Raw genomic sequence first — 144,179 nt, forward strand, 5'->3', positions numbered from 1 at the left:
ACACAGCACTTTCTAGGGGCATTATCAGTTCCCATCATGCCAATCCAGGTTTCAGCTCTGTGTTTTCAAGCTGATTCATTTCTGAGCAGCTCATAATGTAGTTAATATCTTTTCCTCCTTGAAACACTTTCTTCAGTTGGCATCCCTTGTTATCCTTCAACCTCACTGAAACTTGTCATTCTTTTTTGCTCTTTTTCCTCTTCTAAACCTCTAAATGTTGCAATTCCCTAACATTTAGATATTAATCGTAATTCTAATTATACTCTCTCTGAGTGATTTCATCCAGTCCCAATATTTTAAACATCATCTATTTGCTGGTGACTCTCAAATGGGTACTTTCAGCTGTCACTTCTTCCCTGAGCTTCAGACTCATTAATTGAACTTTGAGATTCGATAATCTGTTTAGACTAACAAATCCAAAACAAATCCTTAGCTTTATGACTCCTAAAGTCATCCTGTTCTTTGACTCCATGATACTATCACCTTTCATTCAGTTGCTCAGGCCAAATCCTAGAAGTCATTTTTGATTTATCTCTTTTGGTCAAATTTGATCCTTCTTCAAATTATTTCAACAGTACTTTCCAAATATATCCCAAATACAATTATTTTTCAGTTTCCAGCATTAGCACCCTAGTTTCATACTTTGTTATCTCTCACTTGGATTATGATGGTTTTCTAACTGGTCTCTTTATTTTTTCTTCTGTCCCAATACTGCCAATTAGAGAGATCATTTTTTTTTTTTTTTTTTTTTTTTTTTTTTTTTTTTTTTTTGCCCAGGCTAGAGTGCAGTGGCACAATCTCGGCTCACTGCAAGCTCCGCCTCCCGGGTTCACGCCATTCTCCTGCCTCAGCCTCTCCGAGTAGCTGGGACTACAGGCGCCCGCCACTGCGCCCGGCTAATTTTTTGTATTTTTAGTAGAGACGGGGTTTCACCGTGGTCTCGATCTCCTGACCTCGTGATCCGCCCGCCTCGGCCTCCCAAAGTGCTGGGATTACAAGCGTGAGCCACAGCGCCCGGCCGATCATTTTTAATAAGGTAAATCATATCATGTTTCTTCCCTGCTTAGAGCATCTCATAGCTTATCTTGGAATAAAATTCAGCCTCCTTACCATGGCCTTTGATGTCCTAGATAATTTGGGCCTGTGCCTACTTTCCTGTTCTCATTCCTCTCCATGCTAGAGTTTACTCAGTATGCTCCAGCCACACTGGGTTATTCTGTGTTTCACAAAACACTATGTTTTTCATAGCCTTAAAAATTTGTACTTGCTTTTCTCTGTAGAAGCACTTTTGTACTGTATCATGGCTAATTATTGTACTATCCATATCTCAGCAGGAATGTCACCTCTACTGAGAAGTCATTCCTTATCTCCTGTCTAGAATAGCCACCACCAGCATCTTCTGTCACTTTCTACTCTCACTAGAATTATCTTCTTCAAAGCTCAATTACTGTCTATTTATTTATTTTTATCTCTTCCACAAGATAGCAACCTCCATGAGAGTAGAGACTTCATTCATTTTGTTCAATGCTGGTGTCCCAGTATCTAGAATAGTTTCAGAGCTAGTAAGCACTCAACAAATAGAAAATATGTACTTATTGTTAAGTGAATAAATGAATGTCTATTTTACATTATTTGGATAGCATACTTAATGCTCAATAGTTCCATTTTAAGGTATTAGTCAATTTTAAAAGAGTTTGGCTTCCTGTCTTGAGATTTTTCTTAAAAAATACATTCCCCAGATAGAAGCAAACGCAGGCAGTTCTTACTTATCTCTATGGCATCAGATAATGAGATGGTATCCTAATATTTCCTGATTATGGTCTAATGACATAGTGGGGTAAAAATGGGGGTTCCAGGAAATGTGTTTACCACCACAATGAAGAATTCTGTACTGCACGTATGCCTTATAATGGCTAGTTTTTTTTAATGCTATCTCGTTTATTCACAAATACAACCATAAGTATTTACTTATTCTTACCATTTATATTTTATAGACAGAGAAACCCAACTCTTAAAATAAGAGATAATTAACTTACCTATTATAACAGAGAAGTGTATGAATTTCCTGGGGCAGATTTGGGGGGTCAATGAAACCTGAGTTTTACCTAACAAATTTTCGCTATAACCTCATAGGTTTTGAGAGATGAAATAATAAAAATATTAATTGGATATTGCTCTCCATATTTAAAGATAAGTTGTCTTTAGTCAGTCTTCTATTTTTATGTCTTTGTCTTTTTCTCTTTTTTATTCTCTTTTACTCATTCACTCAAAATATAAAATGATTCCCAGTAAAGACCAATAGAAAAATTTTACTTGATAACATGACCAGATTATTCAGGGATTGACTTTTTTTTTTTTTTTTCTAAGAAGAACCTATATAGGACTACAAAGATCAGGATGACTGTGTTGACTAGAGACCTAGAATGAAGGTAGTGATGTTTCTGATGCATTATTATTTTACACAAAATGTTTCTTCTGGTTCACTTATGGCCTACTGCATCCATGCAACCATGCCACCGATATATGCAGCTGTCCACAAACTACATTGAGTAAGAGATGGTAAATAGCTGTAGATCTCTAATGGTAAATAGCTGTAGATCAGCCTCACCTTCCTTTGCAAAATACTTTTGAAATCTTTGTGCTGAGTACCATTTTAAAAACTAGGCAATTTTCTCATGGATAGAAAGAATCAATATCATTAAAATGGCCATAGTGCCCAAAGCAATTTACAGATTTAATGCTATTGCTATCAAACTACCAATGACATTCTTCACATAATTAGAAAAAAACTATTCTAGAATTCATATGGAACTAAAAAAGACCCTGAATAGCCAAAGCAATCCCTAACCAAAAAGAACAGGCATCACATTACCTGATTTCAAACTATACTACAAGCCTACAGTAACCAAAACAACATGGTGCTGGTACAAAAACAGACACATAGACCAATGGAAGAGACTAGAGAGCCCAAAGATAAAGCCATATACCTACAACCATCTGATCTTTGACAAAGTCAACAATAACAAGCAATTGGAAAAGACTTCTGCCATATGCAGAAGATTGAAACAGGACTCCTTCCTTACACCATATAGAGATTTAAAAGTAAAGATTTAAAGATTTAAATGTAAAGCCTACAACCATTTAAAGATTTAAATGCAAAGTCTAAAACTATAAAAACCCTTGAAGAAAACCTAGGAAATACCATTCTGGACATAGGTCCTGGCAAAGATTTCATAATGAAAATGCCAAAAGCAATTGCAAGAAAAACAAAAATAGCCAAATGGGACCTAATTAAACTAAAGAGCTTCTGCACAGCAAAAGACACTATCAGAGTAAATAGACAACCTACAGAATGGGAGAAAATATTTCCAAACTATGCATCCAACAAAGATCTAATATTTAGAATCTGTTAAAAAATTAAATAAACTGAAAAGCGATAAAACAAATAACTCCATCAAAAAGTGGGAAAAGGACATCAAGAGACACCTCTCAAAAGCATATGAAAAAATGCTTAACTCAGTAATCATTAGAGAAATGCAAATCAAAACCACAATGAAATACCATCCCACACCAGTCATAATGGCTATTATTAAAGTCAAAAGATAACAGATGTTGGTGAGGTTTCAGACAAAAGGGAACACTTATACCCTGTTGGTGGGAGTGTAAGTTAGTACAGCCACCATGGAAAGCAACTTGGTGATTTCTCCAAGAACTTAAAATAGAATTACCATTTGAACCAGTGACCCCATTATTCGATATATATCCAAGGGAATATAAATCATTCTACCATAAAGACATATGCACATGTATGCTAAATGCATCATTATTCACAATAGCAAAGACATGGAATCAACCTAGATGTCCACCAACAGTAGACTGCATAATGAAAATGTGGTACATATACACCATGAAATACAACACAGCCATAAAACAGAATGAGATCATGTCCTTTGCAGCAAGATGGATGGAGCTGGAAACCATTATCTTAAGCAAACTAACACAGGAACAGAAAATCAAATGCCACAAACTACCATCAGAGAATACTATAAACAACTCTATGCAAATAAACTAGAAAATCTAGAAGAAATGGATAAATTCCTAGACACATACACCCTCCCAAGACTAAACCAGGAAGAAATCGAGTCTGTGAATAGACAAATAACAAGTTCTTAAATTGAGGCAGTAATTAATAGCCTACCAACCAAAAATAGCCCAGGATCAGATGGATTCACAGATGAATTCTATTATAAGTACAAAGAGGAGCTGGTACCATTTCTTCTGAAACTTATCCAAACAATTGAAAAGGAGGGACTATTCCCTAACTCATTTTATGAGGCTAGCATCATCCTGATACAAAAACCTGTCAGAGACACAACAAAAAAGAAAACTTCAGGCTAATTTCCCTGATGAACATCAATGCGAAAATTTTCTATAAAATACTGGCAAACTGAATCCAGCAGTACATCAAAAAGCTTATTCACCACTATCAAGTTGGCTTCATCCCTGGGATGCAAGGCTCATTCAAAATACACAGATCCATAAACATCCTCCATCACATAAACAGAACCAATGACAAAAACCACATGATTATCTCAATATATGCAGAAAAGGCCTTTGATAAAATTCAGCATTCCTTCATGTTAAAAACTCTCAATAAACTAGGTATTGATGGAGCATATCTCAAAATAATAAGAGCTGTCTATGACAAACCCACAGCTAATATCATACTGAATGGGCAAAAGCTGGAAGCATTCCCTTTGAAAACCAGCACAAGACAAGGATGTCCTCTCTCACCACCTCTATTCAACATGGTTTTGGAAGTTCTGGCCAGGGCAATCAGGCAAGAGAAAGAAATAAAGGACATTCAAATGGGAAGAGAGAAAGTCAAATGGTCCCTGTTTGCAGACGATGATTCTATATTTAGAAAACCCCATTGTCTCAGCCCAAAATCTCCTTAAGCTGATAAGCAACTTCAGCAAAATCTCAGGATACAAAATCAATGTACAAAATCACAAGCATTCCTATACACCAACAATAGACAAACCAAGAGCCAAATCATAAATGAACTCCCATTCACAATCACTACAAAGAGAATCAAATACCTAGGAATACAGACAACAAGGGATGTGAAGGGCCTCTTCAAGGAGAACTACAAACCACTGCTCAAGGAAATAGGAGAGGACACAAACAAATGGAAAAACATTACATCCTCACTGACAGAAAGAATTAATATCATGAAAATGGCTATACTGCCCAAAGTAATTTGTAGATTCAATGCTATTCCCATCAAACTACCATTGGCATTCTCCACAGAATTAGAAAAAAACTACTTTAAATTTCATGTGGAACCAAAAAAGAGCCTTCACAGCCAAGACAATCCTAAGCAGAAAACAAAGCTGGGGACATTACACTACCTGACTTTAAACTATACTACAAGGCTACAGGAACCAAAACAGCGTGGCACTGGTAGCAAAACGGACATATAGACCAAATGGAACAGAACAGAGAACTCAGAAATAATAACACACATCTACAGCCATCTGATCTTCAACAATCCTGACAAAAACAAGCAATGGGGAAAGGATTCCCTATTTAATAAATGGTGTTGAGAAAACTGGATAGCCATATGCAGAAAACTGAAACTGGGCCCCTTCCTTACACCTTATACCAAAACCAACTCAGGATGGATTAAAGACTTAAATGTAAAACCCAAAACCATAAAAATACTAGAAGAAAACCTAGGCAATACCATTCAGGAACTAGGCATGGGCAAAGACTTCATAAGAAAACACCAAAGCAATTGCAACAAAGGCCAAAATTGACAAATGGAATCTAATTTAACTAAAGAGCTTCTGTACAGTGAAAGACACTCATAAGAGTGAACAGGCAACCTACAGAATGAGAGAAAACTTTTGCAATCTATCCTCTGACAAAGGTCTAATATCCAGAATATACAAGGAACTCAAATTTACAAGAAACAAACAACCAACCTCATTAGAAAATGGGCAGAGGATATGAACAGACACTTCTAAAAAGAAGACATTTATGCAGCCAAGAAACATATGAAAAAACCTCAACATCATTGATAATTAGAGCAATGCAAGTCATAACCACAATGAGATACCATCTCATACCAGTCTGAATGGCAATTATTACAAAATCAAGAAACAATAGGTGATGGCGAGGCTGTGAAGAAATAGGAATGCTTTTACACCATTGGTGGGAATGTAAATTAGTTCAGTCATTGTGAAAGACTGTGATGATTCCTCAAAGACCTAGAACCAGAAATACCATTTGACCCAGCAGTCCCATTACTGGGTATACACCAAAAGGAATACACATCATTTTACTATAAAGACATATGCACATGTATATTTATTGCAGCACTATTTACAATAGTAAAGACATGGAACCAACTCAAATGCCTATCAGTGATAGACTGGATAAGGAAAATGTGGTACATATACACCATGGAATACTATGCAGCCATAAAAAGGAATGAGATCATGTCCTTTGCAGGGACATGGTTGAAGCTGGAAGCCATTATCCTCAGGAAACTAACACAAGAACAGAAAACCAAACACCACATGTGTTGACTCATAAGTGGGAGTTGAAGAATGAGAACACATGGACACAGGGAAGGACACACTGGGGCCAATTGGGGGCTGGGGGGTGAGGGGAGGGAGAACATTAGGACAAATAGCTAATGCACATGGGGTTTAAAATTTAGACAACAGGTTGATAGGTGCAGCAAACCTCCATGGCACATGTATACCTATGTACTTGTATCCCAGAATTTGAAGTAAAATAAAACAAACAAACAAACCCTTAGGGTTGTCAAATACAAGGAAAGTCTAAGAAACTGCCACAGTCAGGGGAAGCCTAAGAATAAATGACAATTAATGGAATGTGGAATATTGAAAAAGAAAAAGAACTTCAGGAAAAAAAACAAAACAAAGACATCTGAATAAAGTGAGGACTTTAGTTAAAAAAAAGAAAAAAGAAAATCAAATACCACATGTACTCATTTTTAAGTGGGAGCTAAACATTAATTACACAGGGACTCAAAGAAGGGAACACTAGAAACCAGGGCTTAACTTGTGAGTAGAAGGTGGGAAGAAGGTGAGTATTGGTAAACTACCTATCAGATACCATGCTTATTACCTGGGTGATGAAATAATCTGTACACCAAACACCCATGGCATGTAGTTTACCTATATAACAAACCTGCATATGTACCCCTGAAATTTTAAGAAAAGTCTGAAAGGAAAAAACAAAAACTAGGCAACTTTTTATTCATATTTTTTCCAAATTAGAAAAAATTGAGCAATGTTTTTCTTCTCACTATTCCAGAAAAGATGGAAATACCATTTATTCAAATATATATGCTTAATGTACATTTGTTCCTAAATGACACTATTCTCTTGTTTTAAAAGCCAATCCTTGTACATATCCTTAAATGGAAGCATGTTTTAGCAAAAGACGAATGGAAAAAATCAGGTGCATATACTTAAGTGAAAAAACTGTCAGAATACATTTCATACTGATAGAAGTTAATAGAGATGGGCAAAGGAAAGCCAAGCACCACATGGAGCCCATTTGTTCCTTCAAAGCAAGGTGCAGATTTGGACCTTCGGATAAAAGTGTACAAGCTGCCAACTTCAAAGGAAAGAATCAAAAAATAAAAAGCAACAATTGAGAATTATACCTTGCATGCATAAACACTTAGTGTACACATGTGTGTTGGTACCTCACAATCATAGAGTATATCTGATGTCAAACCATATTATCCTAATAGCAGAATTAGAAGATAACTGTTAAAAACTCTGAATTCATAAGGCTTGGTGTTCATAAAAAAATGCATAAGGTTCTGCAGAAATCCTGGCATATACAACATTTAACATTATTTACATTTAATTAGGCAAAATCAAATCCTACAAAGTCAGTTTATTAGATTTCTCCAAGGCCAGTTGTTTATGTAAGTACTGAATCATTAACATGCAGCTTCTTCCATAATTATCAGGCTGTCAGATAAGAAACCTGCTGCCTAGGACAGATAAAGAAACTTGGAGATAGTCACAGATATAAACCCCAATTCACACGACTAGAGCATTTGGAAAAGTCTTACATGAAAATGTGAATTACTTTACAGAGGCAAACTACAGGGACTCAAATGGAGCAGTGAAAACCAAATTAATGTTGCTTTGTTTTCTTCCTCTTTTTTATATGGAGAATTAAGTAGGAAAATCAAATAGTGAAATTACTTATTAGATGGAGCATTGTTTTTATTTAAAGAGTTATTGCAATGCTGAAAAAATTTTTTTAACATAGATATTTAGATGAAAATGGACCCAAGTTATGTTATACTTCCATGGATGATAATGATGGCTTAAAATGTTGCCACCCTGTTATTTTGAGTACTATTCCAAATGTAAGTTTTGGAATGACTTAGAAATAGGCATATCTGCAGGTTGATTGAATTCTTTAATGGGGAGTTAATTATGGTGAGTATTTTCTATAATGTCTCATTTATGTAAATTCCAAACAATCATACTTTCAATGACACCATTTTCAGACCTGTGTGTTGATTCTCATACAGCTTCTTCCCAATCTCCTTTCTTTATTACTGATGGACTTCAACCAACTTTCACATCTAATGCTTTCTTCCATACCATTTCAGTCAAACCCAGCTCAGCCCCCTGGGTTCCTCAGACTCTCTTGTCAAGCAGGCCCTCCACTATGTCTTTCTTCTTTGCCTGGTGACAAAAATCATGCCACTAGAACAAAATCTTCTTTGTTGCTTCACCTTTTCCTATATATCTCCACTTGATTTAGTGTTAAACTCCCTATGGTCCAAGTCATTGAAGCCTTAATTCTATTCTCTTTTACAGAGGATGCAGTCAAACTTTGACCTTTCCAGGGCAACTTGAGCAATATTTTAACAGTTCCTTGAGAGGTTCTAGGGAAGAAAAAGATTATATTTCTTAAATAAAATATATCATATACCTCTCTCTCAGGGTTTCACAATGTTAATTAAAAGTGCTGAGAGTACAGTGAAAAAGAAACCTGATTTTCTTTGTTAACCTACTGTTTTTTAATATATTTGAAAATATAAATTCTTTTCATATGATACCTAAGAGAAATTTGGAGAAATGGATTTTAAAATTATTGCTGTTATTGTTTTACATCATGAATGTTCTCTTTAATAATAACTTCAGGAAATACATCATCTTTTATTTTTTCCCTATGCAGTCACATTATCGTCCGTAATTTTCGCTTATATTCAAGTTGCTCATGTAGTAATTAAGCCTCACCATATTCCACTCTCTTTAATTCAATTTTTATTTTCATTCTACATCAACTTTCTCAACAGCATGACTACACCCTTTACTTCTCTATCTGAAAATAATACTTTCATTTCCCAATCTCCTTATCTTCAATTTTGATTCCTTTGCCTGACATACCTCCACTCATAATATACAACTGCCAGCACCTTATCTACTTCAGAAACCCTGGGTTTGCAATTCTTAGCTAGCCCAATGCATTCAGTCCTTTCTCACTATGCTGCCAGAGTTGAGCTCTACCATCAGTAATTTTAGGTCTGCCCATCCTCTCTCCTAGGGTGCTATTGTTCCCTTAACTTTTCATGACTAATCTTCAACTCTTCTTTCTTCTACCACTCTTTATTTTTAATTTGCTCCTGCCCCAAATTAATTCTAGAATAATTTAAAGAAACTTCTAGATATAGTCATTTTAACATGACTGCACCAGGTATTACTGGTATAGTAACTTCACAGCATTCAGAAGGATATTAGACATTTGTTATTCTAGTGTTGGCTTTGGCTTGCCTGAATAATGGTTTTGGAGGAGAGATTTCCAACTCAAAGATACATCCATCAGAATTCACGAATTAGAGATACTCCTAGATTAATGAAAGTATCCCTATATCTTCTGGAGATGATTTAAATTACCAGTTTCTCTCAGTTTTCTGAACTTTAATTTGAGAACCAGATTATCTCCCTCTTTGGCTAGAATGAGGAAAGAGAAAAAAAAGAGAATACATTTTAGCATTTTTGAAGGATTGACAGAAACTTAAGACTTAATGAAGATCTGCAGAAATGGATTGGGTAATCAGAGATCAATATACACACATTAGTCTAAAGGGTAGAAATAATGTGTCTCAGAAATAAAAGCAATCAAAGGTAACTTCCCCTAATCTATAATTCTGGCAGTTATTTTTTATATTAACTGTCCTACCCACATGCTACAGAAAAAAATATCTCCTGTTCCTGGTTATCTAGTAGTTAGGATTAAAAAAAATTACCTGCTAGATGTTTTCAGGCTCTCTGACAGGAAGTGCCAGTGTTTGCATACTCTTTCATCCTCTAACTCACTGATATTTTCTTCCCATTTACCCCCATAGCATTTCTCCAAGATTCAGGTCTCCTTGTTCGACTCTTCTCACGCTTTCTTTTAGTGATTTTCTTTAGTCTCATGGCTGCAGATAGTACGTTTATCATGATGATTCATAAAAAACTGGCCTGGTCACCCCTTCCAGTTCTAGTCTCTGGTTTCCAGATCCAACTCCAGGCTCTAATTCTTACCTCAAGTTAAACAGATCAAAAGCAAGTTCATCTGACCCCAATTTGTCTTTCTTCCCATTATACCTTTCTCATTATCAATGCCATGGTCTTGTTTTTGATTCTGATTATCTCATATTTGTAGTATATCAATAACAGCCTAAATAATTCCCCCACTCTTATTCTTTTTATTGTACTCTATAATTTATCACATTGTTTGATTTATCTATCTTAAACATCCCATACCACTTTCCCCCTTGTACATTTTCAAAGATATGGGACATAAAACTAAAGCCTTTAACCCTGCACTTGGGCCCTTTGTAATTTGGCTTTCTCCTAAGTTTTCAAATGTATAATCAGTATTCTTTACCCATAGGCTCCCTTTCAGCTAATTCCATCTAGTCACTCTCCTTCAACTATGCCTTGCTCATTGCTACCTTGCTATGCCTTTGCTCCTCACTGACCCTGTTCAATAGCCTAGTCCTACCTTTTCTTAAATTTTTAGCCCAAGCATCAACCATTTCATGAGCCTTCCATGACTTTTCCAGGCCACAGTGGACTCTCATTCTATGATTCTAAAACATTTATGGCTTATACCATTTGTTCATCATTAGATATATAGGGCTTTTATGGATATTTGTGTTTTCCTTGTATGGATATTTGCATTTTACATATGTGTATATGGTACTTTAAGAATTAATTTGCATTCTCCAAAGCTTCTGCACATGTTAGATATAAAATAAATGTCAGTTAAACAGATGAATAATATTAAATGTCTGCAGATACCTAAATCAGGTCACAAAGGAACTTGTGCAAATTCAAAGACAGGTAACATTTAGGACTCTTAGTATTAGTGATATTTTAATAAATTATAAACATTTAAAAAATGATAATCTATGTACGGCATAGTAATTCTCAACCTATTTGAGACCAAACTGTAAGGTGACAGGGACTCCACCTTCCTCATCTCTTTTATATCTACCACCTGAAGTGTGAACACTCGCTCCAATGCTTAAGCGAAACAGTATTCTTAAGTATTCCACACGTTACTGAAACTGAACAAAAAGAACTGCAATTTCACAAAGAAAAATGACCTTGCCCTTTTGAACAAAAAATAATAATAATAAGCCTAGAACTTTATCAAAGATGTAAGATAAAAATGTATATTTTTGAAGGTAATAGAATAGTCTTGTTTAAAACATTGCCTAGGAAGATGAAAATCAATTCTATTTACTATCAATCAAAAGCTTTTAAAATAAAGCCGTATTTTAATGCAGTTATCACTGTACTAGAGAAAGGTGATTTTTAAATAATTATACATATAAGGATGCTCATTACAGCACTGTTTATGATAGCCAGAAAAAGGAAACATCATAATATCTGGTGATAGAAAATGCATTACATGTTAAGGTACATGTATACATCAGCACAAAATTGAAATATGATCATATGTCATATTAAAGTCATTCTACTGTGATCATGGATTATTTGTATAATTTAAAAAATCAACTCCATCTAACATTGAGACAAGGAAAAAATTATGTCATGATTTGGAGATAGCAGTTGATAAGTGTTTAAGTAAAAGAATTAACAATTTCTTTTCATTTTTATTTTAATATTGACCTACATATAATATTTCAATTTGTACTTTCTATTTATAAATCATTAAATACCTGTATAAAATATACCTAATTTGCTGAATATCCATTAAGTTCTAAAGTAAGGTTAATATATAAAAGACAATATAAATGTTTTTAATTGGAATTATATTTCTTCTTAGAAAATATAATGCAGGTGCACTACATCCCATATAGGGATCAAGGGATTAAAGGTTTAAATAATTTAATTGTATATAACCCAGATAAATACATTATCAAGTCATAGTGCCAACACTGACTCTACCCAAAAAGATTACTTAAATAAATTTATTTAGGAGTAGGAATCATCCATTGATTAAAAAAAAATAAGGCATCATTTTTTGATTTGATATTTCATAAGTTGTACACACAAGTAAAATTGTTAATTATTATCACGATTATGGTAATAGTAGTAGCGGTATTTTGTACTTACTACAACTTAGCTAAATATCATCTTTCAATAGAATTATTCTCATTTTAAAAATTAGTATTATTTATGATGATTTAAAAATTCATATTATTTATGATGTTTCCTGCTTTTGGCTATCATAAACAGTACTGTAATTAACATCCTTATATGTAAAATTATTAAAAGTCAACTATTTCCTTATTTTCTAGTAAGGTAATCACTGCATTAAAATGTACATATATATCTACACACACACACACACACACACACATATATATTTTAGTTTAATTTCATTTAATTTAATTTAATTTTAAGTTCTGGGATACATGTGAATGACCTGCACATTTGTTACATAGGTAAACATGTGCTATGGTGGTCTGCTGCACCTATCAACCCCTCACCTAGGTATTAAGCCTCACATGCATTTATTTATCCTGATACTCTCCCTCCCACTGTGCTCCCCCTATGCAGGCCCCAGTGTGTGTTGTTCCCTTCCCTGTGTCCATGTGTTCTCATTGTTTAGCTCTCGCTTATAAGTGAGAACATGGGGTGTTTGGTTTTCTGTTCCTGCATTAGTTTGCTGAGGATAATGGCTTCCAGCTCCATCCATGTCCTGCAAAGGATATGATCGATATGATCTTGTTCCTTTTTATGGCTGCATAGTATTCCATGGTATATATATACCACATTTTCTTCATCCAGTCTATCACTGATGGGCATTTGAGTTGGTTCTATATCTTTACTATTATTAATAGTGCTGCAGTGAAGATATGTGTGCATGTATCTTTATAATAGAATGATTTATATTCCTTTTGTATATACCTGGTAATGGGATTGCTGGGTCAAATAGTATTTCTGATTCTAGGTCTTTGAGGAATAACCACACTATTTCACAATGGTTGAACTAATTCACATTCCCACCAACAGTGTAAAAGCGTTCCTATTTCTCCATAGCCTCACCAGCATCTGTTGTTTCTTGACTTTTTAATAATTGCCATTCTAACAGGCATGAGATGGTATCTCATTGTGGTTTTGATTTGCATTTCTCTAATGATGAGTAATGTTGAGCTTTTTTTCATGTGTTTGTTGGGCACATAAATGTCTTCTTTTGAGAAGTGTCTGTTCATGTCCTTTGCCCACTTTTTAATGGTTTTTTTTCTTGTAAAAAAACTCATATTTTACAAGCTTTTGATTGATAGTAAATAGAATTGATTTTCATCTTCCTAGGCAATGTTGTAATCAAGACTATTTGATACATTCAAAAATGTATGTTTTATCTAATATTATTTTTGACAATTAATTATTATTAACATTGATGATAAATGGTATTGTGTTAATGTATTATTTATTATAATTAGTATATATTAATTTAAATACCATTAATGTTATTTATAATAAAATTAATATTTTTATGATGAAAATATATTATTTATGATGATATCTATATTACTTTCAGTTAAGTAACATAGATAACTATTGTCTTTACATAGTTATCATCAATACAACAGTTTTATAAATCAGAAAAATGGCACAGTCTTGTTAGTACTTTGGTTTATTGATTAGCAAATAAAAATATGTGCTAAGGCTTAAATTTATTTTTTAACCAAAGAATTTACTTTATTATTTTTGGTAGTCAAAATCTTAAGTACAATCAGTTGTAATTTGAGCAAATTAATGCTAAAAATGCTTTCAAGTACTTACCGCATCATCTTAGGTTCTCTATATGTTTATGTCTGATGAACAAAGGAAAAATGTGTTTTTTTAAAGAACAGTTTTTTGCAAAGTGTTGTGTCTGAATTGACTACATCAGAATCACACAGGTGTTTGTTTTAAAAAAGTTGCTTCTTGAGCAACGTCCGAAGAATGGAAAAATCATCTGTATTGTAGGACTCAGATATCTGAATCTTTCACAAGCTTCCCAGATGACCCATGGTCCACAATCAAGTCTGAGAATTAGTGCCCAAGAAGGTACTCTTACAGGGCACCTAATTAGGATCTCAGAAGCTGGTTGTAAAATGTAAAATAAATAAAGGTGAATTTTAAGAATTTAGGAGAGTCTTGAGAAAATGTCTGTTTATAAATAAAATAACTCACCAGAAGGAGGCTTCCAAGAATCTAATAACCCCAATGACTTCCTGCCTTTCTTTTTGTACCAGAAAATGGTAGAAGCAGAAAATAGCTTGTAGGCTCCCACATCAATACATTATCTAAGCACAATCTTTCATTGAAAGCCTTCATTGCCTCATGCAGAGAACTTTGCTACTACTATGCTCTGCCCTAAAGATATAACAGAATATTATCAGTTTTAACCTGCAGGGCTGCCAACATTCCTAACTTTTCAGATCTCAAGGGATGGAAAAGAGCAAATTGATAACTTTAGATTACATTACAAAGCAATTATTGTTTTAACCTAAGAATTGTATTTTACTATCTTGGCTGTGAATTATAAAACAACTCTTTTTAAAAGTAGTAGAAATTACTTCTACTGCTAAGTTACTTTTTCAATTTTTTTCATCTTTTAGAATTATTTTATTAATACTCATGCTATAGTTTAATATAGAGTTACAGAATAGAAATTCTTTTTTTTTTTTTTTCGTGAACCAAACAACAGCAGCAAAAGAGAGTGAAAGATTGGAGCTTATGGTAAGAAGACAAATGCAGGTATACAGTTGACTAGGAAGGCTTAAGGGAACCCAAGCCAGTACTCTCTCCATCTTTTATTTTTGCACCTCTCTGGCCAATTACTTCTCTCCTTTTGCAGACTGGCTTTTTCTCCTTGTCCAGCTTTACATAGTGACAGTTATAGTCAGTAACAGATTTGGAAAGTAACTGGTGGCTGTTTTATTTTTCTCTCTGAATTAGACTATATTTTGTCATAAGTGATAGCCCCACACAAGGGGTAAATAACCATTAAGGTGTTGGAGGTTTGGGAGAGGGACTCGGACTTGCCAATCTTGGTTCTAGTACCATCCTTGGATGTGTAATTGGAAGGGTACAGGCAGGGAATGGAGTGAGGGATGGAGATGGAAAGCGGGGATCACACTGTATAAACATGATTGCAGGACTTCCTGAGGTTTAGGAGAAAGGGGCAATGACAAAGGAAAAGGAATTATTGTGAAGCCCCTATAACAGAGTTGACGTATTTATCAAGAAGCCTGATGACCAGAAAGCATAAAAAATCTAAAGTGGCTTGACCTGAGAGGTATGAACAAGAGGCTTTTTACTTACTCATTTATAGATTTTGTCAAAATTATACAAAGAGATCCTTAAAAGACAGCACAACATAACATTATTAATAGGAAACTTTTGTTTTGTCTGCTATAAGCCAGGTGCTTTATATACACTATTTTATTTGTTTCCTGCAACTGAATGACCATGGTGCCACATAAGCAATGAGAGATGAACCTAGGCATCTAAACCGGGTCTACAGAGCTAAAATGCCATGCTTACCCCACTACTCAGATTTTCTGAGTTCAAGACTGCGTTTCAAACCAAGCTAACATTTTAATAATAAAAACCATTAGTCACTATACATATAAAAGAAATGATCAGAAAATAGGGTACAAAATATGATGGAATCATTGTTTTCTTTGCTCCAAAAAACCCTCTACGTTTTGGAGAAAAACTTCTGAAAATAAGGTCCATATAACCATCTCCTCCCCTGCTCATTTACCTGAATCACTGATGTAGGGGAATATTGCTTATTTTGCGGAAGAAGAGATAAGGGAAATATTCTCCAACTTCTTTGAGGGATAAAGCTGGTATTTTGAGAAGTAGATTTGTATGTTGCTTTGCAACATTCAATGGCCTGAAAGAATGTAGTGTCCTGAAGTACTTTCTCTACTTGACTAACTTAGGTACTAGGAAAATTTGTCTTCATTTGTATCTGTACTCTGAGAGTGGGATGTGTTGGGTACCAATTTTCCCGGCTGCTATTTTCGGAACATATGGGCAAAGCTGAAATATATGAACATATGTATGTATGTTTGTGTACGTATATGAGCATGTATATTTGTATAAGCAACCACATTTTTATTCTCCCCCTCATCCTCCCGCCCTCTTCTACATTTGGAAGATATTTGAAATATGGAACATGTGTTTGGTGGGCAGGCAGTTGTATTATTTTATAATGATCCACAATCGTGTATGTGTATGTGTGTGTTTCCCTTAACAAATCTGCAAACAATTAATATATTCTGTAGCTAAAAATTATTCCTTAGGAATTATTCCCATTTTCTTTGTGAGAATGCATTATATGTCCTTCCATGGGGGCAGAGATCATGTTATAAACTTGTTAAGAAGATTTGAGTTTAAATTATTGCATATGCACCAGTCGAATAAGAATTTGCCAGAATTCAAAAACATACAAATGTTAATAATTATGATAACTGGCAGTATTATTTTAAGACATTCAGTGTAAAAGCACAGACTGTAGCAATGGGTTTTGTGCATGTGTGAATAAGCACGTGTCTGTGAGGTATCATCTATGAGTATAAGAGTAAAGAGAGTCTGCGATGTGAGTTGTTCCACAGGCAGACAATTTTGTTTGACAAATTTTGGTGGAATTAATAATTTTCTTAACCTTTTAAATACTCAGTTATATTTATAATATGTAATATTTGACAGTGTATCCAAATATCAATAGGTTATAAAATTACACAATTTATCCTTCTCTAGTAATGTGTGCATTCTTCAAAATGATCCATAGTTTACCATGCCTTCCTTTTCCTATTTCATTTCTCGGTCCTTTGCTTTTAAAATAAATACATTAAAATGGCTAAAAATATGGTTTATTTTTGTAGTTTTAAGTCTGGATGGTTCATTTAAAGTCTCCATATCTCAAAAAAAGGTCAAATTTCACCATTAACCATTTTAGAAAATAGAAATCTATTATAAAATACAAATTACATTAGAAAGAACAAAATTTTACTCCACAACTACTTAGAAGCTGTTGATATTATGTGTTCATTTAAACATTTTATGGCATTGCAGGTATCTTACATGATGTAAACATTTTGCCCTCTGAACTAGGGCTCTTAATGTTTGAAAATACTGAGGGAATGGATATCTGGCTTAATCTCTGAGTTAATAATGTTCACAGTACATCACTTTTCTATATTCAGAATATAGCCATTTTCCAAATATGAACTACGACATACAATGCAGTATGTATAGTGTATATGCATGCGCAAAGAATAATAGCCATTTGTTTCTCATGTACGTTGGAAAACCAAGGCGAAGAAATAAAAATAAACATGCAGTGTAGTCCTTCACTCAGCACATCTCTGCATGCTGAAGGTGCTTAGGTGAAGCTATTTTACTCAAAGACCACTTTCCCTTTCAATAAGTCAACATATTCTTGATCAGGATTTATCCAATCTCAGTTATTGTTTTATCCTTTGAAAACATTAACCTGCATCTTTTAAAAACAGCAATCAGAACAAGATTAGTATATTTTTAATGCAGAAACAGCATACATGTCAGCCTGTTACCCAATTTCTATGGTTCCTATTACAGTTCTCTTATTACAGGCTCACAAGCAGTGTTTTCCTAAAAGCACCTTTCAAGTCCCCTGCCTTTCACTGAAATGTGGCTGCTACTGTGTACTTATTTTAAAATGGCTTGACAGAATTGCTAATGTTCTCATTCCTTCAGGATATTTCCTAATACTTGTAGCCTTTTCATGTTTCTAATTAGGCCAGTAATGGTCCCTGAAGTTAAACCAATTAAAATTATTTACTGTGACACACAGTGTGGAGATAATTATCTGATATCTGAATCCAACTTCTGCTTACTTCGCAACATTACTTAATAGAAAACAGAGAAACTGATGCCCATGCTTTCATTTTACTTGTCTACCAAATGTGTTTGCCCTATAGCAAACTGTTTAAATAAAGCATTAAAATCTTTGTGGTGCTAATCAAAATGTTTAAAATCCACTCACACTCCCTTTATAGTTCTGAAAAGCATATAAAAACTCCTACACATTACCTTTTACATTATAGTTGCTGACCAATGTAGTATTATAGCCACATTATACACAGATAATGCAGCTTTTGCATTTTCTACCAGGCTTACTTTTGTCTATTCCTCCACTCGTTTCATCTAATTATTATTTTTTTTCTTTTTAGCATTTCTCTTTTTCTTTGCTTTGCTTTTTTTCTTTGTTTTGTTTCTCCATGCTTTGTTTCATATTATGTGATTCACTATAACGGGCACAAAACGAATGCACTTTGAAATATATGTTTCATATGAACAGGAGGTAATTCTGTATAGTCTAAACAGTTATTAAGCATCAAACAAGGGAGATTTATAATCATGTTATTCTTTGCATAGGGTTGGGGTTTTGGAAGTTTGAAGGTTTACAAAGAAGATTTTAATCGACAGCAGAGGTTTTAGTAAAGTTTAGTTCATATTTAATGTAAAGCAAAATCCTGCTAGGAAAAAAAAAAAACAGAGAGAGCAAGTAAATCATGTCATAAAGCAATGCTTTTCATTAAAAGTTGGCTGCCATCATGTAGAGAATTTGGATAAACGTAAAGACTGAGCCTGTAAGTTAGGCTTGCATATGCTGTAGTTAAATGCCAAAGTGCAGTCTCATAAAGAATTATAGCTTAGACAATTTGAGAACATTTAGCCCGTAATCCCAATGCAAATTATTCTAAGAGAAAGTTGAGTTTCATGCCAAAATGCTACCTTGAGACTGGCAAAGTACAGTTGGACATTTAGCCTGATCTTAGGATGGATTCCTTTACTGTTTCCTGCTTTTTTTTTCCAAATATTCATGAACACCAGTACAGATACAGTACAGACAATTTTCCAAGTCACCATGTGCCTAACTGGAGGCCCCTGGCAGTTTATAATAATTTAATTTGGAGAAACAAATGCAACAGGGAGAATTTGGGCATGCCTTTCAATTCAGAACCATAGCCCAAGAGCTTGGTTTTCGGGAATTTCCAGTCCAGGCTTTGGATCCTGTTTGAGAATTCCTGTTTATGAGGGATAATCTGAGATGCCCAGTAATTTTCCCCTGCAGGTAGTAAGAGAAATGTTTGCCTGTATAGTCATATGCTTGAAAAGGCATGAGGTCAGCAGAGTACCAGGAAAAGTACTAGAGACTATTTAGAGAGACCTTGAGACCACTCAAATGTGGGATGCAATTCTTTGTACAAGCTCTCCTTCCTCTGGCACTGCATTTAATCTTAGCAGAACTAATGTGTTCTTGGTGATTTGTGATTTAAAAACTCCGTGCTTGTTTTTCTCCTATACCACGTATTTTGCACATACTTTCATTAACACAACAAGCTTACTGCATTCTAATTATTTGTCTATGTTGGTGATATAGTTTGGATTTGTGTCCCCACCAAAATCTTATGTGGAATTGGAGGAGGGGCCTAGTGGGAGGTGACTGAAGCATGGGGGCCAATTTCCCCCTTGCTGTTTTTGTTATAGTGAGTGAGTTCTCACGAGATCTGATGGTTCAAAAGTGTGTGGCACTTTCCCCTTGGCTCGCTCTTTCTCCTGTTCCATCGTGATAATACGTGCTTGATTCCTTTTCACCTTCATGATTGTAAGTTTCCAGAGGCCTCTCATTCATGCTTCCTGTTAAGCCTGCAGAACTGTGAGTCAATTAAACCTTTTTTCTTCATAAATTATCCAGTCTCAGGTAGTTCTTTACAGCAGTGTGAGAACTGACTAATACATTTGGTAAATAGATCTTAAATTTAACTACAGTCAAAAGCATTTCTTCAAAATTAGTGATTTTGGAATAGATAAGGGTATGGATAATTAATTTTAAAAACACTTAAAAGATCAGCGAAGATAGATACTCCAACTATTTTTACTAATCTAAACTTTGCTATCTTTTAAATTTTTATGTGTGCACAATATTTTATGTTAATTTATTTGATACCATATGTACTGTATCAATATTGTCTTTGTTTTCTCAACTATTTCAGGATTGTGGTCCAAGTAGCCATGGCTGAGGAAGCATTTAACACAGAGAAGTTTACATAATAAATATTCAGTTGTTAAATTTTATATATAATTCAAGAGCTATGGATTTTGTGCTGTGAATACAAGTGCTTAGGGATAAATGGAATGCAGTAATAAATAAAAATGACTGAGTCCCTCTCCTCAGGATTAAAGTCTGAGAGAAAGAGAAGAGACAATAAGCATATTAATAAATAAGATTATATCAGGCACAAATAAATGCAAAGAAAAAGATAAAGCAGGATAGTGAAGTAGTTACCAATGATAGGAGTTGATATTTCATTCACTATGGCAGTTGGTGCCAAACTATAAGAGAAAGTTATGTACCAAGGTCTGGAAAACAGAATGAACTTGGATTGCCTGGGCAGTATCGAGAAAGTTACGTGCCAAGGTCTGGAAAACAGAACGAACTTGGATTGTCTGGGCAGTATCACTAAAGGGGAAAGAAAAAGAGGCAAGAAAAAGGATTTGAGTTTAGAGATATAGGCAATATCCAGATCATAAAGTATTTATGGATTATGCTAAGGTCTTGAAATCTTATATTGACGTTAGGCTGCAATTGGAAGCCACTAGAGGATTTTAACCATGGAAGTGAAACAATCTGAATTTACTTTTAGAGAAAGCGTGACGCTCATAAGGGTTAAGTAATACATAGCTTTTCAATGTTGAGCAAAATGATGAAAATTACTGTGGGAAAAGTTTTAATGTTTGAAAAAGAAAATGACTATAATAGATTACTTAATAATTTAAAAAAGCAACTACATCTGTGTACAAATAACTCTATTAGTTTGCTAGCGCTGCCATAATACACTAGGTGTCTTAAATAACAGAAAGTTAGAAGTCCGAAATCAAGGTGTTGGCAGGGTTGGTTCTGCTATGGACTGAAAAATTGTATCCACCCAAAAGGCATATGTTGAAGCCATAACCCCTCATGTGATGGTATTGGAGGTGGGCCTTTGGGAGGTAATTAGGTTTAGATGAGATTGTAAGGCTGAAACCCCCGTGGTAGAATTGGTGTCTTTATGAGAAATGTCAGAGACCAGACAGAGCTTGCTCTCTCCACCATAGTAGGACACAGTGAAAAGGTGCCTGTCTGTAAGACAGGAAGAGGGCACTCGCCAAAACCTAATCATACTGGAACCCTGATCTTGAACTTCTCCAAAACTGTGAGGATTGCATTTCTATATGGTATTTTGTTACAGCAGCCAGAGCAGACTAAAACTGATTCCTTCTGAGAGCTATAAGGGAAGAATCTGTATCAGGCCTCTCTCCTTGGCTTGTAGATGGCCATCTTTATTTTTACATGGGCTTCTCCTTGTAAACATGCCTAGGTCCAAATTTCCCCTTTTTTATAGGACAACAGCCCTATTGGAGTTGAGGCTCACTCCACTTCAGTACGACCTCATCTTAACTGATTACATTTGCAACAAATTTATTTCCAAATAAGGTCCTACTCAGAGGTACTGAAGATTAATACTCCATCCTATGAATTTGGGGGGGGGATACAATTCAATTCATAACAATAACAGTTTTATTAAACAAGCTGAAGTTATTAAAGTATAAGTAGAAAAAAAAAGAATTCTATGTTAACAACCCTTTAAAGTTACTCTGCAGAATATTTCTTCCTTACTGCATAGATGAAATCTTGATCAGATTCTCTAATCTGGCTTTTTTTTTTTTTCTAGTTCATGTGATTTTTTCATCTCAAGAATAGCATTATTTTAAAAATTAAAACTCCTACCTCGTGGCATAATTGCATAATTTCTTATATGTGCAATGTAAAATTTCTTCCTTCTTACCTTATTATCTCTTTAACTGAGGAAGCCTAGAGGATTTTACTCTGATTATACTCTCCTAGGAGAAGGAGGCTATAGTCAGACATTCTGACTTTCCTAGCTCCAGCTCCTACTCTCCCTGTTCGGTTGCCTGATTTCTGATCCCTTCCGTGTTTTCCCAAGGTGGAGAGAGTGATTTAGGGGAAAGGGTCTTATTAGAGACCACAACTGTGTACCAGGCTAGGGAGATACTTAAAGCTGGCTTTGACCTTTTGGGCTACTTTTGTAGGGTAAAAAACAAAGTTGGCCGGGCGCGGTGGCTCATGCCTGTAATCCCAGCACTTTGGGAGGCCGAGGCGGGCGGATCATGAGGTCAGGAGATTGAGACCATCCTGGCTAACACGGTGAAACCCCGTCTCTACTAAAGAATACAAAAAAATTAGCTGGGCGTGGTGGCGGGCGCCTGTAGTCCCAGCTACGCGGGAGGCTGAGGCAAGAGAATGGCGTGAACCCGGGAGGCAAAGCTTGCAGTGAGCCGAGATCGCGCCACTGCACTCTAGCCTGGGCGACAGAACGAGACTCCATCTCAAACAAACAAACAGACAAAAAACAAAGTTACTGGAACTTCCTACTGCAACACCATGGTAAAGGGAAATAGGGGTGATTTACTGTTTTAGGACACTGGCACTCAGTTCCTATGTGGTTTCTATCCAGACCATTTTTGTCAAGGCCATTTCCCCTTTACATGGCTGTCTTGAGCAGAGTCCTATTTCAGATGGCTCTAGGCTTTTGTGTTAGTTCATTCTTGTGTTGTTGTAAAGGAATACCTGAGGTTTGGTAATTTATAATGAAAAGAGGTTTTCTGTTGGCTCTTGGTTCTGCAGACTTCACGTGAAGCATAGTGCTGGCATCTGTTCCTGGTGAGGGCCTCAGGAAGCTTACACTCATGGCAGAAGGCAGAGGGGAAGACAAGGCATCACGTGGCAAGAGCAGGAGCAAGAGAGATAGGGGAGGAGCCAGGCTTTTTTAAAAAAAAAAAAAAACTGATTTGCATGTGAAGGAAAAGAGCAAGAAGTGCCTTATTACCATGGGGAGGGAACCAAGTCCTTCATGGGGGATCTTCCCACCGCCTATAACCCAAACACCTCCCACTAGCTCCCACTTCCAACATTGGAAGTTTCAATATGAGATTTAGAGGAAATAAATATCCAACCCATAGCCGCTTTCTCTTGTCAACTTTCAAGGCTCTTGAACCACATACATTTTCTCTGCCATGTGACACTAGGACAGTTTGCTTCCAATGAATCTCACCATATGTCAGCTAAGAACCATGTTGCCTTTTTTGTTTTGATTTCCTAAATGAGAGTCAGAGACTAGACTACCATATCCCTAATTCTAGTGCTCACAACACCAGTTATCTGAGTAATCCCCTTAAAGCCTTCTCTGTGGTCTTTAATTTAGAAGAATGTAGCCTCTACCAATTTCTCATGGGGAGGGCTTGGATTACTATTTAGAAGAGAGGAGGATGGGAAAATTTTACAACATTCTCAGATTTTGTTTTGGAAAAATGTTTCTCTTCCTGGTGCTGTTTGATTTCAACATTTTATTATTTGCTTACAGGTGTTGAATGAAGGGTCGCCTCATCACATTTAGGGAGCCCTCCTTTACAGGCCCGGCATGCAGATGAGATGACACCAATTCTTTTGTTGTGAAACTTCATGGTCTCACTTGAAATAAAGGAGTCCCATTTTGCCATGTGACAAATGTTCCCATGTTACTCATGTGACAGTGAAGTTCAGGTTATAGGAGGAAAGGAATCAGCTAGAGTCACACACAAAGTACTTTTGGTTCATGGAGGTCCTTCTGCCTGCATTTGAAGAAGTCACCAATAAGATTTCTGGTGTATGTCTATCTGTAATTAATAGAAGCATCAGATTTGTTTTGATTCCCTCTAGAGATATATTTACCTCAAATATTCTGATAATACTCTTAAAATCAGGGGATCTTCTCTAGTACCCAGGTGATATATTGCTCCAGATCTTCGTCCATGAGCTTTGGGAAGGCTTAAGGTGAATGTAAAATGTCTCTCAACATATTTTTGGTGCTCTGCTCACATGCCCTTTCCTGGCTGGCTCCCCACCCGCTACTGGAGTGCTGGAGCTAATCACTTTCACCTGCGGTCCCTGGAGACTTGCCTTTTCCTGACCATAGCCAGCTCACTGGAGATGGCTGGGAAATTAAACCCTCTACCCAGGGAAAGCCAATAAATGCTAGGGTAGAAAAGCCTGCCCTTTCTACTTCAGGACCCATAAGCTTGCTGTGTCATTATGCTTCTGGGCTCCTCTTGCTGTTGATGCCAGTGTTAGACTTTACCCAAGACCATAACTTGCTTCACTCCTTCCCCTTTTGTTTCCCTGTTCTTCTTACTGAGAGATTTTTCCTGAAAACACATTTCTCCTTAATGGGGAGATTTTAACCTACTTATTCTGTTTACATAGTAGCTAAAATTTCTAGTTCTCTTTGGATTCAAATGTAATAATGTTTAATTTTCTAAGAATGTGTCTATTTCACCAAATTTAATGACAAATATTTTTATGATATTCTTCTATGCTATTAATCTCTACTGAACCTGCAATTATATTTCTTGTTTCACTCTGAAAATTATTTGTACCTATATTTATTACCTTCATTACAGAGGTTTTTGTGTTTTATTCTCTTTTTCTAAGAAGTGGTTTTGGCTTTATTAATTAACTTTAATATTAGATATCTATTTCCTTAATATCTTTTCTTTATTATTTCTTTTCCTTTGCTTTTTTTGCATTTATTCTTACTTTTTCTAACTTACCTGTTTTATTTTCATGATCATTTGTATTAATATAAATACTTAAGCAAATACATTTCCATTTCTGAACTGGTTTTTCTGCTTCTAACAAGTGTTAGGTATAATTTTCTTCTTTTTCGCTTCTGAGTATTTTCTAGTTTTCATTATAATTTTCCTTGATACATAAGTTGGTTTTTTATTTCATTTCTAACATATTTTGAGGTCATTGATTTCTTATGTAATATTTTAGTGGTCAGAGAATACAATCTATACAGTATCAATTTTCTCGATTTTCTTTAGAACTGCTATTGGCCTAGTATATGATCAATTCCTATAAATCTTTCCTATACCTTGGGGGTGGAAGTGTATTCTCCAGTTGTTGCTCTTGTAAGAAGTTACTATATTTAGGTTCATTGATCTGTATGGTGTTGTTTCTTTTAGATCTGTTTGAGTGTTTGCCTGTTCAATCTATCACTGAGAGAGATATGTTAATATCCATCTTTATCACGTTGGATTTAGCAGTTTTTTCCCAACAGTTTTATTGATTTTTGCTTTATGTATTTTGGATCTGAATTTTAGGTTAACCCTGGTTTAAGAATTATTATACCATCCTGGTTAATTAAAAGTTTTGGGACGGGCGCAGTGGCTCACCCCTGTAATCCCAGCACTTTGGGAGGCCGAGGCAGGCAGATCACGAGGTCAGGAGATCAAGACCATCCTGGCTAACACAGTGAAACCCAGTCTCCACTAAAAAATTAGCCAGGCGTGGTGGCGGGCGCCTATAGTCCCAGCTACTCGAGATGCTGACGTAGGAGAATGGCATGAACGCGGGAGGCGAAGCTTGCAGTGAGCCAAGATCCCGCCACTGCAGCCTGGGCAACAGAGCGAGACTCTGTTCCCCTTCCCAAAAAAAAAAAAAAAAAAAAAAGTTTTGAGAGTGCATTATTGCTGTCCTTACCACCAATGCTTATTTTTTTCTCAGTTTGTTTTGGCCTTTGATTGATATACCAAAATCTCACAAATCACCACTAAACATACAGCTATCTTCACTCTCCTTTAGTTGCTATTTGCTTAATATATCTTTTTTCCATCCATTTTGCTTCTTATCTTCTGTAGCCTAATGTTTTAGATTTGTCTTTTTCAATCAACATATTTACTTTACTCATTTTGGCGAACAATTTTTATGACTTCCCTCAGATAGTAAAATATTGAAATTGGATTACAAATAAGCCAAGAAAAGAGAGTGGTTCTCAGTCCTGCAGCATTTGAATAGGTTAACACACCTAGAATGCATTCCACTCCTTCCTTTGCTCTTTTCTTTTGCATTTACTGTTTGTACTAACTATTCTTTCTTGCCAGAAGTGCTTTTCAATGGTTGCTTTCTTTGTCCTCAGATATGAGCTTAAATGTCACTTTCTTAGTCATCTTCTTTGACTACATTATAGAAAATGGGTTTCCACCTGTATTCTTAGTACCTCATTTTTTACCACCACTAATTACCTTCTGTATTAATTTCATCTATTCATTCATATAGCATTTAGAGTGAACACACTCCAGGTTCCACAAAAGCGGGTCTTTTTATCTTTCTTGTTATCCATCGTAGTCATAGTACCTAGTAGAGATCTTGACACACAGTAGGCACTCAATAAATATTGGCTAAAAATGAAATAAGTCATATTTAAAGAAAAGATGACTATTTTAAAAAGAAGTCAATACCTTAGGAAATACTGAAAATGAGAATGATAAGCACAGATTGGCAATGCTCCCTTCACCCAAAATTTTCCAGGATACAAGGTCAGTCTAGCCAACAGAGACTGAGAATATCGGCCCCAGGCAAATTTATTCTCCCTCTGCCACTTCCTTGCTTTGTGATCCTGAGCAAGTTAATTAACTCATCTGGGCTAATTTCTTCATTATAGAGATAATAATAGAACTTCTTACAAGGATTTTTATAAAGATTAAATGAACTAATTCATATAAAGTACTTTAACAGTGGTTCGCACCTAGGAAGTATTCCATAAGTCTTAGCTACTAATATTATTAAACTCAGCTCTATTGAGAGATGGATACATTATCATGCTCCACTAGCATGATGATGTTAAAACATTCAATCAATCTAATTCCCACTTGCTTTGATTCCATATTCACAAAATAATTTCCCAGTGATTGTTTTGCTTCACTTTTTATCTGCAGATAGGGGAAGAACTGTCTGGCCCCTTGCTTCAGATATATGACTGTTAGTTTCACTGTAAATTCACAAAGTAATATTATGATGAATTGACTCATAAATCTGTCCATAAGGGGAAATTATCTGGGCAGACATCTAAACAGAATATTCTGTTTCCCTGTGTCAGTTATTTTTTGTTAACTAATTAATATGAGGCTTTATTCATAGCCACATGAACTTTAAACATAACTAAATCCGAAGTTATTAATTTGCTTTGGAGATGTTGAGAAAATTAGGTTGAACTACAGATTGGTGACTTTCTGGACAATGAAAGTAACTGTCTTAGGAGACAGTAGGCAGCCTTATCCTAGGCAGACAGCCTATGATATATTTACGCTGCCATATACAGAGCTTTTTGCTCATTTTCAATTTTAGAATTTATGGTATTATCTTTGTTTTATAGATGGTGATCAGGAAGTAAAATAACTTGCCTCAGGTCTCAAAAGTATAAGTGGCAGAGCCTATACTCACACTCCAACACTCACACTCCACTCACCAATAGCAAAAGCTCCTCACTGTATAAAAATAGTTCTAGTAATAGTAAAGAGAAGGTTGATCAGAAAAAAAATCTCCCTTTAATGGTAAGAAAGTAATTTAAAATATTTGTGTAATAGTGATAACTTTATTTTAAAAACCTTTGCAAAATCGAAAGAACATTTAAAAATATCCAAGTAGACCGAACAATACAAGTAGGCTGAAATGCCAGGATAGTGAACAATAATGCATAGTAATATCGACAAAAGGAAAGAACCACAAGTAGATTTTTAAAATTGCTCAGCAATCTGGAAAACAGTAATAATAATAATGACAAATAAAGCTCAAGGACAGTGATAGAAAAAGTAAATATTTACTTGAATGTGATTTGGAAAGAAAAGCCAACATTTTTAAGAAGACTTATATAAAAAGGCTAACACTAAAAATAAATTTGTCTGGGTGTGGTGGCTCATGCCTATAATCCCAGTACTTTGGGAGGCCGAGGCGGAGAGATTCCTTCGAGCTCAGGAGTTCGAGACCAGCTTGGGCAACATGGCAAAACCTTGTCTGTAAACACACACACACACACACACACACACACACACACACACACACACACAACACACACACACACACACACACACACACACACACACACACACACACACCCCACACACACCACACACACAATCCAGGTGTGGTGGTGCATGCCTGTGGTCCCAGCCACTCGGGAGGCTGAGGCTGGAGAATCACTTGAGCCCTGGAGGCAGAGGTTCCAGTGAGCCGAGATCGCACCATTGCACTGCAGTCTGGGTGACAGCGAGAACCTGTCTCAAAATAAATAAATAAAATAAGGTAAAAATAAATTTGAAGAAATTTTTATAGTATCCCTAAGACTTTTTTTTCAATTCTACTACTGTTCTGCTTTAGTTTTTTCCTTCACAGCACTATTGCAGTTTTTTTTTCTTTTCTAGTCATAGATCTTTTAGCAAATGCTAGAAGTGTAGTCAAAATAGTCCACCAATATCACCCCCATTAGAAGACCATCTACTCTGCTCATTCCTTTATTTCTCACTACCTGTGTCCTTATATTACACTGTGTGCCTTCGCAGTTAAGATATTCATCAAATTTTTCCTTGTGAGCTTGTCTTTCAGCTCTGTAAAACAATTTTTTAAATGTAGCTTATTTTTATATTTTAGTATCTTTTTATAGTTTAAATAGATACTTAAATAGAATTTTCCATAATAGGATTACTGCATTTCATGTAGAATTTTCAGTTTGTTTAAGACTAGATTCTTGGCCCTAATATGGTTAAAGAAATTGAATTATATACAAATGTTAAGGGAGAAAAACCTACCAATATGTGCTTAAGTAATTGCCAAGGAAGGCAAAAAAAATGAAGATTGTAGCAGTAGAAAGAACATTTTCAAAAATACGGACTGGTAGCTAGTTCTAAGACTTTGGGGAAATGTTTTAACAGTTTCTGAGTAGCAAAATGGTGTAAATAATGCTGAATTCATACATATGATCCGCTAGACGTATGAGAATTTTTGCTTTATAAACAAACATTTTTGAGTAGAGCAAACGTTTCTTACTACTTTTCTGATTTCCATTGTCTTAATCAGATTGTAACTCTTCTATAAAGACACATTTCCCATAAGAATTCTTTTATGAAGTTTTTAGTGAATGTTCTTTTAAGAGGGTCCTACTCTACTGAGAACAATAGGAAAATGTGAAATTTAGATGGCACAGATTTAGAAGAAGTAATAAATATGGTCTCTAAGATACAGCCTAAGAAACAAAAAGCTCTATTTTCTACCATTATACTAATTAAATGACAAAGACAATCACTACAATATAGTAATTTTAGATAATATTTCAAAAAGTGTATACATTGTATTAAACCTATTCAGTCTATAAAAGTTTTTAAAATATGCATTCCGTAATACTACTAAATGGAATGCATTGCACTGATAAAAGTTATACAATTTTGTAGGTAGTCTGTCAATGTAAGCAAATGACAAGTGATTCTAGTCCTAATGTCAGCCTGCTAATCACCACAGCTAATCAGACCTGGCATTCTCATGGTTCAGTGGCCAGCAATGGAGTAAATGGCCAGTCCTTGGCATTAAGGAGTTAAATACTCCTTGGTCCACACTTTGAAAAGTTTTGCTCCATGCCCTTTTAGACAATGACTAGCTGTTAAGCTCAAAACTAATTAACATTTCAAAAACTAGTGTTAATCAGTATTAGGAAGACTCTAGGGAAACACTTCCCTGCAGAGACCCTTTTCTTCCTTTGCTTTAAAGCAATAACTTGTAAAATATTACTTTAATTTTAAGTTGTGTTTGGCACATAGTAAACAAACCTGAAAAAAATGTAAACTAAAATAAATGGAATCCAGGTTGGGTTCCTTATTTCTTACTCTCTTGAATAGAGGCAACCTCTACTTCCCTGATGTTACTTACCTATAGAAACAAATTCTAATAAGTACAATAATCTTGCTCTTAAATATGGGTCCATAAACTTATACCAATAGAATGTAAGGGTGGGTTCAACTTAATTCCTTACAGTATTACTCTATCACTGCTGTTATCTGCAGATTCAGTAATAGGGCTGTAAGAATGTCAAGTTCTATAAGATTAATTTAATCTGACTTAAAAATTAGTATTTAGACTCAAAAACAGTTTTTGTGACCAAAATTCCTGCCCACTCCTTTATTTTACACATGCAAGAACTGAGGCCCAAGATCAGAGAAGTATCTATGGATAGACATCAGTTTTGAAAATCTACTCTCTACTCTCCTCAGTGATGAGTATTTGATCAAATGATAGTAATTGTGTCTTTAAAATTCTAGTTTCGTTTAGTTGGGGTACGTAAGTAACAGTAAACCACTATTTTCCTAAGAATATATATGTAAAATATTTTTAAAGATTTTTTTCGATAGACATAATCAGAAGGTAACATGTTTCCTTGCTAGATGCAGTTTTGTGTAGCACTTTTAATAAGGACTTGGTGGCATATTGGATTACATATGGACTCTGGAGTCTCTGGGCTTGTGTTCTTGATCCTCCATGTGATAGCCATGTGTCCTTGCAGCCAAGGTCATCCTGCTATTTTGTTTTCACATCTGAAAAATGGTAGATAATAATAATACTTAACTGATGCTCACTGTGAAGCTGAAGGGAAATAGTATACATAGTCTTGCTGGGCATATAATAAAAGTTTAATAAAGTACTAAAATAGATAAAAAGGTATTTAGATGGCAAGAAGGTCAGGACCAAGTGGAAAAATCAGCTCATATCATGGAACATTGAAGTACTATAAGATGCCTCTGAAACCATGGATACATTTGTGGGGGTACTTTTCTTTTTGTGGTAGTTTTATCAAAGAAGCTGCATGTGACAATATAGATATGAAGTGATGTGTTCCTTGTTACCTTGCCTTTAAAAAATGAAATAAGTGGTTCCAGAGAGTTCATGGGAAAAAAAAAATAATCTGAGAAAGGACCTCATACCTGTGAAGATTTCAAATAGTCACAGTGAGAGCGATGGAAGTCATCACCGACACTTTTTTTTTAAACCTTACAGGTTGCACCTCACAAGCTGAGTAACAAATATAATCTTGAAGCCTATAATGATTTGAGGTTGTGGGGAAAACGATACTGAAGACTTCTGCTTTGGTTGGCACAATGTGCTCATTTAAAAGCCCTCTATGAATTGTCTTTCTTCCTGGCAGTCCAAGGCTCTGCGTTGCCTTAATGTAATCTTGAGAGCTTTGCAATAGATTTTTACACTTAATGACATGCAGTCCAACCAGCTTACAAGAACATTCGGTTTGGCCACCCAAGCTGAGACGACTTTTCTCCTGAACTGAACTCATTACTAACAAAGGAAGGAGTGTTCTATGGATTTAAGTGTAGCTAAGAAAAACTGAGATTTTCCTCAACCATTGTTTAAAGATATTTTGCCGGCCGTTTTAAACCCAGTCTTGAAATGATAAAGGTGGAAGAAGGAATAGTGACTCTGCCCTTCATACCTCTTTTTCTTAATTCTAGTAATTATACTCTTGTAATTACAAAACAACAAAAATTGCAAGATAGTGCTCCGTTCTGTCTTCACATTGAGTATTTTGAGGCCTGAAACCCCACTGACCTCATCTACCCCGGAGGCTCCAGGGTCCAGTGTGCGTGTGTGCCACACAGTAGGAACTCTGTAAATATTTATGGTTTCTGTTCACTTCATTCTTTTATTCTGTCTAAGAACGTACAGGGTAGATCTGCTTCCCATGTGTGTAATAACTGGAAGGTCAGGAAAGACTGGGAATAGAGGAGGAAGACAGTCTTTCAAGTTGAAAAGCTTACCTAATTCCAAAGTTTTGTAACTTTTGGGTAAACTTGCCTCCTGATGTTTAGGCAATAGGCAAAAACTGCCTAAGAAAGGATTATTTAGGAGGCAGAAAGGGCTGTAGAAAAATTCCAAAGCCAGGAATTAAAGCATAAGAACCAATAGTAAAGAATGGATGATGGATGGCCTGTTGTATACAATTCTGTGTACATTTATTTAAAAAACATTCAAGTTGAATAAAATTGATTTTTTAAACACAAAAAGTAACTATGTATGTCAAGAATATCCATTGAGTGAAAGCAAATTACAAACATTTCTTGCAAAATATATGGTGTGTACAATATCATAGGTTATTAGAAAGCATGGTTTTATATGTACAGGAAAATAATGAATGTACCAAATGTTCAATAATGTTTATCTCAGTGGAAAGTGTTGATATCTAAGGGAGGAGGGACTTTTCTTTCTTTTCTTCTTTTTTGAGATGCAGTCTCTCTGTCACCAGGCTGGAGTAGAGTGGTGCAATCTTGGCTCATTGCAACCTCTGCCTCCTGGGTTCAAGCAACTCTCCTGCCTCACCCTCCCGAGTAGCTGAGATTACAGGCGCGTGCCACCACGCCCAGCTAATTTTTGTATTTTTACTACAGATGGGGTTTCACCATGTTGGCCAGGATGGTCTCGATCTCTTGACCTCATGATCTGCCCACCTCCCCATCCCAATGTGCTGGGATTACAGGCGTGAGCCACTGCACCCGGCCCTGGACTTTTTCTATAGAATGCCTACTTATAATATCTGAAACTCAGCAGCAACTATGATTTACACTTCTAATAAGATAGTAGTGAAGAGCACAAACTCTGTATTTGGATTTTTGGGGATCTTCTGATTACTAGTTAGTAGTTAATATCTGCATGCTTCTGTTTCCTCATCTGTAAATTGATGATAATAATAATTCTAACCTTATAGAATTTTGAAGGTTACATGGGATAAAATATATAAAATGTATCCAGTGGTGACTGGAAGGTAGGAATATTCAGTAAATATTTCTTCACTGGAATATTATTTATTAGTAGTAGTATCATTTTTGTCACTAACCAGGAAAAGCAGAAACATTTTAAAAGACTAAAAATACACTTGGAAAGGATCTGATTAGAAACATTAATTTTAAAATTACTTTGTGTAACGTCTATTAGATCTAGGTCTGCATAACCTCTCCCTAGTAAGAGCTTCCCTCACCATTTTTTCAAAGTATGTCCCCTAGTTTTTCATCCCAACATCAGGCTCATTTTCTTCTTTACATGTCTCATTTGATCATTAACTACATATGTGTTTATTTATTTGTTAATCTGCTACCTTCTTTGGGAAAGTGTTAATCCCATCAGGCAGTAACAACATTGCACAGCAAAACCATACAGCTCTGTATACTCAGTCTTAACACAGGGTCCAGCCATACTACATAGACCATTAATATTTGGGTCAATGCTCTTTGGCTTCATGTGACGTGCACCCAGTTCCAATTTTCAAAAGAGAAGGGTCTATTGGCTTGGGCAACCAACCATGGAAAAATATGAGTATGGTAGGCTTCCCTGCAGTCTAGATTCAGGGACCCCACAGTGTCCATATGCTGTGCCTCTTTCTCTTTCCCTCTTTTCACCTTTTGAAGGCTTGTTGTGTTGCAAAGGCCATGATTGCTGACAAGCCTGAGACCACATCCCCATAGCTTGTCCAAAGAGAAATAGAGAACTTGACATTAGCCAAGCCTGGGTCACATGTACAATTCTTGGTGGGAGTGGGAGTGTGCAGACTATTACTCCCTGAACCCAAGGAACCCAATGCAGTTAACATATTTTTTTTTTAAAGGAATGCTAGAAAGAAAGGGAAAAAATTTACTTTCAGTAAAGTCTGTATGTAAGACAGTGTAGTTGCTTTCAGACTTTATAAGCTGGAAGTGCTTTCAAAGATTTTTCTTAAGAAATAAAATTTAAATATGAATCTCAGGCCACATTTACGTAATCTAAACAAAAGATTTTATGCAGGTGGTAGAGATGAACATAAACCATTGATATTGCCAGCCCACTTCTCCACTGTGGCAGGAGAGCAATTGCCGAATGCTGAAATTCAGACCTAATTGTCGGGGGCCAAGGTGATAGATCACGGGTAACTGGAACTGCTTCCAATGACATGCTAAAGGTCTATACTTCCATCCTAGGGATCCAAGTCATGGAAGCATGCAAGAAAGAAAACTTAAAAACTGATTCTTCATAGCAATTTCCAGGATTAAAGTGGCATAAAAACCTCATATGGCATTAAAAATCCAGTAACACAGAATTTTGTCTTTATATTAGATTCTATTATATATTTATTACTTGGAAAAGAAGCTCAGGAAACATTCTCTAACCAAAATAATATTATAATTGAATCATGTTTAAAAGAAACGGGACAATATGATGCCCATCTTTCTTTTTCTTTTTGTTATTATTTTTACTCTTTATCCACTGCTGCTCCACCTACTATAGACATAAAATTAATGAGTCTGGATGACTGAATTGAAAAATTAGTTAGACTTAGCTTCTGAAATTTCTAGCAAAGGTTTTTCAGAATTAAAGATGGTTGTCTTTGAATGCCTAATGTTTATATTGAAATAACTTTAGCCTTTGATCTTACAAGGTTATATAAAAATTTGTGTGGTTTTGTACTTGATAACCACATATTATTTTTAAAAAGTAGTTATGAAAGGTGATGGTAGACTTGGTGTTGTTCCATGATCCATGAATGGACACACACAAGGTCGTTAACTGATGGAGGAGGTTCACCAAGGAAAATCTACTGCTTTGATAAATGCAGATGATGATTAAGTATGTGACATTGTTCCCATTTATTCGGTGCTGAATCAATCAGTGCCCCAAGTCAGCCTGATGCAATGGGCTACTCTAGATGTGGTCTTCTGAATAAGGCTGAGTGTTAAAATGAGGTCATGACCACTTTTCATGCTACTTTTTTTGCTTGGCTACATTCCAGTTTCTCTAATTAAAGTCTGTCTTTCTAAGACCCCTTTACAGTTTTAATTGGGTATGTTATTTCTTCTGAATTGTATGGAATTGTTCACTGTCATAAGCAGTGGCTGTATTTCACCATAGAGGTGGCTGCATTTCATCATAGGGATCAAAGGAAGGGAAACATGAATATAACTTTTTTAGGAGCACTTTGCAATGCTTTGAGCTCTTTGGAAGAAAGCACTATAAAGGAAAATAATGGTGTTCTGAAAATGTAAAATATTGCTATTATCATTTGTGAAAGAAAAGCTAAAGATTGAGGATGTGTTTTCTAGTGAAGTTCAGGAAAATATTACTGTACTGTTTCAGAAAAAGGACATAAATATGATTATTATTTGCAGATTTACGAAAAAAATGTTGTTGTTATCTTTAAGAAGTCTCTTTTTTATCTGTGTTTAGGGAAAATTGTTGGAACTCCTAAGCCTTTATACTAGTTTCTTAGTGCTGGGAAGCCTACTATTCCTGTCCCTTAGTTTATATGTTAGCTAAGTTTTTATTTACAGTTAATTTTGTCTTTCTTCTATACAGATCGACAATCTATATTGAACAAATATGCTCTTAAACAAATAATAAATTTTCACATCACACTGAGCTTTTGTTTAACCTATTTTAATTGCCTTAATTGATTAGCTGAATTACACCTCTTGGGGGGTGCACACCCACACACATATACATAAACACATACAAAACAACATACTCTTTAGGACAATGTTGGATGGAGGAAAGTGTAAAATATCACTTTCTACTCCAGATATAATAACCAGTAAAGTTATTGACTATTTTCCATGTATTTTTATTTATTATAATTAAGAAATGAGGATGATTTAAGAGAAAACAGTGAAACAGAATACATTAAAACTGAGGACAAAAAAGAAATATGACTAGATATATAGAGAGATGGAAACATGCTTACTATAAAAATTAATTCAATGATACATATTTGCTATCAGTAGCTCTGTGCATTTTAACAATTAACACAAGACACTTAAACAAACAAAGAAAAACCTAGATGCATAGTTCACTTTATCACTAAGATAAACACAAATTGCTCAGGAATATAGAACTATTCCTGTTCCTGAAATTATTGGGGATTTTGTTTTTCTCCCTGGCATTCCCACAAAGAAAACACTGTACAATGTAAGAACAGCCTCAATAACATCCTTATAGGGGACAAGATGATTTTCTGAGGGTTGTTCATTGCAAAGACCTTAAAAATAAACGTACAGTATTGCACAGGAACACAATCCAGTAGAAGACTTTTGGCTTTTGCTACCCAGATAGCACATAGTATAACTCACTTTTGTGCCGCACTTGTCTGACGGCTAAGTCCATAATTGTCACTTTACCATACTATACTGGCCAATATGGCCGCATGGAATTCAGCATAATGCTGGTTATTCAATAACATGAGAATAATGACGCATGACAGAGCCATCTCACCATATAAATTGCATGAATTTATATATACAAAAGTTCACATATAAATACCCAGTAAAAAAGAATACCCAACACATTTCTATCTCTACGTCCTGTTTTATTTTTCTTTGTGACACGTAACACTTACAACTCCTTGAAAAAAATACACGTGTGTATACACACACACATACACACGCATATACACACATCTCAGGAACACGGAATTCGATTTATCATAATCCTTGGTTCTTAACATACTACCATCTTTGGTCCTTGCATTATCCTCGTCTTCATGCATTAATTCAATCATTTGATCTAGACATAATCAACACCCCTAAATGCAATATCCAACCCGTACATCTAAAACAATAAAAATAAGCTCCACTAATGTGTTCTTTCTCTTTCTATCCTCTTGCTTTCCTCAGAGACAGCTAAACACCATCCTAAACTCTGTGTATATTATCTTCTGTTTCAACACACACACACACATGCACATGCTCAATGATTTTTAAATTATTTTTTGACTTTATAACAAGTCTTTATGATGAATGACATATTCTGAGGCCCACCTCTTGTGCTCAAGTCCAATCTATCCTTGTTGTTGCATGTTATTGTTGTAGTTATTTGGTTCCTGCACTGCATAATATCCCATAGAGTCAATATCCCAAATTTGTTTTTACCATTTGCTACCTATGGTAGGTTCCAATCTTCTATTATTAACAGTGGTGTCGTGCCCACTTTTGTACACATTTCCTGGTGCAAATGTGCAGAGGTTTCTCTTGAGTTATGTACCTATGAATAGAAATGCTGGGTTACAGGTTATGTTCAAATTACAGGTCAAAAACAAATGGTCATACAACTTTCACTTCTCCCAGCCATATTCAAGATATCTTGTTGGCCTATCATCTCTAATACTTCCATAAGACTTCTTAACATTTGCCAAACAAATGAGTATTAAATGGTATTTACTTTTGGTGGCATTTTATTATTTATTTATTATCTGTTTCCTTCCATTAGAGTATAATCCTCATAAATCCTGGTAATTTTTTTGTTATTTTATTCTCAGAACCTATTATAGTGTCTGATACCTAAAACAGATTCAATCAATAATTGTTAAATGAACTAATATGAAATTATGCATAGTTGATTATAAATTGATGTTGGTTCTATATTTATATTGGACAAAATATACATATAATTAAAACATATAGTAAATTCCTAAAAATAAGTGTTTATGATAAAAGAAATCACAGTCCATTTTTAACTTTCATCAATATTTATATATATATAACAATGTGCATCAATTGTTTTAACATCTTTAGTCTGCTTACTCAACTTCTTTGTGCATTTCCCTGGACAGAAAAACTGAGACCATTTAAATTAAAAGTGCTTAGTGATACTGCTAAAACTAAGGAGAAAATATTTCCACTAATACATCCTCAAAAGTTGCCACAAAACACACACACACACACACACACACACACACACACACACAATATCAGTAAAGAAGGCACTAGATTACGATTGGTTCTCCAACGACCTAGAATATCTGCCAATCATTAACACAAACTGTTTTAATGCTTGCCTACATAATTATTCAAAGACATCTCAGAGTTTTACAGCACTCATTTATCATTGTGGCTGTTAAGTTTATGCCAAAAATAATTAATTCTTTATAACTCTTACAAAATAACTTTTCAGTTCTTAATCTGTAAATTTTGATTCAGTTAATACTAAATGAAATGTTGCTGAGACAATTTAAGTGAGATTTGAAAAGATATTCTCTAAGGCAGTGATTCTCAAAGTGTGGTTTGGGGAACTATAGAATTTTTCATACCGTTTTTAGAGATTGAGAAGGTCTTCCCTCTTCCAATTATATATCCATGTAAGGCTAGGTTGTTTTCTTATGCTTTATCCAAAGTAACATATTGTAACAGATTAGATACTAAAACAGATTAAGAATTTAATTATCCTCTATAATCCAGACATAAAAAAGATTTGTAATAATATAAAGTGATGCTACTCTTCTCAGTTTTTTTGTTTTGGAAAATATAAATGTTTGTATAAACTTATTTTGCTAAGTTTTAATGGATTTCTTTTTGTCTTAAGATAAATTAATAAATATTTTCAAAATAGTTCAGTTTTAATTTCTTTTTTATTTATTTATTTTTTATGATACTTTAAGTCTTAGGGTACATGTGCACAATGTGCAGGTTTGTTACATATGTATACATGTGCCATGTTGGTGTGCTGCACCCATTAACTTGTCATTTACATTAGGTATATCTCTTAATGCTATCCCTCCCCCCTACCCCCACCCCACAACAGGCCCCAGTGTGCAATGTTCCCCTTCCTGTGTCCAAGTGTTCTCATTGTTCAGTTCCCACCTATGAGTGAGAACATGCGGCGTTTGGTTTTTTGTCCTTGCGACAGTTTGCTCAGCATGATAGTTTCCAGCTTCATCCATGTCCCTACAAAGGACATGAACTCATCCTTTTTTATGGCTGCATAGTATTCCATGGTGTATATGTGCCACATTTTCTTAATCCAGTCTATCATTGTTTGACATTTGGGTTGGTTCCAAGTCTTTGCTATGGTGAATAGTGCCACAATAAACATACGTGTGCATATGTCTTTATAGCAGCATGATTTATAATCCTTTGGGTATTTATGCAGTAATGGAATGGCTGGGTCAAATGGTATTTCTAGTTCTAGATCCCTGAGGAATCGCCACACTGACTTCCACAATGGTTGAACTAGTTTACAGTCCCACCAACAGTGTAAAAGTGTTCCTATTTCTCCACATCCTCTCCAGCACCTGTTGTTTCCTGACTTTTTAATGATCGCCATTCTAACTGGTGTGAGATGGTATCTCATTGTGGTTTTGATTTGCATCTCTCTGATGGCCAGTGATGATGAGCATTTTTTCATATGTCTTTTGGCTGCATAAATGTCTTCTTTTGAGAAATATCTATTCATATCCTTCACCCACTTGTTGATGGGGTTGTTTTTTTCCTGTAAATTTGTTTGAGTTCTTTGTAGATTCTGGATATTAACCATCTGTCAGATGAGTAGATTGCACAACTTTTCTCCCATTCTGTAGGTTGCCTGTTCACTCTGATGGTAGTTTTCTTTTGCTCTGCAGAGGCTCTTTAGTTTAATTAGATCCCATTTGTCAATTTTGGCTTTTGTTGCCATTGCTTTTGTGTTTTAGATATGAAGTCCTTGCCCATGCCTATGTCCTGAATGGTATTGCCTAGGTTTTCCTCTAGGGTTTTTATGGTTTTAGGTCTAACATTTAAGTCTTTAATCCATCTTGAATTAATTTTTGTATAAGGTGTAAGGAAGGGATCCAGTTTCAGCTTTCTACATATGGCTAGCCAGTTTTTCCAGCACCATTTATTAAATAGGAAATCGTTTCCCCATTTCTTGTTTTTGTCAGGTTTGTCAAAGATCAGATAGTTGTAGATGTATGGCATTATTTCTGAGGGCTCTGTTCTGTTCCATTGGTCTATATCTCTGCTTTGGTACCAGTACCATGCAGTTTTGGTTACTGTAGCCTTGTAGTATAGTTTGAAGTCAGGTAGCATGATGCCTCCAGCTTTGTTCTTTTGGCTGAGGATTGGCTTGGCAATGCGGGCCCTTTTTTTTGTTTCATATGAAGTTTAAAGTAATTTTTTCCAATTCTGTGAAGAAAGTCATTGGTAGATTGATGGGGAAAGGCACTGAATCTATAAATTACCTTGGGCAGTATGGCCATTTTCACAATATTGATTCTTCCTATTCATGAGCATGGCATGTTCTTCCATTTGTTTGTGTCCTCTTTTATTTCGTTGAGCAGTGGTTTGTAGTTCTCCTTGAACAGGTCCTTCACATCCCTTGTAAGTTGGATTCCTAGGTATTTTATTCTCTTTGAAGCAGTTGTGAATGGGAGTTCACTCATGATTTGGCTCTCTGTCTGTTATTGGTGTATAAGAATGCTTGTGATTTTTGCACATTGATTTTGTATCCTGAGACTTTGCTGAAGTTGCTTATCAGCTTAAGGAGATTTGGGGCTGAGACGGTGGGGTTTTCTAGATATACAGTCATGTCATCTGCAAACAGGGACAATTTGGCTTCCTCTTTTCCTAATTGAATACCCTTTATTTCCTTCTCCTGCCTGACTTCCCTGGCCAGAACTTCCAACACTGTGTTGAATAGGAGTGGTGAGAGAGGGCATCCCTGTCTTGTGCCAGTTTTCAAAGGGAATGCTTCCAGTTTTTGCCCATTCAGTATGATATTGGCTGTGGGTTTGTCATAAATAGCTCTTATTATTTTGAGATACGTCCCCAATAGTAGACATGACTCACCTAAGCAAAAGCTCTTTGCAAGTCTCCATATTTTTAAAGTCCTAAAATGGAAATGTTTGAGAGCTGCTGCTTTTGGGGAACACATATTTTTAATAAATAATAATAGATACAAGGAGGTCTATAAGATGTCATAAAAATTGATACAAGTAATTGTGCTTATCCTTAAAAGATTCACTGATATATTTATTCTTTCATCCAAAATGTATGGAGCCCCTACTATGTGTCAGGCTCAGTGGCTTGGTGCTAAGCAGTCGAAATACAATGGAAAATTAAATATATAATCATTTCCCTTGTAGAGTACCATTGGCCTAAGCCAGCACTTACAAAGCAGTATGATAGCCACGGGATCAAATAAGAAGAGTTTAAATTTGCCAATATTGTTTAAATTATATTTTGAATTCCTGGTGTTATGGAAAAACATAGCAACTGAATAATGTGGGACAGATAAACATACCTTTTACATAATATATGCTTATGTTCCTCTCTTTACACATAATCAAACAAATGTTTTTTAAAGTTTTTTAAAAAATCAGAGACATGAATCTGTTTAAAAGCGATTATTTAAATGTAACGCCTTAAAATAAGTAGAAGTGGAAAGGCACATAATTATTTTAGGAAAAAATGTCAGAAATCATAAATAACAAATAATACGCAAAAATTACCATTATGATTAGAAGTTTAATGAAAACCTTTTTCCCATTAGATATAGAAGCAAATACACTATTACTTCTCATTTACTGCTCCATATTTTTGACTTATAATAGCTTAGTTCCCTAAAAATAGAATATTTAATAATACGAATGTGATAACATGATATCCTAGCCTACCTACTGAGCTGTAACTGAATCAAAACAGATTTTTTTGGCCAAAAGGAGTCTTAAAATAAATAAATATATAAAATATTTCGAAGATATTTCTGAAGGTAGAAAACAAAACACTAAATCAGAGAAGAAAAAAGAACATATAATGAAAACAAATATATTGATTGGAAAAAAATTCACTTATTTACATTCTTTGTTAATTAAAATCTACATAGCAAGCTTCATAAGCCTGGGAAGAAGATTCTTATCATATTCTCTCATCATGTCTCTATATTGCTGCAGATTCCTTAATCTACAGTGAAATGCATGTTTGCTATAAATTGAAAGGGTTTTTACGATCCTGAGGTGAAACCAGAGGAGGCTGTAATACTCACTTCATTACCCTGTTGCCATCTTGGATTTTTCATGCTGTTTTATATATTGACTTAGTGCATTTTTACCCTATTGATATAGGCTTCTTATACCAAATGCTTCTCCACATTCTGTTTAGCTATCCTCCTAGATATTTTTAACTGGATGTAAAGGTAGGGCATTGCAATCCATTGTCTAATTATAATTATAATTTCTTTTATGACTGACATCTTTCACATAGTAAGAGAGTGTAACCACAGGCTTATCATTAATGGCTCTTAAATCATCTCTACCCCAAAGAGTAAAAACTTGTACTCAGCATTATGTTTGGTACACAAAAGTGTGGTTTCATGCATTTGAAACCATATTGGCAGGTTCATGCTATTTTATTATGTACTTGGCTTTCTATCTTCTTGTTCATTGTGGTGATCCGCTTGTTCCATGATGTCCACCCCCATCCTGTCTGGCCCAGTATCTGAGCCAAGCACCATGGGCACCCGTGGGGTGAACTTGGCAGCTGTGAAACCCAGATGCTGAGTTCCAGCATGTAATTTTCCAGCAACAGCATCTGGATGTTTGGTTGGCCTTTTATCTGGCTTATGTTGTCTGTCAGAGTGTAGAAAGTCTGTGAATCTGGCACAGGATTCTTCTCCTTGACTGTGGGACTAACTTGCCCATAAAAAAATGTCATTTCCTATTTATTCTCATTTGGTGTTGTACAGTTATCCTCAGCAATACATCTGGATAAAGAACCAGAGTGAAATTCCTTGGAAGTCACCTTACACATTTACCCTTTTCATGTTTTCCCTCTCTGACTTCCCTGCCCAATCACATACTCTGTATTTTCTGCTTACATTCTGTGGTCGTATGTATACTCTTTTCCCCATTTCTGCTGTGAATCAGAAAGTGTAATAAAATGATTCAGTGGCTGGCACATGTGTGCAGGAGGCATTTCCCTGTGATTGGACCCCTAGGGCTCTACGGCTCCTTTTGGTTTCAAGTTCTAATTTTAGAACCCAACTATCAAAATATAATTCATATCTCTTATACCATGTTCATTGTTTGAATCAAAGAACAAGGTTATTAAAGTTAAAATAGGGTTGGTCTTTTCATCAGAATATACTGTCTGTAATACTCTACGTCAGCAAATACAGAATACTTTTTCATTTTATGTTTCTTCAAAACAAGACAACCTGATTTTAAAAAGATTTTTTTCTTTTTCCTCTTTCCTGGTTTTAATCTCAGGGAATTGAAAAAAAAAAAAAAGAAAGAAAGAAACAACTCTCCCTTTTACTAATGACTTAATAGATTATGTATAGTTCATTGGTAACACAATTTCTTTGACATAAAATATTCACATCGTTGTTGTATTTTTAAAACAATAAAATGAATAATGAGTTCAAAATAATAATCACCATAAGAAAATGTGGTAAATTTATTAAAGTTGGATGCTAGAACAACCATTCTGAGATTGGGAAAACTGGATTTGATTTATTTTCTCTATAATCTAACCTAAGAAAAAAAAAAATAATGTAGGCACACAGTTGTCCTTGATGTGAAAGCATAACTCCCTATACAGTAAGATATGTGACATCTTTCCTACAGACAAGTGCTTACAATCCTGTTCATTAATTTTATCACTAACATAAACTTTTAATATGCATATGATCAGAATATAGGACTTACAGGGCAGCTTAAAGTGACTGTAACCTGTAATTACTGTTCCTGTACTTGATTATAATAATCTGATTGCAATTATTCAGTGATTTTAATACAAGCCTCAAGCTACATAACAATAATTCAAGAGCAGTGATTGGGAACATGTTTCTGTTTGGCTGTGAAATGATGTTTTAATCCATAGTGATTCAAAGATCTGACTATAGTTCTGTTCAGGTAATTAAAGCACATTTATATTGTCAGGTAAAATAACCTTATTTTGAAGTAGATTAATTAATGCAAAAAATCCATATAAGTAAAAATATATCATGATAATACATTCTTTAAGAAAAGGTAATAAAGCAAAGATTCTTATGGTTGGGAAAATTGACCTTTATGACCATCTATCTAAAAATTGCAAATGGAGGTGAAAGAGGAGAAGAGGTGGAGCCAGCCAAAAGACGTATCTATTATAGCACATTAATGCTACCCTAAGTATTTCTACTGAATATGGAGCTTGAAAGGCTCAAAGGCCAAATGAATGATGTATAATTGATTCTGTAGAAAAAAAATGTTTATGAATACCAATATTTAAGGGAAATATTTGGTAAATGAATAATTCCAAACTATAGGAGGCAAGTGTAAGGGGCAAGAACAGAAATGCTCCATTGTCAAATATTTTCAAGGAAGCTTCTCTAGAGAAGACAAAATCTTTGGAGATAATAAAAATATATAGCCTATGAGATCTGTGACATTACGCTGGTTTTTATTTTGATGTTTGTTTCATTTCCTTTTCTTTTTAAAATTAAAATTAGGAAGCAGTAAACCTTGATTTTAAAACAAGAAATTTAGAACACCAAATAGTGCTCCCAGACACTTAAATTTAATCTAATGGTAAAGCAGTAGTTTGAAATGAGAGATATACAGTGCTATGAGAGAGAGAATAGTTTTAAGAAACTGCCTTAAACTAGAATGTCAGAATTACTGGACTGCCTGAAGGGTGGAAGAGGCAGACCCAATAGACTTCCTTGAAAAATGGATCCCTAAGGCTCTTCAACTCAATCTAACAAGCGACCCAATTTTCTTCTAGAGGTGCTTAAGAATTCCAGGAAACAAAGGAACAAGGAGACAAAGCATAATCCTCCCCAGTTGGAGAAATAAAGAGTGAATTATCATCTCTACGTGTGACAAATAAGGTGCACATTATGAAAAACACAAAGTACTTTTCCCTTCTGATACTAAACCCACATTCAAGTGAAGGACCAGGAAAATACCTTTCATGCTGGCTGATGAAAAGCTGTATTACAAGGAGGTAAATGAGGGTTAAAGGTACTTCTTTTGGATTAAATATAACATGAAAAGCATAAAGTCTGGTCAGTAGAACAAGCAATCTGTTCAAGACTAAGTTTCCGAGGATAACTCAGGAATCAAGGGAACATTTCTAAACAACTGACCATGATCCTGCAAGTGATTTTTTTGTAGTGTGGGAGGAATTTGGTAAAAGATCACCAGATGCAGTTGGCAACATTTTTGAACCACATTCCCAAGGGAATTTATTTCCTTTTCCTTTGTAAGTGATCTTTAAAAAATATGCTTTACCAGCCTTTTAGTTTTGGTCTTAGTATCAAATCATCTCTATCTTTTTGCTAAAATGAGTTATGGCATGGGTTTTTATCAATTAAATTCTTAGGGCTATATTCCTTGCCTGGTTTTCCAAATGGGAAGGGGGAGTCAGAAGAGAAACATAAAAAATACTTTATTGTGTAAACTATGTTCTTTACAGCTGAAAAAAAAAAAACAAAAAAAACTCACATATTTTATAGGACTGTTAAAGCAGTGAAAAAAAATCATAAATTTTAAAAATGTAAAAAAAATTTTAAAAATGATTATATAAGCTTGATGTTAAATAGAAATCTCTCTATGTTTATTCCTTAACATATTCAATTTCAAAAAACTACATGTCTACATAATTAGAAGTCCTGTAGGGAGGCATTCTTGATCAAATAAAGTTTACTTAGGGATGAAAGTCTCAAGCCTGCTGTTCATTGCTGAGCCATGAGGATCCTATTCGCGGACTCCATGTTCACAAGAAAATGCAAGAATTTCTTCAATTTGTGGGCCTTAGCTTTTCATTCCTAAATATGACTCAAGGCTACTTCTTACTAACCTACTAGATAAATTACTCCAAAATTATAAAAATTTGGTACTGATAAGTAAAAATAGTCTAATTATGGAGTCTTCTGGGAAGTTAATTCAGAATTCTCCTAAGTGTAGCTGCCTACAGCACATGGCAAAACTGCAAAGCTCATGCTGTGAATTTGCATGTATAGATGGCTCTGGGATTCCTGTAATTCTCTTCAAAGATGTTTTGTTATCAGTGAATCATCAATATTTTCAAATTAGACATGGTTTCTAACAAATAGGTTTTTTTCTTTTTTTACTTTTTAACTATAACCCTTTTTGGTTTGGTTACATCATCGTCTAATTGATTTATTGTCTATTTGGTTTACTCAGAAGTTTGTAGTGATATATTTACACTTACTGCATTTTCATACAAATTTTTCTAAAAGCTCTATTTTGAGACTTATAGGCATTATGATACACATACATATCATTCATCCTTTAATTTTTCTTACCACTTATTCTAAATGTAAGGATCAATATTTTTATTTATGAGACTTTGCTAGTTAAATCATTGTCTTAAAATATTAGTTCATTTTTTCTTTCTAAGACCACTATATACAACAAACTATTTTCCTAAAGACAACTCTAAAACAATGCCTTTGAAAGTGATATTAAGGAAGGAATAAGTAACTGTATGCTGAAATATAGCAAATTATAGTTAATAAATTTGTATAAAAATCTCTTATGCTGCTACTTGCAAAATCATAAAATTTTTAAATTATCTCCTCAAAAATGAAAAAGGATCACATCCTATGAATGCATAATTTCTTCTAAGTATTAGCGATTTTAGAGTGAAGAGTCTAAATCTATGTTTGTTAAGCTGACATAGGATTGAAATCCGATAACACCCTCCAGTGGAAAAAGAGCCATAAAGTGTTGAGTAACATCTCAGTCACTGCCCCTTTAGCCAAACATCCAAAGGCATTTGCACAAACTGTAACATTTTGTATCATGTGGCTATGTCACTGAATGGGCCTAGTATCAGATCTCATCCAACTGCAGCCCAAATGCCAGACATGAAGGAGAAAAAAGCATATCAAGTAACCATAAAAAAAAAAAATTCTACTGGCTGGGCGCGGTGGCTCATGCCTGTAATCCCAGCACTTTGGGAGGCCGAGATGGGCGGATCACGAGGTCAGTAGATCGAGACCTTCCTGGCTAACACGGTGAAACCCCGTCTCTACTGAAAATACAAAAAAATTAGCCGGGCGTAGTGGCGGGCGCCTGTAGTCCCAGCTACTCGGGAGGCCGAGGCAGGAGAATGGCGTGAACCCGGGAGGCAGAACTTGCAGTGAGCTGAGATCTCGCCACTGCACTCCAGCCTGGGCGACTGAGCTAGACTCCGTCTCAAAAAAAAAAAAAAAAAAAAAATTCTAGTAGACATCATTGTAAATGATTGAGTGAATCAGACCTTTCTTTCATGGGAGTGTGAAACTGAGATTCACAGAGAGGGAGTAGAAATTTTAAAAAGAAAATTCTATTTAGAGAAGTGAGGAAGAAGAAGCCGTGAGGTAGAAGTCAAGAGCTAGGAAAGAAAATGGAGAGAGCAGTTGGTAGCAGAGTAGGAGCTGAACCGGGCCATGGAGAAGGAACTATTTATTGAGAGTAGGTGAGTGGCTGGTACGTTCACTTCCCCAGAGTAGGGCTCAGTGGAGGCCCAGTCCTGAGAGTTTGCCCAATTGAGCTGCCAATTTCCTGAATGATGTTGCAGTTCTTCATAAAGCCTGATAAAGTGTCGAAGCCGTTTTCATTGTTTCTTTTCTCTCTGTCAATCCTTAACATAAATCTTGACCATCTGCAGTAATGTGAGAAAGGTCTAAGAATAATGGAGAGGTCTGGGAAGAGGGAGAAAGAGAGAGAGAATGTGAAGAAGAGGGGCAGGTCCATGAGATGTGATCACTGGTACGCAGTTTACAAAAGATATGGGGCTGTCCAGTATTTTATTTAATAATTATTTTGCTGAAGGAAATCCTTCTCTCTACTGTCAAACCGTTATTAAAATTCTGCTACATGCATTAGCCTGTGCTTATGATTACTCTGGGATGTAAAAGGAAAGGCATCCGGGACTCACATTAGGGCCAGGGCAACACAGAAAAGACACAGCCACAAGAGGCAGAAGTAGAAATATGCAGCCCAAGAGGAATAGGACAAAAGTGAATTCCTTAAGGTTACAACACATTGTAAGTGGACATTATGATACACAGGCTTCTAATATTTGTATAAGATTTCACAAAGCTACATAGAATATTTCAAGGAATACAAGCAGCCTACCTTTGAGTATATTTGAGGCCTAAAACAAAATCAAAGCATGTTTTCTAATTAGTTTTTAGGGAATATATAAATAAAGTAAAAATAATGAAGAAAAATAAGAAATAATTTTCTATACTTTATGACATGAACTTAAAAATTAATATATTAGTAATTTTTCATCAGTGATCAATATTTAAAAGCCAAAACAAAATAATTTCTGTTTCTAGGTTTTAGAAGAGAAAAGTAATGACATATTTCAATAACAGTTATATTTACGTAGTTGCAGTTCAGGCTTCAAAATTGATTGCCTCTAGGCCTAAGGCTGCCCATTACCTACAGAAGGAACCTAAGGAAGGATTGAAAGGTCATGTATTTCTGAATGTTCCATGGTAAATTTTAGAATCATGGAGGTCACAAAGTGACTGTTGATGGTCTCCATTATCCTAATGACATGGCATCTTTGGAAGGTACCTTTATGCATATTTAAGCATATCTTGATACATTGATCTTTCTGTGACATCAGGTTCACAGATCTAATTCTGCATAAAGATTGCCCATTGACAGTATGAAGTTAACTTCAGGCAGTTGGTAGCAAAATTGTGAGCTACTCTGTGGAAAGTTAACTGTTACCTCATTATATTAACAATAAACCACAAGATAACCCTCAAAAATTGCTACAAATTTAATTTCACCACATTAAGAATTAACTTGCTTATAGAAGCATATCACATAATCACAGGATTTTGTTGCAAAAAGGAAACTACAGACATCAAATAATATCTAAGGTCACACTTTCAGACAACAGAAAAACCAGGAGAGCCCAGGCTTTCTGATTTCTTGTTTTAAGATATTTTCTGCTCGATCCTGTGGCCTTACTCATATTCCAATATTAAATAAATTATTATAATAATGTATAATTTTATCATGTACTTAAAGCAAATAAAAAGTACTAACAGGAACAAATAAATCTAACAAAAAAATCCCTTAATTTGTATTTTTCTAAAACTAATACATATATATAAGAATTCAAAATATAAATATAATTTATTCCCGAGTTGTTTATTATAATTATTCACTTCATTACAAAGTAAAGCTTAGAAAAATTATACAATTTTCTCTTTATTCTTCCTTGAAAGCTATCACAAGGCAAAAGTCCCTACTATTATGATGATCTCAACAAATCTGTAAGAATCAAAACATATTAATGGGAGAATCCATAATATAATTTTATTCCACACTTAATTACCTTAAGATAGTGTCATGAAGGCCAACATTTGTAACCTAAAAAATAAACTAAAGAAAGATGCTGAGATCCATCTACTACTATTATATTTTAAACTACTTATGAGCTGTGAATACTTTAAATATTAATCTCACCCAAGTCTTTTTTTTCCCCATTATGCTTTAATAAACCGGTTTTTATTCATTTGAAGTGGTTTCAGTTTCAATTAGTGCATCAAAGTCAATAAAAGAAACGGATATACTGCACCCACTTTTAAATCTCTAGAGCTTTTTTTCCAAATCGTTAACCAAGGTGAGCATCTTACCACTACTTCCACAATTGCTTTTGCCTAATGACTCTTGGTGAATATCCAGCAAAAGGATGCTTCTATCGTAACGATAAACCATTGGTCACAACTGTATATCATAGTATAGGAAACCACATTTTCATTGACCACAACCACCACAAACTCAAATTTTGACTTCCTTTCTTTTTCTGCATGAGCAGTAGTTTGTTCCAGACTCATATTTGTTGCATATTAATATCTTCAGCACTTAAAAGTTGGAATGCCCAGCTCTATCTTAATCCACATGTAGTAATTCTTAAGAAAAGTGTAACACCTATATATTTGTAAGTCTGGTTTTAAAAATAAAGGCATTTGTTTTGAGAGGAAGAACAATCTTATTTAAAAAGAGTGCTGGACTAAAAGTCAAAAGATGCAAATTAAAGTCCTCAGTTAAATAACTAGGAAAGTCATTTAACTTCAGTATGACAAATTGTATTTTCTTCCTTTTCCCATCATTAAATAGATGCAGACATACCTCGAAGGGTTTTAATGCTAAAACATGTATAATCATGTTATAAATTTTAAAATTATGTACAGTGTAAGATATTGCATTTATTGTAAATTAAGTATGAGTTTAAAAAACTAAAGATTCATTGAATTGAGAACATTTAATTCTTAAAATTTGCATTTCAGGTTTCTCTTAGTATTGCTATTTACACATGCTTGAATGCAGAGAAAATGCTGCCCAGAGCAAGAACATGTCCATCTGCTTCTTAAAGCTAATCTCCTACTGGCTTTATAGCAGATACCACCGTGAAAGCTTCTTAACAACACCAGAGTACCTCCACAGTTTAGAGCACTTGTTTTCAGAGCGTGGTCCCCTAATCAACAGCATCAGCTTCACCTGGAAACTTGTTAGCTCTGTAACTTCTTAAACCTAGATCAAATCGACTTAATCAGAAACTGTGTGACTGGGACATGCCAATTGTTTTTATTAAGACCTTCATCTTATTCTGATGTCCACTAACAGTTGAAAACATAGGTTTAGATAAGTATCTGAAAAATTCTTTGTAAAGGACTAGAGAATAAAGATTTTAGGCTTTGCAGGTCATATTATCTCTAAAGCAGCTATCGACAATATGTAAGTGAACATACCTATATTACAAAAAAAAAAAAAAAAAAACATTATTTACAAAAATATATGGTAGGTTAAATTTGACCCTCAGGACGCAGCTTGCCAACTCCTGGTTTGGAGAAACTTTTTCGTGAGGGTTTGAATAGTTCTCTGCCATCGGCTAGATGACTCCTTATTAAAACCTAAATGCATCTATACCGGTACCCCAACTATATCTACAAATCTAAGGTAATTGAGGAATGGCTTTGAAATACAGAGGGCATGTTCACGGAAAAGATTACATGGGGTGGGCATTTTGAGTTTGTAGGAAGATGATAGCTGACTTAATACATGATGGTTTGGCCTAAGACTAGCCTTGCATTGATGTGAGCAGTATTACACACATAATGTTAAGAGTTGTGTGATTTAATCCTATAGTAATTGGATTATCACAACTAGGTCATAGAAAACCATAGTTTGCTTAGATATAAGATGTGTTTCACATTTATTGTATAAATTACTCAGTGATACTTTTTATATTTAGAAGTATGCATTGAATTATTATTTAGATTTAAATTTAAATATTGATTTGGAATATACTTATCAGAGCAATATAGGCATTCCTTAACTTGGAATTACTTTAAGGCCACTTACATTGGCATTGCTTCTTGTCTAGTAATATCTGACAGATCTTTATCTTCTTGCGTAGACAAAGTAACATACACCCACTAAGAGGTAAAGCATGATAGAATCCAGAATTGCACTGGTCTCCAGATTTCCTTACCATGCTCAATTCTCTGCATTTTGGAGTGCGCCTTTCCAAAGACAGGCCCATTTTGGAATGGGCATTTTTTGTCTAGAAAATGTCCAGAATATTAAATTTAAAACTGATAAGCTAAACAACACAATATAACTAGTTTTTGGTTTTGCTTTTTGGGGCAGTGGGGTGAGATGAGGAGTGGAAGGTGTGAACCAGGAATAGAGTGAAATCTCAAATTTTTCAAGTTGAAATGCCAGTAAATCCCAATGGTAACACAAGGGGAACACATTCCAACTTGAAAAAGCAATCATAGTACATTTGTTGTGATGTAAACTTTGTGGATTATAAAGAACTTTAATATGCATTATTTTAATTCAAATCCAAACACATATTTTGGTATAGGAGAATGTATAATGAGAAATATAAAGCAGATACATTGTCTTGTGCAACTTTCTCAAAATTATTAAGTAGGTTTAACTCTCCCATAAAGTCATTAGATCATCATTAAAATTATCCTAGAGATATTATTTAATATTTTGTGATGCAAGTAAAAAGAGTTCAATTGGAGATTGATTCCTTGAAGTAAACTAGACAAACTAGCCAAACTTTGCAGTTAAAAACATATTAAATTAAGAATTATAAATGTACTATCAAATGATCTATTACAAAATGGTTACTCCAGTGCCCTGTCTGATTGAAGTACACATTTTGGGAGCTTTAAAATTTCAAAGATGATAGTAAATCACCTTCATTTAATGAAATAGGCAATTTTGCAATCAGTTCTTTAAAATAGTAGATCTAGAAACCTTAGTGAGAAATTTTCAACCCCTCATAATTATTTTCTTTGTGAAGTGGGACTCAAGCCTGTATGAATAATAATATGAACTTAGTATACATTTACATAAATGTCATGCAACTTTGGATTACAACCTTACATTGTTTGCTTGTCTGTAAACAGAAAACCCAATAGATAGTCATGGCTATCATTAGATTGAAATATTTTCACAGGTCACATCAAACAGTACACCAATAATAAAGAAATACATGACTGAAGTAAAGAGGAGTCCCACACAAAGGTAACTGAAGGAAATATCTTAAAGCAGAATTAAACTGGAAACTAACTTGTACACTCACAGCCTTACAACTAGAGAGCAGCAAGAATCACCTATAGTCACTGTGCACAGCAGCCTCTGGCCTTGTCTGACTAGCAACAGCTTTGAGTTATGTTTTACCTTAAAGAACATGACAAGGTCACAAACAAAATTCTGGAACTCCTCCAGGCCTAGTGTTTCTAATTTCCAACTAATATTAACCTTTAATATTTGGGAATAAGAAATTGGAATTCTTAAAAATTATTGGGAATAATGAGATCATGAGTTATTCTTTGTTTTCCACAACACTTTTTTTACATGTTTCTAAGTATTAATGATTGAATAAAATAATAGTGAAACCTTTTTACATGCCAAAATTATACTGGAAGTTGCAGAAGTTTTTAATAAAAAGAAGCAATGAATAATAAATGCACATTTTATTATTATGTATCACTATGTTGTGACAAGTTTAGATATTCCAATAATGTTAAAATTATATATATCTGCAATAGGTATTTGATAAATAATAAGGGAATATTAATGTAAAATCAATGCCAACTAAAAATTATTTAAAACATTGAAAATAATCCAAATATTTAATATTTCTAAGTTATAATACTTAAAAGTAATTTCAAAATACACAAAGTGGGAGTAAAACACACAAGTACTTATTTTCCTACCTAAAAGTCTTAATATTTGTTACCTGATAAATATTCTAGATGTAGAAATATTTTGTATTTTGTTAATGACATTGATCAAACTGTTATAAGTGCTTCCAAAAGCGTTTACAACTTGGGCATTAGGGTATATATTATTTAATATAATCTATTTTTTTAATGATGAAAACATGCTCTGATTTGGTTTTAGTATTAAAATAAATATACTTTTACCAACTTAGATTTTAGATCAGTTTTGGATTTCACCTGGGAGATTCTATACCATTCTTATCTTCTTTTCTTTGTATTTCTTTTGTTAAAATATTTCAAAGAAACACAACCTATAGCAAATACTGAAACACTGAAAATTACCAGTGTGCATTATTGGGTAGTATATTAGTCTGTTCTCACGCTGCTAATAAAGACATACCCAAGACTGGGTAATTTATAAAGACAAAGAGGTTTAATGAACTCACAGTTCCACATGGCTGGGGAGGCCTCACAATCATGGCGGAAGGCAAAGGGGGAGCAAAGACACCTCTTATATGTGACAGGCAAGAGAGCATGTGCAGGGGAACTGCTCTTTATAAAACCATCAGATCTCATGAAACTTATTCACTCTCATGAGAACAGCATGGGAAGAACCCGCACCCATGATTCAGTTACCTCCCACCAGGTCCCTCCCACAACATATGGGGATCGTGGGAGCTACAATTCAAGATGAGATTTGGGTGAGGGCACTGAGCTGAACCATATCAGGTAGTATTTTAAAAAAATTAAACATTTGTATCTCCTATCAAGGTTAACAGCAATACAGGTGTAGATTTCAATTTAATGATTTATTTTACTTTCAAGTCAAATTGTTTCTTGGAACACTATTCATAGTATTTGCATAAAGTATATGATATGTATTAACTTATTAATATTTATTTATATTTTAAAAATGACTTATTGTAAGCCGCCAACAGCCCATGAACATTTTTATCATGGCAATAACCACAAGCAAGATTGACTAATTAGACTGCAACCTCTTCTTGTCTATGTGTTCTTGTCCTGTTTCCAGGAAATACCGACTTTAACTTTTGACTGACTGTCAAGGTGTCTCACTTTTGCTTTTAACTTGATGTCAATGGATTCCTTCAAACCAGTAACATCTCTGTGATGATATTTAAGCTTTAATTCTCACAGACAATTATAATACTTGTTTTTAATTTTTTAATATTTCTCATTTAATAATTCTCAGGATTCAAGATTTGAAAAACATAAATTTCACAAGAAAGCCTGAGAAGGAATTCCCATATAGAGACAGCATCCAGGTCATTTGTACTACAGTGAATATTCATAATAGCTCCTGTCTCAGTATTTACATACAGTCCACCTGCCTTCATGTTTCCATACTTAATATCTCACAGAGCAAGGAAAAATGGCATTTATAAAATTCTTTTTTTTTTTTTGAGATGGAGTTTTTGCTCTTGTTGCCCAGGCTGGAGTGCAATGGCATGATCTCAGCCCACCACAACCTCCACCTCCCGGGTTCAAGCGATTTGCCTGCCTCAGCCACCCGAGTAGCTGGGATTACAGGTGTGTGCCACCATGCCAGGCTAATTTTGTATTTTTAGTAGAAACGGGTTTCTCCATGTTGATCAGACTGGTCTTGAACTCCTGACCTCAGGTGATCCACTGGCCTCGGCCTCCCAAAGGGCTCAGATTACAGGCGTGAGCCACCATGCCAGGCATGATAAGATTATTTGACTTGTTAATGCAAAATAAGATTCAGTCACCATCAGAAAATTACTCCTAGATATTAGCTTCAAAAAAAATCATGTGTCCAATGACCTACTATATGTCTAGGAGCATACTATTGAGAATAGAACACATTGTATATGAAAAGATACTCAGCTAGTCAATGAGATGAGGTGGTAAATGTGTCAACAGTGACAGGCTCTGCAAACAAAAAAACAAAATCCAATAAGTGGGGAAGAGATTCCAACAGTTTACTGTAGGAAACATGTGATTCTTTTTAATTTCAACCTTCCTCACTTAACAATGTCAAAGTAATGATTTACGTGTACAAAAGACATCAAGGTGAATAATAAACTTAGTACCAAGAAGCACAATTCAGGAACTCCAACTACATTTGTTCCAGGACCATTCCCTACGGCAGTGTGTTCTTCCCCACTTATGTTACTAAAGTGCAGATATCACCAAACAGACAAAGAATCTTAAAAGATAGTCAAAATCAAAGAGACAAATGCAAAATACATGCCCCAGAAAATGCTATAAACTTTTTTTCTTATGTTACACATGACAGTGAAGATATTCCATTCAAATTTTCTTTTTCCTTTAGCACCAGCACATTGAAAACATTCAAATTTTCTGCTGGAGAAAATCAAAAGCTAAGTTAAACCATGCACTGAACTCTGAACTCTTTGATCCATATGACACTGAAGATTCCAGAGGTGATTCCAAAATTAATACTCTCATTGGCATATTTTTCTCAAAGAATTCGTCAAGTTTTTGGTGAAGGCTGAACTTAGTTACCATGTCCTTAGCATATGTTCTTTTGAAAAGCAGCTGTTCTACAGCTTTGCAAAGCAAAAACCTCAAGACTAATATGAAATCTAAAGCAAACACAGGCATGGCCAAATGGTCAGTTATATGTCAGTTACAACAGGCTGGACAATCCTCCAGGGCATCAACCCTACCGTGCCCAATTCCAAAGCAAATGTCAGTGAGAACTATATCTCCCTTGTCCGCTATAGGCTTTCGCTTAAATTATGTAAATACTGAGGAAGATTCATGAAGTCAAAGTTTTTTTGTTTGTATTTGAAAAAAACAAGGAGTTCAGTTATTTCATATAATATGATGGACATTGAGTCAAGAATTGGGCTTATCAATTACTGACATCTAAAAATCACTAATTTTGTTAAATATCTAGGTAGTTTATGTGACTTAAAAAATATTAACTATTATTTCTTCTTCCTGTGTATTCCATGGTTATCTTTGCTAATGAGGTACTATAACATTTTGACAAAAGCATTAAATATGTCACAATCTAAGGAAGATCAAAGTTATAGTAATTGTTACTTTTCCTACAAGTATCATTGGAAGTTGAAAAACTAGCATTATAAATGAACCAATCACTGAAAATCTTATCAAAGTTAATAGAAAAATAACTTTAATTTTATTTTTGGGATCTAAAGAACTAGAAAATGGCAACTTCTAAAACATATAATAAAAATTCTTATTTTACCATTCTTACATTTTCAAGTGTAAAGCTGTTCACAAACTTTGCAGGCTGATGCCACACTGAGATAGTTAATGTGTTGCCTCGTGGTGGCAAACTATTAGAATGTTCTGCATTATAGGGATAAGGGACTTTAAGATGAGAAAATTTCACAACTTTTTTTATCTAATCGAAAATTGACTCCAATTAATATTTCCTCTAAGGCAAGAGAGAGATTCCACTGAGACATGTACCTTCTTTCACTCAAAGGTAATTATCAAGCTCCAGAAGTGATTGGTTTAATAAAATTTCTAGTGATCATATAGAAAGTATGTGTAATATAAATCAGAAGACTGAACATTGCTATAAATACTGCCAGTACTTAAATACTTGTCATGGAATGTATCCATGCTTGCTTTCAGATTTATCTAAAACATATGTCTCAGTTAAGAATTTTACAAATACATCCAGCTATAGGCTATTGCTTTTGTCTTTTAAAAATATCTACTAATTTTGGAAAATAATATGTGTAAGCATAACCATAGATTCTTAAATGATATGGCACATATTAATAATATGTATAATTATAGATTTATATATAAATGTTTATATGCAAATACAACACATTTCTTATAACTTTCTGTATCGAGATTTTCATTAATATAATTTTATTTCTGAAATTCTTTTCTATTTAGAATCACTGGAAAGAGCCTTTGACCTACTGGGAGAGATACTAAAATAGATTCCTATATGGAGAGGAAATAGAAGGGAATATTTTCTATTCATACTAATCCTGAAAATGTTCCAGGTCACTGACCCACACTGATAGGGTGTACGTTAAACTCCACCTATCGTTTCATGATACATTTAATTTCTGGATACTAAATCTTAAAATGTTCCAGTTGTAACCTAATACATTGTTTTTTCATCTTTCAAGGGGAAAGAAGATACTATGCAATTCAAGCTCTTTGCACACAAAAATGAAAACACTGGACACTGTAGATTGCTTACTATCTTTGTCAAATTTAAATGCCAGTGTGAAATTAAATATAATGTTAAGTATTTGCTGCTTGCCTTTCTTTAGAAGAAAGAGAAAATAACATGTTTTATTTTTGTGGGCTCAGTAAATAACTAGATAAAAAGTTTAGGTTATTGACAACACAAAGATTATTTTAACTTAAACTAAGTTTTTTTTTTTTAATTATCTTTTGCTCATTAACCACCCTACACGTGTACTCTGTGGGTATTATACAGAAGTGTTTCAGTCCCAGGTCTGTAAGGAAGACTTAATTGAGAAGAACTGTGTATTTTTATTTATAAACTTAGGAATTGTGATATGGGGAAATGAGTATTTCAATCTTTTTAGAACTTTAATGGGCACATTTTAAGAGATTAGTAACACCTCTTCAACTCACCCAACTTCTCAACCCTGCTCTAAGGGAATCACATGAGCACTTGACCTCAGTAAGATTTTAAGAAGAAAAACAAACTTCATAAAACTTAATCACATTAGTTGAAAGCTGGAAGGATGTTTTTAATGCTTCTCCTAAGCCACCAAGTTCCATTACCTGAATCCCGTCAACATAATCCTTTCTAAGGAAGAAAAGAATGAATCAAATGGAAAAGATTTGTAATTGAATTATCTTCAGTCTCAGCGCCAATTAGAAACATTTTTTTATTGGCACACCTAGATATAACCTTGACTGTTTCTAATTAGTCCATCAACTCAGATAATAAGAAATGCAGGAACATTTTTACAGTGTTATAAATTGAAAAGAGTTCATATTGTGGATAACATGTGTGCTACCCATATATGAATAGATGGAGAGGGAGGAAAGAAAGAAGTGTATTTATAATAGGGTAAAGTGTTATCCCATAAAATATTTCCATTACTGAGTAAAGAAGGTCATTCCTTTGTGCAGAAAGAATTATAATTCTATTGCTGTCTATGCCATATTCATTTTAGCTATTACCATGTTTTAGCCAGTTGTTCTGTTTGAGAAAAAATGAATGTGGTATATAGTTTGTCTTAAAGTAGACCTATCAATACAATAAAGATTTTTGGCATCGTCTTCCATAAAATAGTTGATAGTAAAATTGGATCTTGGGAGTGATGGGGGATGTGCACTTCAAACTGATTTCTGAGTAGTTAGAACATTTTTAGGTGTCAAGGTTCATTTCAGAAGTGTAATTTAATGCAAAAGGAAGCATACTTAATTTTCTATTCTGATATTCTGAAACAGAAACACAACATCCCTGTGACTTCCTTTCTTAGAAGGCTTGATAAATAAACACCCTGGGTTCTCCTGAAAAGAGAGAACTTTCAAGAGTTCTCTGTTACAGAAGTAGACAAAAAAATGATTATTTGCTGCACAGAATATTGTTTGTGAGTTCTTATTTTTATTTAATACTCTTTACACATGATATGTATTTCTCAGCGCTGGGTTTTAAGAAGTAATTTTACTTCTCAAAGAGCAAAACTTTTTGGACAGAAGTTTTCCATGTGTACCTAAAAAAATGCAATGGTTTTGGTAAAAATATATTCAATCTATTTTAATAATTATTAGTGAAAAAATTTTATTTTAAATTAAGACGACTATAAGCAATTTCTTTAATCAATCTGATTATTTGGTGGGCTTTTATTTCCAAGCATAAGGTTCAGTTCAATTATCTTTGTGCTTCTTCTTCCAGGTGTATAATTGTAAACAGTTTTAAAGCAAACTGCATGTATCTGATTAGGGCACTTTTATTCCATCCTATCAATGGTACTCACTGAGGATCTGCTAGAGACTAGACACTTACTGTAGATGAGTGTAGATTAAAAATAAATAAATAAATAAGACCTGCTCACTGCAGTCAAGCAGTTTTTGCTCTAGACATGTTTACTTGAATAACTTAATGTGAGAAAAACTTTAGTGTCTAAATCATAATAGTATTCACAGAAGTTAATAAAATGAAAGTTTGAAACAATATTTAACTTTTTTCAATCTTTATAAATAAATTTTAATCTATTTCTTTAAAAAATGCTATAACTATTTCTTACATGCTGTTTTTCGTCATGAGACTCTAAAGTTTGTCACTCACTCGTGTATTTGAAATAAAAGCAAATCTTTACAATAAAAATAAAACATTTCCGTACTTAAGAAAATGCCCATTTGCCAAATTTGAGGTACAATAAATCAGTTAAATGTGAAAAAGGAATTTTATATTTATCAAAATACATGCTGTGTTACCAACTTAACGGTAAGATAAAAGAATTACTTTAAAGTGTTTTTGCATACATTTTTATCCTATATAACTTTCAAGGTCATCAAAAGAGTTATAGAGCTGTAAAGTTATTCCAGACATAAGAATTTTACCATTATCCCTTTTCACTTTATGTAAATTGAATGAATTACATTATCATAGCTAGATACTTAAACAATAATTAACCCTATGATTCAGTACCTATTTTTAATAGCACATTTTCTTCTAGATTGTTAGTAACTGTATTGATGGTTGGTAGGGGGCTACCATTTTTACTAGTTACCTACATATATTGCACAGCACTATCTTTAGCAATTTCTTGTTATGCTTGCATATACTTGCTGGTTAAGGGTGCGAATAGTAGCAGGGAATTTCCAATTGCTCTTATGAATTTGCAATTGAGAGATTGCAATTCTAGGTTCTGGCTCTTTTGCTACTAGAAACGCATAATCATTTAAAAATATATGTACTCTTACTGGGTCATGCTCTTTCTAGGAACACGTAGGTCACATACCATCTCCTGATATAATTCCCTTGCACACAATACTATATATATATATATATATATATGACTTCATTCTTTGCCCCTGGGGAGAATAAAAAGTTATACAGCTATATAAAACCGAAATACTCCTTTCCAATCTGTGACCAAGGGAGTGGTTCTTTGGGAATGGAAAAAAGGAAGAGACTGTGAGGAATTAAATTTAGGTTTAATATTGCTCTAAGTTTATTAATTTAAAAGGGAGGGTAAGTTTTCAGTTGTTTGTCTGAAATGGCAACAAATGTAAATAAAATTTTAAGATATAACTTTATCCCCTAAGTTTATCATAACATTATGTTTTTATTTTTACTTACATTATGATAATTACCTCAAAAAACTTAAGAAACTGAAGGGAAAATATGTCTAATATAGCTAATAAAAATAGTTTTGCTTAGATGCTAAGAATTAAACAGGTGGTATTTTGGCATACATTTGTTAGTGAGAAAGAAATGGCTAAAATACTAATTGTCATTTCTTCCCAAAACATAAAATTCTCTGTCTTTTAAATAATTTTTTCATTCACAATTATTTCTTCCAAACATTCTTAGTGTACAAGTGTAAAATGTCATCTACCTTTTGAACATCTCTGAACATTAACAGAAGATATAAAGATATTCAAAAAGGGTAGTTGTTACAGGTACTTTGAAGCCAGTAATCACATATTTGTGTTTGTTACTGATATCTTAATGTCCCAAAGTTGCTCTAAGTAGTTACAAGTGCACAAAATAAAAATCATGAGTTTGGGGAAATGTATTTTCTAACCAGTAGAACATCAATATGCCACAAATATTTTCTCTACTGACAAACTGTAATGAGGTAAAAATGACTTACTGCAGTAAAATCTTACCTTGAGGTTAGATGCCATCTATCTGTAGCTAAGGCATCCAAAACAAAAACAAAAACAAAAACAAAAAAAAAGTATAATTCTTACCAATACAAAAAACAGAACTCAGACTATTGTAGGACTCTGACATTTTTCATAATAATTTTAGGTTTAATCATAATTTCACCATTTGTAATCTTTTCAATTTTTCTGCTTTTTCTATTAGAGATGAGTTTTAACATTACTGATGTCCAAAACAAGTAAAAGAAACGGGTAAAATACAGTAGAGGAGATGAAAAATATAGCAATGATCTCACATTTGTGTAGTTCTCTAGAATTTACAAAGTGCTTTTGGATGGAACAACAACCTCAAATTGAAGTCCAGATTAGAATATTAAACTGATCAATTCTTTATTATTATTACTAACATTGTTTTACAAACTGTGAGGATATTCATTACACAGTACAGAGCTCTGGTACTCATTTTGAGGAATGAAATGTAGTGACTAAACACAGTATAAACAGTATAACCTATTTCACATTTCATAGAAAAGCTATTTGCTTTGGGTAAGTAAATAAATCCTTTCCACTCAGAAACAACTGTTGCAAATATGTAAATTTTAGATAATCAAACACTGTCCCTTGAAATAGTCTATTTATTGTAACTCTAAAAATCATTCTGGGGATACTTAGCTTAATTTCAGGGTACATTATACATTTCACACATTTAACATTTTATTTTGTGAAAAAGGCAATTGAAATTGAGTACCTCTTTATTTTGGTGGAGGGTATTATGATCATTTTTCTCTAACTTTGAGATGTCAGGGAATAGTACTTGGATTTTACGTAGATATGTTTTATTTCTTCAGAATGCAAGCTCTGATTTCAGATTTAGTCAGAAAAGAGATACACATAAATCTATATGAACAGAAGAGATAAGTAGATCGTAAAAAGTCCACACACATCATAACCCTGCACATCTAACACACAGATAAGGACAGTTACAGATTATTATGGCATGGATAACTTGATAATCTATGGTGAATCTATGATAAATTTCAAACTATAACAAATACAATGACTCATATTTTTTAAGGAAACAAACCACGAAGGCATAAATTTACCCTGAGATTTGTGTCACTAAGAAACTGAATAGTTCAAAGTCAAATATTATATGACATGCTTTAGATTGCTCTTATGAAAGGCACTATAGAAATGTCACCCTATTATAACCTACTGTATTTAAGAATTAACTGCAGCAGAACAGCCACAGGAGATGAATATATACTGATGTGATCATCCCCTCCTATTACTCACCAGTAGTTAGTACAAAGCACGCTTTAGAAAAGAATCTATAAGACAAAGAAATAAACACATTGTTAAAAAAGTACCGCATTTAATATCAGGATTTTTAAATTAATTCTAGCAGACCCTTATAGTATTTTATCTTTAATAATAGGAGCCTTTCATTTAAATGATGCAATCAGTATGCCACAAGCGGGTTCTTTCTTTAGTGGGAGGAGTTAGCAGCTCCAACATTCAATTGACCTGTTTCCAAATAATCTACAGGAAAAAAATGAAGATTAAGTCCTCTAACAAGAGCAGTTTTCACAGCCTTGCATACAAAGGGAAGGATTCGGTAAAAAGATGAGAGGGCAAGCCGCATTGTGCTGGCCCACTTAAATCTTATTTCCAATTCACTAAATGTGTTATTTGACTTGGCAAGTGAGCTAGTATGTGTATTAGATCAGCAGGGAGCCTAATCAAGGAGATGCCAAGTTTACTGCAGCCCCTCTGAGCTGCATTAGCCTCAACTAGTGACCTTAAGCAAAGTGGGTGGTTGAACCCAAAAGAGAATAGCATTAACTTTTGCTTGAAGTTCAGCCTGAAGTCTCCTTTTGTGCTTTATTCCAAAAAAAAAAAAAAAAAAAAAAAAATGCAAAAAGCATTTAACAGAATTGAATATAACAGAATTGAATCTAGTCTGCTCAGCACCATCTTCACACGCAAGGCTTCATAGAAGCTTGCCTCCATTAATGCTGACACATGCAAAAGAAATGAAAAGCATTAACTCAGCTGAGGCACTTGATTTTGCAGCTGCAGAACAATTCACTTTGTAACTCAGTAACTAAGATGGGGTTTTTCCGCCCAGATAAATTGCTAATTTGCTAATTGATACAAAAAGTATTTTCAAATATTAAATAAACTGCAAATAAAGCAAAAAGAAAAAGAACACTAAATTACAAGGACACCTGAAAAATGTATAGCTTAGTATTAACAGATATACATATTTTTAAAGACCTCTTTTACCTCGTGCACAGCATTGAGCATCCATTCCCAATTGTATATAATAGCTTGGATGTATAAGTGAACTCTTCAGGGATATATTTGTACCAAGTAAAATGCAAACCTGTGTAGTTAAAGAATGTTGTTATATAATAAATTCAAGCAATAGATTTATCTTTAGAAACATCTTTGTTCTCAATTTAGTTTCCCTATTTTAAACTTTCCGTCTTGTCTATATACTCAAAGACTTCTAATAATGCCAGTTTTACACATTGTTTAGAAATACTTTGGAATCTATCTTTAATTCCGGGATGTTCGACTCAGAAATACTCATACAGCAAAAATTGGTTGGATATGAAGATTATAAAGTTATGGAAGCTCAAAGACCTTCTGTAATGCCTTTGATTGTAAAAGTTTTCTCTTTCCTAAGACAAGGTTCTTTTCTTTTCTTTTTTTATTCATCCTTCGTTTTCCACTGTTTGTTTGGCTTCCCTTCTCATATCTGAAACGAAGCCAAGCAAAGCACCATCACCTTCTGGAAAGTGCAGAAACTGCAATCAAGATCAACAAAGAAAAGCACCCTTCCCATAGATTCATCTCTTTGGCGTTTAAGTGTTGGGGCGAGTCTACAAAACTCAGATTCCTCATTTAACTAGATGTTCCAGGTCACAGAGATATTCTACTGAGGCAATTTTCAAAAGACCATAAAACCACTACATCAATTTATGCTTGCAGGTAGTATAATTGCCTTTGTATCATATATTTTTAGAAAAAGTGGCTTAAAACAATTTGAATAATGCTTTAGAAATAAGACCCTTAAATAATTGGCACTGGTATTGCCTTTCTTAACTCTGGGATTTCAAAACATTTTCCAAACATTAATTGCAATGGGACCCCGGTGAGGCTGATATTATCATACCTATTTTCCAGGACGATAAGCAGGGAGCACAGGGCCCATTTCTTGTCTTGCCCCATGCCCTTCAGAGCTTGTCCAAGCTCAGAGCTCCCTTAAAAACCATTGGATCAGCTCCATGGGAGCACAGAGGAAAATGAGAAATGGGCTCTTGGAGATTTAGGGGATTTTGTAAGGTCGTGTGTAAGTGAGCTGTAGCTAAAAGTCAAAGCCGAAAATCTAAGATTCCTTATTCAGTGCTTGGATATATTTCCTCATTAAGACAATTCATGTAGAATATCAGGCTTGCAGGAATATGCTGGTAAGAAGTGGACTTTGTTGCTGTTGGTTTTTGAGTAACTTATTTAATAACAAAAATGCCTCCCTTTGATTTGAATAAAAATAAATGGCTGGATTTTCACAGGCAGCATGCCTAGAAGACCAGCAAGGGCCAACAATGAATTTCGACACTGACTTTTAAAAATTGTGAAAGAGATGCTAACAGCCTAATTTGCAGTGGAGACTAGATTCTGTGGCTGTATCAGGTGGTGGTATAAAGAAGAGCCATATACAGAAGGTGAAATGAGGGGTTAAAAGTCACGCTAAACATGCTGCAAGGACCTGTGAGCATCCCAACCTTTTTTTCTTTAATTGGGAAGAGAAGAGCTTTTTACTAAAGAGTAAGTTCCACAATGTAGGCCGGTAGCCCAACTGGGAAATACTCTTGATTTGAACAGTTTGCAGCAGTTCTTTTCTGAACTCTTTATATAGATCTTCTTTCAATACGGGGACACATATTTTAAGGTAAAAAGGGTATTTTACTAATTTTTTTAATGAAGCTTTCACTGCAAGCAATACTTGGAGTTAGTAATCACCGGCTGGTTTCTTTCCCTCCTGCACTGCAGGAATGAGGCCACTTTCACAGCTGGTTGTCAGCACATCTCTTATTACTAACACCAATTATTGATTTTTAAAAGGCCTACGCTATTAGTACCCTGCTACATCTCTTCATGTACAGTATGTGTTTTAAAAATTCCTTTTGTAAAAATATAAAATCTGAGTCCAACCTTTCTATCATCACTGTGCTTGTTCTTTACATTTTATCTTATACCTTCACAGGAAAGCAAACCAGGAATTTTTTTTTTTTTTAAACTTTTGGGCTAATTTGGAAGCAGAAATACTTTGCCCATATGATCTCTCTGGCAGGTATCACATTATAAAAAAGCAAATGGTGCGTAGTGAGGGAGGATGAAAGAATATAATTAGAGGGTTTAGGATCTTCTATCCCCTTTTCTCTGCCTTTATTTCATGCTATCCCAATCTATGTTTAAGCCAATCATAAAAACCCACCTGGCCTCATCCCCTCTATAATGCCTGCTTTTGCATAGGACTGCACCCCAAATTGGACTTTTCTCTTCTGTTTGAAAGTTCTCAGTTAAGGTCAATTTTAGGATTTCTTTCAAAAGATACTATTCACACATCAGTCACTCTAGTTGTTGATATATTTTCCAAATGATAGGCGGCTCTGAGAATATTTATCTTCAGCAATATTTATAGGTGGATTAGTTTTGTAGAGCTGGTGTAACAAAGCTCTATGAAAACGCTACAAAGCTCACCAAAAACTGGATGGCTTAAACAGCAGAAATTAACGTTCTCACAGTTCTAGAGGCTAGGCATGCACCATCAAAGTGTCAGCAAGGTTGGTTTCTGCTGAGGGATGTGAGGGAGAATCTGTTTATGCCTATTTCCTAATTTCTGGTAGTTTTCTGGAAATTTTGGCATTTTTTGGATTATAGATGCGTTTTCTGGTATCTTCCTTCATGCTCGCATAGGATTCTCACTGTGTGTGTGTCTATGTCTGTGTCTAAATTTCCCCTTTTTATAAAGACTCAGTTGTATTGACTAGGGACCACCCAAATGATTTCATCTGCTAGGATACTATATCCAATTAAGGTCACATTTACTGAGAGAAAGCACTTCAACAACTTTTTGGGTGACATAATTTAAACCATAACAATGGTTTGTTAAATGACATATGTATGATATTTTATATATATATATAATCATTATTATCATTGATTATATATATAATCAAACACTATTTTATTATTTACAAAATACATGGTGATCATAAGAGAATATTTTACAAATTACAAATGAGAAAAGTACATGGCATTACTAAAATGTCAGTGCCAATGCCTCAGCAGAGAAAAAATAGTGCATTAGTTAGTTACCCTCTGATGGATAGTTTTTAGGTAATAGAGACAGATATTGGTAAGCAAAATGGAATTTTAATTTCATGAGGATGCTAGAAAATTGTAAGTTGGAAGATCAATTTTATTTACTCCATCATTAACATGTGCTAAGTGAATATCTAAAACAAGCTTGTCCAACCTGTGGCCTGTGGGCTGCATGCAGCCCAGCGTGGCTTTGAATGTGACCCAACACAAATTTGTAAACTTTCTTAAAAGATTATGAGGGTTTATTTGCAATTATTTTTCTTTTTGCTCATCAGCTATTGTTAGTATATTTTATGTGTGACCCAAGACAATTCTTCTTCTTCCAGTGTGACCCAGGGAAGCCAAAAGATTGGACACTCCTGACCTAGAGTATAATCCATACTCTGATAGATGGTTTGCAGTAATACAAATTCAACATAAAACTGAACATACATTTTCATGAGCAACTACTAGGTTCCAGGTACATGGCTGCTATAGAGCATTAGAGTTCTAATACTAAGTAAAGAAGAGTGTTTTTTAAAATCTAAATACAGTTTAGCCAGGAAGAGTGAAGTATAAACCGATCATTGAAATTTAGAGGGCACTGTAAAGAAAACCCATATACATGGAAGAAAGAAAAGGCAGGGTCAACTTCTTAGTTGTGAGGAAGGATCTTGAAGAAAAGATTACTCTGTTTTTGCATTGCCATACAGAAATACTTGAGGCTGGGTAATTTATAAGAAAAGAGGGTTAATTGGCTCACAGTTCTTCAGGCTGTACAGGAAGCATAGTGGCATCTGCTTCTGGGGAGACAACAGGAAGCTTCTAGTCATGGCAGAAGGCAAAGGGGGAACAGGCACATGGTAAAAGCAGGAGCAAGCGAGAGCTAGCAGCGAAGTGCTGCACACTTTTACACAACCAGATCTCCTGTAACTCACTCACTATCATGAGAACAGCAGCAAGGGGATGGTGCTAAACCATTCATGAGACTCCAACCCATGATCCAATCACCTCTCACCAGGCCCAACCTCCAACATTGAGGATTACAATTAGACAATTCAATATGAGATTGGGGCAGGGACACACATCCAAACTATGTCAGATAATGATAATATGACTTAAAAAAGAAAAGATCTGTATAGTCTCACCTAACAGTAGTCTGCCTGGGGCAGGAGGACAAATGGAGTTCATGTCTCTAAATATTTACAGTTATAAATTAAGGTAACAAAATTGCTATCTAGAACATATTCAAATGTCCTACCTTGTCAACTATAGCTTTTGAGCAACAAAATATAAAAATAAATGTATGAATCAATTTTTATATGACTGGAGAAAGAAAAATATTAAACATGATGGAATTTGATTATTTCCCATATTTAGATCTTCTGCTTATGAGTAAGGATATTTAAGTTTGTAATAAAGGAAACATACATAGTTTATAAATATATGTAAACATTTTATAAAATTTATTTTTCCTACCTTCATTTCAACACAATTCAATAATTTTACTCATACTTTCAGATTTACACAGGTTATGAAAAAATTTTAACCTGAGATTTTTAGTTTTTTAGTTCAAAAGTATATTTTTTAAAATTAAATTTAGCTGTTTTAATAACATTTAATCCACATTACCATCATATGGGCCAAAAAATAAGGCCAAATTTGATATATGATTTGCTTTTCAATAAATAAATTTATTCATCTGGATAACTGAACAATAGAATGCTAAATATACACTTATTTAAGAAGATAGATAATACTGCAGTTCTCTATTTTTCTGCTTATTACCTGACTTCAAAATGATGATTTCCCTAAAATTTCTTGGTAATTCTAAAAGATAGTAGAAAGAAGTCAAAATGAGAAACAAATGAATAAATAAAATGCAATATTTTATTTGACTTTTGAAAATGTATGCAGTCTTAAAGCTATAAACCTTATAACACCAGACCTCCAAAACATCTGGATGTGAGGTATTAAATAACATAGGGATATCTGATTTTTTTTCACATTTCTCCTAGTTTTGGTATAGTGCGGATGCAAATTGCAAAGAATCAACGAAGTCTTCCTGATCTATATATATATTTTTCTCAATAGTTTTCAAGGAAAATGCAGCCAGGCTTGGTGGTCTGATCATCTGAAATCTGTAAAGGAGCTTAGATATAGGTAAACATCAATGTGAAATCATAAAAACAAAACTGATTGTTATTTCCAACCCCAATGATTCAATGTTGATGCCCACCCAAGGCAATCCCTTGGTTCCGTCTTCTGATACTGTATTAGAATGTCAACTTGTGGATTCGTTTCAGCTGTTAATAAGAAATTTTGTCTTTATCAAGAAGATTGGATCTTGGGTCCTCGTGTCAACATTAAAATGGTAATAGAGTAATGAAATACAAAATACCTGGGAGTGTTATAAGATCTGAATCTTCTAACTGGGTACATAGATACTTGAGCACATTAAATGAATTAGTGTTAATCATAAGTGTATTATGTAACTCAAGTAGACTGTATGGCCCTGAAATTCCTCAGAGTTGCCTGTTGTTTCACATGCTGCCAGAACTTGAATGCCACCGCCACCCTCCCCTCACCCCACTCCCTGGGGGCCCAAGCAGAGCTTATTAGACTCTAACTTCCAGAAAAAGGGCTGTATCTTAAACATATCTACGATTATTACTATAGAAATGTTATTGCTTAATTTTAATGAGTATGTTGACCATTTAAGTTGACAGTCCTTGTCACAATTTATCAGAGACAAATTAGCATAGTTAGAGTCACCAAAAGGAAACTATTAAAATGTAAGTGTTTTCACTTCTTCTGATCTGGCACTTTTCCTATAGAACTATATATCACTTTAGTGCTTCTTAATTAAAAGTGATGTCTTCCTCCAACTTAGATCTGTACTGCAAGCATACCCTGTCCCATGTTTCTTTTGATTTACAAAGTACAATATAAAACTGGATTTTATATTATCTTCAAATAAAATCAACACCAGTGATGTTGCTTTGAGTGGTTTATAACAGTGATTTCACTAGATGCAGTAAAAATGCACAATATCTGGGAATTAGAAATTTTATCTTTTCAAATATTGAAACACTTCCCTTTCTTCTAAATTAACATTATATTTTTTAACCTATAAAATCTCATACTATTTGTGTACTTGACTTCTAATATGCTAAATTTAGGGTGTCTCTTCTTAACTAGGTATTTATTATCTATTAAATATCTAGAACGGTTATTTAAAGATGCCTATTCCTTTTGTAAATTTAGAGGCTATAGATAGATCAAATTATAATAATGTAACAATTTTTAGATGAAAATTTTATTGAGATAATTGTATATTCACATGCAGTTGAAAGAAATAATAAAGAGATACTGGGTATACTTTACCTAGTTTCTGCTAAAGGTAAACTGTAGTACAACATTAGCCTAGGATATTGACTTTGATATCAATTTTATCCAGCTTTCCTCAGTTTTATTTGTACTTATTTGTGTGCATGTATATTTAATTCTATATACTTCTATCCATATATTGTTATTAATATTTAATTTTAACATGTAAATATTTTCTTAAATTTTAAGTATCTATTAACAGTTGCTTATGAATTATATGACATATAATCGATCCTTAAAAATATAAAATAACTACTAAAAATAGGTTTCTTTTAGTATTCTAATCGATAAAAACATTAATTTTAGACTTGGCTAAATATTACTGTCAAGTAGTTTGTAAAGGTTGACTAATGGTTCCCCAAATGAATAGTTTAAAAACACTATTGACATTCTTTTTTCCTTTTGAATTCACACCACAGTTTTTAACTAGAGGTTCAAAAGAGGTTAAGAAATATGAATCCATTTTCAGTATTTGGGGCATCAGCTCATTAAGAGTAATAGAGCAGGCTTCCAGTTTGAAAAAGGCACTGACTCAAATGTGTAATGATTTCACTTTCAAATTTCTTTTATCTCAGCTGCTTCTACTTCCACAAATACAAGTGCTTCAGATATAATAAGAAGACTAATGAGCATTGCAGATGATTACAACAATATTATAATACTTCCCAAGGCATAATGACATTTTTTTCCCAAATTAAGGGAAAAAGGTTTTTTCTTGTTAGAGTCTTTATTGCCTGAATATGACCTCAGTTAAAACTAGGAACCCAACTTTAGAACAAAGCTATGAATAAGTATTTTTTAGTAAGACTTCTTAGCTTATAAGGGAAGTTTTATTGACTTTAGCAAGGACTATGTATGTGCTACAGGATTACATCCTTAAAATAAAATGTGCCAAAACGGGTCATTTGACATCACTGCCTCATTGCTGTTCAGAGTTGGCATTTTGCTGATCACCTCACCGTGTACTCTTGGGTACTTTCTCTATAAAGTGGTTACAAGTCCAGCCTTCTGATGTTATAGTTGGATGCACTATATAAAACGGCCATTTTCTACTAAGTACCTTACTTGCTTCAGAGCCAGAGTGCAGCTCTTTCATCAGTCACAGTTTTGAAACAGCAGGGTTACAATGTATCAGTTTGTTCAAAGTAGACATTGTGCTGTTTACAGAGAAATTGTGACAAATCAGGAAAGAATTTATAACCAACGCTATACAACATAACTTAAAAAACAAAAAATAAAGTGCATAATCTGACTCACAAAATGAGACATCTGCAAACCACTACAGCAAATTGCGTAATGAACAGCCTCTCCAGGGTCTTCATGTAATTCAAAGCTGTTTTTGGCTCCCTTTCATTCTGAGTTTGAAGACAGATTATTTTACAAGGTACATCAGCCTTTAGGGAATAGCAATTTCCTCCTTCCCTCAGCCTTGCCTCCCCACAACACAAATGTAACTTTTTAAACTGTTTATCTTTGATCAAAAATATATTACTTAGCATACTAAGTAAACAGCTGAACATTTTGTCATAGAAATTATTTCTTCCTGTGGCTATTTTTAGTGGCTTTTTTCCCCCCACATTTTCTGGGCAATTGGTAATAAGGCTGATAACCCTGCCATTTGTTTCTGTAATGATCTCAGAAAAACATTTTGAAATATGATCTGCTCTTTAGTGTAGTGGATAAACTACTATGCTGCCAGGAATTATACCCAACTTCCTCACTCGATAGTCATGGGAACTTAAGCAACAACCACAACCCACACACATAATGCAGGAAACGACACGGAACACATATATTACATTTCTGTGGTGATGTGGTTACCAAGAATGGCCACTCTAGCATTGCTGAAGCACCAGAAATATTAAATCAAGATGATGCAAAATATGGAAATGCTGATATACTATACTCAGTTATAAATTATCTTGCTTTTTGAAACAGTTTGCTAGCCACCTATTAAATGATGAATTTTCTCTAAAATAATACATTTAAATATAAAAAAGAAAGCATTTTAAATAGAATGCCATTCAATTTTGCTTTTTGCTGTTATACAAAATCCTTTTCAGTCCTATATATATTCGCAATACTTTTAATATTCTTGATACAGCTTCGTTATCTTTATCTTAATTTGAATTTTAAAATATTACAAAAAAACAACCAGCATGCTTCTATTGTTTATTATTTATAAATTCTTTATAATAGCAGTATTAGAGAAGTTATATATTTGTACATATTGCCTGTTTTCTTCTGTTTCCACCATTTACTGTGGATGATTTATTATTTGTATATTTTTATTTTTTTAACTATAATTTTGGAACTACACTGCATCTTTATGTTTAGAATAGACCTTAAAAGTTAGGGGTTATCAGTTCTACTTGTTTCTTCTATGTCTGACATATAGCCAGAGCACATAAAACAAGTCTTTACTTGTTTTCTAATACTTACTGATTGCACTGTGGATAGTTTGAATTTAGAGACAAATATTTACTTTATTTTTATCCAAAATATATCTATTATACTACTTCTTATGTTTAAATGATTGCTTTTATTTTGTTTCTTAATATAGAAGTACCAATAATTCCATGAATGGTGAAAGAAAAATAACAGTTTCATTGTTTCTCTTCTAATATCTGTCTTAATCACTAATCTGATAATTTAAAAATATATGTATATATTTATATACATATATATATAGAGAGAGAGACAGAGAGAGAGAGAGAGAATTTCATGCTCCATACTATGCTTCCCAAATCCTATATCCCTTAAAAAGATTGTGGAACCTGGAACCTGGAGAGAAAGAAAAAAATGAAACCAAACAATATCTCAGAAATGTAGAGACTCAGGATCTGTGAAGTGGCTTCTGATGTGGAGATGCTTTTTGAAGTTTTAAAATGACAGTGTTGAAACATCTCTCTGCCTTCCCTTTGCGCCCTCTCATATCTGCTTAAGTGTCTCTGTCAGAAATATTCTTCTGGTAACTATGGCTCAAGCCAAGAATTCTCTAGAGAATTCTTAAAAATATTTGTTAACAAATGAGAAAGTTTATTACTGAGGGCAGACCTCATTTAAAAAATATGTTATTCTATTACTAAATGTGCAAAATTGGATATATATATATATATATATATATATATATGCACACAACTGCTTAGCAGTCATGTTATATGTTCCTCAAGATTTCATTTATCTTTATGGAGTAAGACTATCCACAGTAATTCTCAAGGTCTGTTTTCTGATTAAGAGAAGGTGGAGATGTAAAATGATACCATTTTTTCTTTTTTCTTTTTTTTTTTTTTGAGACGGAGTCATGCTCTGTCCCCCAGGCTGGAGTGCAATGGCGCGATCTCGGCTCACTGCAAGCTCCGCCTCCCGGGTTCACGCCATTCTCCTGCCTCAGCCTCCCGAGTAGCTGGGACTACAGGCGCCCGCCAACATGTCCGGCTAATTTTTTGTATTTTTAGTAGAGACGGGGTTTCACCGTGTTAGCCAGGATGGTCTCGATCTCCTGACCTCGTGATCCACCCGCCTCGGCCTCCCAAAGTGCTGGGATTACAGGCTTGAGCCACCGCGCCCGGCCACCATTTTTTCTTCCTAAAATTGTCGTAGAAACGTGTTAAGTCCTTAGCTTCCTGGACTCCTCTGAAGCCCAGAACACACGAGTAGATGATGTAGCAAAATCAAAGATCACTTGATTTTAAAAGATAAGTTTCACATCTTATCTTTTACAATCCAAAAGGAACGTAAGTTCGGAACAATAATAAAGCTAGTATTTATGTGTTTTAATTAATAATCTTGTTTGATCTGAGCATATGTTGTATTTTAGGAAGCAATAGTTGAACTACAGAATTTCAATATTGTAAAGAATTATAGAAATTATAATGTATGACAAAAGCAAAAAATTCTATATAGCTTCCATTAGATTCAAATTAGTATGATAAGAAAAGTATATAACCAAAGGTATAATTTTGTCGTCACTTCAAATTGTCAAGCACAATTTAAGAAATGTAAAGATTATGTCTGCACAAAGAAAATCTGGCAATGCTTTTCCAATTTTCCTAATGCCTAGGATGTAGGCAGAACATACTGATGAAAAAAAATTACCTAATAAAATTCTGATATAAGATATAAGAAAATAATCCTGCTTAACAGAAGTGCAATTTAATCATTCAATTTTATTACATTCTTTATATTTTCAAATTAAAGTAGAATGCTTAAAAACAGAGAAGTAGCTTTGAAATATTGCGAATAATTAAAAAAATGAATAGTAAGTGAAAGAAATTCCAAAGGAAAATGGGTGTAAATTAATGCAAACAGTACTTGAGAGACATTGTTCTGAAGGATAGCTTTTTGTACAGATCCATTTTAAGAATCTCAATTATTCAAGGAATGCATTGATTTTAACATCATTTTTTTCTTCACAGGCTTTGTTATGAAAATAGGTATATATAATGAAGTGGGCTGCAAGGAAATTACATTTTGCAAATACTCTCCACTTATATCAAAGATAAGGGCCATTCAAGAGTTTCATATATTAGACAAGCTTTGTCTCAATGGAAACATAAAGGAAATTGTGACAAAATATACATTTTTCTTCATCAGTTAAGACTGTACTCTAGTAACTAGCATTTTTTCCCAGAATAAAACTTTTTGCGCCCCTTTAACTCTTCCACAATGCACTTCCTATTTTTCTGTGTCAGTAGCTGCACATCAAGGTTCACATGAAGGCAAGTGGGATTTCCACGTGTTCTTGTCTGGCTCTATTCAATCAATCGCTATGAGATTCAATTTTATTTTGAGGAATACCTGGGAGAACATATGTAAAAGTCCCTAATAGTACCTGATCCAAAACTGGTTTTTAAAAGATAACTATTTTGTTTTACTTCTTGACATGTATTCAGAGATCTTGGTATGGTTTGATTCAGTCTGTTATCTTTGTGTATTCCTCCCTGTCAAATTCCTTAATCACACAAAACCTATGTTCTTGGAATGAACAGTTCGGTGTCTTTATAGGATTTTTGTCTTTCTTTTTTATTTATTTTTATTTTTGGAAGAAGCGAAAAGGTTATTTATTTATTTATTTATTTATTTTATTATTATACTTTAGGTTTTAGGGTACATGTGCACAATGTGCAGGTTTGTTACATATGTATCCATGTGCCATGGTGGTTTGCTGCACCCATTAACTTGTCATTTAGCATTAGGTGTATCTCCGAATGATGTCCTTCCCTCCTCCCCCCACCCCACAACAGTCCCCAGAGTGTGGTGTTCCCCTTCCTGTGTCCATGAGTTCTCATTGTTCAATTCCCATCTATGAGTGAGAACATGCGGTGTTTGGTTTTTTGTCCTTGCGACAGTTTACCGAGAATGATGGTTTCCAGTTTCATCCATGTCCCTACAAAGGACATGAACTCATCATTTTTTATGGCTGCATAGTATTCCATGGTGTATATGTGCCACATTTTCTTAATCCAGTCTATTGTTGTTGGACGTTTGGGCTGGTTCCAAGTCTTTGCTATTGTGAATAGTGCCGCAACAAACATACGTGTGCATGTGTCTTTATAGCAGCATGATTTATAGTCCTTTGGGTATATACCCAGTAATGGGATGGCTGGGTCAAATGGTATTTCTAGTTCTAGATCCCTGAGGAATCGCCACACTGACTTCCACAATGGTTGAACTAGTTTACAGTCCCACCAACAGTGTAAAAGTGTTCCTATTTCTCCACATCCTCTCCAGCACGGATTTTTGTCTTTCTTAAATCTAGCTCTCTCATGATGAATACTAATATCTACCATAGAGTACATACTTCTATATGCCAAGTGCTTTGTATACGTGGATATCATGATCCCTCTCTTCTATTATAATGAAATGAAGGCTCAGAATGTTTATTCCAAAAGCCTCAAACCACCCTGCTGGAAAGTTTCAGAGTCAAAATTCAAACCTAATCTGTCAGATTTCAAAGCAGGTTCTCCCCTGAATATGACACACTGACCCCTTTGACATATTTGTCCCATTATCTCAAATTGTGTGACATGTAAAAAGTTGAACAATTCTAAAAAAAATTAAAATGTCTTCATATTGATGCCCACTGCTTTCTTGTATAGGCTGCTTAGAAGTGTTTCTTGAAATTCAAATGTATTTCCTTTTGCGTTGATACTCTTCCATTCTGTAGAAACTATTAAGGGTTAACTGAGTCATTCTAAAATAATAAGTTCCCCCATACCACAAAACAAAACGAAACAAAAATGAACAACTCAACTTCTTTAAATATTAACTTTGTTCTATAATGTTAAATATTATTTTTAATTTAGGGGATTTTGTAAGGGTGTTAAAATGTGAGTAAAGAGATAACATTCTAATTTTTTGCATTGTATATAACTTTCAAAGTGACTGGGTGAATAAAATAGTTTTAGAAGTGAAATTTGTATTAATCATAGGACTTCTAGGAATGGCTGGCAATGGGGAAAAAAATGATTTTCAGACTACTTTCCCTAGGATACAACTTACTTCCTTCAGGGAAAGCTAAGCCAAGTGATCATGGATACAAACTGGCTGTGGTTGGGCAGGCAGCCACTTAACGTATCCCTTAGCTGATAATAAAGTGTATGGTCAGCGGCTGTTTTTAAAAAACACAGACAGAAAGAAAGAAAGAATAAAGAGGGAATCGAAGAAAGGAGTAACAAAAGCACCACTAGAAGATAATATGAGGTTGATAAAAGCAGGGATACAATCTAATTTGCCTCAACATTGGATGTCAAAACATTTAAATAAAACAATTATACTTGTATAATACATCTTTATTATAAATAAATTCTTTAAAAGTTGTCCAACATAGAGCAGATACTATTAAGAAAACTTTAATTATCTGCTGTACTATATGCTCCTCAATAATATAAATCTTTGTCTATTTTCTTCACTGATGTGTGTAAAGTATCTTTATCAGGCCTGGATCTTAGTAGGTATTCAATAAATATTTTATGCTTGACTTAATTATTTCATAATATTCTAATCTTGTATTCTGATGTGAATAAAGAAATTCAGGAGAAACTTAAGTTTTACTTTTGAATATTTAAGCATTTTATGTGGAATTCTGATTTTCATTTGAATTAATGTTTAATATTATGGATATTAAAGCTACTCTACCATATGGGATCTTGTGCCATTTTAGAGTGAGGACCCTGTAGTCACACTGTCCACATTAGCATCCGGGCATTACCTCATAGTAACTTTGCGACCAAGAGAAAATAGCAATTTACTTGGAACTTGGTTTCTTGTCTACACGAGATAGGTGTTATTAAGGTATCTATCTCATAAAGTTGAAAAACTACATATTCAAGAGGCGTTTAGGTTCTAGAATTGCATTCTATTTGATATATAAGATAGATACTCATTCACTGATGTATAAATGTACCCATATATAGACAGTCTTACAAAACACTTATTGAATTAAAGGATCTGAAGGATTTTTAAAGGGTCGGCCATCTTAAGAACATTCTCAATATCTTTGTTTTGGGGATTGAAATGTACATATTGGTACGTCTTTCAGGATATACAGCTGATAAAAGTACACATTAAGCCATTGGCAGTTCAAACAACACTTCACATGCATTTGAAGGAATGCCTAGGCAAGAAGCAGAATTGGAAGAGAACAATAAAAGCTAAAGTTTATTGAGCACTTTCTAATGCTCAAAGCCATCAAATGTCAGGTCAAGTTTTAATGTGATTTCAATGGGTCATAAAAAGGACATTGCTGGGGAAGAGAAAAATCTCCAGAGAAGTAGCGTCGAATTATAAAACCACAGACAAGTTTTTTTTTCTTTTTTTAATACTTCGAGTTCTAGGGTACATGTGCACAACATGGAGGTTTGTTACATATGTATACATGTGCCACGTTGGTGTGCTGCATCCATTAACTTGTCATTTACATTAGGTATATCTCCTAATGCTATCCCTCTCACTTCCCCCAACCCTACGACAGGCCCCGGCGTGTGATGTTCCCCACCCTGTGTCCAAGTGTTCTCATTGTTCAATTCCCACCTGTGAGTGACAACATGCGGTGTTTGGTTTTCTGTCCTTCCGATAGTTTGCTCAGAATGATGGTTTCCAGCTTCATCCATGTCCCTACAAGACAAGTATTAAAGCAATTATACCATATGAGATGTTGAGCTGGTTTAGAATGAAGAGCCTGGGAGTCAGACTGCCTGTAGTATTAATAGAATCTTGGAATCACCACAGACTGATTTCATGAACTTGGAAAAAAATTACTTTATGTTTGTGACTTAGTTTCCTCTCTGCACAGCATGTTTTCGTATGTGAGAATTAGGTATACTGTAAATTGATTAGAAGAGTTTGCTGATAGAACTTCAATAAATGTTAGCCACTAGTGCAGTCGAGAAGACCCCATTCTCACAAAGGCCTGATGCTTAGGGTCACTATTTTGAAATTCTTAATAATTTTATCTTTTAATTTGTTTTTTGTAAGGGTAGTGAAATGGACAATGGAAAAAGTGCTGAGAGACTTGGAGTCCCTGAAGCCTCCCCACCTCCCCAGAACAGATTCTCAGGCATCCAACCAGCATTCCAAAGCTGTCCTCCACCCACTGCAAGGCCTGGGCACAGAGATGAGGCAGGATGGTGTTGGCCACATGCACTCTGTGGCATCTAGGTGGGGCCTGGAGGCAGGCAACCCTATTCCCCAGGATGGCATGTTCAGTGGGCACCTTGATCCAGGAGCTGAGTGCATCTCAAATGTGGAGGTTGCAATCCTTCAGGGATCTCATCTGCTGCAGATTCTGGTAGCAGGCCCATGGGAAGGGGGTATTGACTTTCCCTCCCTTGCCAGCAACACAGTGTGTCAATCCAGCAACTAATGCCACTAACAGTATGGACCCCTGAGAGGCTGTAATCTGCACTCGCCCCCTAAGTATCCCATTCCATAGGAGCATGACAAATAGCACAGGGAAGTTGAGAAAAAATAAATTCTGAAAGAAAAGAAGCGTTGTGCCTTAGTACCTTTAATGGTACTCTTTCCTGCTCTTTGAACTATACACCCTATGTTTTTACTTTTTAATGAGTTTTGAAAATTATGTAGTTGTTTATCTTAACTCCTAATTACTGACTCTGATAAACAAGTTTGTTTACAGAATAGTTCTTGAGCATGTAACATATGCCAAGAACTGACAAATTGAAACTGACAGGAAACCTGTGCTTATCTAGGCTTTGATAGGAGGTGGTGCACCTTGCTTTTGGCTTGCAAGGCATATTAAAAACATTAAAAACTGCTGATCACTTTGTAAATTACTTGACTGATCTCTCTGTCTCTCTCAACGAGCGTTTGGCTGGAAATAGTTCTATTACTAGAAACACTTAGAACAAGAATACAGTTGCTGAGAACTTACATTTGATTTATTCAGCAAACATCATATAGAAACAGCTTCCTGGCTTTGCTGGCCTAGCACCATCTCCCCTCTTTGTTTCCAGCAAGAGCTATAATTTCTAATACTTCCAGTAGTGTCTCAGGAATCAGAACTAATACAGAAAGAATATCAAATGTAAATGCAGAGCAGCAAATAATCGCTTATATGAGAGACAGTGTAGAAGGCTTGATGGAAAACCTTAAACAGTGAGACCATGGTTATATAATGAAATATTCAACTCAGTAAAATTATGCCATCTCATTGATGGCTAAGGGACCAGGGTTTCTTCCAAATTCAGGGCAATCTTAGTAAATGTGTTCATTTCATATTTAAAACAAAGGACATGAATAGTATTTTTTCCATGTCAAATACATAACTTAATAAAGCTTTCATTTCATATAATGGGTTCGCTTAGTAGTTAGAACTTGAATCTTTCAAGTGAGTTTTGAATTTTTGAATTGCAACTCAACACTAACTGCTTCAGTGAGTTAGGATTCTTTTGAACTAAGAATTATGACACATTTTAAGAGATAATTAGGAAAAACAAATCCAAATGGAACTAAATATCTAATAAGAAGCATAAAAGTTTATGTTAAGAGATACGTTTTCTTATTTCTCATCACTGTATGTGATTGTATTCTATTCATGGGTGGGCAAACTCTAGTCCATGGGCCAAATCCAGCCTGCCATCTGTTTTTATACAGCCTACAAGCTAAGAATCATTGTATTTTATGTGGTTCATAAAAAGAATATTATGTGACATGCAAAAAATTCCAATTTTATTGTCTATAGATACTCATTTGTTTATGTGTAGTCTATGTCTGCTTTCTCATGACGAGACAGAGTTGAGTAGCTGTGACAAAGTCCGTATGGCCCACCAAGCCTAAAATATTTACTATCTGATCCTTTGCAGGAAAAGTTTTCTGACTCTGTTCAAGCTCACCTACTAATCTTTCTGTGAAACAAAATACCACAGAAAATGAATGCTTGCACACTAGTCTGAGTCCAGGCAACTTAAGCAAAATAACTGTTTTCATTCCCTCTAGTACCTTAATTTTAATCAATGAGTAATAAAAATTTCCAAAGTAGTTATTGCACCAGTAGAAAAGCAACGCTAAAAGTGAAATAGATTTTTGCAGCTTATGAGAGAAATATAGCCACTTCTGCCCAAAAAATTTTTAGAGTTTATGCCCAGCTTCAATCTAGACATGCCATGATTCCAACAGTGACAGCATATCGTAAGAGAGGACAGAGTTGGCAAAAATCTGACTTCAGACCAGCTGCATGAATTTGCTCCAGTATTCCAGCGGGGCCCTGGACCAATAGATCCCTGGTGAGAACACAGATAAACTAGATGTCTCCTCAATAGAGATCTGCTTTCTATTCTCCAAGCTACTTGACTTCACATAATTTAGAAGGTCATTTTTTTTCCTGTTTCTTTCAGAGCCAGTACAACCATCCATTCTCAAGTATGTACCAATCTGCCACTGGAATGTAAAATATTTATTTTCATGCAAATGTGGGCATGTATCTGGAAACTTCTGGTTCCAACCTAATGGGCAGGCTTTGAAAATAACTTTCTCAATGTGTTGAAGAATGTGTTCTCCATTTTTATGGCATTGCTTTACTTACTATTATAGTGATTGTTGTACACCATTACACTTTAAATATCTATTTATATCTTTACACACTTTGCTCATCATATGCACTTTAAAAAGATGCTTCTAAGTAGAATAAAAAGATATTTTCATTTATGACAATTCCACTGTGTGAGGCAAAGATGAGAGTTTGAATTCTTACATTAAGAGTCTTAAACAAACTTTTTTAACTTGCACTTATTTCACTTATTTTTCTTTAAAATAATTACTTTGTAGGCAGAAGTTAATATCTTTTACTGTAACTTAAAGAAGTAAGGCTTTCATTAGCACTGTAAAGTTACGGCATTGCTTTTTAATTATAGCTTGTAGATTTACAAGACTGTTGGTTGAAATGCCAATGTAAATTTAGAGTGCCACTTAGAAAAATCATTGTCTTTGAAAAACAAATAGATCTTAAAATCCTTATGATATGACCAGCTTAAAAAGAAATGGGGGTTAAAAATCAGATATTTTTAAAAAGATGTTTAGCTCTGAACCTACTGAAATACTTAAACTCTAAGTCAAGTGCTTAGATCATAGGAAAATAGTTCCAGGCCAATAGGTCTCAAGCTGTTCAAACACTTCCTAGGACGATTTTTTTCCCACCAGTATGTAAAGAGAAACAATTTTAAAAAGAAAGTTTAAGCAACAAGTTTCTACAGTACATAGCAAGCCCCATATGTATAAAACCTGCAAAGAGTTGAGGCCTGCTGAATTCCAACCTCACATATACATTTAGATTGGATCTAATTTATAAACATAAAACAAGTTTACCAGATTGCCAAGCAAATTAAAATCAGAAAAACAAAACCAGCCGCTTTTTTGCTCACAAGGAGACACAGGATGAGAATCTCATTCTTGCTCTGTTACTAATAGAAATTCCGAGTTTATAGCCTTAATGTTCAAGTTTGGCCATATTTATTCTATTTTTAATGTATATATGTTTTCCAGAAAAAATAACTTGATAAGTAATTCCCTTTCTTTCCCAACTGATTGGTCTAAATTTCTGTTATAAAACCGAACAGGCGGCCAGGCACGGTGGCTCACGCCTATAATCCCAGCACTTTGGGAGGCCGAGGTGGGCAGATCACCTGAGGTCAGGAGTATGAGACCAGCCTGGCCAACATGGTGAAACCCCATCTCTACTAAATATACAAAAAAATTAGCCGGCCGTGGTGGCAGGCACCTGTAATTCCAGTTACTCAGGAGGCTGAGGCAGGAAAATCACTTGGACCCGGGAGGCGGAGGTTGCAGTGAGCTGAGTTTGCACCATTGCACTCCAGCCTGGGCGACAAGAGAGAGACTTCATCTCAAAAAATAAAGAAAGAAAGAAACAAACAAACAAAACCAGGTATTTCTTATACCATTGTTGAGTTGGAAATACCAGTGAATTTGTACGTATTCATGATATCTCTTATCAGTTGGCTCTCTCACCCTAAAATGAGAACTTTGGCCACTTGGTGAACATCTGTTCATTCCATCATTAGTTATTAGCTTTGCACTGAGACTCAATTTTTCTTTTTATAAATTATACTTTAAGTTCTAGAGTACATGTGCACAATGTGCAGGTTTGTTACAAAGTATACATGTGCCATGTTGATTTTCTGCACCCATCAACTCGTCATTTACATTAGGTGTTTCTCCTAATACTATCCCTCCCCTAGCCCCGCAACCCCCAACAGGCCCTGGTGTGTGATATTCCCCGCCCTGTATCCATGTGTTCTTATTGTTCAGCTCCCACCTATGAGTGAGAACATGCAGTGTTTGGTTTTCTGTCCTTGTGATAGCTTGCTTAAAATGATGGCTTTCAGCTTCATCCATGTCCTTGCAAAGAACATGAACTCATCCTTTTTTATGGCTGCATAGTATTCCATGGTGTATATGTGCCACATTTTCTTAATCCAGTCTATCATTGTTGGACATTTGGGTTAGTTCCAAGTCCTTGCTATTGTGAATAGTGCCTCAATAAACATACATGTGCATGTGTCTTTATAGTAGCATGATTTATTATCCATTGAGTATATACCCAGTAATGGGATCACTGGGTCAAATGGTATTTCTAGTTCTAGACCCTTGAGGAAACACCATCATACTGTTTTCCACAATGGTTGAACTAATTTACAGTCCCACCAACAGTGTAAAAGTGTTCTCATTTCTCCACATCCTCTCCAGCATCTGTTGTTTCCTGACTTTTTAATGATCGCCATTCTAACTGGCATGAGATGGTATCTCTTTGTGGTTTTGATTTGCATTTCTCTGATGAGCAGTGATGATGAGCAATTTTTCATATGTCTGTTGGCTGCATAAATGACTTCAAGTCTCAATTTTTCTAAATACAGTGCTGGGCATTTTTCATTTTTCTTATTGGGATCATCCTTTAGTGCCTTTGACTTTGTATGTGCTGCCCTGGTCTTCTTTCCATTTCAAGCCCATTTCCTACATGTAAAAGGGAGGAAGAAAACAAATTTTTTTTTAAGGTGCAGAAGTTATGCTCTGTATGAGAGAATGGAGAATTATTCTCTCATGAATTCAGCCACATTTTTGTTACCTCTCACCAAAGCTTCTTTTCATATACCTGGTGTCTCAGAAAACCTCTCATAAATATAGTTCCTCCGACTTTGTTTATTGTGGGTTTTTTAAATTTTATTTTTGGCTCAGGGGAACATGTGCAGGTTTGTTATACAGGTAAATTGTGTGTCACAGGGGTTTGGTATATGTATTATTTTGTCACCTAGGTGATAAACATAGTACCCAGTAGGTAGCTCTTCCCACTTTGAATGAACCATCCATCAATCAGCCCTCCTCTGCTATGCTTGCATTCCTGCCACTAATCTAGAAAATAAAACTTGTTGATCGGCAGTCTTCTGTCATAGAATTTTTTTTTATTTTATTTTTGAGACAGGGTCTCACTCTGTTGGCCAGGCTGGAGTACAGTGGTGCAATCTCAGCTCACTGCAGCCTCCGCCTCCCACATTCAAGTGATTCTTCTGCCTCAGCCTCCTGAGTAGCTGAGATTACAGGCCTGCGCCACCATGCCCAACTAATTTTTGTATTTTCAGTAGAGACGGGGTTTCACCATGTTGGCCAGGCTGGTCTCAAACTCCTGACCTCAGGTGATCTGCCCGCCTTGGCCTCCCAAATTGCTGGGATTATAGGTGTGAGCCACTTAGCCCTGCCTGTCAGAGAATCTTTTTTAAAGGAAAAAATTGCAAATCTTTATTACTGTAGAATAAGTGTATTGATTACATTATTATTTTCTGTTTAGCTATTTATTTGAGAAATGCAGAAACTGGTAAAGATAATTAGGAGAAAAATAATGTACTATTTTTGTGAAAATATAGCTTAAAATGAAATTAAATACCATATTTGTGATTTGTAACAGAACATTGGATGACTTTCGAAATCACTCAATTCAAGAAGTAACATTCTAAACTGGATTTGAACTAATGACCTAGATATAAAGACTATGTGAGTCACTAATTGTAGCCCTTAGACACCAAGTCCACTAAGGATAAATAGTGTTAATTTGTGTGATCTTTAGGACAAGAACACTTAGATAAGGCAATACATTTACCAGTTTAAATTGATACAATCAATTGATTGTATTGATTTTCCAACACATCACATACGTTCATTGAAGCTCAGCATATGTGAGTGGTAAATCCACATACATGTATAGATAGTGTATATAATTTTATAAATTCTAATAAATTTTATAAATATAGTCTTTTCAGAAAGAATATAAACTTATTTTTATTAATAATTAATAAATAGTCTTCTGTCACAATAACCATTTTAACAGGATTGTTTAGCTGGAAGGATAAGGTGATGTTAGTAAAGGGCTGGTTTTCTGTAAATATTGGATTTTAGGACTGAATGTTAATATAATTTGTTGGTATCCAATGACAGTTACAATTATGAGGCATTGCTACAACATGTGGTATGTGAAGTTAGAAAACCTGGCTTTTTAAATACTTGTTAGATAGAGCAAATCAATTCACTTTATTTAAGTTGCTTTGATGGTAACATTTTTATCAGTTTTAAGGCAGGGGGCTAGACAAGGGACTTGAAAGTATATTTCATTTCTAAGATACAAAAGCATATGCTTTCAAATGACATTTCAAAATTAAAATTTGTATCAATCAAGAATTTAACAAAACCAGTTCCAAATAAAATTATATTTGTTTACCATTTTTTCTGCAGTTTAATTTGTATGCTAAAATATATGATGACCAACATTTATTTTATTTTTGACTTCTTTCGTTTAAAGAAAAGGAAACTTTTGCTAGCAGACATTTTATAAAACCATGTACAAATACAGTTTTGAGAACTGGATCAAAACCAACGTCATTAAATTGAAAAAGTATTGGTTATTTATGACAGTGCAGAACAGATGCAAAGAGTTAAAACAGGGCTAGAATAAGTGACCATTTCTCAGCCCAGGAACTTTTTAATATTAAAGTCCATTGAAAAAATGGATTTAAAATATTTTAAATGATTTAAGTGAAATTCATCTTAGTAGTATGCTGAACTGAGGAGAATATTTTATACAATTGTTGTGCATAGAACTCTAGCCAATAATTTTGAATGTGAAGAAATGTTCAATAAGAGAGAAATAATCCAAACAGTTAAAATAAGAAAAGGGAAAGTGAAGAAATTGATTTACAGATTCAGTTCCTTTCAATAATAGAAGAGTTCAGTTTCTTTCAGTATCTCAAGAGGGTGGCATGGAGGAAAGGGATAGTAAAGAAGAATCAAGTTTGTATTCATTCTCCTCTGAATTGCATTTGATTTGTTACTATGAATATGAATTTTTTTAATTAATAAAAGGCACATGCTGTGAGTGATCCAAATGAATCAAAGTTCATAATCTAGGGGATTATTCTCTAGGAAAGAGACAGAACTATACGTAAAGGAGATATCTACTATACACCTGGATCAGGATATTCCAGAATGGTTAATTTGATTCAACAAAGCCCTTGCATTAGTCAGCTTTGACTGCCGTAACAAAATACTGTAGGCTGGGTGGCTTAAACACCAGAAATTTGTTTCTCATAGATCTGGAGGCTGAAAAGTCCGAGATCAAGGTACCAACCAATTTGGTTCCTGGTGAAGGCTCCCTTCTTGGCTTGCTGTATGCTTAAATGAATACGCACACAGACACACACACACACGCGCGCGCACACAAACACAGAGCACTCTTCCTCTTCTTATAAGACTACTAAGCCTATTGAATTAAGATCTCACCCTTATGACTGCATTTAATTCCTCTTCTTATAAGACCGCTGAGCCTACTGAATTAGGATCCCACTCCTATGATTGCATTTAACCTTAATTACCTCCTAAAAGCCTTATGTCCAAATACAGACACATTGAGGATTAGGGCTGAAACATTAATGTGGGGAGGATACAACTTAGTTCATGAATGGAGATTCTCTTAGACATGAATGGAGATTCTCTTTAGCTTTAAGTTTGTCCTGAAAGTTGTGCATATAGGGCTTCCATCCTCATGGGTCTGATTAATGTTGTCAGAGAATATTCATAACCTAGGAGTTATTGCTTCTGCTGCTCAATGCTAAGGCTGCTGGGTACTTGATGAAGTTGGTGTGACGTTCTCTACAGGTAAGAACCAATGTTGTAAATAATTAAAGTTTCTAATCCAGCAAGCATGATTTGGGTTACAGGAAAAAATAAAACACCTTGATTCAGAAATTCAAATACTAAGAACAGAAAAAAAATCCAAAACAACAACAACAAAACTGAAAGAAATAAAATATTATTAATGAATTCGGGAGAAAAAAAAACAGAAAAATGATATAGGAAATGAAAACTAAATTACATGGGGCCCAAGGATGAAGAAATACAAACAAGAAGTTAATAAGATGCTTAGAGGAAAAGAGGAGAAACAACAGATAGAATGACAATGAGATGAAGAATAAAGAAGGCACCAAAATGAAAGGAAGACCCTAAAGAAGATAAAAAAGGAACTAATTTAATATTTAAACCATAATCCAGGAAAACTTTCAGGGAATTAAAGACAGGACATTACATATTGAAAAGGCCCAGATATTTCCTGAGAACACAGTCACACAGTTATCAATTCTGGGCTATACTCCAGTACATTTTTTCGATTTTAAAGATGAAGTAGAAAATCCTCAGGGCCTCCATACAAAGAAGCAAATAATTTACAAGGACCAAAAATCAGACTGGCAGCACCATTCTATTCAAAAGCAGCATACAAACCAATATAAAAATGAATCGGCATTGAAACACAAATCAAGATAAGGATAAATCAGTATAGAAGAAGCAGAGGAGAAGGAGGAGGAAGAAGAGAAAGCAGAGGAGGAAGGTGAGAGTGGGAAGGAAAGAAACAAAAAATCAGTGTCAACTAAGGATTTTATTTTTATTCAAGCTATCCCTCTATGAACAAGACTTTAGACAGACAATCATTTTTAAGCATGCATGAACTCAGGAAATATTGTTCCAAAGATTCATCGTGGGAAATTTGTGGGTGGGTGTGTCTATATCTTAAAGTTAATTTATAATCTTTATTCAATCTTACTACAAACATCAACTTTTTTGTAGCTAGTCAGGTTATTAAAATTCACATGGAATGCTGCTATAAAGACACATGCACACGTATGTTTATTGCGGCACTATTCACAATAGCAAAGAGTTGGAACCAACCCAAATGTCCAACAACGATAGACTGGATTAAGAAAATGTGGCACATATATACCATGGAATACTATGCAGCCATAAAAAATGATGAGTTCGTGTCCTTTGTAGGGACATGGATGAAACTGGAAAACATCATTCTCAGTAAACTATCGCAAGGACAAAAAACCAAACACCGCATGTTCTCACTCATAGGTGGGAATTGAACAATGAGAACACATGGACACAGGAAGGGGAACATCACACTCTGGGGACTGTTGTGGGGTGGGGGGAGGGGGGAGGGACAGCATTAGGAGATACACCTAATGCTAAATGACGAGTTAATGGGTGCAGGAAATCAACATGGCACATGGATACATATGTAACAAACCTGCACATTGTGCACATGTACCCTAAAACCCTAAAGTATAATAAAAAAAAAAAAATTCACATGGAAAATAAACTTGTAAGACTATCTAGGAAAACACTATCCAATTGAAGCTATGAGACAGACTGTCTTACAATATATTAAAACATGCTATAAAGCCTCTATAATCAAATTGTATAGCTCTGCCTTTGAATTCACTGATCTTCTCTTTGCCATATCTAATCTTCTGTAATGAAAAGCAAGCAGGTTTTTCCCTCCACTTCAGTTATTATACTTTTTAATTCATTCTAGAATTTTTAGTTTGATTTTCTTTTTAGTTTTGATTTCTCAGAAAAGATTCCTTATTTATTCACTCATTAATGACATATTTTTCTTTAAATATATATGTGTGTGTATGTACATATGTATGTATGTATGTATCTATCTATCATAGCTGTGTGTGTGTCTGTGTGTGTGTGCATGTGCGTGTGTGTGTTTATGAAATAGCTGCTTTAAAGTCATTATCTGTGAAATCTAGTATCTAAACTACCTTGGGTTACTTTCTGTTACACTTTTTAACTAGAGGTTACATTTTCCTATTTACTTAGATGTCGAATACTTTCAGATTGTATGTTGAACTTTTGAGGTGATACATGGGATGATGTCTTCAAAGTGTTTTGCTTTGTTGTTTGTTTTCTGATTGACATCTTGTACAGAGATCCAAATTAGTGTAGATCTGTAGAAAGCCCAATGTTTTTCCAGGTTTCTCTCTTGGTGAAGTTCTACTTCCAAATTCTCTCTCCCTTGATGATTTTGTTAAGGCTTAGATTTGGGCTTTGTCGGGGCTAGTCTAGTGTAATGTGATATTACTATGAGTGTGGTTCTTATTCCTAATTTAGAGCCTTTTTGGAGAGTCAGATGGTTTCTTCTTTTCTGGCTGGGTCTGGAATTCTCATGTCTCTAAGTACTATCTAACTTCTATGGTCTGTGTTCATCCCGTAGCAGCGATTCTATGGTAATCTCATGTCAGCATCCCACTCTGACCTTTGCTTCATCTCCATCTTGCTGTAGAGATTCAGAACAATCATGGAGCTCATTTCATGAGTCCTGCTTTTCTCAGGAATGGCAGTCTGCCCTGCCTGCTGTTTAATGTTTGAAATGGTTGCCCCATACGTTTCCCCCCCAATGTCGTGATTGGTTAGCATGCCAGGGTGAGTTTAGTTCCAGGTATTTTCTCAGAAGTAGAAGTCTCTTGTGTAGTTCTTAATTGTCTTACTTATTGATATTTTGTAGGTCTTATTCAATAAATTGAAATCGTTTTTCTGCTGGAAGATCCTTGCATTCTTAGGATTAAATCAAGATTGGTCAGGTTTTGTTTCTCTTCTTATATGCTATTGGGCCAAATGTGTTAGTGTTTTACCTGGTGTTTTATATAATATTCACAAGTGAAATTAATGTCTAGATCAATTTTTAGTGATATTCTTTCTTTGGTGACAGAAAAGTGATATCTTCAAGAATAAACTAGAAAACTTGTTATGTGCTTTTGCATTTTAAAATCATTTATACAAAAGTTATTTCTTCTTTGAATAGTTGATAAAATTTTGCATATCATTTTAGATACAATCTTACTTCAGGGGTACATATTTACAATTCTTTGTTATTACAAATACTACTGTAATAATTATTTTATGTTTTCTTATACGTATACAAGAGTTTCCTTTGAATACATAATTGGATTTGGAATTGTGATTTTATAGGACATAGACATATTACCAAAGTTTTCTCCAAAATGGTAATAGCAATTTACATGTTTACCTGTCGAGTATAAGCGTATCTCTTTATCCATGATGCTCACTCATATTTGTTATAGTCACTATTATAATTTAGAGAAATTTGACAGACAAGAAATATCTTATTCTGGTTTTAATATACATTTTCCTGATCTAGAGTGAAATTGAGGATCTTTTTATATTTTCATTTTCCATTGTTCATTCTAAACCTTTATATAATTTTCTATTAGGTGTTTGAAATATTTCTTCCTAATTATTAGGCATTCTATATAAAATCTGAATGCCAACCCAATGTCAAACTTTTCCCTTGCAAATATCTTTTACCACTGTGTCTAGTTTTCAACTTTGTCTCTTTTACTGGAGGTTGTTTTAATTTCAATGTAGTCATTTTTATAAATTATCACTTTCCCATTTCTGGCTTTGTTTTCAGCATTTCTAAGAAATCCTTTCTTATTCAAAGGCCATAGATATATTTTCTTAAATTTTGTTTTAAGATTCATAAATTTTTGTTTATAAATTTATTTCTTTACATGTTATCTTTTTATGTTATAGGTTTTGATTAAATTTTTATATGCATAATCAATTTTTTACCCCTAGTTATTAAATTGCTAACTGTAATCTCTTTAGTCTGATAACATCTCTGATATGATTTCTATACAATATGGTATATTTGGGCACTCTCAAATCTCTTATATTTGCCTTTTTCTCTGAAAATATTACAATATTTAATTACTAATGTTTTACAATAATTTGGATATTTGGATGATTAAGTATTCCCACTAATTTTCCTATGAAATTTTCTTGCCTATTCTTGGTCCTTTGCTCTTCCTTGGGGATTTCTGGAATTTGTCAGGTTTCTGTAAATGATTATTGTAATTGCACTAAATATATTGATCATTTCATAGAAACTTGGTATCTTATTGAGTCTTACGTTGTATGAAAATATTGTCTTATTTGGGATATTGTCTTATGAAACTTATTTGGGATATTGTCTTATGAAACTTATTTGGGATATTGTCTTATGTCACTGTGTTATATTATATAATTTTATCCATAAAGTTCTCACACATTTTCATTGGATTTAATCCTAACTTTGTCATGGCTTTTGTTGTAGTGGTAAATAGGATCATTTCTTTGTAACATTTTGTAGTTGGTTTTAATCAGTACATAAGGTGATTCTGATTTTTGAATATTAATTTTTCAATTTAGATACCCAGTTTATCTTAAGATAATAATATTTTGTTCAGAGATTGGCTTGATATCATACAGTATTATATTAGCTGCCATTCAAGATACTTTTTTCCCTTGTTTTCCATCTTATAAGTAGCATGTTTGCTGCAAGAAGAGACATAGTACCTTACAAAAGTAAGGAGGACTGGGAAATGTAGCCTTCCTGTATACTCAAGAACAGTAAATGGGAATGGTAAGCATTCAGCCAGTGTCTCCTACTATCTGCCCTTTGGTAACCAAATATGCATCTCTCTCTGCCCTCCCAATTATATACTCACACAAAATAAACTGCCTAACATGTCATCCAGGCGTTGCATTAAGTTCAAAGTCCAAGATACCTCTTTTGTGCCAGTGTTTGACACTATAAAAAAAGATACATATCACCACACCAAGTATATAGTGGTGGAATGGGGACAGGATCATATACTAAATGCTTCTGAACATAAGGGAGTAAACTGAAGAGTAATTGAAATAGAGTAATTTGAAGCCATCACTGGACCAACATTGTGAAGGCTCTAATTTTGCTTTCTAGGAGGAACTTATTTGCCCATTGTTTTCTGTAGCTTTAGTTTCTCTTATTTTGGAGGCATCTCCTTGCCCTCATCAAAGATGGATATTGGGAGCCTGGCTTCTTTGAAGACTATACAGAATTCAAAGTCTTCCTCCTGTTCCTGGAAGTTTGAGGGCATAAGCATTGTTTTTAAGTCTCAAAAAGTCAAAGGCTTTAAAAAATCAGAGCTTGTTTCTTTGGCACAGTATTCATTCAACGATGTAGCAGGCAGCCAGGCGCGGTAGCTCACGCCTGTAATCCTAGCATTTTGGGAGGCTGAGGCAGGCGGATTACAAGGTCAAGAGATAGAGATCATCTTGACCAACATGGTGAAACCCCGTCTCCACTAAAAATAGAAAAATTAGCTGGGCGTGGTGGCATGTGCCTGTAATCCCAGCTACTCAGGAGACTGAGGCAGAAGAATAACTTGAACCCGGGAGGCAGAGGTTGCAGTGAGCAGAGATAGCACGACTACACTCCAGCCTGGCAACAGAGCAAGACTCCGTCTCAAAAAAAAAAAAAAAAAAAAAAAGTGTAACAGGCATCTCATCAATTTACTTTAGGATACCAAGTGCATTAACCACATTCACATCCATTGTCTTTGTCTCTCTTGTGTTCTCTGTCTTCTCTCACTATATATATCTATCTCTAGACTTATGGTAGCAACCATGAGGCTATCTGGAACAATAATAAGAAGGTCACAAACTTTGATCTGATGTTTGCCTTTGGTCTTTTAACTGAATTTTACTTGGCACCACACTTTTAATGCACTATTTGCCACATCACTTTATTCAACTGAAATATTTAGTAGAGCTGTGTCACTTTTGAATTTGTCACCTGCCATTTGGACTCCAGAAGCAGCTAGCCTGTTGGTGAACTCCACAAGGCCATAGCCTTGTCTCTGTTCTCTTTTATATCTACTGGAAAACGAGCCAATTCTTCACTGAGCTCAACTTCCTCTTGTGCATTGCCAATTTCAGGCAAAAATAGTCAACACATACAGTCTTCTAACTTCTTCTTTTAATGCTACAATTTCCTTAGCAATGTGATCTGCCTCCCAATTTATCTGAGGAAGTAATTTTATCTTAAGTATTCCAACTGCAAAACAAAGATCACTGGACTGCTGTATTAAGTATAGGCTATTAGGGTAAGTGGACTAGTAGGGAGAGGCGAAGGCAGACAAAAGTGGAATCATGCAGTAAAAGTCAGGAAACAATTGCAATAATTCAGGAAATAAATAATAGTGGCTTTGACCAGTATGATGATAGTAGAGATAGTATGAGGCCATCAAATTCTCATTATATATCTAAAATGGAGCCTACATTTTTTGATGATAGATTGAATAATAGATTGGAGAAAGAGAGTGAGGTATGAAAGGTGACTACAAGGTGTATAGTCAGAAAAACTGGAAGGATGTTTTTGTCATTATTTCAGATGAGGAAGATAATGGAAAGATTAGATTTGAGGGTAGGTAAATGTTAAGAGCTCAATTTGGGACAAGTAAGATGAATATACCTGTTAGATAGTAAAGTGGGTATTGAATGGAAAATTACATATACAAATCTGGAGTTCAGTGAAGAATCCTAAACTGTAGAATTACATTTATAAATAAGAGCATCATTGGTATTAGATGGAATTTGAAATCATGAGATTACAATCTAGAGAATGAATATAGATGAAGGGAAAAACACATATATATATATCACTATCAGTAGGGCTTGTCTCCACTTTGAACCCTTTTCCTATTCAAAAAGACTTAGATATTTTCTACTGTTTTTTAATTTAAAAAATCTATGTAGTATTTTTATTGGAATAAGTTTACGTTTGTGGTTAACTTAGGGATAACATATCTGTAAGACATCTTTCTGAAACTCAGTATGCCTTTGTATTTGTTCTCTTTGTCTTCACAGTCATTCTAACAGTTTGAAGAATTTTTATATAGATTTCTATGTATTTTAATTAGGTCCCTTCATAAGTATTCTTTTTCATATTTTAAAGTGAGATCTTTTATTCCATTTTATCTTTCAACTGGCTATTGCTTGTATGTAAGAAAAGTATTGATTTCTATTAATTTTATATCCAGAAATGTTTTCTTATTGGTTATAATAGTTTTCCATCTCTAGTCTTGTGTTTTTCCTTTTCAATGTTAATACAATTTTTCCTTTGTCAACTTATGCTGGCTAGTTGCTCCAGAAAAAAAATGAGAGTGGAAACAAAGAACATTCTTATCTTACTCCTGATTTTAATTTTAATAGGAATGCTTCTAGCATTTCTTCATTAAGCATGAAGTTGACTTTTAGAATGATAAAAGTACTCATCTATTTCTATTTTTAAAATAGGTGCTGAAATTACATCGGATATATTTTTATCATTTATGAAGGTAATCACATCAGTAACTCAAAACTAGTTTGAGCACTTACTATGCCAGGTTTTGTTCTAAATGCTGGTGATACAGCAATGATTAAGAGTCCTAGTCCCTGCTCTTAGGCACCTAGCATTTCAGTAGAGGAGACAGATAATGAAGAATTTGTAAAAAGATAAATAAAATAGAGTTAGGTTGCAATTACTAGTAGGCAGGTAAATAAACAGGATAAGGGGTTAGAGAAAGATGCTAAGTGCTCCTTTAGAAAGGGAAGTCCATTAAGGCCTCTCTGCAGAGGGGACATGAGAACAAATACCTGAGGGCGAGCTTGAGCCTTCAAAATATATGAGGATGAGGAGGGTGTTCTCAGAAAAGGACACAGCAAGGGCTTGATGTACTTATATAATTATCTTAACAGATTTCCTAATCTTGAACCATTCTTGCATTTCTGGATGAAACTCCACATAATCACAGTGTATTCATTTTTTGTTTTCCTGGAAATTGTCTCTTCTTATTCTTTCCCAGTTTCATTGCCTTGGTACATTCTTTATTCAGACTCTTCTAGTTTGTTTTCATATAGTTGGCTCTAGACTGTTTTAATAGCCTCTTATCAAGCTTGTTATTTCTATTCTTTGTTTTTCATCTCTTATACAATTAAGATTTTCTTTCTAAAACACAAACTTTGCATATCTACTTAAACAACTTTTTGCAGCTTCCCATTGCCTCACAAAAAATCCAAATGCACCAATGAAGGCATTTGGAGCTCTAATGTATCTTTTTTGACACATCTGTCGCCTCTCCTTCATGCAACATCCCTTCACACATGTGACACCTTGCATTTCTGTGATGTTACATGCATTGAGCTCCATAGATGTTGTGCTAATTCTTTTGATAAAATAGTTAATGAAGCATAGACCTTTCCTTCAGGAATAAACAGTATGGAAGCAGAGACAATATAGTAGGCAATCTGTATATAATATTATCAGCATTTATATAAAATTATTCACTAGGTGGCTCGGTGAATTCTATATTATAAAAAAAATCATGCACAAAGTAGGCTTAGTGTTTTATGGATTTTTTTAACATAACTAAATCATCTTTTAATAAATACAAAAAATCAGATATTTAAAAAAATTGCTGTAACCAGAAACCTACTTTATTCTTAAAGCAAATGGAAAGCTAATGACATTTTATTTTTTAAGTTTTTTAAAAATAAAGAGTATATATTAGGCTTTAAAATAAATAAACTGATACATTTTTCTTGTTTAATTATTTGCATACTTATATTTTCTATATTTTAGATATGAATTGTCCTTAACTTAATATGAGAAAAATTTAGTAACTGAGGTCTATACTTTTGTGCATGCCTGTAAACCCATCAGCCTAAAGGACACCTCTGGGAAGTTAAATAAATGAAGAACAAGCAAAGCTTATTAAAAGTCACCAATAGAATGGGACAACTGAGTCAATCTACTTAACTGTAGCAGAGGTGACCTTTAATTTTTCCATATTTAGGTTCAGCTATCTTACAGTTTCTTTCCAAAAGTTCTATCTAGAGGAATAGAAGTACTTGGATGGCCAGAGAAGGATCCACAGTCCCCGAACTTTCAGTGTAAGATTATGTATTACTGTGAATATGTTATTTTTCACAAAATCAAAATCTCAAAGGAGTTGGTGGCCATACAATATTAAGATGCATTTGAAAGCATTTAGTATCTCTTTTTTCCTTCCTTATCTCACTAGTCTCCAGATTCTGGCTTTTAGTTGTTAGGGCTAGCTATGATGGGAGACTAAAAATGCATTAATAAAGAGTAGCTTCTTAGAAAATCCGTATATTACACAACCTTTCCAGTTCATGAGAATGACTCTTGTTTTCTGGAGGTGTTAATCTATTTCATTTACTGATTCTGCTTCCAAGAGAAACATCTGCCTTGTAGTAAGGGTTTTAGCCAAGGATTCCATCACCTGGGGGACTGGTTTTGGTCTTAATCCTGTGACTGAATTCCTTGGTTGTGATTTAAGTTGTCTAATTTCCTCCTCACCTGTTCTGATCTCAGTCACTCACTAGACTCCTCACATATCTCAATCTTGTTGAATTATTTTGTGTTTTTCCTTAATCCTGCTTTGCTACCATAACCTGGTGATGTTGCTTCCACAGACTACTCTTACAGATCTTATATTTTATTTACAGCCTATAATTTTTTACACATAATCTTTCTAGAATTCTTACACTAATTTATAGACTTAAACTCCATTTCATTCAGCAAACCCTTATTAAATACTAAATAATGTGCCAAATATTAGGAAAACAAATATGAATAAGTCTCAGTGCCTTTCCTTCCAGAATTCATTTTTTATTCAAGAAAATAGATATACAACTAGATAACCACAGCACATGTAAGTGTGATTATATAATTATTAACAAGTACCCTGGGAGTACGCAGGAGGGAGTAGGTAACTTTACCTGGGCAGAAGAGGAAGAGGATAAGACTTTGCAGAGATGGTGACAAGAGTATAATTTTGAGAGATGACAAGGAATGTGTATAAGAGGTGGACAGTGTGGTGGCTCATGTCTCTAATCCCAGCACTTTGGGAGGCTGAGGCTGGTGGATCAAGAGGTCAGGAGTTTGAGACCAGCATGACCAACATGGTGAAACCCCATCCCTACTAAAAAATACAAAAATTAGCTGGGTGTGGTGGCAAGCGCCTGTAATCCCAGCTACTCAGGAGGCTGAGGCAGGAGAATGGCTTGAACCTGGGAGGCAGAGGTTGCAGTGAGCCAAGATCATGCCATTGGACTCCAGCCTGGGTGATAGAGTGAGACTCCATCTCAAAAAAAAAAAAAAAAAAAAAAAAAAAAAAAAAAAAAAAAAAAAAAAAAAAAAAAAAAGACGAGGTTTCAAACACCTCGTAAATGGAAAATTCTATCTCTTATCTTGGAGATCTCTATTGCCCATATTTGTGGTCTTCCAACAGACATAAGTGCCACCTCTATTGGTAGCAGCTGTCAACATTGCAATCTTATAAACTGGTTTTTCTTTCACATTAATCTCTGGGATCAGAAGAGTCCTAGTTGGCTACTAGCTAGCTCTATGAATGTGGACAAAAAACAAAACAAAACAAAAAATCCTCCATAAAGTCTCAGTTTCTTTGGTACAAATCAAGGTGTGAACTCCACTATTGCCTAGGTGGATTTTTACTCCCAGATCTATGATTTGAGGAGAATAAAAAATCAAAGATAAGTTGAAAATATAATTATTTGTAGATAAAATTTATGCATTGATAAATTTTATTTGTCATGAGTAAAATTGTATTAAACATTATCAGAATTTCTAATAAACAGATAGTTCATGCCATATTTTTTATTTCCTTGAACAGATTTCAGTAGCAAAAAATGGTGAAAAATATTGACAAGCTTTATGAAAAAATTATCAAATTAATATTTACTATATTATTGTATTGAAATTAAAATACTATCATATTTAATAATTTAAACAAATTTTATATTTCTAAGATTATACAAATTTGTTGCTAGAGAAGAAATGACACTTTCTTTATATTGTTCCTTAAGAACAGCTCAATTGTAATTTATGTATGTTTTAAAGATATTCATATAAGAAAAGATTGGGCATAGATAAAATCTACAGTATATCTCACCCCAAATTTTGGAGTTGATTTGCTATGTGAGATCATCCATAATAAAAAGCAACAGTGAAATGATCTGGTTTGAAAGTATCATAAAACTCAAAGGCAAATCTATTTTTGGAAAATTCTAGTGATGTTTTGAAAACAACTGAGATGAGTCATCTAGTGAGTGAGATAGTGTGGCTTCCTCAGAATTCTGAGCATTTGAGTATCTTCTTCACCTCACTCTCCCAACCCACCCTCCCCTTTTTCCCCCTTTTTCCGTGCTTTTGCATCCTCACTGCCAGTGAATGGATAGAGGCTCAGGCACTTCTGTACCTTACCCTTTAACTTTCATATTTCCATCCCTCTTCAGCTTTTACTCTCCTTGGGTTATGTATTTACCACTTTGGAATTAAAGCCATAGTTGTAGAAGAGCTTTCTATAGAGACTGAAATGGATACAGATGGAAGTTACGGGATTACAACATGGCTTCACATCGCAGTTTCATGTGATCATTGATAAATCATCTAACTTTACTGGGACTAACTTCCTTCAGCCTATTTAAAATTCCTTATTTATGACTCCTTCAGTGATCTCAGTTTAAAAAAAGTTTACCAGACATGAATTAAGTGCCTACCAAGTACCCTGTATTGTACAAGGACACTGAAACAGTCCTCGGCCTCAAATAGCAAACATCTCTCATCAAACTGTGTTGTCCAGACATATTCTGTTTCTTTCTTTCACCTATTGCAAGAGGGAAGATAACGAGAGAAAGATAATAAAGGACCTTATTAGATATGGCAGGAGAACATCATGTATCGCTCCTTTCTGTGTATATAAAATAGGAAAATGTCTTATTTGTGTAATAATAAATTACATTATTAACTTACATAAAATAGTTACTTGAGCCAAACCAGAGAACCTTCTAAAACAGAACAAAATTCAAATTATTTTAATTAACTTATGTTTTATTTAGTTTTAATTACAAAGCAGTTTCTGTTTTTTTCTCCTACTTAGAGTTTCTGAAATGTATTAATCCATTTTTTAAATGTTTTGGTTTAGAATGACCCTTTTTGCTAGACACTTTCTCAATAACTTTTAAACTCCTGTATATTTTAAAAGAATGTATTCTATGTGTTTCTGACTCCTTTTACTTAATTTCTCCTAATATTGTTGTGTATGAATGTGCTAAAGAAAAAGGAACTTCTTTTATTTGGTGTTTGAAATGCCTTAAGATACCAACAATTTGTCAAGAAGTAAAGTAGCATCTAAAAGTTTGAAATTCTTGCTGTCTATGAAACACATATCGCTAAATTTATTCAAGAACTTAGTTTGAGAATCCTCACAAAAATAAGAACCACAAACTTAGCTAAATCATGACCTTGCATTCCCTTTCCTTCCCTAACTATATGGATCTAATTTCCAGATATTCATAATCAGACTTAACAACTTTCTTCATATTCATTTCTCTGGTTTCAGACAATAAAAAGAAATCTAATGCATTCCTAAAAAGAAACTGACTTCAGTTGAGAATAACTGGGAAGCTGAATATGACTAGAATGGAAATGCTATTATTTCCATATGCCAGAGAATATTATTCAATTAACATAAAAATAACAAAGAGATAACAATATGCCTTCTTGAAGTAAGTGCAAACTTTCCCATGCTTTATTTGATCTATCTGCTGAATATGAGCAACTGTGGCCTTCTCTTGTTTTTTGTTTGTTTGTTTGTTTGTTTCTCTAAAAAAACCCTTTTCTTCAGTTATGCACATAGATTCAAACAATAACAACACACCAGCAAGAGCAAAAAACCTTCATTAGGAGTCGGCTAACATGATGTAAAAACATGAAGAGACACAACTCTGTCCAAATCCAGCCTCCATCATTTACAAGCTGCCTGATATTAGAGGAGTCTTTCTAAACTTCCTGACATCCTCAGTCTCTCTCTCTCTTTTGTTAAAATCGGTAGAGATAATAATGCATATGATTGTTTTAAAAATCGGGAAAACTACCTAAAATATTAGATTCCCCTCACTTCCTTTAAAAAATAGACCTTATTTAGTTCTAGGTATTGATAGGCTACCAGATATTAGCTAATTCCTTTAAACTATGTGTCTATAATAGATTTAATTTAATTATACACACACACACACACACACACACATACATTAAAGGAAACATAAAGTTGCTGTTGTACTTTTATTTGTATGCTATATTTTCTAGCTAGATTACAGGACACATTATTATCTTAGTTACAAGTTTTTCATTGCAACTAAGGCAGAATTTCTAATGTTAAAAGATTGCTATTTTTGTGAGTATATGGATTGAGTTTCAATCAAATCAGTTGGTAGCTGTCTTCTTTCAAATTGTCCAATTTTTGATCAAAATAAATTTAACTTATATTTATAGATCTGAAATAGCTGCTCAAAATTCGGATTGTAGGCAAAGCTAAAAAATATCGTATATGATTTCTGATGAGAAAAAAAGTCCTTCAAACAATATTTGAGTAATTAAAAGTTAAAAGAATAACAAAAGGTGACAAAAAACATGTGCCAGCTGTCTTTTTTTGAGAAAGATTCTTGCAAGTTTGCCATCAAATCTTTAACTTGCATCTCATTGGCCAGAACATAATTACATGGTCACACAAAGATGTTTTGAATGAACTTGAAAATGTAATTTGAGTGTTCCTGTGCCCTGCTGTCTTATACATTAAACATGGAAGAAGTTCAGAACAGATATGGTGAAATAATATACCTCTTGCCACATGACCCAAGCATGATTCTTTTCAAAAGTCTCTTCCTAAAGTATTTCCTACCCATTTTAGTATAAGGCAATGCAGAAAAACTATCTTGTTGTTTTAAGAATTTAACACTTCACTGTATGCTGAATCTCCATTAAAACATATAGAGGACACATATATTTAGTAAAAAAAAAAAAAAAGGAGGGGAGATGCAAATATATTCTTCTACTTATTATATATATATATTACTAATTGTTACTCTTTTATAAAAGAACAAATATATGACTAATTTTTCCTTAAAATTTGCTGTCATCTCTCTTTGGCCTTCCTAGTCAGGCTGATTATTTTTTTTCCTACATTTTCTCACTCTTTTTTTCAATTTTCCTCCCCTTTTCTCTGCTTTGATGTTATAATATTTAAAAATATTTATCACTAATATCTATATTTGTTTTCCAACAGAATAGCTTTTTTCTGCTTTGATATTATAATATTTAAAAATATTTGTTACTAAAATATGTATTTATTTTTCAACAGAATAGCATAGTGGAAAATTTATTTTCATAGTGGAAAATATTTATCTGCCTGTTCACATTATAAAAATAATAAAATATTACTTATTTATCTAGAATAAATAGTTTGATTTACTTGCTATGGAGAATGTTGAAACATACATGCACAAAACACATAATGAACAATGCATGGTCTTGAATATGACCATGCTTAATTTGGGGGTAAAGATTAAAATTCCTTCATTTATTCTTGAATAGGGAAATACAAAATAAATACAGAAAGACCCTTAGAAATAGGATTTCAAGAGTTCTTCGAAGAAGGGCCAGGTAGTCAAAAAGGAAAAGCAAGGACATTTTTGGAGATATGAATGAAATGAACAAAATAATAGGGGTGAGAGTGACCCAGTCAAGAAGCAGGTTATTCAAGGTTCTATCCAGACTAACGGAGAAGGCTAGGGGGAAAGAACGTAATTTTTATAGGTGGTATGGATAGAAAGCCTTCAAAGATTCTGAGTTTATCATTCATTCTGCATAAAACTAAAGTTAATTTTTTAAAACTTTTAAATTTTAGATTGGTGTTTGATTTACAAGAAAGTTATAAAGATAGTACAGAGAGTTCCCATATACCCATACCCAGTTTCCTCTATTATTAATGTTTTATAATAGTATGATACGTTTCTCACAATTATGGCTCTAATATTGATACTTCAGTACTATATAAAATCTATATTTATTCAGATTTCCTTAGTTGTTACCTAAAGTCCTTTTCTCTTCCAGGATCCCTCCAGGATGCCCTATGACATGTAGCAATGAGGTATTCTGAAGGATACCTTATTACATTTAGTAATCCCTATTACATGTAGTACCCATATTCTTTGGGCTGTGACAGTTTCTCAAACTTTCCTTTCTTCTGATGAGCTTGAAATTTTGAAGAATATTGGTAAGCTATTTTGCGGAATGTCTCTCAACTGAGATTTGTCAGATTCTCTTTTCTCATGATTATACTAGAGTTTTGTGATTTGGGACGAAATGCCGCAGAAATAAAGTGCTCTTCTCATCACATCATATCAAGGACACATACTATCAACATGACTTATCACCACTGAAGTTAATGGAAATCACCTGGCTGAGGGGCTTCTCCGCTGCCAAATTACTTTTTCCCACTTTCCCTACTCTGCTCCTTGGAATGAAGTCATTTTCTGCAGCCCACACATAAAGAGCAGGGGGCAACATTCCACTTACTTGAAAGTAAAGAAACTGTGTAAATTATTCAGAATTATTTTGCATAGGAGATTTATCTATTGTTTCTCATTTATTTAAATAAATAAATCATTCTGTCATTCATTTATAATATTTTATATAATTACAAAATCAGGTATATTTATTTTATTATTTGGGATACAATTCAGTATTTCCTTATTTATTTTGTTGCTCAAACTGTTCTAGCTTTGGCAATAGAGAACTATTTCAGTTGGCTCCTGTGTCCATTTAACTTAGACCCTGTCGTGTTGGGCTTTGATTTTGTTTTTATTGTGAACATTTTCTTATTTCTGTACTACAGTATACTCCAGCTTCACCCTGTGCATTCCTGACCTTAGACCTAGAATCAGTCATTCTCCAAGGAGCCTTGATTCCTTTTATTGGAGAATAGCAAGAGAAACCGAGGTCTGGATGCTAGGTGTGTATTATGGGGCTGAATTGTGTCCCCTACCAATTCATGTGGAAGTCATTTCATTTTTATTTAATATATCTTGAGATATGTGTCTCTTTCACATTTCCTCTCTCCAAACACACAAACAATCAAACGTATCAGCACCATCACATATTATGTTTACTTGTCCAAAACCAGATTTGGACACTAAGAAATACTATTTTCATCCAGTATGTTATATGGGTTACTAACACACTGCCATGTTTCTATGTTTCATAAATTCTTGGTAAGAAACAAATAGATTAATAAGAAGAAAAATCAGGGCCCTAAGTGTTTTACGCAAATGTGACAAAGATTTTCCCTTTCTAAAATAGGAGTGTGGTGGGGTTGGAGGGGTAGCAAGCACATAAAGTTTGAGTGGGAGAGCAGCAGGTAAATGGGCTACAAATTCCTCTTTAAAAATCCTTCATTTCTCTTCCAAATAAGGTCCTCTATATAATTGCAGCACAGTGGTATATGTTGCAGAGCCCAAGAGCTGCAGGTGCTCTGCACCAGAGACCAAAGTGTCATTACTTGAAGGACTGTTTGCTATTGGAGAACAAATAGTCGGGCATGCAAACTAGGAAGCTGTTACGACCTTCTACTCTCTGGTCCCCAGGGAGGCCATTTTTTAAAAAAGAGGGAAACCATTGATTTTTTACATCAGACAGACACATATCACAACTAGTAGTAAATTGCCCATGATTCCCTGTATTATCTTCCCCAGGGAGTCTTCTGTAAGGGGAAACCAATGATTTCAACTTTCCAGGTGTGAAGTTGCCCTTAAATTATCTCCTTTATACTCTTAGTCCATACTGTGTCAACAACAGGAAAACAAAAAGCGAAGGTAGTTCAAACATATGAAGAATGGATATTTGATAAAAAAGAGCGGGACAAAAAAATTACTTGGATGTGTTTAAGGCCACATTTCAACACAACTCAAAATTATTTTTCTCCATAAATATACGAATAGTTTTCATCCCAGTGAATACATATATTTGTAATAAAACAGGATTAACCATAAGTTGGGTTCCTATTCATCATCATCATCATCAAAGCATAATCCAAAGCTGGAATGTTAAAATTGACCAAACATTTTAAAATTCTCATTTCTCATGAAATTATTTGAGTTCTCAAGTACCCCATTCTGTGGCATCTTAGAATAACTCTTATTCAGAAGAATTCTTAATTACATGTTCAGCTTAAAATGCAATGTGGATAGATGAAAAAAATCAAGGAAACTGAATCCAAAGACATATATATCTTTATTTACTACCTTATTTTTAAAATGATAGTGTTTAGAGTATTGATCTAATATGTAAATAATGTAGAATCTGATTATTGCAATGGAGTCCAAAAATATGCAACTAATTAGAAACTATGCAGCACTAATATTTCTTAGAATTCTTAAAATTTGGCATCTCTTGAAAGACAGTGCTCCTCTCATTTCTTTCTGTGCATTTTCATGAATTCTGTCTTTCATAGGATAGCTCATATTATCAGGTGCTTTTCCTCTTTTTCACATGATGGTTTCCAGCAGTAAGGCATCTATAATCTGTCCTGTTCACAGCCACAACACTAAGAGAGCTCCTGCATTAGGGATGCATCTGCAAAAGTCCTGCAGTTATTTCAGATTGGTTTGTTCCAGCGGTGGTGGCGTGACATAATCATGGTGTCTCAGGTGATACGACATTTTTAATGGACTGGTCTGACTCTAACGAAATTGTGAATGTGATCAGCCCTAAGTGAAATGCGTGGGTAGGGATTTTATTCAAGATAAATCAAGGTACAGATATGAAAAGATGGGGAAATCGATGCTTGTCAGACAGACAAGTTTTCTACAAGTTCTGATATTTTGAGAAATGGGAACTGTTGGGATTTGATGTAAGTATGGATTCAGCTGTTCTTATTTAAAAACAATTTTCCCATCACCTATTTCTCATTATATTGTGAACTGGAGGCAAAAGTGTTATAAGAAGAAAGTACCGACTGAGCTTAGAAATAGAAGAACTAAACACTAATTTCAGTTTTACCAGTGAACTGGGTCAAGACCGAGCAATCGAAAAGAAGAGGAACTGCCATATGATCCAGCAATCCTACTTCTGGTTATATATTTAAAGGAATTGAAACCAATCCATAAAAGAGATATCTGCATTCCCATGTTCATTTCAACAGTATTTATGATGCCAATATTAATAATCAACATAAGTGCTCATCAATGGATAAAATAATAAATTGTGATATATATGCATATATATACACACAATGGAATACTATAAAGCCTTAGAAATGAAGGAAATGAAGGAAAGTCTGTCATCTGTGACAACATGGATGAACCTGGAGGACATTATACAAACGAAAATAAGCCAGTTATAGAAAGAAAAATGCCACATGATCTCACTTATATGTTGGAGCTAAAAAAGTCTAAGTCATAAAAATAGAGTGGTGGTTACCAGAGGCTGGAGAGCGGAGGGGGATGGAGAGCTGTTGATCAAAGGGTACAAAGTTTGTTAGAAGGAATAAATGTCCTATATCGATTGCACAGCATTGTTACTATAGTTAATAATAATGTATTTTATATTTCAAAATTGCTAAGAGAGTAAATTCCAAGCATTCCCACCACAAAAACTTGATAGCATGTGAGGTGATGTATACACAAATAAATTTAACTTAATCATTCCACTATGCATATGTTTATCATGACATCACATTTTACTGTATATACAATTATTATTTGTCAATTAAAAATAAAAATAAAATAAACCTATGTTATGAAAAAGAAAAGAAAAAAGGACTAGATTATTTCTAGGTCTCTCTCCATCCCTTCGGCTCTGTAATCCATGAATATTGTCAATGATCTATTACAATGAATGTTGGAAGAAGGTGAAACCAGATGGGTGGCCTCAGATGAACAAAAAGGATGATGTCATGTAATCTTAATAGTTGAGAAAGAAAGACTTATTGTATTTGGGAGAATTCCAAAATTCATGTGTTATTCCAAGGCCTTGCATTTTTATTCATATATTCTTTATAATTTGTTGTAATTACTCAACAATTTCAAACACCACCCAAAATAGGCATTACAAGATTGAATTTTCATTTTAGTCTGCCGTGCTGTTGCATACCTAAAGGAAAATAAATAAAAACTCTGAAAAGCAGCCAACTCAAATACTGCACACCTGGCTCCCATTTGTTATAAGATTATCACTGAAAACAAAGATTCTTGACTTTTACAACTCTCAATTGTGTGGCCTCCTCAGCAATACTCCCCAGTCTAACCTGGCAGAAACTGAACCAAGAACAAAAGAAACCCCTCAAAAAGATCCATATTATGATCTCCCTCTCCTGGCCCTTGAACTCAATGACCGTATTTAAAACAAAAGTATATGAAAAAAGACACTACGACAGCAAGAAACATGTTGGGGTTCTTCCATCCTCCCACCCACATGCAACAACAATAAAACTAAAATACGACAAAAACATTTTCCTTTGGCAAGAGAAGTTTGCTTTTCTTTTGGAGATACCAAGTCCCCATAAAAGAAAAACATTTCTCTCTTGAGTTTTTTCTGTTTTAAAAATGTTCAAGTTTCTTAAATATGCAATTGGATTAGCAAATCATGAAGAAAAACACAATAGAACAGAGTGCCAGAAGGGCTGCCTGCTGCCTAGGTGTGTCTACAGTTAACCATTCCATTTTACTCCCGCTCTAAATTGTAATTTCTAATTACAATAGGCTTCCCAGGTTCATTGGGTCTGTGAAAAAAGTAAAAACAGAGAAGAGAATTCTAAGTATAGAATTCTGTTCAAAAAGACTTCAAGATCCCTAAGACCAGCCCTCTGGCTCTAAATCTGACTGCTTCTCAAATATTTCAAATATTGAGCAGTATGCCATTTATTCCCTTTTTGTCTTCTTGATTGAAGGTCTAGATGCATATATTTGAATAATAACCTCATCTCATTTAAAAGCATCCACATGTCTGAAATCTTTACTGAAAGGAAATTGTACATTACAGTTCACGTACAGCTATTATGTCTTTTTAAAGCTTTTTTTTTTTTTTAAATCAACCCCGCTGTATAAGGAGAACTACAATATTGTGTCTTTCTATGCTGTATACATTGTGAAAATATATTCAGGTATTACTTCTCTAATTGAAAAATCATCACCCCACACTTGGGCAAGCCTTTTGGTAATCTGTCAGATGTACCCAGCGCAGACTTAGGATAACGTTTTCTTTTTCTTATCTCTCAGTATTCTAGATACACTGTTCTTGAACTCCTACCTCCAATCTCCAATATAAGCAAGAATTGATGTTAGATATTGTGAGTAGTTTAATCAGGACACAGGGAGCGCTAAGTGAATAGTGGGTTTAAGAACTGTAAGTGACTGTTATGTAAAGACAGCAGGCAATATGGAAAACTTCCAGCACCCTGCAAACGGGGAACTAGAAACATGAGAATAAACAGATATAGAGGGGTTTGCTATGGGAGTTAGCCATTGAGGAAAGGCTGGAGGTTAGTGTGAATGGATATGATGCAGCATGACTTTTAAAGTACCTAGTTTTGCATGGATAAGAAAGTGAGCAATAGGCTTTCAGGAATAGAAAGTGAAAAGTGAAGCTCAGTGTGGGAGTAGTAGCAGGTGAGGAGCCCCTTGTGGTGAATTGGAGTCTATGCTTATAGTTGACAGAAGATAACAAAAGCTGAGCACAGGTCGAGTGGGACTAGAATCTCTTCTACGAATTTACATTACCTCCTCTCAGTAAACCACCAACACAGATTGATAATCACAGTTTCTTCTCTTCTTCCTGCAACAGTAAGGAGCTTAATTACTGTACAATATCAATAAGACTTCCTTGACTGAATCCAGGGATGAGAACTCTTGGTCAATTATCATTTGTGAAATCTAAAATGGAGAGTAGTTCTAAGGGCAGCTGTATTTGCAAAAGGTCATCTATGATGTTTTCAATAATTGTTTTTAAAAATATGAAACCAAAATAAAGTTTTATTGAATAAATGAATTTACATTTTATTAAAAATTCTAGTACCCAATGTTGCCAAAAGTGAAAGACACATTATTTAACTTGAACAATATTGTAAGACCTAATGTCTTAAAAAAAAAATTAGCCAGGCTTGATGGTACATGCCTGTAGTTCCAGCTTCTTGGGAGGTTGAGATGGGAGGATGGCTTGAGCCCATGAGGCTGCGGTTGCCGTGAGGCATGATCTTGCCCCTGCACTCCATCCTGTGCTATAGAGCAATATTGTGTCTCAAAAAGAAAAAGAAAATACAAATCCAACAACATATTGTAATTTACTATTTAGTTGGCATATAATATCTGGATGACAACTTGTTAATATGCACAAACAGTTCTAAAAATACTGCAGCATTAATTCTTTTTTTTTTTTTTTTTTTTTTTTTTTTTTTTGGAGCCTAGTCTCGCTCTGTCACCCAGGCTGGAGTGCAGTGGCGCGATCTCGGCTCACTGCAACCTCCGCCTCCCAGGTTCATGCCATTCTCCTGCCTCAGCCTCTCCAAGTAGCTGGGACTACAGGCGCCCGCCACCACGCCCGGCTAATTTTTTTTTGTATTTTTAGTAGAGACGGGGTTTCACCGTGGTCTCGATCTCCTGACCTCGTGATCCGCCCGCCTCGGCCTCCCAAAGTGCTGGGATTACAAGCGTGAGCCACCGCGCCCGGCTAATTCTTATAAAATTATCTTAAGGATTACAGATACAATTTAAAAATTGTGAATGTGACTTTTTAATTATTATAATAATAATTTGTATCTGTAATAACAATTACCAGATACAATTTTAAAATTGTGTATGTGACTTTTTAAATTATTACAATAATAATTTAGAAACAGTCTATATGACCAATTATTAGAAATTAGATATTAAAAGTGGTTTATTCATGTTTTGGAATATTATCCAAAAAAGAATTTTTCTTGTATAATAAAAAGCAGGATATATAAATGTATATGACTTATACTCTTTTAAGTTTGTAAAACAAATTGTAAAATATAAGACATAAACAAACCAAATCAATAATAGTATTTATTTACTCATCGATGTACTCAATAGTTATTAAACAACTGGAACTGGAACTAAGTATATAAACTTCTGCTTTTAAGAAGTTTACACTCTCGGCTGGGCATGGTGGCTCACGCCTGTAATCCCAGCACTTTGGGAGGCCCAGGTGGGCAGATCATGAGGTCAGGAGATCGAGACCATCCTGGCTAACACAGTGAAACCTCTCTCTACTAAAAATAGAAAAAATTAGCCAGGTGTGGTGGCGGGCGCCTGTAGTCCCAGCTACTCGGGAGGCTGAGGCAGGAGAATGGTGTGAACCCGGGAGGCGGAGCTTGCAGTAAGCGGAGATCTCGCCACTGCACTCCAACCTGGGCAACAGAGTGAGACTCTTGTCTCAAAAAAAAAAAAAAGAAGTTTACACTCTCATAGTAGGTGGGAGATGCAAAATACAGTAACTTAAGAGAGGGGGATAGATACATAGATAGATATGTATAATAAATTTTACATATGTGCATGTGTGACATACAATACTTTATCTCACTGAGTCTCCCTAATAGATGTAACATGGAAAATTACAGGTATCAACCTCATAGTAATGTGAATATTAAATAAATTAATATCTGAAAACTACCTAAAATAGTGAGCATGCAATAAATGTTATATGTTACTAGAAATGTTCCCTTTTGTCTACCTACAGGTGAACTTTATTTATTTATTTATTTTTTTTGAGACAGAGTCTCGCTCTGTCACCCAGGCTGGAGTGCAGTGGCACGATCTCGGCTCACTGCAAGCTCTGCCTCCCAGGTTCACGCCATTCTCCTGCCTCAGATTCCTGAGTACCTGGGACTACAGGCGCCCGCCACTACGCCTGGCTAATTTTTTGTATTTTTAGTAGAGACGGGGTTTCACCGTGTTAGCCAGGATGGTCTTGATCTGCTGACCTCGTGATCCGCCCGCCTCGGCCTCCCAAAGTGCTGGGATTACAGGCGTGAGCCACTGCACCCGGCTCAGGTGAACTTTATAAATTAGGTTTTCTAGGCTTTGACTGTGGTAAGGCAAATTTGAGAAATTTCCACTTTCCATAAAAACTGGCTTTCAAACTTATTGTCTTGTTAATGTTCTAAAATCAACCTTCTTCTCACCTATGGATATGGACTTCATGAATGAGTCAGAGAAGGCTAGGCTATAGTCAATCTATTTAAAAGGGGAATTGAAATAAATGAGCTTAATATTTGACAATTATTATACCTGGTACATCCTATTAAAGTGGATTGATATGTGGGTGATGGGTGAGAAAATAAGGAGAGAGATTTTTTAAAAGTTAAAATTAGGCTATAAAGAGAAAGAAAGACATAGGGAGAGATGGGAAAGGTTTGCTTGTGCACTTGCTGTTTGATGATGAGTTTTTACAGGTGGAATACTGTAGTAGATCTCTGTTAAATATAACAATCAACAACTTTCTTCCTCTTTTTATGTTTCCCCTTCTCATGCTTTCCATGAATTGGCAGAGTCTAGTTCCTTTCACCTCAAATCTGGGCTGGCCTTGTGACTTGCTTTGATCAACAGAGTGTGGTAGAAATGACACTATGGAATTCCTAACATAGGCTTGCAGAGACATATAGCTTTCACGTTCACTGTCTTGGGATCAAGTCTTCATGAACAGAAACTCAGGCTTAACTCATGAAGGCACACATGGAGAAAGAGGCTCAATCTGCCCCTATCTGTGCGGCCACAACAGATGAAGCACCACATATGTGAGTGAAGCTATCTTGGCTTTTTTTTTTCTTTTTTTAACAATTGAGCTTCCACCTGAAGACAATGGTATGAGTGACCCTGATTTATGCCACACTGAACAGAGACTAACTGTCCACGATATATTCTCACCAAATTTTGGAATTGAAAGCAATTAATCACTTGTTGTTTTAAATGATCTTATTTAGATATAATTCACATACAACACAATTCACCTATTTAAAGTGTACCACTCAATGGATTTTAGTATATTCACAGATAAGTGCAACCTTCATTACAGTCAATTTTAGAACATTTAGTCACCTCAAAAAGAAACTCCATACTCTTTAGCTATCATTTCCATATCCCTCATCTCTCTCCAGCCCTACACAACCACTACTCTACTTTTTATCTCTATAGATTTCCTTATTTTAGACCCCTTATGAAAAGAATCATGTAATACATGGATTTTTGTGCCTGGTTTCTTTTACTTAACATATTGTTTTAAAGGTTTATTCAAGTTGTAACATGTGAGGAAAGAAAGAATAGCTCAGAAAAGTTATGTGAGGAATGCAAAATTTATCAGCCCAGACAAACATGATTATGGGACTTTAGTTATGCTCCTCACCCTCACACCCATGCTTCAGGCAATTGTTCAAAGTCATTTTGTTCCTTACTAGTTGCCTCACCCATTATCTTCCATGTTCCTAGAATTTATGATGCAAAGAACAATATATAGTCAATCAATAGCTTGTGTTATTTTATTGTAAATTCTTGGTAAACAACTTAGGAACTAACTGCTCCTTTTTTGCCTTTAAAAATCTAGTGGTAACTGCTGCTAATTGAAGTGTATGTTCAGAGCAACTCAAATCTATGCTCCCAGGTTGCAATCCTCAAGGTTGGCCCAAATAAACTCTCTACTTACGTTAATTTAGCTCCTTTCTTTTAAGTTGACACATGTATCAGTTCTAACAATATTTCATTGTATGTATGTAAAATCTTTTGTTTATCCATTAGTGTGTTGAGGGATATTGGGTTGTTTTGTTGAATTGTTTTCACTTTTTGGCTACTATGAATAATGCAGCAATGAACATACATGTGAAAGTTTTTGTCTGGATATACGTTTTCAATACTTTTGTATACATAAGGTAGAAGTGGAGCATCATATGGTAACTCTATGTTTAATCATTTGAGGAACTGTCAGACTGTTTTTCTTTTCTTGTTTTTATGTTGAGACAGGATCTCACTATATTGCCCAGGCTAGTCTTGAACTCTTGAGCTCAAGCAGTTCTCCCACCTCAGCCTCTCAAGTAGCTGGGATTATAGGCCTGTGCTACTGTGTCTAGAAAGACTGTCTTACAAAGCAGCTGTACAATTTTTCATTTCTTCCAACAGTGTATAAGGGTTAAAATTTCTTCATATTTTCACCAATACTTCTTATTATTTGTCTTTTATTTTAGCCATAATGGTGAGTGTGAGGTGGTATCTCATTGTGGTTTTGATTTACATTTTCCTCATGGATAATGATGTTGAGCACATTTTCATATTCTTGATGGCCATTTGTATATCTTCTTTGAAGAAATGAAACTGCCTTTGCAAAAATTATGACAGTGAGATAAATCTTACTTAACTGACCTCATCTTGCTTCTAACATCACAAGCTAACTGCCCATGCTCACTCCTGGGCATAGACCAAGCTCACTTTGTGAGGGATTTAGTTTACAGTTTAACTTTGAGACAAGGATGAGAATAATCCCTCCCAAAACTGACCTCCTCTGGAGACTGAAACTGTCTTCATAAGACCAATGAAAGGCCACAAGTTTAAGATTATGGGAGGGGCCTAAATTCTGCTAAAACATAGGTATAGTTAAATGATACCCGGCCATTGTTCCCTACTTTTCTTTTGTTTTCTCTTTTTTTTTTTTTTGGAGACAGAGTCTTGCTCTGTCACCCAGGCTGGAGTGCAGTGGTACAATCTTGGCTCACTGCAATCTCTGCCTCCTGGGTTCAAGTAATTCTCATACCAATATGCCCTGAGTAGCTGGGACTACAGTGCCCACAATCATGCCCAGCTAACTTTTTGTATTTTAGTAGATACAGGGTTTCACTGTGTTGCCCAAGGTGGTCTTGAACTCCTGAGCTCAGGCTGTCTTCCTGCCTTGGCCTCCCAAAGTGCTAGGATTACAGGCACTTTGCTTTTATATAATCACTTACTGATCAAGAGTCATGTAGCCAGAATTCACAAGATTTTTAACTTCCTCAATTGGTCCTACAGATAACATCACTATTTTCAACCTAAGATTAGTCTTTGAGATATTTTTCAAACTTTTGCATTCAGGTGAACCAACTGATGCCACCCACACCTGTGACTCACACCAAAGAAGTAACTCAAAGAAGTGACAGTCCTGTGAGCCTCACCTAGAAACTGACTCAGCCTGCAAAGACAATTTGCATACTCATATGATTTCATCCTGACCAGTCATCGATACCCATTGCCCAGAAACTGACTCAGCCTGCAAAGACAGTTTGGATACTCATATGACTTCATCTTAGCCAATCATCAATACCTATTCCCTAGCCTCCTGTCTGCCAAATATCCTTAAAAACCTTAGCCTCCAAGCTCTCAGGGAGGCAAATTTGAGAAAAATCTCCCATCCTTCTACTAGTGTGTCTTGTAATAATTAAAATCTTTCTCTGCTGCAATACCACTGTCTTAATGAATTAGCTTTATCTGTGTTGTAGGCAAGAAGAACCTGTTGGGCTATAACAGCAATGTCTATTAAGATCATTTATCCATTTTTAAATTTGGTTATTTTATTTTTATTTTCATTTGTAGGAGTTCTCTATACTAAAAATTCCTTACAGATATATCACTGGCAAATATTTTCCCTCATTCTGTAGGTTGTTTTTTTCACTATTTTGATATTGTCCATTGAAGCACAAAAGTTTTTTGGTTTTGATAAGGTTGTCTATATTTTCTTTGTTGCTTGTAATTTTGGATGTCACCTCTAAAAATTCTTTGCAAAATCCAAGGTCATATAGAATTACCCCTATGTTCTCTGCTAAGAGTTTTACAGTTTACCCCTCCATTTTCTTCTAATAGTGTTAGTGTAATAGTTCTTATATTTATGTATTTGATTCACTTTGATTCAACATATTAAATATTTGCTAATTTTTATATATAGTTTGAGAAAATGGTCCAACATCATTATATTGCATGCAGCTAGCCAGTTTTCCCAGGAACATTTTTTTTGAAAGACTATTCTTTCCTCAATAAATGTTCATGGCACACTTATAAAAAATCAGTTGGCCACAGGTGTTTGATTTTATTCTGGACTCTCAATGTTATTCCATTTTATGTCTATCTTTGTACCAGTACAACATTGTCTTATTATTATTTCTTTGTAAAACATTTTGAAATTAGGGAGTATGAGTCCTCCTACTTTTTTTTTTTTTTTTTTTTTTTTTCAGAATTGTCTTGGGTATTCTGGGTCACTGACAATTCCATATGGATTTCAGAATCAGCTTGTCAATTTCTACAAGGAAGTCAGCCAAAATTCTAATATAGATTGCATTGCATCTATAGATCAGTTTGGAAATTATTGCCATCAAAATTTTAAAACTTTCAACCCATGAACATAAGATTCTTTTGAAAATGTAAGTAAATTTCTAACATTTCTTTTTACAGTGTTTTTTAGTTTTTAGAGTATAAGTTTTGAACTTCTTTGTTAAATTTATTCTTAGATATTTTATTCTTTATGATGCTATTATAAATATAATTGTATTTTAGATTTAATTTTCATGTTGATCATTGCAAGTGTATGCAAATTTGATTAATTTTTTTATATTGATCATGTATCCTGCAAACTTGCTGAACTTATTTATTAATTCTAATAGTTCTGTAGGGAGTTCCTTAAGATTTCCTATATATTAGATTATGTAATCTGTAAATAGAGTTAGCATACTCCTTCCTTTATAATGTGGATGCTTTTTACTTCTTTTCTTGCAAAATTGCCCTGGACTTAAATTCCAGTACAATGTCAAATAGATGTGGTGAAAGCACAACATCTGTGTCTTGTTCCTGATCTCATGGAGAAAGCATCCAATCCTTCAGCATTAAGTACATTGATAGCTGTACATTTTTTCATAGGTGCTGATATGGTTTGCATTTTTTTGTCCTTGGACAGAAACTCCAGTACAATTTAGAATACATGTGGTGAAAGCAAACATCCTTGTTTTGTTCCTGATCTTATGGAGAAATCATCTAATCCTTCAGCATTAAGTACAATGATAGCTATGGATTTTTCATAGATGCTGATATAGTTTGGATGTTTGTTTGTCCTTTCCAAATCTCATGTTAAAATGTGATTCCAATGTTGGAGATGGGGCCTGGTGGGATTAGGTCATGGGAGCAGATCCCTCATGAATTGTTTAGTACCATCTCCTTGATGATAGGTAAGTTCTTGCTCAGTTAGTTCATGCTAGAGCTTATTCTTTAAATGTCTAGGCCCTACTACCCCCTTGCTCCTGCTCTTGCCATTTCGCATTCCTATTCCCCCTTCAAAGTCCACCATAATTGGAAGCTTCCTGGAGTCTAACTAAAATCCAGGCAGATTCTGGCACCATGCTTCTTGTACAGCCTGCAGATACATGAGCTAATTAAAACTATTTTCTTTATAAATTACCCAGTCTCAGCTATTTCTTTATAGCAACACAAAAACTGCCAAGCACAGAAAATTGATACCAGGAGGGGCCTTTTTCTATGAAGATACCTGCAGATGTGGAAACAGCTTTGGAACTGGGTAATGGGAAGAGTTTGGAAGAGTTTGGAGGGCTCAGAAGAAGATAGAAAGATGAAAGAATGTTTGGAATGTCTTAGAGACTTGTTAAGTGATTGTGACCAAAATGCTGTTAGAAATATAGATTGCAAAGGTTAGGCTGATGAAGTCTCAGATGGAAATGAGAAACTTACTGGGAACTAGAGTAACGGCTACCCTTGTTACACCTTAGCAAAGAGCATGGCTGCATTGTGTCCATGGCCCAGGGTTCTGTGGAAGGTTGAACCTAACAGTGATGACCTAGATTATTTGGCAGAAGACATTTCTAAGCAGGAAAGCATTCAAGATGTGGAATGGCTGCTTCTAATAGCCTAAATCAGATTCAAGTGAAAAGGAATGACTTAAAGTAGAAATGTAAATTCAAAAGTGAAACAGAGAATAAAAGTTTGGAAAATCTGCAGTCTGGCTATGTGGCAGAGAAACAAAAAGGATTTCCAGCAGGGGATACAGTCTTTGAAGCAACCACTTGCTAGAGTGATTAGTATGACTAAAAGAAGCAAGTGCTAATAGCCAAGATGATGTGAAAAAGACCTCAAAGACATTTCAGAGATTTTGGAGACTGCACCTCCCATCACAGGCCCAAAGGCTTAGGCGAAATAATGGTTTCAGGGACCAGGCCATGGGCCCACTGCCCTGCTCGCTTTGCATCAAGGCTGTTCCAGCTTCAGCTGAGTTCATGTCTCACATCCAGGGGACACTGGTACAAATGGCAGACTCCTAAGGCCTTGGACAGATCGGCCTCTGTGGCTATGTAGGATTCAGCTGACAGAGCTGCTCTCACAGGCTGGAATTGAGTGCTTATGGCTCATGGCTTTTCCATGCAGAGGGTGCAAGCTGCCTGTGACTCCACCATTCTGGAATCTGGAGGACTCTGACCCTCTCCTCACAGCTCCACTAGGCAGTACATCAGTGCAGACTCTGTGTGGGGGCTCCAACCCCACATTTTCCCTGTGTACTGTCCTAGTAGATGTTCTCTGTGAGGGTACTCCCCCTGCAGCAGGCATCTACTTGGACACAGGTTTTTCCATACATCCTCTGAAATCTAGACAGAGGCTTCCAAGCCTTAACTCTTGGACTCCATATACCTTCAGGCTTAAACACCATGTGGAAGCCAGGGCTTATAGCTCTCACCCTCTGAAGCAGTGGCCTATGCTGTACCTGGACCCCTTTGAGCCACAGCTAGAGCTGGAGTGGCCAGGATGCACAAAACAGTGTCTGAAGACTGCACAGGGCAGCAGGGGCACTAGGCCTGGCCCATGTAACCATTCAGTTCCCCTAGGCCTTTAGGCCTGCAATAGAAAGGGCTGCCACAAAGGTCTCTGAAATGCCTTCAAGGCTTTTTCCTCATTGTCTTGGATATTAGTATTTGGCTCCTTTTTACTTATGTAAATTTCTGCAGTCTGCTTGCATTCTTTCCTTGAAAATGGGCTTTTCTTTTCTACCTCATGGCCACAATGCAAAATTTGCAAATTTCTCTGCTTCCCCTTTAAATATAAGTTCCAACCTGAGGTTATTTCCTCACACATCTGAGCATAGGGTGTTAGAAGCAGCATAGGGTGTTAGAAGCAGCCATGCCACATCTTGAACACTTTATTGCTTAGAAATATCTTCTGCCAGATACCCCAAATTATCGCTTTCAAGTTAAAAGTTCCACAACATCCTAGGGCATGAACACAATCCAGCCAAGCTCTTTGCTAAGGCATAACAGGAGGTTTTTGCTCCAGCTTCAGTTCCCAATAAGTTCCTCATTTCCACCTGAGACCTCATTAGCCTGGCCTTCACTGTTCATATCACTATCAGCATTTTGGTCCCAACCATTTAACTAGTCTGTAGGAAATTTCAAACTTTCACTTTTGGTCCCATCCTTTTAACCAGTCTGTAGGAAGTTTCAAACTTTCACTCATCTTCCTATCTTATTCTGAGCCCTCCAAACTCTTCTAACCTCTGCCTGATACCAGTTCCAAAGCTGCTTCCACTTTTTCAGGTATTTTTATAGCAAGGCACCACTCTCAGTACCAATTTTCTTTATTAGACCATTCTTACACTGCCATAAAGAAATACATGAAACTGGGTAATTAATAAAGAAAAGAGGTTTAATTGGCCATGTTCTGCAGGCTGTACAGGAGGCATGATGCTAGCATCTGCTTGGCTTCTGGAGAAGGCTTGGGAAACTTACAATCAAGGTGGAAAGTGAAGGAGGAATAGGCATTTCAAATGTTGAAAGCAGGAGCAAGGGCATGAGGAAGGAGATGCCACACACGTTTAAACGATCAGATCTCACAATAATTCATGATCACGAGAACAATGTCAAAGGATTGGTACTAAATCATTGATGAGAAACCTGCCCCATGATTCAGTCACCTCTCACTAGGTTCCACCTCCAACACTGGGGATTACAATTTAACATGAGACTTGGGTGGAGACTCAGATCCAAACCACATTGATGATGAATCACATTTACTGAATTGCATCTGTTGAACCAGCCTTGCATGTCAAAAATGAAGCCTACTTGAGTGTGGTGTTATCAGCTTTTTGATTTGCTCCTGGATTTGGTTTGCTAGTATGTTGTTGAGGATTTTTTGTGACTATGTTCATAGGAGATGTTGGCATAAAGTTTTCATTATTTATTGTGTCTCTGCTAGATTCTGTTATTAGGCTGATGATGGCTTCATAGAATGAGTTAGGGAGCAGCCTCTACCCAAATTTTTGGAATACTTTCAGTATGATTGATGTAAGTTCTTCTTTGCCCATCTGGTAGAATTCATCTGGTCCAGGGCTTTTTGTGGTTGGTAGGTTTTTCATTACTGATTCAATTTCAGAGCTTGATATTGGGCTATTCAGGGTTCAATTTCTTCCTGATTGAATTTTAGGGGATTATGTATTTCCCAGAATGTATCCATTTTCTTTAGATTTGCTAATTTGTGTGCACAGAGTTGTTCATAGTATTGTCTGAGGAGTTTGTATTTCTGTGTGACTAGTTGTAATGTCATCTTTGTCATTTCTGATTGTACTCATTTAGATCTTCTTCTCCTTCTTTTTTAAGATAGCTAGCAGTCTATCAATGTTTATATTTCTGAAGAACAAACTTTATTTCATTGATTTTTTTTGGTATGGATTTTTGCATCTCAATTTTATTCAATTATCTATTTTTAATTATTTCTTCATCTGGCTTTCAGGTTGGTTTTAAACCTCTTTTCTCTTTAAATTATCTGGCCTCAGATATTTCCTTATAGCAATGAAAAAATGGCATAACACAGATACTCTTCATTTGTTTTATAAATTTTCCTTTTATTTCAAGTTTCTTGAGGGTTTTAATCATGAACACATGCTGGATTGTGTCAAATGGAGTTTGCCCATTTATTGAGATGATTATGTGACTTTGTTTGTTTGCTTGTTTTTGAGACAGGATCTCACTTTTTCACCCAGGCTATAGTGCAGTAATATCATCATGGCTCACTGCAATCTCCACTTCTCCAGCTCAAACAATCCTCCCACCTCAGCTTCCCAAATAGTTGGGACTACAGGCAAGTGTCATTACACCCAGGTAAGTTTTTGTATTTTTTGTAGATATGGTGTTTCATCATGTTGCACAGGCTAGTCTAAACCCCTTGTTTCAAGCAATCTGTGTGCTTTGGCATCCAAAAGTACTGGGATTGCAGGCATGAGCCACTGTACCTGACTGATTTTTTATTTTATTCAAGTGATACAATGCATCCCATTAATATAGTTTCAGATTTTGAACCAACCTTGCTTTATCCTGGGCTAAGTCCCACTTGATCCTGTTGTGTAATTTTTAAAATATGTTGTTGAATCCAGTTTTCTAGTATTTTTAATTGTGGTAAAATATATATAACATAAATATTTACATTTTTACCTTTTGTAAGTGTTTGCTCTTTGCATAATATATAATTTCCATATTTTTATTTTAGGTCTATTCTCAATCAAAAGTGTGTCACCTTTAGATAGTATATAATTGAATTATTTTATCCAACTTAAAAAGCTCCGCCTTTTCATTACATTGTTTAATATTTTCACATTTAATGTTATAGATGTAACTGGACTTATGCCAGTTACTCTTTGTTTTCTATATGCTCCAGGGTCCTTTTTGTTCTTTTATTTCTCTTTTATAGCTTTCCTTTGCATTAAGTAAGCATTCCTTAAGTGGCATTTGATTTTTTAAAATTTTTTTATGGTTTATATGCTTTTAGCACTTGCTCTAGGGTTTACCATATACATTGAAATTTATCCAAATTAGCTTTAGATTTATCTCAGTTTGATTCTAGTGAGATATAGAATTGTTAACTCCTATACAGCTCTATTCCCTGTCTCACTTTTGTAGTATCCTTTTTGCACATATTGCATCTGTTAATGTTACAAACTTAACAATACATTATTTTAAGTATTATTTTACCTCTTTTGTAATTTTAGGCCATTAAAACTTTACTCCCTTCCACCTTATTTGTGCTGTTACTAACAAATATAGCACACATGTTATATTTCTATATGCAATAGGCTCAATGTTATGTTGCATTATATACATACATTTTATACCACTGCTTTTAAAAGCAGGTATGAGAAGGAGGAAAATATGCCACTTTTTAAATAATTACATGATTTTTCTACAATATTCTTTATTTTTTCAAGTTGGACTGAAAATTCCATCTGGTGTAACTTGCTTTCATACTGAAGAACTTCCTTAAGTATTTCATATATGGCTGGAATGCTAGCAACACATTCTCTAAGATTTTGTTTATCTGTAAAAGTCTTTCTTTCACTTTCACTTTTTGAACAAAAGCTTTCCTGAATAGAGCAGTCCAGGTTGAAACTTTCTTTGAGCATTTTAAATACGTCATCCCAATGTCTCTGGTTTCTGTTATTTCTGCCAATAAGTCAGGTGTGTTAATCTTTTTGGAGTTTTCTTGTAAGTGAAGAGACATATTTCCCTTGTTGCTTTCAAATGTACTCGTTGTCAGAGAGTTTCATTCTTTTTAATATGATTTGTTCATGGGTTACTTTGTGTTTATACTACCTGGAGTTCATTGAGCTTCCTGGATGCCTAGGTTATTGTTTTTCAATAACTTCTAGTAGTTTCAGTAATTGTTTTGAATATTTGTTCTTTTTCTTCTGTCTCCTCTCCATGTACTCTTAGTACATGTGTGTGTAATTAATAATGCCTCACATTTCTCTGAGGCTGTATTCATTTTTCTCCGTGCTTTTTTCTTTTTCTTTTTCAGGTTCCATAATCTATATACATTTATCTTTGTTTGCTAGTTTTTTATTTTGCCTGTTCAATTCTCTGAGGAGCCCCTCCAAATAAATTTTGTATTTCGATTATTATACTTTTTAACTTTGGTATTTTCATTTAGTTCTTTTTACTAATTTCTACTTTTTTGTTGATTTTTTTATTTGGTATAACATTCCAACATATCTTCCTTTACTTCTTTAACTATTTCCACTAGTTTTTGTTTTTTACTGTTAAATATGACATCTGTGTATTCTTCCAGGCAGTTTCTGTTTCCTGCTATTTCTCCCAGCGTGTGAGTCATGTTTCTCTATTTCTTTGCAGGTTTCATAATTTTTTATTGAAATTGGTCCTTTTAGACACTATATTATAGCAACTCTGAGTACTGGTCCTCCTGTTCCAGTGTTTCTTTGCTTGTATGTTTAATGACTGGCTGAATTGTTTTACTGAAGTCTACTCCTGTTTCCTTAACTGTGGTAAGCCTTTGATGTTGTGACTCAGGGAAGTATATTTTTGGGCATGCCCACAGTTATCTTGGGATGTCAGTTGTATTGGTAGGGTGTTCTTCCACTCTTTTCTGACCACATCCAGCTATTAAACTCCACTAGTAGCACCTACTGATTGCTCTATTGTTTTCATCAATATCCTGAGGCTTGAATGCCTCCATTAATTCAATCCAACCAATCCAGTCAAATTGTGGTCCCTTTGAGTGAATACTTTTGGAGGTTAGTGTTTCATATTTGTTCTTGCCCCAGGAATGCTCCTCCTAGCTGTCTTATCCTTGGGTTATTTTCTGCACTGCAAATTACCACCTTACATTCCAGGCTATATATTAGATCCATGAATCTTCAAATTGCCTTTCACCATAATGTCCAATATTTTTTAGAGTAGCTTTAGGTTAAAACTTCTCCATGCTTTGTTGCAAATAAAGTCAGTTAATTTGGGGACAGATTAGGAGCTATTTTTTTTTGTTATGCTTCTCCCCCAGGCAAAATCTCTGAGCCCAGGCTTTGAAGCTAGGGGTGGAGACACAGGCAAGTTTTTTTCTGAGTGACACATCAACTCTGGGAGCTGAGCACCTGGTGGAAGGGGAGGAAATAATAATGATATCCTCTTTGCTTGCATCTCCTAACTTGGAAACACATGCTTACGAACAGGAAGAAGAGCTATCAGAAACCCATTATTCTTAGCATACTGCACCTGCTTAGAACCTACCTTTCATAAATAGGGGGTGGGCACTAAGACGAAGTCCCCACCTGTGACCACACTCAGCCTCAACAATAGGCAGCTGAGGACAGAATGAAACTGAGAATCCTTTATCCTCCTAGGAAGAAAGCCCTATACTGGGAGCTGATGTTAGAGTAAGTCCTGTGTTCTAATGTGCAACAATTTTCATTCAAATACTGTGGACTGTTATCTCTCTTACTGAATTTTTGTAGATTTTTTTTCACTAGATATTTATTTGCTGTTGCCTTTAGGACCATTTCCAGAAGCTTCATACAATTACATTGTCTGCATAATTTCCATCAGTTTTATTGAGAATGGGTCAGCAGAGCTCTCATGTTGTTAAACCAGAAGTCAGTCCGTTGTTGTTTTAAACTATTCAGTTTGGGAGTAGTTTACAGAGACACTGTAGATATTTAACATGGGAAATAACACAATTGGAGGAATAACTTGATGTTATATGAACAGTGGGGGAAAGTGAGATTACAGAGAGTGGGCAGGTTTTGAGATCCAAAATATAGTTGAGAGATTGGGTTATAATATGTGGATGAATAATAACTATTTTTTCCAGGAACAAATATTGGAAAAATTTATGACATAGGCTTTAAGAATAGGCATATTTTAATTTTTTTTATTCTGAAATAGGTCCACTGAGAAGAACAGTGGATAAAGTAATTATCTGAAGTGTTTTCTCTGACTAGGGAAACAGAGTTGAAGGGCCTATAAAATTTGGTAACTGAATTTATGGGTGTAGTAACAGTATGCCAAGTGATGTTATTTTCTTCAAAGCAGAAGTATGGGAAATATTTTGGGTTATTCCTGGAATGGGATTTCTCCGAACAGGTATGGTGCAAACATATGAGCAAGAGAATTTAGGATATTAATTTAAAAAAACTTAAATCATAAAGTTTGGGATACAATTTTAAAATAAAAATGTGTATTTACAAACAAGAAGAAAGTTGAGGATTGTTGCATTCAGGGTTCCAAGGAAGTCAAAACAATAGCTGTTGGAGAAGAAGGTGAACAAGTGATCTGAAATAAGCAGTTGTTAGATAATTGTTTATTTGGTTGGGTAACAAAACTAAGGCTTGATCGCAAGAGTGTGTAGATAAGAGAGTGAACAAGCTCATTGGAAATAAGAGAAAAATCTATTTTAGGCATCGTCACATTGAAACCATTTTGGATAATGGGTGCTGTTGGGGTAGAGTACAGACCAATGATCTTGGTTACAATATGTTAAAAAAGAATAAAGAGAAGGAGCAAGGTGTCAGCAGATGGCAGCAACAAGGGATAGACTGTAAATTTCTAGTAGCACACACTACAAAAGAAGAGCTTTAAGTCTAAATATTCAGTGATGTGGAATTGGTTTAGTAGGTTAAGATTTTTCAAACATTAAGATAAGCAGGTCCCTTATTTTTAACATAGAAAATTTCCTATTACCACTTATCCAAATGACAAACAAAATATGACTTAATTTTTATAAAACTATAAATCAAACCAGAATAATGTTGACAGATATGCTTATAGTGATAATCTCTCTGTAGTAAGACTTTGGCTGATCTTTCTTCTTCTATTTTAATATCTTGTTTAAAATATTTATAAATGAACACATTATTGTAAAGTTTAGCAAGGAAATAATATTTTTATTATGGAAAATAAAATATAATTGACCCTAATATTTCATTAAACTATTTATTTTGTCCATTGGAAAGTTGTAATCAGAAGTCATCTATATAGCTCTATATAAATTAGAATATAGGCGGGCAGATCACTAGGTCGGGAGATCAAGACCATCCTGGCCAACAAGGTGAAACCCTGTCTCTACTAAAAATACAAAAAAAAAAAAAAAAATTAGCTGGACGTGGTGGCGGGTGCCTGTAGTCCCAACTACTCTGGAGGCTGAGGCAGGAAAATGGCGTGAACCCAGGAGGCAGAGCTTGCAGTGAGTGGAGATCACGCCACTGCACTCCATCCTGGGCGACAGAGGGAGACTCCGTCTCAAAAAAAAAAAAAAAAAAGAGACTCCGTCTCAAAAAAAAAAAAAAAAGAAAGAAAGAAAGAAAATAGAAAAAGTAGTTTCAAGAAGATTATATGCCACAATAGCAAGAAACTTCATGTGCATATTACTCAAAAACAAGTAAATTTAATTACCATTTATGTGCATAGCTTTTGCTTTTGAGACAACTTGAACAAGCAAATGTATAGACTTCCTACTTTATCTAATTTGTAGCTAAATATCTATTTTGTCAACTGCAGATACATAATGATAAATCTCTCAATAAAAATGGCAAAGAAAATCAATAGAATAAAATCAGCTGGGTTGTTTTGTATCTGTTAATGAACGTGTAGGAACCTAATCTTAAAAAATATTAGTTATATCTCAGGTTCAGGTAAAAGAAATTTAGTGACATACTCAGGTAAGGGATTATACAAAAATGAGATTACAAATTCCAACAATACTGCAAAATATTGTTGAACTGGGAATGTAAGCCCTGAACTTCTTTCTCTAAGTTCTTTCTTTCTCTAACATTTTCTTTCTTGAAGTTCTCTGGTGCACTTGAAAGAAACCAGCCACCATCAGCATATGCCTTACTTTCACTATTATATTTTATACCAGTAACTAAAGTTTTGGCCACCCAAAACTTTGCCTTCTTCAGGTACTTTATTATAGGTATCTACAGGTGGTAATTAAGTATCTGATTTACCAGTGCTTCCCACCGACTGTGAGAGTTCCCTTCACAAATGGAAACAGGATCATTAACACCTTTAATCTAGTCAGACCAGAGACCAATTCCAGAAATGTTGGAGCCAATTCTAATAACTCATTTCTAAGGTTCTATTCCTCTCGAATATTAGCGTCTAATAAAAATTCAAGGTGAGCTACAAATGCAAGCCACTGATGTATTGTTAAAATATTTAGTAGCCATATTAACAATGTAAAAATCAGCAAAATTAATATTTATTTAAACCAATATATCAAAAATATTATTTTAATATGTAGTTAATATATGGCCTATTAATGAGATATTTTCATTTTTTCCTTACTGTATTTGAAATCTGGTGTGGATTTTATAGATACAGCCATTCTCAAACCTTACTAATAATATTTCAAGTGCTCAATAGCCACAGTGGCTAGTGGCTACTGATCTAGAACTCCTTCCATTAGCTGTTTCTGTCTCAGTCAAGGTTCAATCAGAGAAGCAGAACAATATTAATGATATAGAATAAGGGATTTTATATGCAGACTAGGCCTCACACAATTATGAAAACTGGAGTAAGCATCTCTGCAATGCAGTTGTTACTGCCTCTGGTATTGGGAGCGAAGCTATTAACCATCAACTAGATTAGCAGTCAGAAAGGAAAACTAGATATGAAACACTCATGATAAGGGACCTACTACCTTAACTGGAACCCACATCATTCTTTCTCTGCCTTAAACTGCTGCAGGGTCGATATGCGGTGAACCTGCAGCTCTTTACCACAAACCTGCACACTCACTTGGTTTACGACTTTAAAAAGCTGTAAAGAGGCTTTCTGATGGGGCCCATGTCAACCAAGTGAGATTACAGATCAGTGACAAGTGTGAGATGATACAATGGATGGCACTATATACTAATCTACTGAGCATAAAAATATGGCTGCTGCTTCATTTCTGCCTCCTGCATTTATGCAAATATCTTTGGTAGCTGATATGAACCCAGAACCTTATAGGAAAGGAAATTTTGGAAAATATTTGCAGCCTGGCTAAGGTGACAGAGTAATAAACCACTACAGATATGTTACACTAAAAAATTAAGAAAGAACAGCAAAATGAGAAAAAAATTATATGAAATATCACAGGACAGATTAATATTTATGATTTTTAAATAACTCTCACTAGCCACTTAGAAAACAATATTAACCACCAATGAGTAAAATGAACAATGCTTATTCTCAAAAGATAACAGAAAGTCATAAAGGATCACAAAAACAGGGCCTCATTTCAAGAAAAAATTGCAAATAAAATATATGGCTAACAACTTTATCTTTTTGATGGTGAGGGTGCTTGAACCTACTATCATACATTGCTAGGTGGCATAAAAACTGGGGTAAATTAAACAAATAAGGAAAACATACTCATAAAATACATTTAAAATTATGTTACGTGATAAAAGCTAGATACATTATTAGGTACATAGTTACAGTATAATCCCGATTAAACATTATAATGGCATATTCCTCCATATAAAAAATTCTTGGAAAAAATATTTTAAAATGTTAACAGATATTGCTAGGTGATTTTTAATTATTTAATTATACTTTCTTTTCTAATATTTTTTAAATTTACATGTGATAGTCACTGAATTCTAAAAACTAATCAACATTATTAAAAATTTACATTTAATGGCATTTTTTTCTCAAACTGTTTGGTATACACCATAATTGTTATAACCACTTCTGACATGTAATGGACTAATCCTTTAGCTCCATTGTAAACTTTTCATGGAAATCTGATAATTTGTCCATCTCCCTCATTACTTCAGTGAGTACTAGTTTTTTCCTTATGTGTAAAATCCTTTTGGAATATATATAAAATTGCATAGAGATTCCATATTTCACAATATGCGATCAGAAGTATATATCATTTAACTTTTACCTGGAAACTGGGAGGGAAGGAAAGAATTATTTTCACTAAATAAATACATAAATAAGTCTGAAGTCTGTAAGTAAATGTCTTAATTACAACTCAAAAATAAATTGTGTGATTTTAAGCAATACAAAAAGCACACAGAAGTGCAAAGTTATGAGTACAGATAAATATACTAGACTATTTTGACCTCCTACACCAAATTGTTCACACCCTTGCCTCTATAGTTTATTACTCTGCCATGCCATTCAATCATGGTCCAAATGTGAGGTTTATCTTTTTCACAAGATAATCTTGCTATAGACAATCTAGTTATTGAATATCTTCAGCAAACAACAATCTTGTTAATAGCTTCTTTGTATCCCTTCAAACCCATCTTATATCTGGAACGCAGCTATATATATGCACTTATACATAAACTTTCCTTCTTCAAGCTGATGATTACTATTTTGTCTGAAGTCATAATGTTTCACAAAAACACTTGCTCAGCTGGTGTAGCTTTCTGAAGTCTTTGTTGTTATTTTTCCTTGAAAAGGAGATTGACAGAGGATTTATTCCAACAGCCAATGTCTTTCTCACTCAGAAGCACAGAGACCATTTTTATAGCATTTTTGAACAATGTTATTCTTTATATCAGACTGATATGAAAAAATAAGAATTTTCAAAGCATCTCCTACGTGTATAAACTTAAACGCTACTTAACTATCATCACTCTCATGTGTTTTCTACCTGAAATGAAAAGGTACATTTGAAGGCTTGCTCAAGGAAGGAAAAGACCAATGTTTGGTATCAAAGGAGAAGTTAAAATTTGATCTTTCAGATAATCCAAAAGACAAACTACAGTTCCACAAGGAATACTTCCCAAGATAAGTTTACTTACTGTCCAGATAAACGGTGTATTTGAAGGAGAGGGTAATAGCAGGTGTGAGTGTGGAAACTGTGAGCTTGATTCTGTGTCAGGGGACCAGTGGGAAGGTCTGCAGTTAGTACACAGCAGAGGCAGTCAGTTCAAGTTCCAGAGAGTGGGAAAGAGAAACACAAAAGAAAACACTCTAATAAGTAGAGAGTTTCAAAAATGCATGCTGCATGACATGACCAATGCATGCTGCCGAGTCTATTCTTTTTGGAGTAAGAGTCCATGTTACTGACATTCACAGGGTCTTCCTACTTTGTGCTCTTGATGCACTTTGAACACGTGTGTTGCCGCATTGATCTTAGTGCTTTGTCAGCTAAAAAAGTCAGACATGAAAATAATTTCAGTGAAATTATCTTGTCCTTCTCTATATTCTTAACTCCTAATTAGTAGTATATTAAACAGCTTAATCCTTAATATTTCTTTGTTTCAATTTGATTTCCTTTATTTTAAAGAATATGTGTGACTTGAAACTCTTGAGATTTTCTCTGTTCTCCTACATTAGGTTGGAGGGATGGGGTTGGGCATATCTAAGAAGACAGGAAGATTATTTTAATTAGGGCTACCAGACTTTCCATTACCCAAGTAATAGATACTTGGTGAGAATGAGATGTTAATTGTTTAGGCAAGAGAAGGGATTTTGGAGGCTGATTAGAAATGATAAAGCAGATGACATGACAGAACAAATTGGGGGAAAATCAGATATTATAACATGGAATTTAATTAAGTTTCTCTTGTGTTTTGTATAATATAAATTCTCTTGTCCATTGCATTAGGGAACATTCAGTAAGATATTTATTTTTATTGAGATATTTTGAAACTAGAATTGCTTTAGGAGCTGTATCCAAGTACTAAATCTGGAGTCAAGATAGGTGTTGGGTAAGAACAGAGGCAGTTCACAAGAACATTGGTAAAAACCAGTTTATAGTAAGCAAAATAGTTTATCAGTAAGACTGACAGTTATATAAATATATAATCATGAATGCCATTACTAATTTTTAAGTAGTAGCTAACATTTACTGAGTGCATATTATGTACTAGGCGTATGCTAAGAACTTTCTGTACGTTATTTGATTTAATCCACACAAAAGGTCATCACAGTATTTTGTTACAATAATGTCCTCCAGTGAATTATATCACTGTCTTTTCTAGTCCCTTCTAACAGTGACTCTAGCTTTGATAATATAACTTATTTGAACAATATGACATCAGCATACAGGACGAAAACAGAGACTTCATAAGCACTTGGACATTGGACCTTGCCCGCTTGAAATGCCGCTATTATCACAAGGTGAAGAAGTCTTGCCTAGCCCCCCTAAGGATGAAAGACCCCAGAGAGAGTGAGGCCCAGCCACCCTAGCTGAGTCCTCATCCAATCCATCATTTGAAAGTAGCTACATGAATGAGCCCAGACAAGATTAGCAGAATTTAATCTACAGAATTGTGAGAAATAATAAATTCATGGTGCTTTAAGTCATTAAGTTTTGAAATGATTTGTTACTTGGCAATAAAAAACTGATAGAGAAATGTGTACCATAAGTGAGTGCTCTCTTAAAAAATCTAAATCATGTAGTATTGGCCTTGGAATGAGGTGGGAATAAAGGCTGGAAAGGAAAAAGGAGATTGTTATTGGAGGTGGTAAAATCAGTGGAGTAAACTACCATTGGAGGGTAGAAAGATGATGGCCCATGTTTTGTAGTAGTGAAACAATTGGCAAAATTATCAGCTCCTATTAAGTGGAAGATAGTGGTCTGACAAAGGAGATTGCCAAGCAATGTGCTGAAAATGCAATTGACTTTCATAGCTGCATAGTTATAAATATTTGATACAATCCTATAAATAAATACCACTATTGTCTCCAATTTACAGTTGAAGAAATTAGGCTTAAAGAGGTAAACTTACTCAAGAGCACTGCAATGTTATCTCTTATATTGCAGATTCAGCTCTTTTTGTTTGTGGATTACTGTTACAGTGTCTATTATAGTGAGGATTTATTTACAAAATTATATGAAGTAGTTATATATGGTTAAAATGTTGTGAGTCATAAGCCAAAAAGATGGCATAGTAGCAAAATTTGAATATAAATAAAAAGGTCGAATATTTCTTAGGTATTGTGAAATATTTTATGTGTTATATCCAATGGCATATGTTGCTTTGTCAAGTCCTTATAAGAAATATTAAAAAATATATTCCTGGCATGTCCAAGTCAATAAGATTTAGTCTTACACTTACTCATACTGTCTTATATTGTCTCTATTCTTTCATTAAACTAAAACAGAGTCACTCAGCCACCTGTAGTCTTATCTATAGCAATAACTACTTAAGAGTCTTCTTTCTGCTCAAGTCTTCCCATGCTAGTTGTTGCTGAATGTTTTTAGAAGAACACCTGAAAATACCATGTCTTAAAAGTCATATTTATGTTGAAATATTTTCAACACTGACAAAATTTATTTATTCTAGCATTATGTAGCTCCTTAACCTGTCCTTGTCTCTCACTGTCCTTTAAGCTCTGCTTGTTTGCCAAATTGGCCTAATCATAGTTCCTTGGACCCATTTCTCATTTCCATGCATTTGTATATTGTGTTCTCTTATCTAGAATGCCCCTCCACATCCTTTGTTAATCCTTATTAGTCATTATTACCTGCTAGTATTCATAAGAACATAAGAGCTACCAAACTGGTTTTAATTAGAACACTTCCTATGATCAACTGGTGTCTCTTCTTGGACTAATGCTTTGAAATTATTTGCTATTATCATACCCATGGTGAAGACAGTTTCGCAAGAGACTCTGGAAGTTTGTTAAGAGCCCTGGGGAGAATAAAAACTATTGTTTTCATAGTGGTTAGTCTATTGACAAGTTCTGCTACAATATGATTTGTGAAGTAATTCAGAGAAAAGAGAGTAAATTTTTATGAGTAAAAGGCTTGCTTTAAACCTTCTCTGATTATATCACTACAGATACATGGGTGCAAATTAAAATTTTTACCTTCTTAGCATTTGGATGTTTAAAGTTACAAAGACCAAACATTCAAGATTTCAAAAAGGTTGACATTGATGAGATGCAGTCCGACATTATTTAAATCTTTAGGATATATTAAATAATTATTGCTTGCTCAATGGTTAAGTAGAATTAATTGACAATACTAGAAAGAGTTATAGAGAAATTTAACTTTACATTGTTATAAATATAGCTCAACCAAAAAGGAAGTTTGCTCAAGAGAAAATAGAAAGAGTTAATACTCTTAAAACATTTCCACGTTAAAATATAGTTACTGAAATATTCAAAACAACAGAGATTTAGAATGTACCAGTTTGTTTTTATAACAAAATATTAAATTGAAATTAAATCAAATTTTAGACTGTAGAAACTTCACCTTTCAGTTACCCTGACAATTTAAGATAACATAATTCCGAGGAATAAAATCTCTTTTTCACATACAAGATAATTTTGATAATCGAGTTCTATTCTAACTATTCATTTATTTTATATCAAAGCAATGGTAATGATAAAAGTACAATGGTAATGATAGTAATGAATTTCCTTGTTTAATTACTGTCACAGCTATAAAATGAATTAAAATTAGCAAATATATTCTTTGATATTTTTTAATGTCATGGTTAAAGAGAAAAAGGCAAGAAAGGGGGAAAGTAATGGGAGAGGAGGGAGCTCAAGAGAGAGGAAGAGAGTTAATTTAAAATATATCATAGCCAAATATTGCCTCCTGAGGGTTATGTTTTAGAAATGGAAATAAACCATTGGTCAACTTCTTGAGTCAGGTGCTATAAGCAATAGAACCTACTGAGATGACATTTAAAATATTGATCGGTGTTAAGCAGTTCATAGGTCTTTTGGAGAAAAAAAGGTCATTGTGTTCACATAAAGGCAAGGACTCTGCATCTTACTTCCACATTCTTGGCCCTAGCACAATGCTCAGCTCAGATGTGTATGTGCTCCACATATTTTGTGAATGAATAAATGATATTTCTGATATTGCATATAACATCCAGTCCAAACAAAAGTGAATATTTCTGTTCAAATACTTAGCATAATTCAATAACTTTTTATGCTACAAAATTATTGACAAATATTTGCCTTTATTACTCACCAATATAGGAAGCCACAATGCTCATTTAAATATATATACACAAGTATATGAGTGTGTCTGTGTCAAAAATGCATGGATTAATCTTCAGAGAACTCTTTATTACTCAGATCAATCTGGCATACGTACACCTTTCCCAGATTACCTTTCCCAGATTATCTGTTGCTCTCTTTTTTCTTACTTTCATCTCCCTCTGCAAATAACCAATAAATATCATCTAGAAAGAATTGTAATTGAGTGTGTAGTTGCAAGCACTGCCTGAAAACTTGGATGCTTTTCTAATGTTAAAGGTTTTTTTTTTTTTTTGAAGTACTAACATAGATGCAGAAAAATTCACAAATAGTAAGTGTACATATTGATTAACCCAGCAAATAAACCCAACATGTAACTGGCACCCATATGAAGGCATAAAGCAGTTCCATAATCCCAGGGCTCTCTTCATTCCCAAATCACCCCAAGAATCACCTCTGTTCTGATTAGGTAGATATGGGTCTGAATTTTATGTAAACAGAATCACTCAGTTTATATGTTTGGCTTCTTTGGCTCAACATTATGTTTGTGAGATTCGTCTATGTAACATGTATAGCCGCAGTTTCTTCGTTTTCATTGCTATGTGGTACTCCGTTGGATGAATATATAATACAATTTATCCATTCTAGTATTGATCAATGCTTAGTTGTTTTATTTTATCTATATTAAAAATAGTATGCATACATGCCATTGTTCATATTTTATGGGCATTTTTCTTGCCTTATACAAGTAGTTGTTTAGGTTCTTTTATGTCTTTTGGAGAATACATATCTGTGTATCTTTGGGAGAGGAATTGTTGGTTCATAAAGTGTGCGTATAATCATCTTTAGTAGGTTTAGCCACGGGTTTTCCAAAGTGGTTGTCTCAAACTGTACACCCGCTAGCAGTGTGGGAGGGTTTGGATTGCTGCAGAACTTGGACATTTTTCATAAACTCTAATCTTGATCCTTAAGTCTGCCGAGCTACAATTATCTTCTTTCCTTTGGTCATAAATTAGAAAAGTGAAACTGGGCAGATGTGCATAAAGGAGGGATACTTTAAACTTCACTAAATTCCTGAAGTCAATTAATAGAAATGTGCTATTTGCTCTGAAATTGGTTGTCTTTTAATTTTAACTGATTAAAACAGATCAGATCTAATTAATTATTCAAAACAATAACAAAATGATTATATTAATTACTTCTATTTATTTTTTCTCTCTCAAATATCACACACATATCTTTATCTAGATCCTGAGCATTCACCAAGTAAATAAGAGTCATTTTTAGTGTTTTAAAAGCCCCCACAAGATAAATAATACATATTCATAAACAAACAAAATTAGAAGTCAGTGTTCTGAAAAAAGGAGTGCTTGAAAAACACCATGATTTTAAGCTTTACAGAACATATCATTGTACTCAGTGTAGGAGGTGAAGACAAGAGGCAATTTATTCTGCAGCTGGTTTTGAAATAAACACAGCAAAGAAAGATAAGGAGTGAAAGAGGGATAAATCTGCTGGTAGCAAACTTGATGGACAGACAGGCTGCCATTAACAATGCTGTTGCCTTTGTAAGTACAGAGTGATGTGGAGATACCCTGGCATTTATACTGTAGACGTGGTCCTTAAAGATTTTACACCTCCAATTTCTTAGAATTATCAGCTATCTCCAGCCTGTCAGTCATCCGAGCGATCTTAGATTTTTAGCTTGCAGGCCAGGCAGATTATTGACATAGCAATCCTGGGTGATATAACACACCCTGACAAACAACAGTGAGGGGATTGTGTTTACCACTTTCACTGCACCAATTCAGCTAAATTAATTCTTAACACTGAAAGCAAACTTTCTCTTGATAACCATTCACTCCCTACCAGTGTTGTTTTGCTACACAGCGCTAGCTCAAGTGGAGGCGTAATAGAGACCTGATGCAAAGTAATTTAATCTGGTGGGGACTAATAGAAGCAGAAGGTATCTGTCTCCACAGCAGAAGAGTTAATAAGGGCATCTGTAAATATAAAGCTCTATGTTAGAATAGAGCTAAGGATTTGACTTAACTATAAAAAAATAGGAGATTTCTAATTTAAGTCTGCCACTCTGTCCTTAATTCACTCTATGATCTACAGAAATTGAGCACACATAACTCCTAGATTATGTTCCAAGTCTAATAATCAAAGGTAACATAACCAACACCACAAAACAAACAGATATACAAACAAAAAAGATCAAACAAAATGTATTCTAAGCAACTTTAAAACAACAACCACAACTGTATATATATATATTTGCCCATAGGCAGTTTTAGCATTTGAATAATAAACTCTTAAAGCAGGAGCAAAGAGAGGTTGGAGGGGGCAAAAAATAATATTTGAAGGCAAAGCATTGACACACCCTTAATTTTAGTTGTTGTTTGGGGCATTGCTAACATTTGGAGCTAATTTTTTGGACTATGTTAATTTTTAAAAGTATGTTACATGTTAAATCACTTATACAATGTAACTGCCATGTGTAATTGTTATGTTGAAATTACTTCTCCGGTCTCGTAGAGTTTTTTAAGTGAATTTTAAGAGCATTAGACTAAAATTCACATGTTTTTAATGGATAATTCTAATGCTGTCATAATTATATGAAAATATGTCTTTCAAATGCTTTTGAAATATCTTGAGATATATATTTATGTACAGATGTTCCCCAGTTTTATAAAGCTAACATGAACATTGGCTTCTTTGAATCTAGAACTTGAACATAACTTTCATAAATGGTGAATTTTTATAGAATACATGAATACATTTGGTTAAAATTTATATTTTATACACAATCCCAACACAATGCATAATTAAGTTTTAGAGTCAGCTAAAATCAAGGTAATTAAAAATATGAAAATCAGAGAAATCAAGTGACTTGCTAAAATTTTATCACTTTAGATCCATCTCATGCTCATTACATTTTTGGTGACATCTAGGATTTTTATTTGTGTATCTATACCTGGTTCCACTTTCCCTTTAAATCTAACCTAGACAAACACCCATATGTTGAGTAACCTTCAATACTGTAACCTTACTGCTCTTTCTCATAAGTGCTAAGTATATTACCAACTTAAAGCTGTTATGCCTGAAGCCTGCCATTCCCAGATCTTTGCATGGTTAGGTTCTTCACAGAAAGGAGCTGGAATTTTTCCTTGCCTAAGACATCTTTACCAATACACTAATTAAAATGCCATCTTTTATTCATCTTCTATCCCATTACTCTGGTTTATTTTCTTCATGCATATATCACTACTCAAAAGTATACAATTTATTAATCTGTTTACTTGCTGATTACCTATTTCCCCCACTAAAATATAAGGCCCATGATGACTCTTGTCTTATTGTCACTGGAGTGTGTCTACGATTGAGTGAATGTCAGCAAAACTCTGTTGAAAGAATGAGGAACTGATTCTGGTAATGTCAGTGAGAATGCACAAGGGATAAATGGTGAGAAAATTGGGATTGCATATTCAACACAATTTACTAGACTAATTGTAGAAAGCAAGAGCGGGGAAAGTCAAGATTACTATGTGTTTTCCATTATGGCTACTTAGGAAAGTAGATAAAACAGTATACAAAACTCGTTTATTGAGAATATGATACATTTACCTTTGGCCATATGTTGAGGCATCAAAGAGGCATCCATATAAGCATATCCTTAAAAAAGATTAGAAGGATGGTTCTCGACCAGGGGCACTTTTGTGCCCCAGAGGACATTAGGTGATATTTGGAGACAGTTTTCATTGTTGCAACTGGGGATTGCTACTGGCATCTGGGGAGTAAAGGCTAGAAATATTGCCAAATATTTCACAATGCACAGGACAGCTCCCCACAACAAAGAATTATCCGGTTCCAATTGTCACCTAGAAACTGAGTTATAAAGCAAGATAATGCTGATATCAAGAAACTGGGTTAGAAATACAGGTAGATATAAGTTTATATAAAGATAAAATGAGATCAGACAAGCTATCCAAAAGAATGACTGCAGATATGTAATAGTAATAACTGACAATTTATTTAACATTACTATCAGGCACAGGTCTAGACATTTTGCGTGTATTATCTCATTCAATTCATGAAGCGGAAATGTGACATAATGGTCATTATTATCATTATTTTTGAGATAAAAATATTAGAGCTCATAAAGTGAAGCAAACTTGCTCAAAATCGTAAATCTAGAAAATAGTAGCACTAAGACTTAAAACCAGAGAGTTAGACCTCTGATTTCAAACACAAGTTTACAAATTACTTTTACAGTAACTTTTTTTTTTTATTATACTTTAGGTTTTAGGGTACATGTGCACAATGTGCAGGTTTGTTACATATGCATCCATGTGCCATGTTGATTTCCTGCACCCATTAACTCGTCATTTAGCATTAGGTATATCTCCTAATGCTGTCCCTCCCCCCTCCCCCCACCCCACAACAGTCCCCGGAGTGTGATGTTCCCCTTCCTGTGTCCATGAGTTCTCATTGTTCAATTCCCACCTGTGAGTGAGAACATGCGGTGTTTGGTTTTTTGTCCTTGCGATAGTTTACTGAGAATGATGTTTTCCAGTTTCATCCATGTCCCTACAAAGGACATGAACTCATCATTTTTTATGGCTGCATAGTATTCCATGGTGTATATGTGCCACATTTTCTTAATCCAGTCTATTGTTGTTGGACATTTGGGTTGATTCCAACTCTTTGCTATTGTGAATAGTGCCGCAATAAACATACGTGTGCATGTGTCTTTATAGCAGCATGATTTATAGTACTTTGGGTATATACCCAGTAATGGGATGGCTGGGTCAAATGGTATTTCTAGTTCTAGATCCCTGAGGAATTGCCACACTGACTTCCACAATGGTTGAACTAGTTTACAGTCCCACCAACAGTGTAAAAGTGTTCCTATTTCTCCACATCCTCTCCAGCACCTGTTGTTTCCTGACTTTTTAATGATGGCCATTCTAACTGGTGTGAGATGGTATCTCACTGTGGTTTTGATTTGCATTTCTCTGATGGCCAGTGATGATGAGCATTCCTTCATGTGTTTTTTGGCTGCATAAATGTCTTCTTTTGAGAAGTGTCTGTTCATGTCCTTTGCCCACTTTTTGATGGGGTTGTTTGTTTTTTCCTTGTAAATTTGTTTGAGTTCATTGTAGATTCTGGATATTAGCCCTTTGTCAGATGAGTAGGTTGCAAAAATTTTCTCCCATTCTGTAGGTTGCCTGTTCACTCTGATGGTAGTTTCTTTTGCTGTGCAGAAGCTCTTTAGTTTAATTAGATCCCATTTGTCAATTTTGGCTTTTGTTGCCATTGCTTTTGGTGTTTTAGACATGAAGTCCTTGCCCACGCCTATGTCCTGAATGGTATTGCCTAGGTTTTCTTGTAGGATTTTAGAACTGGTACCATTCCTTCTGAAACTATTCCAATCGATAGAAAAAGAGGGAATCCTCCCTAACACATTTTATGAAGCCAGCATCGTCCTGATACCAAAGCCTGGCAGAGACATAACCAAAAAAGAGAATTTCAGACCAATATCCTTGATGAACATTGATGCAAAAATCCTCAATAAAATACTGGCAAACCGAATCCAGCAGCACATCAAAAAGCTTATCCACCAAAATCAAGTGGGCTTCATCCCTGGGATGCAAGGCTGGTTCAACATACGCAAATCAATAAATGTAATCCAGCATATAAACAGAACCAAAGACAAAAACCACATGATTATCTCAATAGATGCAGAAAAGGCCTTTGACAAAATTCAACAACCCTTCATGCTAAAAACTCTCAATAAATTAGGTATTGATGGGACGTATCTCAAAATAATAAGAGCTATCTACGACAAACCCACAGCCAACATCATACTGAATGGGCAAAAACTGGAAGCATTCCCTCTGAAAACTGGCACAAGACAGGGATGCCCTCTCTCACCACTCCTATTCAACATAGTGCTGGAAGTTCTGGCCAGAGCAATCAGGCAGGAGAAGGAAATAAAGGGTATTCAATTAGGAAAAGAGGAAGTCAAATTGTCCCTGTTTGCAGATGACATGATTGTATATCTAGAAAACCCCATTATCTCAGCCCAAAATCTCCTTAAGCTGATTAGCAACTTCAGCAAAGTCTCAGGATACAAAATTAATGTACAAAAATCACAAGCATTCTTGTACACCAATAACAGACAAACAGAGAGCCAAATCATGAGTGAACTCCCATTCACAATTGCTTCAAAGAGAATAAAATACCTAGGAATCCAACTTACAAGGGATGTGAAGGACCTCTTCAAGGAGAACTACAAACCACTGCTCAGTGAAATAAAAGAGGATACAAACAAATGGAAGAACATTCCATGCTCATGGGTTGGAAGAATCAATATCGTGAAAATGGCCATACTGCCCAAGGTAATTTATAGATTCAATGCCATCCCCATCAAGCTACCAATGACTTTCTTCAAAGAATTGGAAAAAACTACTTTAAAGTTCATATGGAACTAAAAAAGAGCCCGCATCGCCAAGTCAATCCTAAGCCCAAAGAACAAAGCTGGAGGCATCACACTACCTGACTTTAAACTATACTACGAGGCTACAGTAACCAAAACAGCATGGTACTGGTACCACAACAGAGACATAGATCAATGGAACAGAACAGAGCCCTCAGAAATGATGCTGCGTATCTACAACTATCTGATCTTTGACAAACCTGACAAAAACAAGAAATGGGGAAAGGATTCCCTATTTAATAAATGGTGCTGGGAAAACTGGCTAGCCATGTGTAGAAAGCTGAAACTGGATCCCTTCCTTACACCTTATACAAAAATTAATTCAAGATGGATTAAAGACTTAAATGTTAGACCTACAGTAACTTTTTTTAAAGGTAGCAAGGGAGATACAAAGAGTTAGAAGCTCAGAAAACCTATGAGAACAATCTGAAATTGAAGAAGCCCCCAAATGTTTCTAAAAGCAGCTACCTTACTGTGTTAGATGCTTAAGAAAGCAGAGAAAATGCCATTAGAATTGAAAATTGATCATTGGTCACCTTCTGGAGAACAGTATTAGTCAAGGGCAGGTCGTAATAACCACTCAGCATTTAGTGAGCGTGTGTATAGTTCTGAAGGAAATGCGATGCGCAGTAGTTGGAGGGAATATCAGGATGGAGGAAAGATATTTTGAGTTCAAGAATCTCAGTCTTGAGAAGCAGAAAATAAGATCAAGTGCTAAATGTTTTGGAATAAAATATGACCTCTGAGAGAGCAGAAAGCTTGGAACAATACTGTGGAAAATGTATTAAGGGTCAATATGAAGTACGTTTTTAAAATGGGAGTCAGCAGGTAAGAGCCCACATGAAATACAAAAGCATGGGTTTTTACAAATCCAAAACATCGATTTTCTTCCCTTTTCCTAGAAAGATGTAATTGATAGTGCATACTACCTGATGTTAGGCTTGACATGGAGTATGATAAAGTATAATTGGTAGAAGAACATCTCAATTGGGTCCAAATTCATTGATGAAATGGCTGGTTATAGAATGACATGATGACAGGATAGTCTAGTTAGAGGACTTGGCTGAGTAAGGTCTGGTTCTGGAGGTTGTTATAATAAATATGAGTTAGATTAAGGGGACTGAAGGATGAGGTATGGATAGAAGTGTAGTTTAAAAACTCAGTTTTCATAATCTTCCAACTCACTAACTGTGAAGAATTTTGATGTGTTGCTATTGAAGTCATAAAACCCATTAAATGTAACAGCAAACTTTCCTCTATTAAACGTACCGACATGAGAACAGTTTAACATTTGAGCTAGAACCCTCCTACTTACAGTGTTTTTCTCTGACAAGCAACATCTTCATCTCCTAGGGTAGGCATTACTCATCATAAATGCAGAATTTCAGGCTCCACCCCGGAACTACTGAATCAATATTGACCTTTAAAGATCTCCTGTGATGTGTATACCCATTGACGTTTAATAAGAACCTCTCTAGGTTACTGATTTTTTCATACTGATTTTCTTGTATTTTTTCTAAGCCATGGATTCTTCTTGTGAAATAAAATATTATGTTAAACTGGGGATAGGTGCATGGCTAATGTCATGTCTTCTCATTCATCCATACTGCTGTCTGAGAAGCTCCTAGTGCTCTGCGAAAAAGAGTTTGCAAACCACTGGCCAAAGATGTTTCAAGATCCTTAATTGTAGGTTCACATGTTGTGATCTGTGACACAATACTTGTGTGACATTAGCCTGGCTATTGGATTGCTGTTTCCTTCATTCTTGACAACTGGATAGTGTTTAGTTGATCTGCTGTTGATAAATCTACAGTTTATCTTTTCTAATGTAAGAGACCTAATTGTTAGACTTTAAAGTTATATGTAAATTATTTTATTTTTCAACTGAACTCCAGATTTTATTTGCATTTCACCAGTTAGTTCTTAATGTTCTCTTTGTGTTCCAGGTCTAATTTGGGGTACCACCTTGCACTGGGTTATCTTGGCTCCCCAAGCTCCAATGGCTTGTGAAAGATTGTTAGGCTTTCTTTGTTTTTTATAACCTTGACAGCCTTGAGGATTACTGGCTAGGTATCCTGTAGAACCGTCACCCAATCTGGGTTGGTCTGATTTTTTTTCTCAGATTAGTAAGGATATAAATTTTTGGAAAGAATACTAGAGAGGTGAAAATTTCTTCTCATCACATAGCGGCAGAACATGATATCTACATTAACATGACTGATAAGATTAACCTTCCTCACTTGGTAAAAGTAGGTTTATCAGGTTTCCCTACCAATAAAAAACTCCTTTCCCTACCCTATTATTTGGGAATTACTCATACTTCAAAGGCGGTAACATTAAGCTCCACTTCTTAGAAGGTGAACTATCATGTATGTACGTTTTTAATTTGGTTGCTCACAACAGTTTAATACTAGAAGTGAGCTCTGTAGTTGATAGGTGGCCTCTTGAATGTAGAGACCTTCCCATAATCTCTGCATTCCTAGCTTTAGGCAAAATGCTAAGAAGGCAGTACATATTTCATAATTCTTTGCTGTTTGAATAAAAAAGTTATTTTTTATAAAGTAAAAGTGTCACAGATTACACAGCATTTCAATTTCCAAAAGAATAGTTCTCCTTAGGTGGCAAATTTAAAAGGTTCATTGTGTGCCAGAAATGTTTAGAGTCCATGCTGAACATATCGACCAAAAGATTCTATTGAATCCTGAAAACTTGTCTAAGTTAGCTTATTTATCGCATCTATAGTTTTGTACTTACTGTTTTATAAAATATACAACATTGGAAAAATGGTCTAATGGTGTGTTACTATAGCAACTAAAAATCTAAAATGTTTTTCAAATTACTTAGTATAAACACAGAAGAGTAATACTAATTTCAACAAAATAATGCATCTCACTATATCTACATTATATATAAATTTACATCTATATATACAGAGATCTATGTGATTAACTTTTTGAATAGTATATTGCCATTGATTTATTCTTAGGTATAATGGTAATTTAATTTACAGAATAGCTCAAAGGTTATTAAAACATATTTTAGTGGTGGTAGGTGTTGGAGTTCTAACTAATATTTTCCTTACATTCACTGTATTTTGAAAAAAAGAATCATAGTGTGTGTATGTACATATATAAAAACATTTATACACATATAGTAATACAGACAATGACATATTTCTTTATCAATTAGTATGATAGATGCAAACATATATGCTCATAAAGACATATAAGTCATTGTACAAATAAAACTGAAAGACATTATGCCTTTCCTTATGATACATTAGAATAAAGAAAATCTGCCTGTGTAGCACAAGGTTAATCTAGGGGAAAGCTTTCTATTATTTCTGACCTGTGAAAAATTTTCTAGTATTACTAGGAGCAATGAAAAATGCAATAAATTTCTTTAAATCAATATATTTTTGAATTGATCACCAATACTCACAGAAAAGGAAACTGGCTGTATTGTAACAATGATAATTTGTATGTTTAATTATTTATAAGACTACAACAGTCAAGTTTCTAAAAATCTTTCCATAAATATTTCTCAATATGAATCTCTGTTATATACAGTAATGCTACTTCATCTTTGTTTCCAGCCGTGTAGCATAAACCTTTTCATTAGTATATGCCTTCACTTAAGGGGATTGCTTTAACAAAGGGATCTAGCACATCATAATGACTTTTAGAGTTAAGAGAGGACTGTGGCAAAACAATAAATACCCCCATCTTATTAAGACACGTCAGTTATGGAAGTACTGAGCTGTTTTATATTTGGTTTCCCCACAACACATTTCAGTTCAGGCAGAAACCCAGGGATGCACTCCAGAGAAACACATAATGAGGTCAGATGGAAAATCTTGTCTTGTTTCAGATATGAATTCAATCCATCCTTCCTTTCATGTGAGACAATATTCACAGAAGCAACTGCTGCTGACATGTTTTAACTTCACTGACACTGAAAATCTTTTCTCCTCAGTTGGTGCTTTAGTCTTCACCTGAAAAAAAAAAAAACCTACGCAGAATATTATTAGAAATAGCCACAGATTTTAAAAAATAAAGTTGTGCCAGTTTATTCGTTTTTTTATATTCACTACACAATAATCTTGACTACCACGTCAGTTAATTTTTGCCTTATGAAACATAAATAATGTAAATGGATGCTAGTTAAGGCCACTGTTGGTGTTGTTGTACTGTGTCTTTCGAAGTCTAGATTCTTGTAAATTGGGCAGGAGAAGCAGAAGATATAATGGTGTGGAAGGGGATAAAGAATAAAATAATAATGGTTTTATATTTTCAAAACCACAACCTTGGCATTTAGCTGTCACAAGGAGGCTCTTCAATTTAAAACCAGCACCCAGATGCATGCTGTGTGATTGTGTGAAGTCAGCGCAATGTGTCAAGACCTAGTTTTCTGGTCTCTTCTGTAACTATTTGAAAAAGAGCTAAAGAAATAACTTAGCATTGTTTGAATTGAAATTACTTATATTAACATTCTAATAAGTATTCTCTTGCACATTAAATGTAATTTTGTCCTTACTAATAAGGAAAACTAGAGCAACCTGAATCCAGTAATCAAGTTGCCCATAAGAAAACAGAGGAGATACTTGATGCAAACATGGCCTTTGTTAGAAATTACATAGCATGGTATGGAAACATGGTCTAAAAGGTAAAAAATATTAATATTCCTTTGAATACACATTACGTGGTTCAGAAGAGATCTGTGTATGAAGATTTTGCCCTGTAAAAAAAAATACCAAATCGTAGGTTTCTTTTGTGATGTTCCTGCCTCAGCTTTACTGTGTCTTTCCTACTTTGTGGGCAACATGTTCACAGGGATGGAATAAAAATAAGAAAAGGCTGGAATATTAGCATGGTTCCTACATTCCTACATTGAGCCTTAGAGTCCTAATTTAGCCTTCAGGAGGCAGCTGTTCAAGTCCCACCGCAGGGAGCTGGTCCTTGCCCTCTTAAAGTTTTCGCTTCTTCATTTGAAAAAACATTCTTCGTAGTGTTCTTTCTAGAATTAATATTCCATTTTTTTAAATTTTAAAAGCATCCTAACTCTAGTGATAGAGTTTATTCTGTGAATGGAAAACTAAAGTAGAAATCATTTTTCCTCAAACTCTATTCTGTATATGTAAGTATTGATTGTGACTTACTTAATCTCTGTATTAAAAACCAGTACAAGACCTATTTTAAAAGGCAGTGCTATAGTTTGAATATTCCCACCAAAACTTACACTCAGATTGAATTGCCATTTTACCAGTATTGGGAGTGGGGTCTTAAGAGGTGATTAGTTCATGAGAGCTCAGCCTTCATGAATGGATGGATGCTATTATCACCAGAGTGGGCTCTTGATAAAAGGATATATTTGACCCCATTTCTCTCTCTGTCTCGTGCCCTGGCTTGCCCTTCCATTATGGGGTGAGGCCCTTGACAGGTGCTGGATTCATTCTCTCGAACTTCCCAGCCTCCAGATATGTAAGCCAAATAAATCTCTTTTCTTTATAAATTATCAATGCTGTGGTATTTGTTATAGCAGCAGAAAATGGACTAAGACAGAGAGATTTACTATCTCCTTAACAATATGCCTTGAGTTTCATAGACAATGTTGCAAATCATTTCAAGTTAATATCAAGTTCTCTTGTCATTCCAAATATAATTTTGAAGATGTAAGTTTTATCTAACATTCATAGTGAATGTTTCTGACCAAATGGTTCAATTCTAATACTTAAGTAAAATTAGTAGAATTTTAAGCAATGTCTACCTTAGTAGGGACTGAGTCAAAATAAAAATACAGCCAATAAATGGCAAAGGAATGGAAGAGTCTACTGATGTTGGGTAAAAAATTTAGTTTTAAGTATATATCCAACTCTTTCTACTTAATGAGTGACCAGATGAGAAAGTTGCCAGTGCAGAGGTTGGCCTTGAGTTAGTACTCAGTCAGCATGAGATGAATGAATACATGCTGAATACAATAAAGAACATGTATTAATAAATAGAAAGGTACAAAAAAACTAGGAAATATACTTTTGTAGAAAATAGAGGACACCCATTATCTATGATGTCATCACAAAAATGTCAAGTTAAGCTGTAGTCAATCTTTACAAATTTTATTTATACTTTTAACTCCATATTTTTATCATTAAATTTATGGTATGAGACCATTAAATAATCCATATCATGATTCACAAAATTATGAAATAGTCTAATTTGTTCTTAAATTTAAAAATGTAGCATTTTCTTTATAAAAATTCAAATAATTAAAAAATCATAAAGCAAAAATATGCATCC

Source organism: Hylobates moloch, unplaced genomic scaffold (genome assembly GCF_009828535.3).
Source record: "Hylobates moloch isolate HMO894 unplaced genomic scaffold, HMol_V3 SCAFFOLD_6, whole genome shotgun sequence".
Taxonomy (NCBI): Eukaryota; Metazoa; Chordata; class Mammalia; order Primates; family Hylobatidae; genus Hylobates; species Hylobates moloch.